Source organism: Takifugu rubripes, chromosome 4, assembly GCF_901000725.2.
Source record: "Takifugu rubripes chromosome 4, fTakRub1.2, whole genome shotgun sequence".
Taxonomy (NCBI): domain Eukaryota; kingdom Metazoa; phylum Chordata; class Actinopteri; order Tetraodontiformes; family Tetraodontidae; genus Takifugu; species Takifugu rubripes.
In genome coordinates this window covers 7,940,031-8,078,893 of record NC_042288.1, presented here as the reverse complement: position 1 = coordinate 8,078,893, position 138,863 = coordinate 7,940,031, and the positions used below count along the sequence as shown (strand labels likewise).

General features: G+C 42.3%; 13 protein-coding genes and 2 long non-coding RNA genes across 19 annotated transcripts; 5 read left to right on the top strand and 10 right to left on the bottom strand.

The window, feature by feature from the left end:
- Positions 1-22,050: 22,050 nt before the first annotated feature.
- Positions 22,051-24,180, bottom strand: LOC115249551 (uncharacterized). The gene is made up of 3 exons (XR_003888231.1): positions 24,112-24,180; positions 22,418-22,482; positions 22,051-22,302 (listed from the first exon to the last, which is right to left on the bottom strand). It is a non-coding gene; the product is annotated as an uncharacterized lncRNA (long non-coding RNA).
- Positions 24,181-26,693: 2,513 nt separating this feature from the next.
- Positions 26,694-31,203, top strand: zc3h15 (zinc finger CCCH-type containing 15). The gene is made up of 11 exons (XM_003963798.3): positions 26,694-26,904; positions 27,740-27,841; positions 28,140-28,251; positions 28,434-28,586; positions 28,862-28,953; positions 29,042-29,224; positions 29,382-29,462; positions 29,566-29,631; positions 29,727-29,831; positions 30,111-30,243; positions 30,413-31,203. The coding sequence occupies exons 1-11, from the start codon at positions 26,830-26,832 to the stop codon at positions 30,577-30,579; spliced, it is 1,269 nt and encodes a 422-aa protein (XP_003963847.1). The 5' UTR covers positions 26,694-26,829; the 3' UTR covers positions 30,580-31,203.
- Positions 31,204-31,687: 484 nt separating this feature from the next.
- On the bottom strand, positions 31,688-36,853 carry rbm45 (RNA binding motif protein 45). Its single transcript, XM_011603062.2, has 11 exons — positions 36,542-36,853; positions 36,125-36,247; positions 35,918-36,044; positions 35,693-35,818; positions 35,375-35,545; positions 35,157-35,286; positions 34,723-34,816; positions 34,289-34,443; positions 34,138-34,213; positions 33,933-34,061; positions 31,688-32,077 (listed from the first exon to the last, which is right to left on the bottom strand). Exons 1-10 carry the CDS (start codon positions 36,812-36,814, stop codon positions 33,945-33,947), a joined length of 1,392 nt encoding a protein of 463 aa, XP_011601364.1. The 5' UTR covers positions 36,815-36,853; the 3' UTR covers positions 31,688-32,077; positions 33,933-33,944.
- Positions 36,854-38,959: 2,106 nt separating this feature from the next.
- Positions 38,960-41,683, top strand: LOC101077993 (cytochrome c). Its single transcript, XM_003979534.3, has 3 exons — positions 38,960-39,077; positions 40,280-40,454; positions 40,615-41,683. Exons 2-3 carry the CDS (start codon positions 40,286-40,288, stop codon positions 40,758-40,760), a joined length of 315 nt encoding a protein of 104 aa, XP_003979583.1. The 5' UTR covers positions 38,960-39,077; positions 40,280-40,285; the 3' UTR covers positions 40,761-41,683.
- Positions 41,684-45,736: 4,053 nt separating this feature from the next.
- LOC101079811 (cytochrome c) lies at positions 45,737-47,141 on the top strand. The gene is made up of 2 exons (XM_003963802.3): positions 45,737-45,911; positions 46,072-47,141. The coding sequence occupies exons 1-2, from the start codon at positions 45,743-45,745 to the stop codon at positions 46,215-46,217; spliced, it is 315 nt and encodes a 104-aa protein (XP_003963851.1). The 5' UTR covers positions 45,737-45,742; the 3' UTR covers positions 46,218-47,141.
- Positions 47,142-50,328: 3,187 nt separating this feature from the next.
- Positions 50,329-52,264, bottom strand: LOC101068681 (gap junction alpha-5 protein-like). Its single transcript, XM_029834852.1, has 6 exons — positions 52,126-52,264; positions 51,797-51,961; positions 51,361-51,654; positions 51,211-51,276; positions 50,982-51,130; positions 50,329-50,890 (listed from the first exon to the last, which is right to left on the bottom strand). Exons 1-6 carry the CDS (start codon positions 52,192-52,194, stop codon positions 50,401-50,403), a joined length of 1,233 nt encoding a protein of 410 aa, XP_029690712.1. The 5' UTR covers positions 52,195-52,264; the 3' UTR covers positions 50,329-50,400.
- LOC101068904 (follistatin-related protein 1-like) lies at positions 52,144-63,507 on the top strand. Of its 2 annotated transcripts, none has more exons than XM_011603066.2 (13): positions 52,144-52,282; positions 58,862-58,908; positions 59,018-59,063; positions 59,215-59,289; positions 61,094-61,183; positions 61,518-61,647; positions 61,886-61,915; positions 62,038-62,168; positions 62,276-62,394; positions 62,524-62,636; positions 62,807-62,917; positions 62,996-63,096; positions 63,221-63,507. In XM_011603066.2, exons 4-13 carry the CDS (start codon positions 59,215-59,217, stop codon positions 63,242-63,244), a joined length of 924 nt encoding a protein of 307 aa, XP_011601368.2. In that variant the 5' UTR covers positions 52,144-52,282; positions 58,862-58,908; positions 59,018-59,063; the 3' UTR covers positions 63,245-63,507. The 2 variants fall into 2 exon arrangements, with proteins under 2 accessions (XP_011601368.2, XP_011601367.2); XM_011603065.2 differs by having other exon boundaries at positions 58,990-59,063.
- An 89-nt stretch (positions 63,508-63,596) lies between these two features.
- Positions 63,597-66,531, bottom strand: runx2a (RUNX family transcription factor 2a). Of its 2 annotated transcripts, none has more exons than XM_029834582.1 (6): positions 65,293-65,320; positions 64,892-65,082; positions 64,596-64,755; positions 64,301-64,405; positions 64,150-64,215; positions 63,597-64,063 (listed from the first exon to the last, which is right to left on the bottom strand). In XM_029834582.1, the coding sequence occupies exons 1-6, from the start codon at positions 65,318-65,320 to the stop codon at positions 63,723-63,725; spliced, it is 891 nt and encodes a 296-aa protein (XP_029690442.1). In that variant the 3' UTR covers positions 63,597-63,722.
- On the top strand, positions 65,310-70,416 carry supt3h (SPT3 homolog, SAGA and STAGA complex component). Of its 2 annotated transcripts, none has more exons than XM_029834853.1 (12): positions 65,310-65,394; positions 66,357-66,457; positions 67,584-67,668; positions 68,321-68,407; positions 68,482-68,578; positions 68,669-68,799; positions 68,887-68,962; positions 69,260-69,372; positions 69,457-69,561; positions 69,652-69,780; positions 69,918-70,007; positions 70,274-70,416. In XM_029834853.1, the coding sequence occupies exons 2-12, from the start codon at positions 66,369-66,371 to the stop codon at positions 70,313-70,315; spliced, it is 1,044 nt and encodes a 347-aa protein (XP_029690713.1). In that variant the 5' UTR covers positions 65,310-65,394; positions 66,357-66,368; the 3' UTR covers positions 70,316-70,416. The 2 variants fall into 2 exon arrangements, with proteins under 2 accessions (XP_029690713.1, XP_011601370.1); XM_011603068.2 differs by having other exon boundaries at positions 68,663-68,799.
- Positions 70,417-70,429: 13 nt separating this feature from the next.
- cdc5l (CDC5 cell division cycle 5-like (S. pombe)) lies at positions 70,430-75,973 on the bottom strand. Its single transcript, XM_003963842.3, has 19 exons — positions 75,761-75,973; positions 75,011-75,114; positions 74,656-74,817; positions 74,330-74,457; positions 74,092-74,191; positions 73,833-73,959; positions 73,653-73,744; positions 73,421-73,565; positions 73,128-73,316; positions 72,894-73,042; positions 72,629-72,812; positions 72,370-72,534; positions 72,191-72,271; positions 71,812-72,063; positions 71,615-71,722; positions 71,431-71,520; positions 71,190-71,321; positions 70,960-71,040; positions 70,430-70,808 (listed from the first exon to the last, which is right to left on the bottom strand). The coding sequence occupies exons 1-19, from the start codon at positions 75,803-75,805 to the stop codon at positions 70,695-70,697; spliced, it is 2,448 nt and encodes an 815-aa protein (XP_003963891.1). The 5' UTR covers positions 75,806-75,973; the 3' UTR covers positions 70,430-70,694.
- A 1,728-nt stretch (positions 75,974-77,701) lies between these two features.
- Positions 77,702-82,004, bottom strand: napba (N-ethylmaleimide-sensitive factor attachment protein, beta a). The gene is made up of 10 exons (XM_003963803.3): positions 81,750-82,004; positions 80,580-80,659; positions 80,243-80,359; positions 79,681-79,727; positions 79,508-79,585; positions 79,371-79,426; positions 79,065-79,149; positions 78,802-78,906; positions 78,655-78,723; positions 77,702-78,433 (listed from the first exon to the last, which is right to left on the bottom strand). The coding sequence occupies exons 1-10, from the start codon at positions 81,845-81,847 to the stop codon at positions 78,281-78,283; spliced, it is 888 nt and encodes a 295-aa protein (XP_003963852.1). The 5' UTR covers positions 81,848-82,004; the 3' UTR covers positions 77,702-78,280.
- A 321-nt stretch (positions 82,005-82,325) lies between these two features.
- plcb1 (phospholipase C beta 1) lies at positions 82,326-98,146 on the bottom strand. Of its 2 annotated transcripts, none has more exons than XM_029835715.1 (32): positions 97,679-98,146; positions 95,667-95,744; positions 95,423-95,500; positions 94,976-95,116; positions 94,815-94,894; positions 94,439-94,492; positions 93,612-93,687; positions 93,097-93,197; positions 92,705-92,868; positions 92,116-92,262; positions 91,799-91,956; positions 91,584-91,666; positions 91,414-91,498; positions 91,175-91,340; positions 90,257-90,312; positions 89,342-89,438; positions 89,039-89,123; positions 88,719-88,843; positions 88,027-88,181; positions 87,140-87,307; positions 86,963-87,062; positions 86,467-86,571; positions 85,975-86,087; positions 85,752-85,902; positions 85,616-85,666; positions 85,215-85,392; positions 84,949-85,081; positions 84,694-84,770; positions 84,455-84,544; positions 84,323-84,380; positions 84,163-84,249; positions 82,326-84,071 (listed from the first exon to the last, which is right to left on the bottom strand). In XM_029835715.1, the coding sequence occupies exons 1-32, from the start codon at positions 97,775-97,777 to the stop codon at positions 83,919-83,921; spliced, it is 3,492 nt and encodes a 1,163-aa protein (XP_029691575.1). In that variant the 5' UTR covers positions 97,778-98,146; the 3' UTR covers positions 82,326-83,918. The 2 variants fall into 2 exon arrangements, with proteins under 2 accessions (XP_029691575.1, XP_029691576.1); XM_029835716.1 differs by having other exon boundaries at positions 95,432-95,500; positions 97,679-98,145.
- A 5,540-nt stretch (positions 98,147-103,686) lies between these two features.
- On the bottom strand, positions 103,687-106,954 carry crls1 (cardiolipin synthase 1). Its single transcript, XM_003963844.3, has 7 exons — positions 106,361-106,954; positions 105,936-106,073; positions 105,735-105,864; positions 105,570-105,655; positions 105,385-105,453; positions 105,218-105,309; positions 103,687-104,272 (listed from the first exon to the last, which is right to left on the bottom strand). The coding sequence occupies exons 1-7, from the start codon at positions 106,799-106,801 to the stop codon at positions 104,179-104,181; spliced, it is 1,050 nt and encodes a 349-aa protein (XP_003963893.3). The 5' UTR covers positions 106,802-106,954; the 3' UTR covers positions 103,687-104,178.
- Positions 106,955-107,049: 95 nt separating this feature from the next.
- Positions 107,050-111,770, bottom strand: mcm8 (minichromosome maintenance 8 homologous recombination repair factor; the record flags this gene model as incomplete). Its single annotated transcript, XM_011603070.2, has 20 exons — positions 107,050-107,463; positions 107,607-107,796; positions 107,922-107,998; positions 108,092-108,301; positions 108,379-108,592; positions 108,664-108,859; positions 109,056-109,136; positions 109,242-109,302; positions 109,393-109,530; positions 109,619-109,649; positions 109,736-109,871; positions 109,967-110,041; positions 110,117-110,262; positions 110,390-110,475; positions 110,560-110,758; positions 110,846-110,943; positions 111,021-111,170; positions 111,256-111,338; positions 111,434-111,499; positions 111,620-111,770. Coding segments are annotated over 20 exons (2,481 nt in total), but the record flags the coding sequence as incomplete, so codon positions are not given.
- A 63-nt stretch (positions 111,771-111,833) lies between these two features.
- LOC115249588 (uncharacterized) lies at positions 111,834-115,583 on the bottom strand. The gene is made up of 3 exons (XR_003888263.1): positions 115,294-115,583; positions 112,235-115,195; positions 111,834-111,922 (listed from the first exon to the last, which is right to left on the bottom strand). It is a non-coding gene; the product is annotated as an uncharacterized lncRNA (long non-coding RNA).
- Between the last annotated feature and the right edge of the window lie 23,280 nt (positions 115,584-138,863).

Sequence of the window (138,863 nt, the reverse complement as noted above, 5' to 3'; positions counted from 1 at the left end):
CAAAAAGTAATTAGAGACTGAATGTGGTTTTTCCTCAGAGCTGATGCTAAATATTTCCTTCGGACTCATTCAGTGCATTTCCCAGGACCATCTGCCTCCACTCCTGTGAATCCCTCTTTCCGACACCATTTTCCATCATTCTCGCTGTCATCGCCTTCTGTTGTCTCATGACCGACTGAACCCTGACCAGCATTGTCCTAGAGTTGTCATGACGACAATACAAAAACATTAACTGTTGCTAATTAATGCAGAAATACTGTACGTGTTTCCCGCTGCTGTGTGACTTTCGTGTGTGTTCGAAGCCTCTCCACATTGTCTCCATGTCTTTGTCAGCGTCTAATGAGCCGTGAAATTAATGTAATCCCTTTTTTTTGACATCTTATTCTTTTGTGTTGTTCTACCATTGTAATCCGAAAGATAGCTTTGTTATCTATACAATGTTCATGAAAGGAGGTAAATGTTTGTTTGAGATACACACGGCTGTGATTTTACTGCTGTGAACCAACGATAACAAAAGTGCTGATTTTGGCACTGTTGATCAAGGCAGCAGGTTTATTCCATGTAATTCACTTTGTTGTACAACATCACTTGATAATATGGAATAAAGATGAAGAGGAGGAATTAAATGATGGGCTTTTTCTTTCATTCATATTTATCTCTTCTGACAGTGATCAGTGTGCAAAAACAGTCGTGCAGAGAAACTTCAGGTGTTGCCGTGGTAATGATAAGCCGCATATTTATTAATATTTACCTGAATTGTGGCGGCCTGTGCATCACCCACACTTGAGATTGGCTCATTATTCATAGAACTATCATACGGCTGCACATAACTTGGTTAATTGACTCCCCATCAGTTTATTAAGGTCATTTACAACACGTTTCAGTTTTGGTACAATGAGCCTATTGTGGTTGCTATAGAATCCACATGACTAGATCTTTATTCAAGTAATAGCTGGTAAACTAACTACTGTTAACAACCTTTAAATGTTTTAAAACTTGACAATTAAAACCCAACATATGATATTGTCCCTGTAAATCACAACAATCAAGTTGTTATCGTCATGCCGCATGACAAAGCAAGCAAAGTTGCTCTGTTTTTGCAGTTGTTTCTTTATCCTTTTAGGCTAAAGTCTGTAATCAGGAATAAAACCACCAAAAACAGTTTGCAGCCTTAAACAAGCAGTCAACCATTCAGGGAAGAAACTACCAAAGAATAGATGTGGGCGTAAACTCCTCCACTGAGTTTACTTCAGTGCAATACAAAGTAGAATACACACACACACACACACACACACACACACAAAGGCAAAGGCAATTTTTTTTTAAATAAAAGGAAAAATAACATGTTTTTATGCAAGACCAAAGCAGGAAATTTACGTTGGTACTCAGCAGATTTGTGAGCTTATTCTAAAAAGAATTAGAGAGGAAGAGGCAAAAGGTTCCTGCATGTGCAGTAAAACAACACTCCAGTGATAAACAGAGTGCCACCGTGATTCACTTCAGGTCTTAAAATGGTTCTTATCAGAAGTAAAGCACACATTTTTTTTCTTTCCCATCATATTTCCTGGCAGTGAGGCTGAGAAATGATAAATAAGCTCTCAGATAGCAGGTATCATCCATTCGGCACAGACAATAAACTGATCCGGGACAAAATAAATAAATTAAAACAACGAAAACCAGAATGGCTGCACATCAAATTTTTGTACCAAACCGGTGCTTTTTCCATGGCAACCGTATCTGTGGCAGTTTGGCAGTCGCTCTCAGCCAACCAAATGACGAATCAACAATGTTGGTTCCATCACACATCCACTCAGATGTCTGTCAGCCTGCGTTTTATTCCTGTCCATTCCGATATGTCCGCTGCAGATCAAGATGGAGCCACGCGACCAAAATAAGAATATTAAGTAGCTGCAGAGGGTAAATTGTAGTGTTTTGGTCTTGACAGACCAGACACACACACTCAACAGAGGCAACAGAATTACTCAAAGTGATTCAACAATACTGGTGTTTGATTCTGTCAGGAAAGATGAATGATGTTAAGTTCTCATGAAATGAAGTGATAACTGTAAACTATGGATTTGCTTTGAAAATGAATCTGTGGGATAACCAAAGCGTTGCTTTCAGTAAATTAAGTTACTCTGGTCAGCGTGAAAAATGCAAAATTATACTCTCATTCAGCCTCTTATGCATCCTTTATGAATGTGGAAGGAGGCATGTCAAGTAGTCACTATAAAAAGGATCCTTTCTCATTTTTACATTGAAAGAAACACTCGGAGGAGAAATCAGATGGAAATATATACACATGCGTCTGTATTTGTTTGCTTCTGCGCTCTTGCTGAATCAAAGCTTTGCTTCTAAGAAATTGGGTTTTTGACTTGGGTTTATTTTTTATTCTGGTATCCCATTTTTGCTTTGAAAATGTCCTAAATCAACAAACTACCCAAATTTCCATTCCAAAAGGTGAGGAATCACACGTCTTTCTCACCGTTTGACTCATAATTGTGTCCCTTCGTGTTACCTTGTGTCTCCTGCTGCCCTCTAAATGCTCCTTGGGGACAAATTAAAGCTTCATTTTCCAAGGTTTGGCAATATCAAGCAGTGAAAATACAAAAGACAAGGTCTGAATATCTAGAATATCTGCAATCACCCCATTTTCAACAGAGTTGAAGGATCTTGGCAGGCTGCCTAGCTAGCAATGGCTTAATTTAACAACTACAAGTATTTTAAAGAGATTTTAAATACCAATATTTGATTTTAAACTCCAAGTTTTGCAATCTTTTTGTCATGCATTGATACCAGACCTTTATTTTCACTTACATTAATTAGAATTTTTGAATGATATTTTGAATGCTAATATCAAGAGTTAATCAAATGAAGTTTCAGCCTCAATTGCAAAAATACGCCCTCAAATCCCAGCACTTTTTAAAACGATTTCTGCAGAAAGCGCACTCCGAAGTATTTGACATTGTTTTAACAGTTTCGTATTGTTCGCACGGATTCTCCTGCAATCGACCACCACTGAGCTCCTCTTTCAGCCTTGGCTGCAGCTGACAATCACAGCAGCAGCTCATTATCGCCGGAGCTGCTGATGTGAAGCGGCGCCCCGACTGGCCGACTGTTCGCAGGTGGGTGGGAATGAAGCGGCAAGAAGAGCAACCCTGAAACTCCAGCTGATTGGCTTTATAGTGCGTGTGAATAGGTGCTGGGCATTATCTTCATAATCAGCAGGGAGTGAAAGATGATGGTTGGTTGGTGAAACAATAAACCTCCGCGAATAGGTTCGACCCCCTTATTGTTGTTATTTAGAAAACCCAACGTTTAGGAACGTTTAACGAGTTTAAGATTCAACTTCTCCTTTTATGGCAGTACATATCTCAGTATTGTCAATACAGCTCCTGAGAACCTCAACACAAATGTTCTCCCATCCTGTTGGTTTTTCCCTCCTCCCCTCAGGAGGAGCTGACCTTCGTTCTTCTCCTGCTCCCACCCTCAAGCACCTACAGCTCATCCAAGCCAATCTACAAAGACCAGCTCCTTCACCCGCCCCTGGATGCCTGCATCATATTTATTGCAAGCAGCCATGGGCTCCTATCCTGCTTGGCCTAGACTCTCCAGGACTCACCATTCCCTGTTGATCTCCAGCCTTGCCATGTTGTTCTTCAGACCACTGTCTAAAGCCTCTACGCAAGCATTTTGGGCTCATTAGAATCTGTACTCACATCCTTTCCTGTGCTGTTTTGACTGTTCGTCTACAAATCTGTGAAAACAGTAACTTCCCCTGTTCAGAGCCCAATAACATAAACCAGTATGAAGAGTTAAGAAAGTATTCTCATGAAGACGCATGGTTGTAGGGTGGATTTAGTGGCTGCACGTGACTGCTGTCATTGACAATGTGTGGAATTGGAGAACCCATGATGTTCTGAGCAGCTCCAGTCAAATGTCCGAACAACCACAATTCAATTAATGTGTATATTTTCCACCCAAGATTCTGCTAGAATTGCAGTCAGCTCTCTCAGCTATAAGGGTGAGGCGTGTGAGAAAACCTTTTTGTATTATTCATCATCACCCTACAATATCTGGAGGTTTAATTTTCAGCTGTTTCAGTCAACACTGTGGATTTTTCCCAAGAGTGCAGCCCTGTATTTCCCTTATAGATGTGTGAAAACCAGTGCGCTGTGATGGGGGTTTAGTTTTTAAGGGCATGACTGTGGAAATGATTTCTTTTTAGTGATTGTTCTTAGCCTGACATGTCGCCCCAGCTTTATATCACATTTTGTTTCTTGCATTTTTGCAACTGTCATATGAAGGTATAATCCCTGAGCATGCTGGTGGTGTGTGTCCATTATGGTATTGACATTTGCACTTAATAATTAGTGCTGGAGTTTAACACCCATGACTTCCCTCCCTGTGTTGATCTGAAGAGAATGCCTTGTAGGATCCAAACACATTACTCACACAAATCATTTCCTCTGGCAAAGATCTATTTTTTTCTCCCAACCTGACACAAAAACAATTCCCACAGATGCCCCAAAGCTGGTAGAGACTTCTCTATAACAAAGGCTAATTTAAAATTAGGCAAAGTTAATTGTCTTTTTTTTTTTCCCAGTGAAGGCGTCCCTTCCTCTGTAGAGTTTAGTTTGCATTGCTGCAGGGTTGTGAGGGTGCTGACAGCGATGTAACTTTCTGCAGTGTTTACAGTAGAAATTGTTTGAAGCCGCAGACATCTTAAAGCCAAACACTGCCATGACAACAGCAAGGGTTCAAATCCCACCTCTTCCTCTCTCCCTCCACTCCCTCCCCTCAATCCAATCTTCTCTACCAGTGAAACCATTAAATTATCATCTCCTAACCCCCTCCAGATTCATATCTCTGCCTCATCTTTCTCTCCCTCCCTCCCACTCTGTCAATATTTACAGAGTTTCCCATTAACTCTCACAGGCAATAGTGTCTTATTCCCAAAGCTCTTCAAGGGGCAAAGAAAAGCACACATTCACACACACTGTAAAATGGCTATTCCATCTAAATGAGTGCTATTCAGCTAACAGTCCCTGCTGACAGGTACAACTGCCAGGTGTGTGTGTGTGTGTGTGTCTTCATAGCTCACTGTCCCATCAGGAAACCTAATGGTTCAGAAGAGAAAAGGAGATGGAAAATAGGGATCGAAAAGACTGCTGGGAATGAAGGAGAGCGAGAAATTAAGACAGGCAGAGACATCCCTGCCGCTAGAACAGCGGAGGCCTAAAATGGCAATAAATATGCACACGCTTAGCAAGAAGTGCACAAGCAGAATGTGCATGTAAATATTAATGTGCAATATTCACCTTTTTTGCCTGCTTTCACTGCATGTTTTAGGCATCAGATACCTCCTCACTCGCCACTGCAGGAGATTTTTGCGTCGCAGGAGTGTAACCCAGTGACCGAGCTCCCATGGTTCATTGGGGTGGCTGCTTGTTCTGCCAGTTGTTAGCCCACGCATACATTTTCTTGGTATCTCTCATGTTTTAATGTGGACCTCGAACAATTTCCCCACTGCTTGACACGTTTGTACAGGATGTGCTGCGATTGAGGCCCTTGTGCCGGCCAGTCAGAAGCAACTTTGGGAAAAATACATATATTTAGTCATCATTAGACACCACAGCACAAAGAGACCTGCTATGAAATGCACCTTCATCTATAGAGCTGCCACTAAATGCTGTACAGCTGAAAATGTCACTAATGACAATGCTGAGGTTAATTTCTGCATTATAACATGTAGGGGAATGCTTTAAATACATCGACGCACACACCTTTTTCAGGTAAGTAAATGAAAACAAATTGAGATTCCCTGTGAAAGCGTATTTAAATGAACACAAACATAGCAGAGATTCATTCACAGCAGCCATATGGACACAGGAATGGTAGAGCAAAGCTTGTGAAAATGATATCTCAAGATGTTAAATATTTAAATCCCCAATAGTTTCACAGCTGGTGCCAGCAGATCGTTTAATCAAATATGCAAGATGGTGTGGGTTTGCTCGCATATAGACACATATACAGTAGACGTATTTATATCATATATGTGGTGGACACCTTTTACAGAAATTACAGAATGTTTGCATCATTTGTCTTTTTGAGTTTTAATGAAAGGAACAGCATTCAGATTTCCTCGCCATCCATCTCTCATTAATAACAACTGAAGACCTCGCCAGGACAAATGAATAGATTACGGTATCTAGACTTTGATTTTTGGTTTTTTCGTTTCACCATTGCACTGATACCTCAATGGTGCTGAGACAAATTACCATGGAGACCGGCACCGACTGACAGCAGACTCTTAAATGGGCGACAAGTCAACCATTGTGAACATCAGCTCATCAGTGTGTCTATTTAGAAGTGGCAGATGACGCTTTTCATTAAAGTGTCTAAAAGTGAAGCAGCTGTCAGAAGTAACACAGCGAAGGTAATTTTAAGACCTCTGAGAACACGACAAAACTCTCCTGCCAGCTGTGCGATGAGCCGTGGCCTGAGAGGTCCAAGTTGATTACATAAGGAATTCTAAAATGCCCTTGATGTAAAGTTGTGACTCAACCGATTTCTTTCTTTATTTCTCTCTTTTTTAGGGCGACGCGGAGCCTAGAGTCTGCAGCCGCAGTGTGACCGGGCAAATCAGCATAAATTAGATGAGCTGCTGCTCCGCTCCTGCCCGCCTCACCTCCATGAAAACAGCCAAGGAATAGAATCCGATCACGGATCAATGCTCAGGCCTCTTTGAGGGACTTGTGAGACTTTGAGACCGCGGACTGTGCTGTGACTGACTCAATTCCAGTTACACGACTGATCAGTTTGACAGCCAAGGGCAAGACCAAATATTCCCACTGCCCCCTGAGATTAAAGAGCTACTTCACGCTACATCCCACATGAAGGCAAAGCTTTGATGCTCCCACCTCTGTTGGTTAAACAGCGCTCTCACTGTGCAGATGATCACAGCTGAGTTTGGGGTAGTGTGCGACTTTTGACCGCAGCAGGAGATGTAAAACTGAAATCCAACTTTTAAGGTAAGTTCAGCCCAGTATTTGAAACCAGGTCTTTTAAATCAGAAGAATCAGTAGGATATTGTGTATGTTTAGGGATCCACCATCATAAAGCCGATCACTCTGCCTTATTGATGTTTTTAGCGCCCCCTCATGGCACGCACACACTCAGAAGGTGGCCTTTGCATAATAAACTATTCCTTTCTCGACACACATGAGGCGTTCGCACAGGCCTTGACCTTTGCATCATGTCCTGATGTGCGCACGATCATGAACTAGAAACATCCTTTGCCTGGATATTGATTAACAAATGAAACTTAATTAACCAATTAAAAACTAATAATTTCATTTTCGACTTACCGTTCTACTTAAACATTACTGTTCAAGAAAATCAGCGAATCGGATTGCTCAAAGATTGTACACAGTACATTTCACAAATGAAGTTTAATTTTTAATGTATAAATGATGAAGCCAGAAACACATTCAATCTCTGAACCCATCATTGGCAGCGTGAAGAGATGCTCACATCAATTGGATGTGAAATACTGCGCACGGCCCGGCAGTCTCAAGGCTTCAAGACTGTGGTGGGTCCTCTATTCTTCTGTCTTCCTCTGCATCACGCTACTGCTAATGTTTAAAGTCGGCTTGCTAAAAGTCACCTTACATTGTGCGAAAACAGACATTAAAGGGAAAGAGAAACAAAAATAGAGTCTGACTGTCGTGGGAGGTTCAGATCATGTGCAACCATGTTTAGGTGTGTTTAGGTGTCGTTACAGTGGCCGTGTGCAGCTCCCAAACATCTACAAATATTTTTCTACTGGTGTCAGTTTTGTGGGAGCCAATCCTCCACGACACCTTTTTGACTCTGGGATTCCAGGCTTGACTTTGTGCTATCGGAATTTCAGTACATGAGAGCCGGAATCATTAAGAGTTTGATGAGCCTTTTGTATAATGAGGTCATTAACCAGCTGCACCGCAGATGACTTACATTCATAGTTGATCTTGGGCGGCAGATTGGCCAGATCTTTACTGCGCCTAGGAAGCCAAACATCGAACCAGGATGCAGATCCCGCTGATAAACTATGGATATGATCTGCACTTTTCCAGTGAAGAATTTTAGCTGGCTGATATTACAGCAGTTGTCAATTTAATGCATTTTCTTATTTCATTTTTTCCCCCTCTTCTTTAGTGTAGTTTAGTTTAGAAATATTATTCCTCCTTTTTCCTTTATTAAAAAAAAGTAAACTCACTAATCTAAAACAAAAAACATACTGACTGTTCTAAAGTCTGGTGTTAAACTCATTACCACAGCTAAATTTGGTAAAAACATCAATTTTTATAGTGCTACACTTTCTAGTATTCCATAATTATCAAAAATACTTTCGACTTTGATTAAATTGAACTGTTTTCCTTCAGTCTTTACTCACACTAGCAGTTAGAAAGTATGATAAACACACAATACAAACAAAAATGTCCACCATTGGATATTCTGTGAATTATTCAAAATATGAAAGTGCAGATAGAGGGAAATGTGATGGGTTATGCATGACTGTTATGGCGCTCAGTGTGGTTTTTTCGGTTTGTAATCTGTTGGAAATATTCACAACTGTCAGCCAATGACGCCTAATGGCAACCATTATAAACCGTGGCCAAAGGATGTAGTGGAAACCATTAACAATTAGGTGCAAAGCCCACCACAAATTATGCAAACGCTGTAATGGCTTATGAGGCTTCTTTAATGGTTTGTAATGTTTCCACCAACTAAAATGTTCATGGGGTTCATCCGCGCTGTTTCATTCCGGGGTGAGTGTTGCAGTGGGGAATCACAACTGGAACACAACGAGCTCAACAGACTGACATTTAACAGCGATAGGAAGTTAGAGGTTGACTTTTTCGTTTAATCTGCTGCAGAGATGAAGTATGAAATAGGTCTACAGTGCACCCACTCACCCACACATGCAAATAAAATAGCTTTATTAAAGATGCCCATTTTAAGTTTCCTATTTTATTTTATCCTATCAGCAATGTCACTTATCTGGTCTATTAGCAGAGGCAAAACTACCTTCTTGCCACATGTGCTGTAGCTAATTTGATGCCAACCAGGGTTTCCATCACCTACTGACAGTCAACCAAATGGCTGCTCTGGTCCTTTATGTCACCCTAGCGTTCAGTAGCTGTAGGTGGCGCCACGACATATCGACCTCTTACAGTTATTGCACAGAGTTTATTTCATTTTCACACCACCCTGGTAGAAAGGCTGCATACACACGCAGCTAATACATTACACACTTCAACTCCTCATTCTTTATACCAGGAGCTTGCCGTCAGGAACTTATCAATTTGTGATCGATATTTTCTAATCAATTGACCCTATAACCATGGCAACCGCCATTTAGCCCTCCATCTTCAGCCATTCATTATACAAAGCTATTAAGGCCGGTGTGTGTGTGAGCTTGTGTGAGTTATTGCTACCATTAGAGAAGAAAGAGGCTCCTGCTGTCTGCAAACTATGCTTGCAGAATCACAACACCCAATACAGCAGCTGTTTCCTCTTAGGCCCTCACAGACGCAGGTTTATTGCTTAGACATGAAGCTGGAGGCCCTAAACACCCATGCTTGGACTATTCAGGTGATGGACTTCAACACAAACGCACTACTTGTATGCTAATGTGGCATGCTATGGTTTTAAGGAGACATTTCTCACATGTGCTGACATGTTTATGTTAACACAGATCAAATGTTGCTAGGACAGCTTAAAGCTTTATTTCCAACCGTTCCTATAGATAGATAGAAGAAATGTTCACATACCAATGGCTTATGATTTTATTTATTTATCAACAAGAAAGTGTTGTCCCCTTTGGCTGGAATCATTTTGGTGAGAAGCGTTTGTTGCCATGTACCAGCCTGCAACTGAAGAAGATCTGACCCAGAATTCTTGAGCTGTGGGATGTTTGTTTCTGGCACGTGCAACCAGCTTCAACTCAGCGTGGGCATTGACACATCCATTCCCTGACTCTCCAGTTCTTGGTTTTCAGCCAGTCCTTGGTTGACTTACAGGTATGTTCTGGGCCATTGTCATGTACCAGGGCCCAGCTCTGCATCAAACCTGATTTGGGGGGGGTTGTGCTCTCCCATGATGCTCTCCCATGTTCCTCAAGACCCCTCTGATCCACAGCAGAAATCATTATGGATTCTACGCTGCCCTGTAATCAGATCCAGCAGAAACCATCCCCACGCCATGACGCATCATCTCATCAGACCGAAGGACTTTATTCTAGAAGTCCTGGTCCAGGAGTCCTGGTCAGGCTGGCCTTCATGTTTCTGCTTCTCTGTCACTCCTCCCATGAAATACAGCCTCCCTGGTTATACAGGAATGCACTCCCACAGCAACAGTACAGCAGGCGCCTGCTGCGGGTTCCCTGATGACATTTGAGAGATCTTGGAGTCTTCTTGTAACATCTCTCTGCTGTTGGGGAGGACTGGCTTGGATGGCCAGACCCGAGCGTGTCAGCAGTTCTTTTGAACGTCCACCACTTGTGGTCTATTTTCCAGACACTAGAACGGTTGTTTTCAAATTCTTTTGAGATCTTTTTAAATCCCTTACAACATTGAAAAGCTGTTTCAATCTTGTGTCTAATTGCCTCAGATGTGTGCGCCTGATGTCATACATCCGTGTGATTCCATCCATTTTAAGTGGGGAGAAATTGGGAGGGCGGCCTGATTCATTCCTCGGCAGAACTGTCTTCCTTTAAAGATCACATTTCTGAGAAATCTTCTTCTTTTATTCAGTTCCAATTCATTTATATTACTTTGCTCTCGCAGCGAGGAAAAATGCCCTCGTGTCTGTATTGACCGTCACATTGTTAATGCATGTGATTGATTCATTTTGCAGCCACTCGTGTGGGTTGAGGTTTAACCTACAGTTTTGTCAGAGCTCTCAAAGCAAAACAGAAAGTCTATTAACATAATCGATAGAACGCTGACATTTTCACCGGACTTTGAGCGTGTGGAGCTAATTGGCCTGCTAAACCCTAGTTGGATGCAGCCTGCCACTACAGATCAGTGGGCATCACATCAAAGAGGATTGGGGAGTGTCAAACGACGCTGTTCGATATCACACATGCTGAAGCAACGCTCATGTCAAATGTTTCCTGCATTATGTGGCGATAATTAGGTAAAGGGAATGTTTTCTCTTCCGTTCTCTCCATTGCTGCCTCCATCATTTTGCTGCTTCAGCGTGTTTATCCTGGCCTGCTGACAGACGGGTTTACAGATGTCACTGTCAATCTGCCACACTTTGTACACAGGAGAGATGCTCTCAAACAACAGATTGCCAGTTATGTTACTGGGAATTTTCACAGTCCCAAGACGGGGGTTCTAATGAATTCGGTGCCCCTGGTATCCTTGCCTGCACCAAATGTCACATTTTCACAGGATGTGTTCAAATTTAGTGACCATGCTGGGATTTTTGAGCACGGTCATTAAAACAGCCACCAAGACAACAGCCTCCTGTCATTTTGGACAGTGATTCAGAAGCAGAATCCCAAGAAAGGCTAAATCACTCTAGAGTAATCATATGTAATAACTGTGAAAGAGGAGCATCGGGGAGGATGATCTCTCTAGATTGTCTTGCAGGTAAAAGGTAAGAAGATTCTGCATGATCCTGATGTATGTTTCCTAAAAATGTCCTTTATGGTGTTGATTTTCTTTAATTATTGCACTACATGAATCAACAGGAAGAGGGTTGGCAGTAATTCAATCAGAACTTGACAAATCCCCAAAATAGGCACCGTATCAGAGGAAAACACTCCAACTCCAAGTCATCATGTAGGAAAATGATGTTGAACATTATTTTAGGGAAGGAGTTTTTTAATTCACACGAGAGAGTCGTAAAATTTTACATTTATATCAGGCAATCTCGGTCCATTGTACTCTCTCTTCATCTCTGTCTCTCCATAGTTCTCTATATTTCTCTTTTTCTCTCTCACACACACAGACACACACACACACACACACACACACATGCAGTGCCCTTCTTGCTGAGATGGCTTTTTTAATATTTCACTACATGCAGGGCGAGCCATATGCTGCCCTTTCCCACACACATTCACAAATGTAAACATTCGTATATCCATATTCTTCACGGCTGTAGCTGTAACAGCACTTGGTGTTACTGAAAACATCGTATCCCCCGTTATGCCAAAGTCCAATATCAACAAGTTCCCGAAAATAATGAGAGCTGCTGTTTCACAGTGTAGGTGGATTTAATTTATGCCGTTTCAACGCCTGTGTTTTGATGTCCATGCAAAGAAAAACAAAGCATCAGATAAAGGCTTTTACATTTAAGGGAGGTAAAGATGCAAGTGGGCATTAAAATATATAAGAACATTTAGAAATAATGTGGCTGAATATGCTGGAGACACACATCTAGACTTTCATGTTAGAAAAACTTTATCAATGCTGTAAAAGGACGCTTGCTTCCAAAATTTCAATATTTCATGGAAATGTAAACAATTTCTTCTAGTGGCTTTTACAAGTTTGGCTGTATTTATTTATGTATTTATTGCTGCTCGCGTACTCACCAGCAAGCTTTAGCAATAGCAATGCTGATGTTTCCTCCTGTTTTATCCAAACAGTCAGAAAATGTGAACATTGGAACATTTTTAACGTATCTGATGCTCATTCATTCAATTTCTGATATCACAGCCTGTTTGTGTCAAGACTGGAACTGTCTAAGCAGTATTTTTTGCTTATGATTGTGTGTTGTGTGTGATTAGTTTTCTACAGCTGCTCTGTTCCATTATGTAAAAAAAAATGCACACAAAACAATAAAATCAGCTCACAAGCAGCATTTTTTGGGGAAAAATGAAATGCTAACCTCAGCTCATTTTTAGATTATGGCAGAGGGATGGAGGACGAGAGATTTCCTTTTTCTTTCTTCCATCGCTTGCTGCTGAGGATGCAAACATCCATTTCAGACCGTTTAAGCTGATGCCTGTCATACGCCAAAAGCAATTTGTGTACAGTCACTGACACTGTTGGGTGTTGCAGATTTGCATTATGTTCTTGAACGATATCTTCAAAACAGCAGACAAACTAAGAGTTGTACTACCCCCCCTCCAGAAGCTGCTCCGGTGGTGCTCTGACGACCAGCACAGCAGGAGACGCACAGCCACAGCCCTTCAAAATGACCTCCAGCAGGTCTCTCTGTGCACATTTCTACCCAGAACTGTCACCTTCATGGAGTTTGTTTCTGACAGAATCCATGACGGTGCCATGAGGGCCCAGTGTCCAGAAATGGGGCCTTTGCCTTGGGCGCTTTGGCCGAGGGCAGGTTCAGACTGAGCACATGTGACAGATGTGGGAGAGTCTGGAGGTGCTGCGGTGGAAGTTCTGCTGCCAAAAACAAGATGGTCCTTGGTGCCCATGGCTGGAGTGTGTCAGTTCAGGATGAGGTTGAGGTTCGGTCAGCCCGTTCACCAGGCCTGAATCCAATAAAACACCTCTGGGATGTCATGTAACATCATGTTCGACATATATTATAGTCTTCCTTTTGAAGAGTAGCTCAAGTCATACCTTAAAAAGGTCAAATAGACTGACAAGGGATAAAAAAAGAAGTGCTTTTAAAGATGAATGATTATGAGAGACAGGGTGTAGCAGGGTATAAGAAAAGGTGGCGCACACAAGAAGTAAACCTAAAGGAAATATTGCTTTCAAAGCAAAAGTTTCGCTTGAACAGATGCGCTAGCGTTGGAAGTAAAAAGTTTTAAATCTATATCTAAGGGTTTTTTTCCTCCTAATTTCTATGAATTATTGATGTGAGGTCAAATCGGCACGAGATTACACCAGGAGATGATGAGAATCTGCAGGCTTAAAAGAGAATTGCAAAGCTAAAGGCTCTCAAATGCATGTTTGTGTTGGCAGGGAGCTTCCCTGCGCTCCTGTAAAATTCATTAAACTGTGACAACGTTTATTAACTTTGAAATCTTTGTACTCAATGTTGAACAAGAAAAATCTATTTCCAATTAAGAAGTTCGTGATTAGTTGGGAGAATATGAGCTCTTAAATCTTTATGAATCAGTCTACATTATACAACTGTTGTGCCCCAGCGGTGTTTATTTTCACATCTGAAATTACAAGTGCCATGAAACTATTTATTGGACCAACTCAACATTTATAAAAGACCACGTTAATTGCACAGTGAGGATGAGTTATAGAATTGCTCTGTCCCCACCATACTTGTGTGTGTACTGGTGATAGATAACAGCATGCTCAGAACATAATGTGATAAATTATCAATGGTTTCGGGTGTGTGTTTTCAGATTCTCTATATTTAATGAAGTGACCCATCGTGCAGTGGGCTAGACATTGTGGTTCATAGCCTGCAAAGGAGATTTTGCCTTTTTCTTTTTTTTAACTGTTTATGCATGGATTGTATCTGAATTTCTGATTTTAATCTTGCTGTTAGGCGAGGTTGCTTGGTGTTAAGTAGAAGGCTAAATTAAAAAACTCATATCCCTGATACGTTCAAATTATTACATTCCTTAAGCAATCATTTCTCCCCCGAGAGGCTTTTTCAGGTCATTTCTGAGCTGAAAGAAAGCACTTGGTATCAGTTTATAAATATATGTTTTAAATTGGCAGGAAACGTTTCACAAATGGATGCCTAAATAACTACATGTTTTAGAATCAGCATTTATTTTCTTGTTGTTGTTGTTGTTTAGCATTTCTTAGCATTTAGCTGTAACTGTAACACAGCAATTTCATTTATTTTGCAGTTGAATTAAGGTTAAAAAAAAAACAACCAAAAAACAACCATGCTCACATACAGTATTTAGAATTACACAGAACACCAGCATGCAAGCTTTTAAAAGGTCCAGTAGGTACATTTTCAACCACAGCTGAATAACATGGCCAGGAATGTAAAACAGCAGCACTGGGAACAGATTTATCGAGTTCTAGCTTCACATCCTCTCCTGCCTCTCTGCGGCATTGACTGACAGCTGTAGAAATGATGGAGAAAGAAATTAGAAAACTCTCAGCTTGCCGCCACCTCCCCCAGCGAAGACAAATAAATCATGCTGACACGGTAAATGACACAAGCTTGTAATAAACTTGACTCCGGCTGGACACTTTGCCTCCTGTCATGTGGAGTTTATCTGATTTTTTTTTTTTTTTTTTTTAATGCTGCTCTCTAAAAGCAATGCAATGGCGCACTCACAGAGGGACACTAACAATAATACCTCCCTCTGGCTTTGGTTGTCACAGTATTGACTCATGTCAGGCTGCTCTGTTTTTGCACTTAAAATTCAGACATTTGTTGTTTTCACAGACCAAAAACATGAGAATTTAAATGGAATTAAAACACACACACACACACACACACACACACACACACACACACACACACACACACTGTTTGCTTCAGCCGTCTTGGTTCTGAGGCCCCGTACGCCTCTGTATGAGCTGAATTTATGGTCCATATTTTATCATATTTATAACAACTAACCTCAGTTGACTTTGATAACTCTGCATGATACTTATGACCAGGAGCGTGTTTAGTGTGTGTGCATGGATGTGTGTATGACTTTCAGAGCATCTGTTGGGTGCAGCCATGGCGGGGGGGCACAGGTGGTATATTGTTTGAAGACACACACACACACATATGGACACACACACAAAACATACTAATGCAGCTCACAGATGCTGACCTTGTACACGGCCAGGTTCCCGGACTGTCAGCACTTGTCCCACACATGCACACACACACACACACACACACACACACACACATGCATATACACACATATACACTAAGGTGCCCATTTACTCAGGACTTGTCAGTGGCTGCCATCCTGCCCTGCGGGGGTATGTGCGTGAAGGAGTGGGATATCGAGGTGGGTGCACTGATGAATAATGCTGCACTTAATGAGGAAGGTGATGACGGTGACAGAAACACAAGCAGCCAGGAATCTGTTTATACTGCAAGCACTTCACCGCTGCAAACTTCAGGAAGAATGTGAGGAATCTGATGTTGTCATATAATAAGCCCTCCACTGATCACTGAGGTAGGGACCTCTTTGAAGGTGCTCACAAGGAGAAGCTGGAAATTCATAGAAGGCAGAAGATTTATGTCCTGTTGAAGGTGCTACTAGCACCATCACAAATGCTGTAGAGGAATATATTTAATCAAATCTTGCAGTGATTTTGAATGCATCTGCTAAACTGCTAGTAATAGTGCCTGCTCTATTCATATTCATGGTAATGCTACCAGTTGACAGGATTTTTTCATAACTGTTACAGTGATTTTTCTGGACGGCTGCATTTTGGTGTCTCTCCAGGTGTGTTTTGAGGTGGAAGTGTTTGATTGTGAGGTGTTTTATGCTGATGATGTTGTTACAGTGTCTCAGCTTTCATGCACAACACAGAACTGTTTGTCAGAGACTCTTTGGTCACCATTTTTGTGGCTTAAATGACACAAATGCGTCACACATTTAATTGCAGTTGAATATTTGGACATATCTTATAGGTAGGATCTGGAACGTGTGGAACCTCTAACCTCATGAAGCATCTGTAACTTCATAAAAGACGGCCTTAACAGTTGAATTTGGAGTTTAATTGCAACCAGCAGCAAAGCAGTGAGATGCTTGTAGCTCAATATGTGCTAATTCAAGTTCATAACGTCTAGCAATACTTAACAACATGTAATTTTGTAATTACTTACCATCGTCTGGATAATTGAGAAAAGATGGTCCTAGTTAATAGTAATCATTATAATTATTACAACAAATGACCCAGTTTTCACATGTATTTATCTTCATTATATTAATAGAGCATGGGCTGCACTATTAAAACACGCGTCAGACTTTTAAGAAGAAGAAAAGATGAAATTACAACATTTTCATGGCATAATATAGTATATTAAATAGTTATATAAAGCAAATACCTATGTAATATAACCGATGATGCCAGATATTAATGAGAAATATTGATGCTGCTGTTTTCATAACCAGAGTTCCTCCAAAGTTTCCTGTTGTTTCTTTGGTCAGTTTAAATCCCAGGCATAAGCTTAATTGAGCCGAGAATGAAGAATTGACTGTTGCCTACAAGCACAAAGGCTCTAGATGGTCTTTTCTGCATTCATGTCACTGAAATCAATTGATTATCCATCAGCTGCACTCGGAACCCCCAGGGTCAGGTTTTCATTATGTAGCCATAATGACATCTTCCGCCATTGTAGAAGTTTAACGGGGCATTTCAGATTGTCTCCAGAACCCTGACCAGATTAAAGTCTCGTCTCAGATGTGTTCTTCATTAGATGTTGCTAAAATTATTTGCAAACAACTGTTTATGACCCAAAGTGTCGGTTGCTTATTCAAACATGAAATGGAGGCGGCTATAGAATGTTTTTTTTTCTGATTTTCTTTTTTTTTTTGCTGTTGTTGTGCTCCAACAACAGCGGAAAAAAAAAAAAAAAAAAAAAAAAACACCAGCCGTTAGTGCTCTGCGCCATAAATGGTCCCTTTAGTGATTTAAGGAGATGAGCCCTACACGACATACAGCAAATACATTCTGAAATGTCACGTTTGCCCATATGTGAGGGGTTCAATGGCAATATTGCGTCTTTTGGTGCGTCAGCAGTCTGGTGCAGATCCCAGCACTCCATTTTCTGTGCATTGATCAACGGCACAGAAATAAAAGGGGGGAAAATGTCAACACTCTCTTATTCCACAGGCACTTTTCATTCTCTGATTGGTTGACAGTTAAGTCCCGTAGCTGGACTTCTCCAGAGCGAACAGGCTCCCTGCGAATTGAACGGGAAGATTTATTTAGTCTAGCACAAACAATATGTTTCTAATGTTGCAGCTTATAAAAGCTTAGTAAAGCAGGAAGCGTCTCTGGTTCTGGAATGTAGCTGATAGATTAAACCACTATAGGCACTGCTTTGACTGGTGTATCTGTGTTGTAGATGCTCTGGTCCCCTTGCTTGTCTTTGTAGCCTTCACACACTGTGCATAGATCAAAGAGTTATAACATCTTATCTACATGTATTGCTCCTGCAAATCAAATGTGCAGACATCTTCACAGTGCACTCTCACTGCATTTCTGCCCGTTAGATAAGTAGATTTAGCGTCATGGTGAGCTGTATCTAAGGGCTTTTCATTTCACTGCTGGGATGAAGCTCTCCTCTTTGAAGCACGGGTCAATATTTCCCAAATGATCATGGTTGACCTTTTAAAAGAATCCATAATAAAACACTGTAAACTAAGATAGGAAGACAGGCATTAACACTGTTTATATTCAACATTTTTTGACCATGTTTGAAGGGTTGAAGAGTCTAGCAAGGTGTTGGAAATCACCTGTAACTGCTGGTGGGAACACAGGGACTGCAGGAAACATGGCAGAAGTTTACAGGAATACCCTTCCCAGTTTATTTTTGGTCTCATCCCAAGCCAAATCCTTTAATTTGGGTATCTGCCAATGCTCACCTAAAGTGTTGGCCAATTATGCCATAATAATAGATGTGCTCTACTGAAGATCTTTGTTTCCACCCATGAGGCTGGTAAACTTTAATGTTGGCCAGCCAAAATATTATATGTTGAAACCACTCGTGATTCCTATTACTATAGCTATATGGTTGTATATGTGGAAGATGTCAGATTATTCTTACTGGATTGAATCAACACAAATCAGCTCAATTTGGCTAAATGTTTAGATATTAGAAATGAGCAGGAAACGCATCAGAAATTAGTCCTTGATGCCAGTAGACACGGTGGACCCCCTTAACATGGAACCATTTACAGTGGAATCTGTTGAATCATTCATTTTCCCCACACTTCCACTGATTGGCAGCACAGCTAATACCTTTTATTATTTTTATTCACAAATGTAAAAATTGTCAAAACTCAAGATGACAGACTTTCTTTTTGGGCTAATCACTCAAACACACACTTTTCTTTAATATGAGTCAGGTGGATGCCTCCAAATGAAGGACTGGAGGCAGACTGGTCGCTGGGATGTAAGTGAGATTTTGAAATAAGTGAGATAAGTGGTGTGAGTGATGTCAGGTGAGAGCGTTATAAGCGATATTTTATATAACTACATGGAGGTACCAGCTACCAGACACAGGATCAGAGCGAAGAGCATGAGCCCACCAGGAAAGGTCACCGGTGTCAGTGTTCAGCTAAGTTTAGCCCTGCATGACAGAACCGCCAGCGTCATGGAGGGATGAACGCAGACTCCATTTATCTCCTGATACAATACGACCGCACGATCATAGATTTTTCTATTGTAATGCTGAGACTCCTCTGACCAATAAATTAAACTTCTGTGCATGTAATTTGAAGGAGAAAAGAGTTTCCGTGGCATTACTGAGGCTATTGTTTGTTATAAATAGGCACCAAGTTACAAAGCTGCTGATGCACAACATCAGTATTCGTCAGTAGTCTGAAGAGTGTTTCAATTTGTACACCAGCTATTTACAAGAAATCACTATTTTACAACAGCAGGTTGGACTAAATCAGCCCATAATTATATTTGCTTTTAAAATGTATTTTCCGTTAGATTTTAGTTCCTTGGACACTCAGCTTCCTAAATTGCCCTCTTTCCAGGCTTTGTGGTTTGATTTCTGACTATTTATTTAGTGTTTTGTAATAATGTTCTTTTGAAATTGTATTTGTAGATTGTGGGACATCCAATGTGGCCGAGTTATTGCTTTTGATTGGTTTATGGATGAACCTGCGCCTCATATTGACTTTGTCATTCCAGCAAGAAGCAGCCAAAGATTCGACCATCATGATAAGAGGGTTTTAGTTGGTGATAGCCCTGGATGTTGTCGAGCTGTCTCAGAGCTCAGTGCTCCCTAATGCACTGAGTATTTACCCTATTTTGGATCTGATTCAGGTGGATCCTTGAAGAACTCTACAACTTCCTCCTATAATAAAGAGAGCCCTTTTAATATTCAGCTGCCTCTTTGTTCAGCATGTTTATCAGCAGACCCTTAATTTTAAACACATCAGGGAGACAGGAAAGGTCTTTTATCAGCCACAGCAGTTTATGAACAGAAGCCGTGTACACACACCAGCTTTAATAAAAGCTTTGATTATATATAGAATGGATAAAAGTGATAAATTGATATCCAGGAGGACTATACACACAAAGAATCGATGAAGAGGTACACAAGGAATCTCACACACAGATGAGAAGAACAGAACTACAAGCACACATGCACAAACACAGACACACACACACACACACACACACACACATACATACATAGAGAGAGGTTGGATCGCCTCTCTATGTCAAATCAGTGCATTCCTTATTAACAGCCTTTTTCTTTTCTTCTCTCTGTTTTTCCATCCTCTTTTCCCCTCTCTTCCTCCCCTCATCTCTCTTGCCCTTCCTTCACTTCTCCTCTCTCTTTTCTTCCCTTCTCTCCCACTCCTCTGTCAGAGAGCAGATCTGCCTGAATAATTTCTTCCCCCTGGACCAGCACTGCTCTTTAATTCATGAGAGTGCAAGAGTCTGCCATGTGCGTGTGTGTATGTGCGCGCGCGTGTCAGAGAGCGTGTGAGTGTGTGTATATTTGTGTCAGCAAGTGAGAGAACAAAAAAGAGAGCTGGTGACAGAAAGTGTGACAACCTCAATGTGTGTGTGCGTAAGCGAGTTCACTAAAGTATAATTGTGGGGTTTTGAGGCTGCTGCTTTCCAGTGTGTGTCTGTGTGTCAGGGCACCATCATTTGTGTGTGTGTGTGTGTGTGAGAGAGAGAGAGAGAGAGAGAGAGAGAGAGAGAGAGAGAGAGAGAGAGAGAGAGAGAGAGATTCAACTACAAATCTATTTTTAACTTGGTTGAAACTGGCTCAGAGTTGTCTGAAACTGACTCCTCAAATGAATCTCTTTCTTCCATTCCACGTTAAGCTATCGTTAAGATAAATCATCTACTCCTTTGCAAACTCTTCAGAATGGATCTTTAAGCCACTTTCAGAGCATCTCCAAATTAATTATTTGGTTTGTCAGCCGTTCTAAATTGAGACATTTAGCTGATTGCAAATCTCAGCTGAAATGCTCTGATCATTAACTCCAAAGTTCATTTCAGCTGCAATCAAAAGTTTTTGGTTGCTCTCTCCTCAGAACGTGACAGGACTCCATAAAAAGGATCACAACCTTTTATTGAAAGCTGAGAAACAAAAGAAAAGGTACGATAATAGTCTTTATCATTGTTTTCACAAAAGCAGTTTGCACGCGTGTGCACGAAGCTGCCGCCGCCTGGAGTGACAGCAGGTAAAACCTCCCTGGTTTTAGTTTTATAGGCAATAACAAACCATGGCTGTGGGTCTGAAACTAATTTATAGCATTCATTTGAGCAGCAATATATTCTTCTTTACTGACTGAGATTCATCTGTTAATATTTGAGAAATGCCATTTATTAAATCCTTAAATCACAACAGTTTTCCAAGCAAAACGTGACATGACTCTAAAGTCTGACAGTACTGAGCTTTACAGTCAGGAAGAATGAGCTATGGTATATATTGTTCCATTTGTTATCATCTGCTATGTCATTTTGGAATAAAGCCATTCATTTTTTTTATTTGCAAGGAGCAGTTTTAATTAACTGTGGCAATATCTCAAATATCAGACTTTAATTAAGCAAAGAGTTTTGAATTTTATAAAAACTTCTCTTTCTGTTCATTTTCTAGTGTCCATTGTGTAATAAAAATCATCCCAAAGAAGAGTCCGATGCATTTTGGATCTGCCTTAACTGTGTTTTAACGTATCAATAATAGAGAAGGGTTGCGTTAGAACAACATATGAATTTTTAACATAGGCACATTTAGTTATCTGTCAGACGACATCCCATTCAGAGAAGATGTTTAGAGTCCTGATTTGTGGCTTTTATGACTCTCTATAAGCATTTTGTTCTGTTTGGGCTTAAAGTATTCAAACTACTGTAGTGACACACAAATCAGGCAATCCTAATCCCCAATCCTAAAAAGACCATATTAAACGAATTAGCAGTGCTGCAAACTACGAGGCACTCGCTACGTGCAATGTTATTTATTAAATTACCGGTATCATAAAAATCTTCACTTGTAAAAACAAAGTTGTGTGTTGCAGTAACAGGTGACAGTAAAGGAGATTTGCACTGAAACCACCATCTCTCTTCACTGAGGTGAGTTCAGGGTCATTGTGTGTAACTCGATTCTTGTGGCGCACGCAGCGAAGTCAGACCAAATCAGGTAGATTACGCTTCGGGTTTCCCCTCTCAGGTCCTGCTGTCAGCAGCTGGACTTGAGGGGACAAAAAGTTTCTTGAGATTGAAATTGAACAGAGAAAAAAAGAGCGCAGTTGAATCTGTTCACATCATTGAAGCAATCAAAGACGTAAACGCACAAAAACACGTACATAGTAATCCCATCTGTCAATATTGTCGCCCTCTGGTGGTGGGCTGCAAGGGCCCAGTTCTGCCACTGCAACACAACAACATATCTGTTAGCAAATGTTGCAGTAAAAAGTTGCATTTCTGATTAATGGATTTTAATGACAGGTTTTTTTAGGCCTCCCACTGCATTCTGCACCCCAAAATCTTGTCTTGTGGTCCAAATTTGCTTTTTATCGCAGTCTTTAAGTAGAGGGAGCCAGTACGCATTTATTTCATCTTCCAGCATTAATCAGTTAGTTTCAAATTTTCTACACCCTTTCCAGAAGATAGAGAAGGGATTGTTTTCTTTACATCTTATTCCAAAATGTCCCAAACTCCACCCGGAGGAATGAGGAATAAGAAATGCATTAAAACACAGGAACAGAAGTAAAATCACCAAGAAACAGCCCACATTTTTATGGCACGAGCTGAGAGAACCCTGCAGCGAACCGATAGCTGAACATACTTTTCTCCGCCATTTTTCTCACACCAACGACAGGTGGTGTAGCATTTAAGATCGCCGTTAATAAAGTCTAGCAGAAGCTTCATGTAGCGATGGAACAGTCTGTGAAAAAAGAGACGCTTAAAGGGAAATGTTTTTCGATGACAAAACCTCAGAACATATAAAATGTGCATCAAATGTTTCTTTCATGTTTATTTTACTTGATTATTCAGTGCAGCGACAATGACACAAAATAAAACGGGGCCTCATAAGCGGCACTAAATTCCTCCCCAGCATGAGCAGAAGGCTAAACATCCTGTTTTGGTGTCAGTCCCTCAGGATTATTGAGCAAAGTGCTGCTTCCCAGACTCTTCATTTTGCTCAGACTTTTAACTGTCACACGAGGAGAGAGAGATCCACCTACAAGAGGAAGAACACACAACAATCCATCCGCCAACAGGACCCTCGAGGGACCTGAGCACAATACATCTGGCAGAATAGTCGTGCGTTATCAGTAAAACAATCCGATTCTCCCATTTCTCGGATGAAGAGAACTTGATCTCTCGCTGTTGGTGTTACCGGTGCTCTGATGATCTGAACCTGAATCTGACGTTAAATACGTCTCTCCTCCTCGGGTTTGTGGAAGGTAACGGTTATGTTTAACTGTCCAACTGCCACTGTTTATGGCTTTTCTTAGAAACTCCAATGTTTTTTTATGTATTCGGTTTCAAAATGTAAGACTGTGGAACTGCCGAAACGTGAGAAAAAGGGGAGATTCTTTCAAATGGGAGGTGCTGACGTCATAGCCACAAATAACGAATGATGAATTCAAGTTTTGGTGATATATCATGACGAGTGTAACATTAATAGCTGATAAAATGCAGATAGGTAAAGAGATAAGATTATACAGGCGGAATCCACCTTCAGAGGCATTCATTTAACAGTTTTCACACATCTGTTTCTTTAAACAAAACCCATAAAGTAAATGTTGAAGAGGCAAGTTGTGGGATTAACCAGACAAAGTAAAATAAGGAACTTCCTATAAATTCGGCAGAAAATAGGCTAGCAGTCACGGACTGATGATATCTCAGCGGAGGGACTTTCTTCACGCAGCACAAACAGCGGCTCTTTAAGCTTGAATTGCTTATGTGTGCCTGGTTGGAGGCAATCATTCCTGCCCTTTCCTCGGTCCCGGTGTCGTGCACAGCTGCAGCCTGCAGCCAATGACTTGCTTACCTGTCAGCAATGCAGACAAGGTGCTGTGGATTGTCCTTGAGGAGCAGGAGGAGGCAGAGCCAAACTGACCTGCAGAGGATAGATTTGGCAGTTGCAGGTTTCTACAGAAAACACGGGAAAGGGGATCGACCGTTGCGCTTTGCAAATTAATCAGGAGATGTTAGCTCTCAATCTGCAGGAGTAAACAGATTAAAGTGCATTGTGGGCTTTTCTTTCTGTGTGTGCATCCATGTGTGGCCTCAGCAGGAAAGATCGATGGCTGTATGAATATGAAGAATGCTGTTATAAGGAAAAATGGTCATGCAGCAGATATAATGATTTATTAGGCTGCCGTCATGCCCCCGCACGCACGCACACACACACACACACACACACACACACACACACACACACACACACACACACACAAATCAGGATGGGGAGCAGGAGAGAAAATAAGAGAAAATCTTTGCATTAGCCAATATCAACCTATTCTATCTTTTACATTAAGCCTTTGGCCATAGGAATTAAGACAGTATAGGTTCTTAAATAGTTCACACTCATATATTCATCAGAAAACTGAGCTGCATGGTGAAAGATCCCCATGTAGGATCAATATGTAATACATCATTAGCTCCACATAGTATATGAACTAAAATAATGTAGCATCCTAGAACACAGAGCCTGTGTGTGATGGCGTTTGCAGCCTGACGGGCTTTTGTAGGGTAAATTTGCTGTCTCGATCATTAAAGCTTCACACTTCCAGTGGTGCAATGACATAAATACCCAAACCAGGGAAAATGCTGCCCCTTAAAAGTAAGACTCGTTAAAACACAGGAGGGCAAATGAGAGTCCAAAAGGAGCAGGCATGTGTGACCCATTTTGGTTTCTGAGTGTAGTGGAGTTTGACACATGCACACACACACAGACACACACAATTATGAAATAGCTGGAGAATTGCGAAAGTACGTGCAGGAAGGCCAGACGTGTCAACTTTGCCAAGTAAAATGATATTCATAGGTTAAGTGAAATGCAATTAAATCAAGACGAATCAGGACTTGGGGCATTAAATTTACTGCTGTTTGGCTTTTACTCCCCAACCAGGATGAACACGAGTTTAAACACACAGGGCTGCGACAACCACTGCAGATATTTGTTCTGTTTCCTTATTCCCTCCCCCTTTTTTTGGCCCACAAGATCTCAGTTCAGCGATGAGCTTCAAAGATCTCAAACGGGTTTAAAATTCCAGCCCATTACCATCTATGTACTCAAAATCTCTAATAGATGCAAAATGCTAATAAAACAGTCCTGTGCCCACTAGCCAGATGGTGACTTTTTAACAACCCTTCTGCCATAGAACATTCATCTTTCAATTCGTTTTATTAATGAATTCGTGGAAGAGGGTGAATCCAAAGAACACAGAAAATCAGTTTATGTAACAGTCTCCCACTGATTGATTTGCAACACATTTGTTGTCTATTCAGGAAAAAGTTCCCTCGCAAAATATAAAATATAAATCACTCAATCTCTAATTTTGCCTAAACCAGCTCGGACTCCTCTCATGCAAAGCAAGAGTTTTGATTCCAGATCATTAGGTTGCTAGAGGTCCCAGAATGAGACAAACATCCCATAAAGTGATCTGATAATTGTAAATGCAAACAGAAATATTTCAGAATGATAGATTTTACTGACATTCTATTCAGGTGAAATGCAATACGTTTTTTATTAAAATTATTATTATAAGATTCATCCCCTTTCTTTGAAGTTTAGTGAGTACTTCTACAAAGGCTTTTACTGACATTTGTGATGTGTTGATAATATAGAACTCATTAGTTTTTGGTGATGTTTTGGATTCCAGGGGGACTTTGAACATTGATCTTCTAAATATCAAAACCAAGGTGCCTGTATTATGGCTGCCTATAGGTATTTTAAGTGGAACAACCTCCATTAAAAGGAGAAAACTCCTGCCTTGATTCTCTAATTGGAACCATTGCCTATAATCTGCCACCTCAGTCACGATCCTTTCATCGACTACAGGTATTCCAGATAATTGGATCGTTCGTTTTGCGCGTAACAATATGTGGGGGGTAAATGACCTGCTTGTCGACATTGCAACACTCCCCCTTAGTGGATACACGTTAAAACTACAAAAACCGACATTCCTTTTGCAGCGTTCACAGCCATTATTTAAAAATAATGATTAAAAAAAATAAATCAAATAAAACAACTTATGAGGTCTTTACAAAATTTAAGGTAACATCTAAACCAGTTTTTCCCCCTAAAATGTTAGTTAACGGACTAACAGGTTAACATTCCTTAATTGGATGTAAACATTTTAGAACAGAGGGTTAAATAATATTTTTGAAAAGCAAAATGAATAAAATTGATAAAGGATAAGGTAACAGTCACCGCTTAGAATTTGTATTTTAATACAAGAAAAATAATAATACATAACTATGCCAATTTTCGGGAAGACAACATATAATATGTACAGACCCTTTTCTTCAAGTACTGTTTATTTGTGGAGTAAAAATATGTTTTCGTTTCTTTCTTTTTTCCAGTTGACTACACTACCCGAAATGCTTTGCTTCGGACGTCCTGACGTCAAGGGAACAACAAGTTGCATGTGGCCTGAGCGCCTTTGCTAATTTTCTAGCAATGTGGAGCTGATTTTACAGCTGAAAGCAGTGCATCAAATTAAAGAATAGCGTCTCTTGTCTTTTCAGAAATTTGCTCATAATGCCTCCAAAGAAACCCGCACCGGCATCGGGAAACAAAAAAACTCAAGAGAAGAAAAAGGAAAAGATAATTGAGGTACAATAGTACACGCGACAACATGTCTAGTTTAGCATTAGCTAGTCGGTGGTGATATTAGCTGCGTTTAGTGCTAAGAGATTTTAGCATAAGCGAAAGTTAAACTTATACCGGCTTCGCTTGTTTTCTACGAGTAGCGATCAATATTGATCTTTCCAAAGAATGCTTAAAATATTGCCGTTGCAATGTAATGCGATAATCCAGCTGTCAAAAGGCTAACATTTTTGACAGACGCGTATCGGTGATTTGACTCGATCGAAGTGGCAATTGTTGGATTGTGGGTACCTTATTATTAATGGTTTAAAGACGTACTAATACATAACATTGTTCTTAAAACAAAACATGTTGTTAGGAGCACATATATGAGTGTTCGGTACGCAAGACTATCTTGTGTTAATGATAATGTAGCTGGCGTCTTGCTTTGGGCCCGCTAAGCAATAGCCAACTTCTGACTGACGAGTACAAAGTGGAAAATTATTAGAACTTAACCAAATACTCACATGGTCCACTTTGGAGTTTCATTTTTCATGGCTTTAATCTCTCTGATGGATCAAATTTAGTTGTGTGCTATAGTCTGTGAGTGCATGCATACAGACAGCATTAAATGTTTAACAATGTTAAACTCTGATTAGGTTTTTAGGCTTTTTTATATTTTATAAATTTATATTTGTACCAAGCAAATATAAATGTAATGCATCCACCTATGACAGTAGTGTGTAGAGATAAACTTGTATTTTAAGCCTGTAGTCTTCATGATTTCCATGTGTCTTGCTTGTGTTGCAAATTGTTACCGAAGTGGGTAAACATATTATTTATTGCTTTATGTGTTTTTCAGGATAAGACATTTGGCTTGAAGAATAAGAAAGGGGCAAAGCAGCAGAAGTTCATCAAGAATGTAACACAGCAAGTTAAATATGGACAACAAAGTGGCCGTCAGGTTGGGGGCAGTTATTTTCATTATCTGTTGTTATTATTATTATTATTATTATTATCATCCCAGTTTCTCATTTTAGCACTACTGAAATAATGAAACTCTTAGCTGTCATATTTATTGCCTATTATCTTTTTGATAATATAGGAAAAGCAATATTTCTGAACCACACTGAGTAACATGCATGTATGCACATGTATGTTCATATATATATCTACATATATGCTTTATGGAAGTTATAAAGGAAAAAAAAACATTGAAATTCATGAAGTTTAAATTACCCGTCCCTTGTTACCTTGTGTAGGTTGCTCAGGCTGACCAAGAAAAGGGCAGTAAAAAGACTGACAAGAAGAAAGAATTGGACCAACTCAATGAGCTGTTTAAACCTGTAGTTGCTGCCCAGAAAGTCAGCAAAGGTGACCGTCGACCGTGTTTTTACTGTGTTGTAGTATGAGATTATTGGTTTGATTTTTGGACTTTGTTACTTTCTCAATCATATGCTATAAAATATGTCAGCGTGTTGTGCCAGCCAGTTTGTGTTCATTAAATAGTGACATCAATTTAAAATATTTGTGTCTCTCTTCTCTCGTTTCTGTAGGTGTCGACCCAAAGTCAGTGCTGTGTGCGTTCTTTAAGCAGGGCCAATGTACTAAAGGTGACAAGTGCAAATTCAGCCATGATTTGTCTGTGGAGAGAAAATGCGAGAAAAGAAGCCTCTACGTGGATGAAAGAGATGAAGAATTGGAGAAAGGTCAGTGTATTGGAGATGCCCAGGATGTTTTATCAGTACATATCACGAACAATGAAATCAAGAACATAAACTAATGAGTATTGCTGTAAAAAGAGGAATCACAGGTAAACTGCGGATTAACTGTAGCAGTATGTCTTTCTTCGTCACTATACTTCTGCCATGCTGCCCATCAGCTGAGAAACCCTTTAATTTAAAACAAAAAGAAACATAATGCATTCATTTTGTTAAGCCCATGATATATAAGACCACCACCATTTATCTTCCATCTCGTTTAGATACCATGGATAACTGGGATGAAAAGAAGCTGGAGGAGGTGGTCAACAAAAAACACGGAGAAGCCGAGAAGAAGAAGCCCAAAACGCAAATTGTAAGTACACTGTATTAATATTTTAACATGGTGTAAAACCACAGTGTCAGCCTGTTGAGCTTTGACATCTCCGTGATGTTATTTGCAGGTGTGCAAGCATTTCCTGGATGCTATAGAAAATAGTAAATACGGCTGGTTCTGGGTGTGTCCTGGTGGGGCAGATACCTGTATGTACAGACATGCCCTGCCAGCTGGGTTTGTGCTGAGAAAGGACAAGAAGAAGGAGGAGAAAGAGGAGGAAATATCACTAGAGGAACTGATAGAAAATGAGGTAAAGATCAATAACAGTAGCCCACATCTCTCCCTTACAGTATGGAGTCAATATTTCAGCCATTTTGTGTGTGTGGGGGGGGAACAAAAAACGACAATTTTGCTTTGCCTCTATATTATATATTTCTTATTATGTAACTTAATGCCCATCCCAACAGCGCGCAGCTCTCGGGCATAATGTGACCCGCATCACCCTGGAAACTTTCCTGGCTTGGAAGAAGAGGAAAAAGCAGGAGAAGGTCGGCACGCTTCCATTAAACTACCGCGAGTTTACATCAGATGTCACGTCATTGTCCAATTTCACCCATATAATCATGCAATTTGTTTTGCTTTTTTTGAAAGGTGGACAAGGCAAGAGAGGATTTGGAGAAGAAGAAGGCTGACTTTAAGGCTGGAAAGTCATTAACAGTAAGTTTGGCTGCTTCTGAATGTGTGTGTGTGTGTGTGTGTGTGTGTGTGTGTGTTTTAATTGCTTTATGTTTAATTGAATCTTGTAACTGTAGGTGAGCGGCCGTGAGGTGTTTGAGTTTCGTCCAGAGTTGGTCGATGATGACGACGCTGAAGCTGATGACACTGAATATGACAAAAATAAGGAAGATGAAGAAGAGGTAAATGTGTCTGTTGGCTGCACAGACAAACCCTGTAAACTAGTTTGTGCTGCATGTTTGTCCAATGAAATGGCTGAGACTTGTTGTAGAGTTGAGTACCACTTTAGTTATTTTACTACTTGTCAGTGCATGCCGCTTGTTCTATTCACATTTAATTTTCAAAGACACCAGCGTTTTTAGTTCAAGAGCAAACTGGGTTTTGGAGGACAGTTTCTTCATTTCTTCTCATCAGTGACTACATGTTATTGTTGTCTACATTGTATACACCTCTTATTTCAGACCAAGACGACAGAGGTCCAGGACATAGACCTGTCCCGCTTTGTTCCAAAAGAAGTTGACAACACGGGCATTACCATGGCAACCATGGACCGCTTCACCTCAAGGAATAAAACTCAACCAACGGAAATAGACGGTAAGCAAATGCCCATCATTAAAATGTGCAGTCGAACCTTATTGCAAATATTTACAAACCAAATTGGTAGTACCAGTTGTTTCTTTATTTAATGGTAGTATGTGTAACTGCAAATTATGGTGAATGTGTGTGATGTCTTAATACAAATCTAATTATTATTAAACCACAGAGGAGCAGCTGAATGGAGCTTGTGGTGGTGCTGAGGTCAACGGTCTATCAGGAGCGGAAGGAGGCAGTGAGGAAGATGAGGAGGTACCCGTGGATGAGAACCTCTTCACAGGAGAAGACCTGGAGGAGCTTGATGAAGAACTCAGCACAATGGCACTGGAGGACTGAAGAGCTTGAGATGGAAGCTAGGATGGACTGAGGGATGCATGGAGTTTAACACCAGGGACAAGATGTTGGATTTTTAAATTTCAGAGACTCCAGAAATAAAGCCTGATTATATTATGACATCACTGCCTGTCTCTCGCCCCGTTTTCTGTTTTGCCCCTCCCACGTGCCCTCACATCTTTGGCTTCCGGTTCAGGTTTACCACACAGGGCTGATAATGAGGTGGCCTTTTTGGCGTGAATGTTTGGCAATTCCTACCTGAATTCCACTAATGTTGACTCCTGCAACAAATTGGGCTCATGTTAGATCCTCTACAGTGTTTGTGCCATTTCAAAGAGCATATGATGAACGCACTATTCACTGCTGAAACATGACGAGCAGAGCTGAAGACATCAATTCATGTAAAAGCTGCTACCAAATGAAGTCAATCATGAGAAACGTCACTGAAATCAGTTCAAAGCCAACTTCATTTAAGCTAATGTAAACGACTGTGGAAAATATACAAAACCTCGAAAATTAAAACAATCCAATGTGCAAGTGATATTTCTTATCAAACTTTCAACCTAATGTAAATAATGTTCTCATGAGCTGCCTCTTGAGGAAGAAATAAAGATTACTGTACATCCAGTGCTGGATTTACTCCAAGGCTGTCAACTCTAGAAGTCGAGTATGGATTGTGTTACATCAGCCGATGCAAGATTTGCTACGATTGATTTTTGCTCTCCAGCAGGGGTGTTGGAACCCAGGCCCTGAGGGCCACAAGCCAGCCGGGATTTCATTCCTCCCAGGTAGAAGACAGCTTGCACCAAAGCAACCAGTAAATCTGGTGGAAGTGTGGTTGGATTGCAGCCCTCAGGGACTGGGTTCCTACTTTCTTGTTCTAGAGAAATAACATTCTACTGTAGTCCCTCAGGGTTGGGGATCTACAGGGATCTCCATAGGAACGCGGTGGGCAGAAATTACACTGTGTCCATGGCTGGAGCAGCATCGACGATGACGTCCCTTCATATCGCAGGGCTAAAGGTCACATTAACATAACTCTAGTATTAAAGAGTTTTCCATTTTCTGTGCATGCAGGTATTCTGTGCAGGTACAAAAAAGACAAATAGACGACTGTGCATTTCTCTTTATTGTTGCCCCCCCCCCAAAAAAACCCACTACAGATAGTCTAACAAATGACATTGAACTCAGCACATGGCAAGAATAGGATAGAGGCCAATTCTTCAGATATAACTAAACACTAATCATGTAGTTTCATCATGGCATTAGGCTCAAGCTACACAAAGGATTCCCAGACAGTCAGGGCAAAGCTCTAACGTTGGAATTCTGTAGTTGGAGAAGCACAACGCTGCAAGGAAACTACACAGACTAACGCTGTAGCGAAGGTTACTGCAGTGTGCAGCAGTGAGTCACAGCAAGGGTCAGACAGGTAATTAAAGGTCTTGATGTCGTCGGTCTGTCGGTCGGGTCAGGTCAGATGTCATTGTGTCGTGACAGTTGCCTAGGGGACAAGAAGCTGCAGTGTTATTGACAGGAAAAAACAAAACTCAAGTCTAGCTTTCCCCACAGTAAAAATCATTTTTAAAAGGTTTTGTTCACTACACGCGTCAGTGTAGCACGTGTCAAGCTCACTTTTTTAGCGTGACAAAATGTGAGATGCTGACAAGTCTTCTGTTCATTGTCCCGGAAGAGTCACGAGGCGAAATGTTAGAGTCTTTAATACTGTACCTGACGGCCTCAAGATTAAAACGTCTATTTAACTGCTTACAATGCAGGCTACTGTTGGGGAAAGCTCTGATCTGGATCTTTCAGATCTTTTCCTTTACTGAAAACAAGGCGCTGTAGTGCAGTCAGTGCAGCAGTCATAGGACTTACATGGAATCCACATTATAAACATGTTTTGATGTCTTACAGATAGTAACCTCTGCAGTGACAAAGCTTTACAAGGTTTACCCACTTATAAATAACGTAGGTACACTTCTACCTTTAGGACAAAATCCAGTAAAATCCAGAAAAACACATTTTAGGAATTTTAAATTTGTATTTTATTGCACGGAACAAGGATTGGGAATGTCTAGCAACCAGCAAGACTCCTGGCTCTCACGGACCTGTTAGTTTAATAAGTCGAACTCGTGACCTGTATAAGACACCTGTCCACACACTCAATTAGACCAAGGACAACAGGAACAAAACTAGAGCCACAGCAAGCTGGTAGGAGGTACAGGACAATGAGCCAGCAGCTTGGTGAGAAGGCAATAGTAATAGTTGGTGCAATTGTAAAAAAGAATGGAAGACACTCAAAATGACTGTCAAGCTCCATCTGACGGGCTCCTTGCAAGTTCTCGCCTCATGAAGATGATCATGAGAAAGGTAAGGGCACAGCTTAGAACTACCCTGGGAGGACCTGGTCAAAGGCCAAACTTCAGAAACAAAGTCCTGCAAAGTCCTAAAATCCTGCAGTGTGCAACAAGCTCCTTCTCAAAACAACACATGTCCGAGGACCACCTGGATGGTCCAGAGGAGGCATGTGGTCAGAAAATAGAACTTTTTGGGAAAAGAAAGGATGAGTACAAACCCAAGCACATGGTCCCGGGGGTGGAAACAACATCCTTTGGGGTGCGTTTCTGCAAAGGCTACACCTACCACTGCACCATACTAGGCGAGGATGAATGGGACCATGCATCACAAGATTTTGGGCAACAACCTCTTTCCAGTAAGAGCACTGAAGGTGGTTCATAGATGGGTCTTCCCAGTATGAGGAGAAGGTGACTAAAATCCCTGCTGCAGTGTGTGCAAACCTGGAAAAGACCTACAGGAAATCTTTGATCTTGGTAATTTCACGAAGCTGTAATTTTCCATCGTTCCCCGCAATAAAATTATTTAAAATCCTGTGTGATTTTCTGGATTTTTTTTTTTCTTTCAGATTCCATCTCTCAAAAGTGCACCTACAATGGGTCTCATTCTTTGCAAGTAAGAAAACTTGCAAAAGAGGTGCATAAATTACTTATTTTGCTCACTAAGTGGATGTGAGTTTGTGCCACTTCCATCTGGTGGGTGTTACATGTCAAAGCACCAGCTGGGTTCTCGGCAAGACATTAATATGACAAGATGATCAATTGTTTTGACTTTGCTGGCTTATCTAACCTTTATCACGGACAGAACTGCTCTGTAGGACATTCTGTGGTTGGATTGGTGCGATCAGACACAGGTTTCATCATACAATCAAACCCTGTTTCTGATACAAACCATAAAACTGGCCTTATTGCAAATACAAAGGTATACCACGTTGGCTAAATAAAATATATTGTCACCAAAATTTAAAAGCATACCAGCGTTCCCTGCAGCAGAAAACTCACCCTTCTATTCCCTCAGTAGGTACGAAGGCGTTTGTGAGACTCCTCTCTGGGAGGATCCGCCAGCATCACCTTCATCCTTACTCCATTAACCATGCGGCCGTTGAGCACCGACATGGCCTCATCTGCACACTGTGGAAGATTGATGCGGTTTGACGCCAGTGACGGCCAAAACGTTAAGACTGTATCCAACTGTTCAAAGAATCACCTGTTTGTCTGCGTACTTCATGTATCCAACCTTTCGCCCAGACACCAAATGGACCTCAATAAGTGAACCAAAGCGACTGAAAAGGCAGGGAGTAAACAAAACCCATTTGGCCGATTTACATTTTTATTCAACTTTCCTTGAGGATAGTTACCAGAAAACATCTTCCAATATATCTGTAGGCAGAGTGGCGGGGCTGAAAACGACAAACAAGCGCTCCTTCGCCTTGCTGTCCGGGGGAGCCAGCTTTTTTGGAGGAGGCAGGTTGACGTCCGTCTGAATGCGGGAGATTGGCATTGCAGAGAAGTTCTGGAGGATGACAAACATCAAGGATTGATCAACTTTGAGATAAATGTATCAGGCAAATTTAACTAAGAGAGCTCCTCCAGTACTTAATAGTTCCTGATGACATGGCAAAACTTTAGTCATTACCTTTACCCTGCAACATTTTGTGTGTTGACTGCCAACAACAGAATTCCAATTTATAAAGTTATTTTTGTCAAATTCAGGAAAGTTAAAAAAAAAATAAAAAAAAAATAAAATAAAAATCCCCCCAGACCTAAATGAAGAATCATTTCCCCTCCTCACCGAAGGTTTCATTACTTGGCTGGTGGACGGACCATTCCACACTGCAGACATCATCTGGGCAGCAACAAACTGCATGGCCATCCGTCCCACAGAACTGCACGCACGCACACGCACACACACAAATGAGATGCATCTTTCAAATTATTTTATATGCCCATAAACATTTCAGTCCAAAGGAGTATTGCATACTTGTCCATTTTGTGCAGCAATATTTCCGCGCACAGCCAGATTTTCAGTAATCGTGATGGTAGCTAAACTTTGCTTAGACCATGTTACTTTGTGTCTGTAATACAGCATTTACACGTCCATCACAAACTTTTTATTGAGTCAGACAGTAAACAATTCCCATGGACTTTTGTTTGTGGTGACATTTGGACCCATTTTCAAAGCTGATGGGTACATAAAAGTTTTACTGCATGTAAATGTTTATGCACCCGCTGCGGTCCTCTCCGTCTTCAATAAAATTTACTACGAGTCTGTTTCCTGGCGGATACTCAAAGCCATTCAGCTTCTCCTTGGCATAAACTGCTGATCCAAGGTTACTGTAGCGAATCAGGGCATGACCTGGGGAGACACAATACACACACGTTTCACATTTCTTCACCAAGCAGACTTGATCTTTATCGACTGTATGCCACATGGACTCGCAGACCTTTGCCAATTCCATAAGCATCTCGCTGAAGTTCACAGTATTCCATGCCTGGAATGAGGTCAAACAAAGCAAAAAGCTGTTCCTGGGTGAGTCCGGCTCGAGTTGACACCATCAGGGAGCGTGTGAATTCACCAGAGCGGTAGTCAATGACCTGGTAGTTGTTGGGGTCAGCTGGTCCAGGAAGAGAAGCATCACAGTTAGTACCAGGACATTCCAATGAGACTAATATCAGACACTGCTATGAAGGAAAATATGAATATTTGGCATTGTTCAAGTTACAATCGCTTCCCTCTTAGATCAATGAGCTTCTGGCCTTACGCAGAGGGAGCGCATACTGGTTCATCTGCTCGGCACCACCCATGTAATCGTTCCTGGAGGATCCTGCAGGATAATCTTCATTTGCTGTGGCTTTGTTCCGAGGCTCAGCCAAGATGGCTCTGTAGGCTAAAAAAGCCAACATTTATGACCCACAATTTCCACCCAAAACAAGCTTTTAAAACTTTCTGGAGAAGAATGACACTGAAGAGTCAGGGACAGCCTTACTTTTGTCACAGTTCTCGATAGCGAGGGAGGCTTGGGATGGTTTGTAGTATCTGACATAACCCAGTCCTTTACTTTCCCCCGTGGCCTTGTTTTTGAGTATTACGCAATACTCGATATCGCCATATTCCTGAGGACACATATGCCATTTATAAAATCTATATAGATCTATATAGATAGAGTGATGGATGGTGCGATATGTGCAAATACTTTGAAGGTCTCTTTAAGATCCTCCTCAGTATAGCTTTTAGGGATGGTGACGAATATCCTGGTCAGCTCTTCATCTTCGACATCTCTGTGTCTTGTTGAAGAACGTGACTGGGCAATAAGTACCTCCAGGGAACAACAAAACAAGGGGAAAAGACAGATTTTAAAATATTCCGCCATAACAAAATAGGACTAACAGATGCACAGTGGGATTTTAAAACGTTTCACTACATTTGGCATAAATTTACATTTTCTTTTGTGTTAAGCTGGCAGAGAAGTGAATCAAAACGTCAGGACTGACAGGTGTGTATCTGTGACGTAACATGCTAACAAGCTAATTAAGGGCCGGATCCCGAATGTTGGACAGCAGCAACCAAGGTTCTTCCAAGTCACGACAAGGGCAGAAGACATTCTCCCTACCTTAATGGGTTTGGTTCCTTCCGAAATCACTTTTCCATGCATTTCTTCCATGGCGAGGCAGGCCTGCGAGGACCGAGCGAATTTCACATAACTGATCCCTTTGGGCTCCTTTGTCTGCTTGTCTTTGACAACCCAAACACCTTGGATGTCTCCAAAGATAGAGAAAGTGTCACGAAGTTCATCTTCGCTAATGGACCGACTCGTGACCACGAAGAGCCGGCTATTGGGGGGATCGTCGAGATTTTCCACTTGTTTGGAGGAGTAATCGTCCATCTTTGCTTCCTGTTTCTCAAAATACCGCAGCTGCGCAGTATCGCGTTGCCTTCAAGTACTCTTTGTTCTTCTTCTTACATGTTTAAAGTGGTTGGCGTCCAGCTACAGGTACAACAGTGCCCCCTGCTGCTCCGGAGTGTGGGCCAGAAAGTAATCTACCACCAGAACGTTTACACGCACACCGAACCATAAATATCTAAACCATTCCTAACCTGCCTTATATCCTATAAAAAGGTCCAGTGTCCCTCAAGAACTTTAATACTATCCTGACTCGGGCTTTCTCACTCATTTACATGACTGCCTTTAAATTTAGTTCCTGAACCCCTAACTCCCTCAGACTACTTCTCATCACCTCTCTCTATATGCTCGATGTGTCAATTATGTTAATAGACAAGAACTTCACATGATATGTCTTGACGGCTATTCAATGATTTCAAGCTTGTCAGAATGATGAATTATCTGAGCAAATCAGAACCTTGTTGTGTCCAGCCTCGTCCATCCATCCTAACGCTACAAACATTGCCAGCATCTCCACCATATAGACCCATAACATATTTGATGAGCTTCTATCCATCCTAATTTTCTTTTCTGGTACAGCTACCGCAAATTCTGTCACTTCTATCACAGTTTCTTAAGCTCCAGCTGCATAAATCAGCATATAAACCCCTATATTCCTCCATTATATGATAAATAGCAGCACTTCCCAAGTCTGTTTGACCAACTACCAGTCAATTAATTTGCCACTCTCCTAGTACTGCTTTTGTGACAGTCACTGGGTCCCAGCAAATTTGCTCAATGACCCCTAGCTAATTCTGCCATAATCGGTCATGTCATTCTTATTAACGCAACATATACTCTTTTCATTGCTGTGCTACTAGCTCGCCACTTTCTACCTGTCGGACATCTCAAAACATTTATCACCTTTTTGTATTTTTCTTTTATTCTGCCACTATGATCCACCCATGTTAACAGTGAATCAACTCCCAAAAATTCAAATGTTTCCACTATGTCAAAGACATTCCTATACATTCTTATTTTCCATTCCTTTATCTAGTCTTTTCCTACTTTAACCAGATTGTCTCCCTCTCTCCAGCTGGCAGCACACACCTTTTTTGTAAAGCTTCGCAATAAAGCCTTGTTGAATTTACATCTTCTGGCTTCCTTTGAGCCAGTCCATAACTCTACAAATTTATTCACCATTAGAATAATACACATAATACAAATGACACCTCCAGCCAACATTTTCCACACATTTTATGAGGAAAATAAATCAGCCATATATAGAATATATATACGTATGAGGGCAGCTGATGAAGGTGTCACAGGCCTGTGAGTGACTAGCTTGCCATGTTGGGGTGAGGGTTGGATCCCGGCTATATATGTCTAACCTTATTGTGTGTTTCTCTGTGTGTTGTCATTATTCACTCTGGTGACCTTTGTAAATTACCTCAGAAAACTTCAGTTGAATATTATTTTATATAAATCTCTATATAGATCTCTCTGAGAGCAAACTTAAAGCACTCTCAAATGAAAGGTATGTTTTTAATGGCAACTACTGAAATCTAGATAATTTGTGGGCCTGAATTTGTGAAATGAATTTGACATTGGTGTGCCCAATTTACCAATATACAACACTCCACTACTATTACATACATACATACATACATACATACATACAGACAGACAGACAGACAGACAGACAGACAGACAGACAGACTGAATAGCTCTATAAACATGGTTAAAATATATATTCACACATAGTCGGAAAGTCTATAGTTTGTTCGTTTATTAATTTATTTCGTTTTCTTGCAGCAGGTGCTGTTGCGCTCCTCGACGGAAGCCGGGAAATGTTTCATGAAGAAACTGCGGACCAACACAAAAGACTATTTTTTCCACTTGCTCTTTACTGTCCTAGCCACTGTCTTATCGCTTCCTCTTTACCATGATAATGATCTGAACAGTATCAATTTATTGAATAGTACGGAATTTTACTGTCTAAAGTAGACTTTTTTATATGAATCATTTTAAAAAAGTCTATTTACTCGTAAAAGGATGCAACGCTTATCTAAATGGAACGTGGCCTGCTACTCGCTTTGCGCAACCACGAGGAGTTTTCTCGGCACGTGATTGGTTGATGACGTCTAAAGCCGGTGCCTATAGACACGAAGTGACCTTCTTTACGACCGACAGAACCATTTCGGACCCATCCTAGGGAGCATCCTGCACCTGCAGCAGAGAGATTTTCCTGAAGCACATTTTCTAGGTGAGCCTTTTGTCTCCACTGATAAATTATATCTCAAGATCCGAGTGTTGCTGATTAAGTTTAATATCGCAGACGATTAAAGCCGCCTAACGGTACTCCTTGGTCAGCAGTAGCGCTCCTATTGGTGGATGGCTCTGGTGCTCTCTTTACACACGATATCCTCAACGCTGCTATTTAAGGATATTTTTTTCTTATTCCTGGGAGAAATCTCGTAAGCCCTTTTTGGTAGTTTTAGTGAATATGTGAAAATAACAGCGCTGAAAGGAGGAATTCAGCACCGACATTGAAGCATCCTTGACACCCTGGAAGCGTTACATATCCAGGCAAATCAAGCTAGCAGACCGGCTCCACCTGTATCCCAGACACTGTACCTTTATTAAGTTTTGCTATGTCTATAAGAAATTAATGGCACCAATATAACGATGAATGTCATTGTGTTATATGTCGTGCCCTTGGTGTTAGAAGGGAAGGATGCGACTCGGCCGGTACCCGCCATGTTAGAGGCGGGTAACGGCATAATGTAAAGCAAGGGTAACAACCATGTAGTGAGATCGCAGTGGGAATTTAGGTGTTTCCAGGAGATTCCAAGTTATCATTTGATCAACAAAGGTAATCCCATGAAGAAGTGGAGAGATTGACTGCCCCCTCTGCAGTAAATGCTTTAAATCTTCCTCGGGGCATTCTTAACACGTCCCACATTCACCTAAAAGTTTGCCGTTTTCCAGTCAAGTCCCCCGGGGGCTGAGCAGAGTGGGCGCCGCCGACAGTGACGCTCCTCCCGGGGCCTGAGCAGCGATTATTGTCGCTGTGAGCGGCTTCTTTTTTCCGGTATGCGGTTGAATCTCCGCAATGTGACCTCTGCGGGGTGCAAGTGCGCATTACAGTGTCAGAAAGTCTCGGTTCAAGTTTTGAAAGTGCCGTGTAGATTTCACCTTAAATGCCCTTCGCAACATGGCGCCAGACAGAGCAAAAGCTTCGTCCACAACTGCTCTATGAATAGGACAGCTTCATTCATGGATCTGAACCGGATTGTCATTACTGTTATTACTATTCCTCTTTTTGATGCCTCCTCCATGAAGGCTGTGTTTCGGCTGGAAAATTATAAGTAACAGCTCCAATGTTTCTTCTCCATTTGCAGATCACCTGTTGTGTGTTATTAATAATCACTGACTTCTTTTTGTCTTCTTTGTTCCTTTCTACAGCTGACAATGGGAGACATTGCAAAGGGAAAGAAAACTTTTGTCCAGAAGTGTGCCCAGTGCCACACTGTAGAGCAGGGGGGCAAGCACAAGACGGGCCCTAACCTCTGGGGACTGTTCGGACGAAAAACCGGTCAGGCAGAGGGCTTCTCGTACACAGATGCCAACAAGAGTAAAGGTCGGTGCAACAGTGACGCTTTAACTAACCCGCATTAAAGTTGTGGTGGCTCCACTTCCTGTTGTTTACCTCAAGTTGTTCACTTTTTAATAATTACCGCAGGAAAAAGATGGAGGAGGTCATTAAAATGCTCACTGATTGTCGGCGTCATCTTTTCCAGGTATTACTTGGAATGAGGACACCCTGCTGGAATATCTAGAGAACCCCAAGAAGTATATTCCTGGAACCAAAATGATCTTCGCCGGCATCAAGAAGAAGGGAGAACGCCAGGACCTGATCGCCTACCTGAAATCAGCAACCTCATGAAGGAGAGCCACGAAATAAATGTGCTCAAAATGTTACAGTTTAGTTTAGTTTGCACATGGAAAAGATTTGGTTTTGTGTTTAGTCATTTGTACATATATTTATTTATGTGACCTGGGGGTCAGAGAAGAAGATGCGAGTTACTGTTCAGTGGCTAAACATAAAACCAGTCTTCATGTTGTTGTTTTGTTGATTAATCTGGACTCAGCAGACCCAGTGACTGTATTTAAACTATGTACATCTAATTGGCTGTTTTTGGTGTAAACATCAGTCTGGTACATTCTACCTAGAAGAGCCATTTGGTATCAAATGAATTACTAAAATAAGTATATTAGACTAATGGATTTTAATTTTTAGTGCTAACCCTGCAGCTTTTGTTACAGCTTGATTTTCTTTACACAGTCGCACAGTGTAAATATGTTACACTCCCTGTCTGTCTTGTATAATACAGCCAAATTTACTCATTCTATAGTTTCTCTTCTGAACGCTTTGGCCAACATATGCCGTCACATTTTCTGCCTGCTAACCTGGGACTGCCTCTGAGCGCCTGTTTTTACCTGCGGTACAGTTTCATTTTACTCTGCGTACGAGATGACATCATCTGCTGCTTTAGAGCTAAGAACTACACATAAATATTTCCCATTTTAAGGCCACAGACATGCTGATATCCATGTTGTGTGACTGACTGAACATCATTGGGAATCTTTTTTTTTTTAGAAAAACTGTGAAAGGAAAGACCTGAAGGGAAGGAAGATTATATTAACCTGGTTTCACAGGCCTGAAAGGCTGTCCTTTAACTCATTGTACTGTAATTTGGCATACTGTATGCTCAAAAGGAATACTGTAATGTGATATGTGTGGTGTAGCCATGGAGAAGATGAAGAATTAATTAAAGAGAACACGCAGACAAGCGTTTCCTGATGGCTCATCTTGTTTAATGCTTTTTTTTCCTGTGTGATGTCAGCTGAGGGCAGATCAGGTCCTGATCCATGCTAAAACACCACCCACACACCCGTGTCTCCATCAAAGTTGAGTGTCCAGCAGAGACAGAGACCAGATCATCAGCCTGGATCTGCTCCCACAGGGCGCAGATGGAATTGTTTATGCTCTGAAGTCCTAAATTTATATGGATTTATTAACACCAAAGCTGCATGTGGTTTTGTTGTACGGCCCTGGTGGAGGCACTGGTTTTAAATGTGCCCTTTAAATAGCCTGTGGTGTCCGTAACGTGAGGAATCTCAGCCTCTTCGGGGGGAGGGGGCACTGGCCACACGAGTAGTCCTCAAAAAACAACAAAGAAATGTGGCAAATTTAAATCTATTTTCATTGGTAAGACAAAACTCCTCTGCTGTGAAGCTTTCCCCTTTGCTCCACCTTACTGGTGACCCTGAGGGCAACTGGGAAATAAATAGAAGCAAGAGGAACAAATGGTCGGACAGAGAGATCACAACCTCTGAAGCTGAAAATATAAAAACAGTGTCTTTACGAAGTGGAGAGCCACGAGAGAGTGCAAATGTAATCCTAAACTAATACCAAAGTGGTCCAGACGGCTTCAATCAATTAAATGTAATTTTAAAATGTCCTGGGTCCCTGTTGGGATTTCTGGGTTGTGTCTATCTTTGGCCTGCAGGGTGCGGTGTTGAGCACAATTGGGTGCAGCTGGCACTGCAGGTGGGCGCACCTGTAGGCAATTTACATCTTGCTGCCTATTTAAGCAGGTTGTGCCTGCCTGTCAGTGCCGGGGGGGTCCTGTTCGTGTGTGGTGTCTGTTCGTGTTGGGAGCTTGTTTGGGTTCCTTGGTGTTGGCTCCTGTTCCTGTGTTCCTGTTGCCTTGGAGGGTCGCTCCTATTCCCGTGCTTCCGGTTTCCCTGGAGGACCGCTCCTGTTCCTGTGTTCCTGTTGCCCTGGAGGGCCACTCCTGTCCCCGAGCTTCCAGTTTTCCTGGAGGGCCTCTCCTGTTCCGTGTCTCCTGGAGGACCGCTCCTGCTCCCCTGCAGTCTAGGAGGACTGCCTCTGCCCTCAGGGTCTCGGGGCACGTTCGTGAGGCGAGCGTGTCGCGCCGGACTCCCGGGTCCTCGCCGGTCCAGAAGGACTGCAGCCGTTTGAGGACTCACCGGTGTTCCGAGTTCCCGGCAGTCCAGGGGGACTGCGTCTGGTTCGGGGACTCGCCGATGGACCTGGGACGGGCGGACGCTGCCTCCCGATCCCCATGCGGTCCAGGAGGACTGTTTCTGTTGTGTGCTCCCCTTCCCTGTAAATAAAGCCCTTGACTTCTCCACCACTGTGTCCTGGCCTGCGTTCGGGTCCGCTACCACAATGTATCGTAACAGTCCCATTGAAATATTGAAGTCAGATATGCTGCATAGACCTAAATGCCATATTTACAGTACATAAAGTAAAAGCTCCACTGACCTTGGCAGAAGTCAGAGTAGCGTCTCTTTTCAACTGCTTTCAATTCTTAACCTGTAACACAAAAAATGTAATAAATACTTTTCTGACAATTTTGAGACCCAGATCTGTCATAATTTTACATACCCTCTTAGAATGTACATTAATATATTGTATTCTATATCAGCCCCTGGTTTTAAAACTCTGACATTATTTGGATTTATCACGCCACCCTTTAGGTGCTGCAGTTATATATATGGCCAGAAGATGGCAGCATTGGCCATATTTTAAATAACTATAAAACTTCACATTACAAAATTTCAGATGACGAGTTTCAGATGATTTTTTCATTCATAGAGGTAACTTTCTTATGTGTCCATCACAATGCTAAAACACGCACTTTACATTTGATTCATTTGGCAGATGGCTCTGTCCAAAGCGCCTTACAGTGACCTTTATTTCCATTTCCTCCACTGTCTTTTCTAATCTGGTTGTGTTCCGTTCTTTAGTCTTTGGTGTCACCAGAAATGAAATCTAAGATACACGGTGATAGGTTACCATCCGCATCTGTGGACTACTGATGTGGACATGCTAAATTTAAGGTTACAGATGATTTTCCGGCCAGTGATGGGAAAGAAAACAGAAAATCCCTTCAGTGATTCCGTTCCCAAACATTCCTGATGAAAGTCAACGGTCACACTCTGGTCCTGACCTGCAAAGTTTCCATGAGAACGGAGATGTTTTTTTTTTTTTATTTCTACCTACCTACTGTAGACATCCTGGCTCAACTTTAAGTGAAACTGGGTGTCATCTTAAATTTATTAATTTCAGACCATTAATTAATATGTAAATCTACAGAAAACTAGTAAGGCAATATATTACTTGGAGGTACTCAGAAATACTTTCACAATCTATTTTAGTGATTAAATAATCAATTTTCTTTGCAGTCATTTGCCATCTGATTAGCCCTGGACTGTTATCTGCTAAGATTCCCATTTTCAAAAAGTACAGCTGCATGAATTATATAATAAAGAACTGCTTCCTGTAATTTCTTTCTGCTGACAAAACACAATAGAGATTGAACACGAGAGTTTATGTGTAACACATACACAGACATATACAGACATATACAGCATTCATGCCTCTGTATTAAGGAGTAATAAATAGGAAATAGTGATAAATATCGCTGGGATGCTTTAAAAACAGGAGGCACATGTGAGAAATTTAAAAATAGCTGTTGAGCAGAAAACGAGTGAAAAGATATTCATGTAAAAATGTGGTGGATATTTATGTTTTATATTTATTTACACAGTTTGACTCCTGCAGAATCAAACAATTTAAAACCTGCCTAACTGTTTGGTTTATACAGCAAAAGTGCAACAAAGAGACCTATTCTGTGGTGAGAATGAGAAGAACAGCAACAGCCTGTAAAGACAGGAGAGTTAAAGGTTCTGTGGTGAAAGTTGTGGGGAAAATCTATAACCGAGAGAGGCAAAAGTGACTTTCAACTGTCAACCAAATGTCTAGGCTACCCTTAAAAGATGCCATTATTAGATTAGCGTGTGAAATTCGCCTATCCTAAAATAGATCTCTTGCTTTATTTCTTCTTCTTTAACATTTAAAGGTAAACTCCTGCTTGAATCTTGCAAATTAGGCATGTTTGATCTAAAATGGCTCAAAGTCAAATGCTTTTTTTTTCTTTTTTTTTTAAAATCAATACAGAAATTCCAGCTCAGCTTATTTTAGTGGCAGTCAGAAGGTTGAATGTGTGTCCACGCAGTTATTATGAAATTAATGGCACCAATATAACGATGAATGTCATTGTGTTATATGTCGTGCCCTTGGTGTTAGAAGGGAAGGATGCGACTCGGCCGGTACCCGCCATGTTAGAGGCGGGTAACGGCATAATGTAAAGCAAGGGTAACAACCATGTAGTGAGATCGCAGTGGGAATTTAGGTGTTTCCAGGAGATTCCAAGTTATCATTTGATCAACAAAGGTAATCCCATGAAGAAGTGGAGAGATTGACTGCCCCCTCTGCAGTAAATGCTTTAAATCTTCCTCGGGGCATTCTTAACACGTCCCACATTCACCTAAAAGTTTGCCGTTTTCCAGTCAAGTCCCCCGGGGGCTGAGCAGAGTGGGCGCCGCCGACAGTGACGCTCCTCCCGGGGCCTGAGCAGCGATTATTGTCGCTGTGAGCGGCTTCTTTTTTCCGGTATGCGGTTGAATCTCCGCAATGTGACCTCTGCGGGGTGCAAGTGCGCATTACAGTGTCAGAAAGTCTCGGTTCAAGTTTTGAAAGTGCCGTGTAGATTTCACCTTAAATGCCCTTCGCAATATGGCGCCAGACAGAGCAAAAGCTTCGTCCACAACTGCTCTATGAATAGGACAGCTTCATTCATGGATCTGAACCGGATTGTCATTACTGTTATTACTATTCCTCTTTTTGATGCCTCCTCCATGAAGGCTGTGTTTCGGCTGGAAAATTATAAGTAACAGCTCCAATGTTTCTTCTCCATTTGCAGATCACCTGTTGTGTGTTATTAATAATCACTGACTTCTTTTTGTCTTCTTTGTTCCTTTCTACAGCTGACAATGGGAGACATTGCAAAGGGAAAGAAAACTTTTGTCCAGAAGTGTGCCCAGTGCCACACTGTAGAGCAGGGGGGCAAGCACAAGACGGGCCCTAACCTCTGGGGACTGTTCGGACGAAAAACCGGTCAGGCAGAGGGCTTCTCGTACACAGATGCCAACAAGAGTAAAGGTCGGTGCAACAGTGACGCTTTAAATAACCCGCATTAAAGTTGTGGTGGCTCCACTTCCTGTTGTTTACCTCAAGTTCTTCACTTTTTAATAATTACCGCAGGAAAAAGATGGAGGAGGTCATTAAAATGCTCACTGATTGTCGGCGTCATCTTTTCCAGGTATTACTTGGAATGAGGACACCCTGCTGGAATATCTAGAGAACCCCAAGAAGTATATTCCTGGAACCAAAATGATCTTCGCCGGCATCAAGAAGAAGGGAGAACGCCAGGACCTGATCGCCTACCTGAAATCAGCAACCTCATGAAGGAGAGCCACGAAATAAATGTGCTCAAAATGTTACAGTTTAGTTTAGTTTGCACATGGAAAAGATTTGGTTTTGTGTTTAGTCATTTGTACATATATTTATTTATGTGACCTGGGGGTCAGAGAAGAAGATGCGAGTTACTGTTCAGTGGCTAAACATAAAACCAGTCTTCATGTTGTTGTTTTGTTGATTAATCTGGACTCAGCAGACCCAGTGACTGTATTTAAACTATGTACATCTAATTGGCTGTTTTTGGTGTAAACATCAGTCTGGTACATTCTACCTAGAAGAGCCATTTGGTATCAAATGAATTACTAAAATAAGTATATTAGACTAATGGATTTTAATTTTTAGTGCTAACCCTGCAGCTTTTGTTACAACTTGATTTTCTTTACACAGTCGCACAGTGTAAATATGTTACACTCCCTGTCTGTCTTGTATAATACAGCCAAATTTACTCATTCTATAGTTTCTCTTCTGAACGCTTTGGCCAACATATGCCGTCACATTTTCTGCCTGCTAACCTGGGACTGCCTCTGAGCGCCTGTTTTTACCTGCGGTACAGTTTCATTTTACTCTGCGTACGAGATGACATCATCTGCTGCTTTAGAGCTAAGAACTACACATAAATATTTCCCATTTTAAGGCCACAGACATGCTGATATCCATGTTGTGTGACTGACTGAACATCATTGGGAATCTTTTTTTTTTTTAGAAAAACTGTGAAAGGAAAGACCTGAAGGGAAGGAAGATTATATTAACCTGGTTTCACAGGCCTGAAAGGCTGTCCTTTAACTCATTGTACTGTAATTTGGCATACTGTATGCTCAAAAGGAATACTGTAATGTGATATGTGTGGTGTAGCCATGGAGAAGATGAAGAATTAATTAAAGAGAACACGCAGACAAGCGTTTCCTGATGGCTCATCTTGTTTAATGCTTTTTTTTCCTGTGTGATGTCAGCTGAGGGCAGATCAGGTCCTGATCCATGCTAAAACACCACCCACACACCCGTGTCTCCATCAAAGTTGAGTGTCCAGCAGAGACAGAGACCAGATCATCAGCCTGGATCTGCTCCCACAGGGCGCAGATGGAATTGTTTATGCTCTGAAGTCCTAAATTTATATGGATTTATTAACACCAAAGCTGCATGTGGTTTTGTTGTACGGCCCTGGTGGAGGCACTGGTTTTAAATGTGCCCTTTAAATAGCCTGTGGTGTCCGTAACGTGAGGAATCTCAGCCTCTTCGGGGGGAGGGGGCACTGGCCACACGAGTAGTCCTCAAAAAACAACAAAGAAATGTGGCAAATTTAAATCTATTTTCATTGGTAAGACAAAACTCCTCTGCTGTGAAGCTTTCCCCTTTGCTCCACCTTACTGGTGACCCTGAGGGCAACTGGGAAATAAATAGAAGCAAGAGGAACAAATGGTCGGACAGAGAGATCACAACCTCTGAAGCTGAAAATATAAAAACAGTGTCTTTACGAAGTGGAGAGCCACGAGAGAGTGCAAATGTAATCCTAAACTAATACCAAAGTGGTCCAGACGGCTTCAATCAATTAAATGTAATTTTAAAATGTCCTGGGTCCCTGTTGGGATTTCTGGGTTGTGTCTATCTTTGGCCTGCAGGGTGCGGTGTTGAGCACAATTGGGTGCAGCTGGCACTGCAGGTGGGCGCACCTGTAGGCAATTTACATCTTGCTGCCTATTTAAGCAGGTTGTGCCTGCCTGTCAGTGCCGGGGGGTCCTGTTCGTGTGTGGTGTCTGTTCGTGTTGGGAGCTTGTTTGGGTTCCTTGGTGTTGGCTCCTGTTCCTGTGTTCCTGTTGCCTTGGAGGGTCGCTCCTATTCCCGTGCTTCCGGTTTCCCTGGAGGACCGCTCCTGTTCCTGTGTTCCTGTTGCCCTGGAGGGCCACTCCTGTCCCCGAGCTTCCAGTTTTCCTGGAGGGCCTCTCCTGTTCCGTGTCTCCTGGAGGACCGCTCCTGCTCCCCTGCAGTCTAGGAGGACTGCCTCTGCCCTCAGGGTCTCGGGGCACGTTCGTGAGGCGAGCGTGTCGCGCCGGACTCCCGGGTCCTCGCCGGTCCAGAAGGACTGCAGCCGTTTGAGGACTCACCGGTGTTCCGAGTTCCCGGCAGTCCAGGGGGACTGCGTCTGGTTCGGGGACTCGCCGATGGACCTGGGACGGGCGGACGCTGCCTCCCGATCCCCATGCGGTCCAGGAGGACTGTTTCTGTTGATGTGTGCGCCCCTTCCCTGTAAATAAAGCCCTTGACTTCTCCACCACTGTGTCCTGGCCTGCGTTCGGGTCCGCTACCACAATGTATCGTAACAGTCCCATTGAAATATTGAAGTCAGATATGCTGCATAGACCTAAATGCCATATTTACAGTACATAAAGTAAAAGCTCCACTGACCTTGGCAGAAGTCAGAGTAGCGTCTCTTTTCAACTGCTTTCAATTCTTAACCTGTAACACAAAAAATGTAATAAATACTTTTCTGACAATTTTGAGACCCAGATCTGTCATAATTTTACATACCCTCTTAGAATGTACATTAATATATTGTATTCTATATCAGCCCCTGGTTTTAAAACTCTGACATTATTTAAATTAAATTATTTGGATTTATCACGCCACCCTTTAGGTGCTGCAGTTATATATATGGCCAGAAGATGGCAGCATTGGCCATATTTTAAATAACTATAAAACTTCACATTACAAAAATTTCAGATGACGAGTTTCAGATGATTTTTTCATTCATAGAGGTAACTTTCTTATGTGTCCATCACAATGCTAAAACACGCACTTTACATTTGATTCATTTGGCAGATGGCTCTGTCCAAAGCGCCTTACAGTGACCTTTATTTCCATTTCCTCCACTGTCTTTTCTAATCTGGTTGTGTTCCGTTCTTTAGTCTTTGGTGTCACCAGAAATGAAATCTAAGATACACGGTGATGGGTTACCATCCGCATCTGTGGACTACTGATGTGGACATGCTAAATTTAAGGTTACAGATGATTTTCCGGCCAGTGATGGGAAAGAAAACAGAAAATCCCTTCAGTGATTCCGTTCCCAAACATTCCTGATGAAAGTCAACGGTCACACTCTGGTCCTGACCTGCAAAGTTTCCATGAGAACGGAGATGTTTTTTTTTTATTATTTCTACCTACCTACTGTAGATATCCTGGCTCAACTTTAAGTGAAACTGGGTGTCATCTTAAATTTATTAATTTCAGACCATTAATTAATATGTAAATCTACAGAAAACTAGTAAGGCAATATATTACTTGGAGGTACTCAGAAATACTTTCACAATCTATTTTAGTGATTAAATAATCAATTTTCTTTGCAGTCATTTGCCATCTGATTAGCCCTGGACTGTTATCTGCTAAGATTCCCATTTTCAAAAAGTACAGCTGCATGAATTATATAATAAAGAACTGCTTCCTGTAATTTCTTTCTGCTGACAAAACACAATAGAGATTGAACACGAGAGTTTATGTGTAACACATACACAGACATATACAGACATATACAGCATTCATGCCTCTGTATTAAGGAGTAATAAATAGGAAATAGTGATAAATATCGCTGGGATGCTTTAAAAACAGGAGGCACATGTGAGAAATTTAAAAATAGCTGTTGAGCAGAAAACGAGTGAAAAGATATTCATGTAAAATGTGGTGGATATTTATGTTTTATATTTATTTACACAGTTTGACTCCTGCAGAATCAAACAATTTAAAACCTGCCTAACTGTTTGGTTTATACAGCAAAAGTGCAACAAAGAGACCTATTCTGTGGTGAGAATGAGAAGAACAGCAACAGCCTGTAAAGACAGGAGAGTTAAAGGTTCTGTGGTGAAAGTTGTGGGGAAAATCTATAACCGAGAGAGGCAAAAGTGACTTTCAACTGTCAACCAAATGTCTAGGCTACCCTTAAAAGATGCCATTATTAGATTAGCGTGTGAAATTCGCCTATCCTAAAATAGATCTCTTGCTTTATTTCTTCTTCTTTAACATTTAAAGGTAAACTCCTGCTTGAATCTTGCAAATTAGGCATATTTGATCTAAAATGGCTCAAAGTCAAATGCTTTTTTTTTCTTTTTTTAAAAAAAATCAATACAGAAATTCCAGCTCAGCTTATTTTAGTGGCAGTCTAAAGGTTGAATGCGTGTCCACGCAGTTAAACGGACAGGTCGTCCGCTCTTGTTCGGCTGCTGGTGCCGCTGGTTCTGCTGAATCTCCGCTTGTCTTTCTGATTGTGAGCGCCGCTGGGGCAAAGCAAGAGCCTGTCGGAGCCTCCATTTTGGATCTGTGAACAGCTGATCTCCCTGCTGCCGGGACCGTAGCGACTGTTGTCGTTCCTCAGGTAGGGGTCGTCCTGGATCTGACTGGGGTTGGTCTTCTGCCATCCGTGTGAGTAGCAGCCCATCTGCAGGAGGGTGGCCTCCTCTACGGCGGCGGCTATTTTGTGCTTCTCGGTGGCCATGTTCTCTGAGTTCTGTTGGTGTGCCAGGTGGTGGTTGGGGAACGCAAGAGGAAGGAAGTGTGTGGAGCCCATCATGCACTGGCTGAATTCTGGAGGTGGGGTGGACTGTGGTGGAGGGGACAGAGAGACCTGTCGGCCTAGCGAGGTCTTGTTAGCCGCCGCCGTCTTTCTGCTAAACAAGTGCCTGCAGAGGATGTTTAGCAAACATTATCTGACACAACCGGCACAAATGAGGTTTGCATCCTTGAAGCTCAAAGCTCATTTAGCGGTCCTACCTACAGCAGTGCCTCCACGCCAGGTGTTGCAGCTCCAGCACGCTGAGGACCAGAGAAACACCGGAAACGGCCAGCATGAACACAATAAAGACATTTTTCTCTGTTGGCCTGGAGACATAACAGTTCACAGGATGAGGGCACGGCCAGGCCTACAACACAGAGAAGTGGGCGAGAGTGTAAAAACCGAGCTGTGTTTTACACTTGACAATGAAGAACTTTCTGTTTTTACCTTGCAGACATACAGAGGATTAAGGAAGATCCCGTACATTAAATACTGGAGAGTGAGAAACACCACCTGTGGAGGGGCAGCAATCATTTTATCAGGCAGAAGTCACACCTTTGGGCTGCAACACAGCTGCTCTTTCACTGCTGGACATACCTCCATGACGCTTCGTATCAGTATACTCAGCACATAGGTCTGTAGTAGCGCTCCCCTCAAACGCAAGCGACCTCCACCCTCTTTCTCTCCGTGCTTCTCCACTTCTCTCCCACCTTTCTCATCTTCTTCCCCACTGTCATTTCCTCGTCCGCCGCCGCCCGGGTCCTCCTCTCCCCCTCTCCCCTCCCCGCCTCCCTCCTCCCGGCTCCTCCTCTTCTCCTCCCTGCGGACCCTGTGCATGGCGTGACCCATGTAGATCAGGCTGGGCGTGGACACAAACACAATCTGCAGCACCTGAAACAGAAGGATGAAAGGTTTCATCAAGCCTGATGCGCTTGCTTAGCGTCCGTTAGCTTCCAGGCTGCTGCAACTCTGACTCAAACTCCAGTGGCTTTATTGGTTTTGCTTAGATGGTGGCGTGCATTTCTTTATTTACCCAGTATCGTATATGTGCTATTGGGAAGGCTCGGTCATAACAAACGTTCTCGCAGCCTGGCTGTTCTGTGTCACAGTTGAAATCTTCTTGCTCGTCTCCCCATGAGGACTCGGCGGCGGTCCCCAGCACAAGGATCCGGAAGATAAAGAGGATGGTCAACCACACCTGTGGAGCAAAAATGAACAAGTTAGAAAGGAGATGTTCCCGAAATGCTGCTGAAGATGACCTGTGAACAATATCATCGCCAGATTTTAGTGTTTTGGTGTCTATTTGCCTTTTTTGATGATTTCTGCATAGATGTACTGTATGTTTTTGTTCTTATGCCACACCTTTCCAACAGAGGTGGAATGCTCCTGCACCTCCTCCAGGAAGTTCCCCAGTAAGCTCCAGTCTGCCATGACTGTTTGGACTAGTCTTCTTTTTTCAGCTCACCTGGTCGTCTGTGACTTGCGCAGGTATCGAACGCACCTGCAGAAGAGCACACAGGTATCGTATATATTGTTTGTATTAAGGCTTATAAAACAAATTAGTACAAGAAAGGATGACGAATGTATAATGGGAAATAGCTGTAACCACAGATTTTAACCAGGTTAAGCTGAGCATCAGTTGTGACTTTTACTTATTTTGATGTAATTTCTTGTGACTATAACATGTCTGGCTGACGTTCTGTGACTGTAGTTACAATGTTTGCTTGTCTGCTTGACCTCCCTGGACCCACTCCTCCCCACTCTTGAGCCTGTCTATAAAAATGACTGTGCCCTCGTCTTATATTAGCTGCACTCTTGGTTCTCACACTCCCATCAGTCTGTCTCAGGGGAAGGAAAAGTCAACTGTAAACACACAGTTGGTAAAGTCTTGAGTGTATACAGTACATATTCCTAGTTTATTCCTCTAAAGGCCATTAAAAACACAGGAAAGAAACTGCAATTCTTAATTCCTGAGCAGCTATTTGTCGTCAGAGAGGATGCAGTTTCTTGATCAACTGACTAATGATGTCTGGAATTTGTTTGATTTCTTTTTTAGGCTGAGTTGTGTCTCACCGATAGACAAACGAGTGTAGTTTGGGAAGGAAATGCAGGCTTTATTAATGCGTCTTATGTTTGTTGTCGCTCCGGGTGAAGGCTGAGGCTGCGCCGAAAGTGAGCGATCAAACGCCACCTTCTTTAACAAAAGAGGACAGAACATCTCCAGAGGCGGGTGCTGCTTTAGCACATGTTTAGAGATTGCTGTCGATAAGGTTGTGTGATTTTTTGGGATCATTTTCCCTCGTTGGTCCATTCGGCACCCACCAGTGTCTGTTTTGAAGGATTCCCTTCACGATGCCGTCAAAATAAAGTAGAACTAGGAATTTTACAAATTGTATCTCAGTGTGCTTTAAAGACCCGTCCCTTCCTGTTTGTGTGTATTTGGGTGTGTGTGCATCGTTCAAAAGTGCTCCCAGAGTCATTAATAACAATATTACTTCCCTGTATAGACTTTCGCCTGACCTTTAGAGACGTGTTCTTTTTGCTGCTTATCAGCACTCAAGTATTGTTTTTCATCCTGCCTCTACACACACACACACACACACACACACACACACGCACATGCACGCACACACACACACACACACACACACAAAGGTCTGAGAATGTTTTCAGTCTGATAATGACAATTAATCCTCAGTCTCACTCAGCTAAATCTGCTAATAAGCTAAAACGTGGATGAAAGGCTGCAATAATTCAGAAACATACATGTTAAATATTGGCCTTTAAAAAAAATTGATATCACAATAAAACCAGAATACAGAGGAAACAAACAGAAATATCATTCATGAATTTTAAAGTAGAACAGGCTAAAAGAGGACAGAAACAAAGAATAAACTCAGAAATGCTCTGTAAGAATTAAAAAGCAGGAGGAAAAATAGTGTATGTATAGCATAAAAACGCATTAAATATTTTAGGAAAACCCAACCACAATCCTGGCAGCCAAAGGGAGGCACGAGAGGTCCAAAAATTAATTAGATTTAATTAAAAAATCAACTTTTGTCACAGTGTTGGAGGAGAAGAATGTTTTTAAGAGAATATCAGAGGAGGCCGATATTATCAAAGCTGACACCAGATGTCAGCCTGCAGACTTTAATCATTCACGCTTTTGTGTAACAACTGTGCTTATGAAACTTGATTTAATACAGTTCATCCAAAAAGGTTCAGGCAGAATGTCAAAATCTGGTTTGTAACCATTAAATACAACATTAAAGTGACAACCATACCTTGGTCACATGACTCAGGGACTGAAAAGCATAACACTTATGACCCTAAAATTCAGCATTTAATAATATAGATAAAAAGGTAACAACAATCATATTTTAACTGATTTTGATAGTTCTAAAGAGCTCCTGCATTATTCAGTTAAGGTTGCGGCTTCTTCTCTGGTTTTAAGTGTGCCGTACATTCAAGGGGGGGGGGGGCTCTACAGATTTGATCCTTTAATATGGAAAATAATGACGGTTACTCAGTCATTGATGGTCGATGATCAGACAAATGTGAGCGAGGCTGAGCGTTCAGCACAGGCCTCGGACGGAAAGGCCTCCATCACAAGAGTGTTATCCAAGATTTGAGCGAGGGGAAAATAATTCATTTGACTGAATACTGCTTTGTAATTGCATAGGTATAAAAGTGAGTGTTTCTCTTACTGTGCTCTGATACGCTCATTAAATTATAGTCAAAACTCATTTGAACTGCATTCTTTGGCTAATTACAACACAACTACTAACAGTTGTTATTGTATATATCGGTTGTTACAAAAATGCTTTTAAATTTGCATAAAATTCTGTTGTTGGAGGTGTTCATTTCAATTTTGTTAAACTTACCTGGGTTCAAGAAGCATCTATATCAACACATTACCTGATTTTAGAGGCAGGAAAACTGCAGCCCAGGAAGTCTTGTCACAGCTGGATTAAGTGGCCACTTTCCTCTCTTGTCTGTGGTGACTGATGGCTGAGGCGTGTCCCAACACCTCTTCGCACTGATCTACGGCGGTCTGGTGTCAGAGGAGAGGTCAGATGAGGGCAGGAAGCTGGCGTTCCGTGCGTCGTTGTCCGGCTTGAGATGCTAAATATGAGCGCGGAGGTGAAACCGTTCGGCTGGTGTGGAGGCATGAGCAGCAGAAAAGTTTGTGTCTGTGCTGATATGCACCACAATGAAGTTGGTACCAGCCCCCCTACCCCCCCTCTCCCTTTCTCTCTCGCTCGGTCCCTTGCTGTCTCCCTCCCCCATAACTCCATCGTCTACATCTACAGAGGAAGTGGGCCTTGCTGCCTGTTATTCAGCTCTTGTGTACGTGAATGTGCATGTTTGTGGTGTCTGGCATCTAAAGGAAGTTAGATATTGTATTAGGACACAATGGATGCAGGTCCTAATCTAAGTGCCATTCTTTTTATGCCTTCAGACATACATTCAGTGTTACTAGAACACTCAGTTTCAGATTGAGTGTTGCCAAACGATCAGTCAGCAATTGTTTCTGTTCCCATCACTCTGGGCTCAAGATTAAGGAAATGGAAGAATTAGCTCCATGAATTTGGAACAAGGGCTTTTGACTTGGCTCCGCAAACCTGATTCGACTTGATTTTTTAAAGTAAGAAGAAGTAAAAATGAATATTTGTTACCTTTCGGCCCTTTGATAAATCTGTATTTTGCAGTTACTCAGACAGTTAATGTCAATTTTCTGCAACGTTCTGGATTATGTACTCATGCTTAGATTTGGAGTTTGTTGTGGGTTTATGTGCAAATTAAGTGCTTGATTATAGCCCTGAAAGTCTGATTACTGGGAGAAAGAGGGACATTTCTATTTGTTGTCCCTTCCCAGTTTATGGATTATGCAAGAATTTTCATCTTTGACCATTTAATTGACCCCCAACAATCTTTAACAGCATCCACAGCTTCCAGTGATCTCTCTAAGTGTAGGGATGTGGACTGTTTTAGCTCCCCTCTTCCTTAGGCCGGGAACATTGAAATAGGAATGACTATTCTGTTGAGTTGCTCTAACTGAGATATTTGACAAATTCCCTCAAAACATGCAGCGTGTCCCAGAATCAGAGCTTGAAGTGAAATAAAGAAAATGAACTTTTTTTTTGGCCAGGAGCTTTGTTATTTAGAAATGGGGCAATTGATAGAGACTGGGACGATGTCCCGGACAACTTGTGATAGTGTCAAATGTTTCCCTCCAGGCACCTCTCTGTGTATGTGTCGTACAAATGATCAAAATTCCCCTCGATTCATCCCAGATAGCAGCTATCCCATGTGACACTTACAAAAAAGAAACACGCCGAGGCCCAGGAGATAACCAATAGCTGCCGCTGATCAGTTTCCTGTTGCACTCCTTCGTTCTCTGTGGTCAGATGTGATTGATAAAGAAAGAGTTGATCATCTTCTGGATGAGGTGGTTAAAACCCAAACTGCATGTATGAAATCAAAACAACTTCCTCTTGAATGTAGAAAAGCTGCTATTGTTCAATAAAAGAGCACCAGAGCTTCTATAGTAACAGGGAGAAGATTCCTCTAGATGCAGCATTTCCATCACAATAACGGTGCAAAAGCTGTTGCGGCTAAAGAACTCATCTGTTTGCCTTCAGTCAGTCCTTATAACTTTTAATCCAAATAAGAAAAAAGAAAGAAATGCATGAGGCCCCGAGGTGATGGGAATGTCGGTTTCACGACTTGCAACTCATGACCCCTTCATTACAACTCGCCTTTGAAGAACCAGCATATCTTCTTCTCCCCGCCATTGAGCAACAAGGTTGTATCTTCCTAAGTGAGGGTTTCATCTTGTTCAAAACAGATTCTGATTTGTGTAAAGCATCACAACAACGCTTTTTTGAAGCCACCTGTCAACCTTGAGAACTTTTCTGCAGGGGGCTGGCATCAATATTGTCCTCTGTAGTCTGGTTTTAAATTTATTTCAAAAGATTTATGTCTACAGTGTTGACCTCTAGTGCTTACAGATGATTTCTACTGTTGTTACATCTAAAAACGGATTGATTTACACATTTTCTGTTGCAAACATACGAAATTGGTTTTGCTCATCATTATGGTCCCGCACCAGCAGCGGTCCTGCCTCACTGATAGATCAGAATCTAATTTAAATCACCAAACCAGCACCCTCCCAACACAGAGAAATGGAATCAGCATCGTAATCCTTTGCAGATCGCGCTGTTTCCTCTAATCTGTGTGAAGGAAACGCTGAAAAGTTCCACTAAAAGATACCGTATCTGCCGTGCGTTACAGTGAAACTAGAATAGACTTTTATGGACTTTTATTTTGCTCTATTTTGCATTTTCTTCAAGCTACATAAAACACATAAATAAAACAACACAAATGTGCAAATATATAATAATGTTTTATTCCTGGAGCAGCCAGGATCACTCATAATGAGAGTCAAAACAGTCCTGGCCCTTCAAAACATAGACCCCAATAGACCCCAACAAAGTGTGTGCTGTGGTATCTGGGACCAAGATATTAGCAGCAGATCCTTCTGTTGTCAACATTAGACATAGAATAAACCGCACCGCGGGCAAAATGGAGGGTTTAGGACTTCAGCTCACACGTATATTCGTGCTGTTTGGGGGACTTTCGAACCACGTGATGTGAAGTTTAGGAAAAAGAAGACGATCTGTCTGATTAAAGGGCTAAAACCTTCACAGAAGTGTGTGGCGGAGCCTGTGATTTAAAACCTAGGTGTTCACTGAGGTTTATCGTCAGATGAAAGTCATGTGTTCCATGATTAAAGAAATATTCACATTGACTCTTCTCATTGTCTCCTCAACATGTGAACAGAGACTCATTCACTTGCTCCTATCATCCTGGCTGCTGCTCTCACACCTATGTGTTAGTGAGTGTGCGTGTGTGTGTGTGTGTGTGTGCGCGCGTGCCTGTGTGCATGACACCTTCGTATCAATAAGCACAGGGCTCCAATGAGGAACAACATGCCATTCCTTAAAAGAAGTCACCACTGGAGATGCACAAAAGCACAAGTGCACATGCACGTACACTCACACAGACACACACACACACAGACACACACTCACAAACACACACAGAGAGACGTGAACTCTGCACAGTCTGATGCCAGACTTATAATACACTGGCGTTGCAGCACACACCATGAAGGTCGGTTTATCTCAACCTTCGCACGTCCTCTGACACACAGTTAACTGCTGTGAGGAAGACAAAGGGAGAGAGTGGAAAAGAGACAGAGACAGAGACAGAGACAGAGGGAGAGAACAACACTTGGAGGTAGAGGAGACGAATTAGTTTTCATACTGTATGATTCCAAAACCATTCTGTCATAACCATTTTGATTCTGGACAGAATGTAGTGATATTATGATGATGACATCATTTTAGCTCATCTGTGTTAATCATAGACATATAAATCTAAAAATTGTGAATGTATATTCTTTTCATGTATATTCACCTAATTTATATTAATATTAACCTTTGGGTTAACTTGCTGCGTTAATAATGTCTGCCCCCTGGTGGCCACAGTGTAACAGCAACCGACTGAAACGTCATTGAAAAGTTTGAAAGTTCACTTTTGATGTCTAAAAACACCATGATCAACTTAATCTGCTAAAATTGAACGTAAAAGCCCAACATAGCAGAAAACTGTAACAGTGCAAATAAACCCCATATCTATTTGTGTACTGTTCTATTTTCATTCATCATTTCCTCAAATATGTATAGTAAATTTTTAATATTTTAATTTCAATAATTCATCCTACACCAGGATAATGTTTCGTTTCTCTCTATAATTACCCAGTCAAGCTTCTGAAAAACAAGAGTGACTTTGTTTTGGGCTCATTCAAGCCTCAAAGTTCAAACATATGTCAGAAAATGTCAACAGGTTCTGCACGGCGCGTTTATCAGACACCGACGAAACGTCTTCTCCCCCCTCATCACGGTATCACTGCCTGGACATGTCAGCTGGGCGTGTGGCTCCAACTAAGGACAGCTGCTCTCATTTCTCTGCCTCCATCCCCCCTTCATCCCCCTTCCTCCCCCCCCTTCTCATCTCCTTTTCTTTGTAGTTCACATCTTGTCTGACTCCAGAAGAAAGCAGACATCCTCTCTCATGGTTGGTCTCATTGAATCTCCTGAGCTAAACGCATCCACACTGATGATTTTGACATTGGATGAATTTCCTGCCTGACCTCAGCTCATCGGATTCTCTGATTGCTTCAAAGATTTGCTGGACTACAGAGCAGCACTGTGTTCCTGCTGCATGGCACGGTAATGTTCTTATTGATAGAAAGTAGTGCAGCATGAAGAGTTTTGCATTCATAGCTGATTTGAAAGTGTAAAACAGTTTCTTGAGGGTGAATAAGTTACTTTGACTCCAGTTTACAGCATATTGATGGATTTTGTCTCCTTTCCTGTGCAGATGCTGACGTCCTGCACGCTCCTGCTCACTCTGCTCCTCTGCTCTTCTCCTGCATCCTCCTCTCCTCTGATGAAGGTAAACTCTAGTGTAACACGTTCTCAGGAGGGATTTATTTTTAAATGATTATGGCTCTATTTTCATTACTTTAAGAAAGATAAGATTAATGATGCAAAGGTTGGGTCATTTGCATCATCACTGCAAGAACGTGTGTACCAATTATAAACTTGGGAATTAGATAAAAGTATTGTACAACAATATTGTGCATGTAATATTTTTCATACATGAATGTTGTATTATTATAGGTATTATTACTATATACAAATGAACTTGTGTATGTCATTTAAACTAACCAAAAAAGGGAAAAAAATGCATCTTTCTATTTTTCAGCAATCAGCATCAACACTGTTGCATTTATGTTTTAAAACTGTTTTTAAATCTCACCTTTTGAACAGTTGTAAAAGTCTTGTTTGGTGCTAAACTGAACTAAAAGAAGTACAGCCTTTTAGCAGCAATAATACCTTTCCAGCAACACTGAAATGAGAGCCTTCTGATGGTGACCTACAGAAACATGTAGGTAGAATACTTGGAAACAAGTGCCAGCAGGTATTCTGACTCAGGTCTTAAACATGTCCAGTGATGGAATTTTCATGTAATTTTCCACTTAAATCCATCATGGGCCATCACAGCAGAAGAAGACTGCTGTTGACCTCTAGCTTTTGACAGCACGAAAGAGGAATAATCTGGTACATCCCTATCTGTGTATTTTTCACATCTTTTATGCGGAGCAGCTTCAAATATGAATCTATGTTTTTCTATGCATATGGTAAACATGATGAATGAAATTTGTGAAAAAAAGAAGAAAATCAAAGGATTGGAGATTGATGTCATACCTATACACAGTCAGCAGGCCCTGTGTATCATTTGTCTGCAGCAACACACACACACACACGCACACACGCACACACACACACACACACAATAGGAACATCTGTTGTCTCATCTCCAGCTGACATCTGCTCCACTGCAAACCTGCTGTTAGTAACCAGCTGACTGTTGTCCCTCTGTATGTGTGTGTGTGTGTGAGAGAGCGTATTTGTATATGTGTGTTTATAGGTGTAAGACTCTTAACTGTAATATACAAAGCTTTATGGCACTGAACAAAGAGGATGATTTAAAAATGCTAACAGGATGTTGAAAATGCATCTGATCAAGTGCAAACGTGTGTGTGTGTGAGTGTGTGTATGTGTGTGTGTGTGTGTGAGTGTGTGTGTGTGTGTGTGTGTGTGAGTGTGTAAGCATGTATGCGTTGGGCTTTCTGACCTGCAAATTAAGAGGAATGCCTGCTAAAAGTGGTGCACCGTTTATTTCCAGTGTTTGGTTATTTCAGTTTTTCGCTTACGTAAACTCCATTTTCACTAAGTTCAACCTATACAAATACATTTGTGAATTTTAACTTTAGTACTTTTAAACAAATCTACTTATACTGTTTCAAACTGCAATGTAATGCCAAGTATCATTACATGTAGGCTATCACCACATATACATTCAGACTCTTAGGTAAATAGTCTTCCTGTCTTGTTCACTTTTAATTTATTGGCATAAATACCATTGATTTTACTTGCATATTATATTAGATAATTTTACAATTTAAATTAGTTAAATTAAAGTTAGTACCAGTACATGTGTTTATACATATATGCATATAAGTCAGGCCTGTGGTCCGCCCGCAGGCGTGCAGGCTTTTGATATTCAAAACAGAGCGTGGCTCTCCCAGTGGGAGGTCAAAGGTCACCATCTGGATTGTGAAGTGCACACACTTGTCATTTCCTTGCATTGTTGTTCATTCATTCAAATGCATTGTGCATTCTCTCACTCTCAGGAAGAGTCCGTCTGTGCCAGAACAGAGTGTGGAGCCGGTCGAGAGTGCGTCCCAAACAACCGAGGAGAATCGGTCTGTCGCTGCTTACAGGTTGGGTTACCAGTGGTTACTCATAAACACAACAATATCAATAAACCACTTCAATTTCAATACCCTACATCAGAGGCACAAACACAAAAGCTAAAAGCACAGTGTGCTAACCAATATATTTAAATATAACACAGACAATAAAAAAACAAAACATGAATGAATGATTTCACACAAAATATCAAAACGGAGGAATAAATATATTCACAGAAAAGAAAATTAAACTATTAGATATACAAAAGATTTAAAAAAAATCTTCATTTAATTTGCACTTAAGTTGAATAAATCATCTTTATTAGAGGAAATGTAGCCCTTCTCTTGTGCATTTCCCCTGCAGCGATGTGGTGAGAGAGAGAACTGGGTGTGTGGCAGTAATGGCAAATCCTACAGGAACCACTGTGAGCTGCACAGAGAAGCCTGTCTCACACAGACCAAGATACACACAGTCCACCAGGGACACTGTCAGGGTAAATACTGGATGGATGGATGGATGGATGGATGGATGGATGGATGGATGGATGGATGGATGGATGGATGGATGGATGGATGGATGGATGGATGGATGGATGGATGGATGGATGGATGATGGATGGATAAAAAGTCTATTGACTGTTTATAATGACATTTTTACAGATGAATCCATACGGATTACTTAAAGTGCTCCCTGTGATCATGTGTAAATGTGTCCTTTGTCCCTGTCTCCAGAGAACCCCACAAAGAGAGACGTGAGCCCCAGTAAGACTCTTAATCTTGTCCCCAAACTTTAAATCATTTTCTTTGCTTCTAGTTCACAGTCATTAACTGCACAGCCTTGCACTGTTATTTTACTTAACTTGTATTCTGGTGTGCTTGTGGAGTTGTGTGCTTCCTGTCTGATCGCGATTGGTTAAGACAGAGAGTGATCCAGTGGATTCAAGAGGAGGTAAAATCTGACAGCCCGGCCTCGAATGTCTCGTCAGCCAATGAGCTTCTGCACATGTACTTCAAGGTCAAACCTTCACAGTTTTCTGAAAGCCTCGGTCCATTTGCAGAGTTTAACTTATTTCTGTCATTGTAACTGACTCTAAAAGGCTGTGATGTGTTTGTGTGTTACAGACATATGACAATGGGGATTCAGAGCTTGATTCCAAAGAATTTCTGAGCTTTCTGAAGCATAACGAGACTGCGCTTCACCTCACTTACTCAAAAAATCTGGAGACTAACGCACTACTGAGGTGCGTGTGCAGTCAAGGCATCACATTTTGTGGCAAATAAGTAGACCCATATTCTGAATACATCACTGACATCCGTGTTCTGATGTTTTGGTTGAAGTGCTGGTTTCGATTGCTCCTTCTGTCCCTCAGATCTCTGTGCGTTGATGCTCTGATTGAGCTTTCTGATGAAAATGCAGACTGGAAGCTGAGTTTGCAGGAATTTGTCAACTGTCTGACTCCCACCTACCACCCCTATGAAAGAAGTAAAGACACCTTCACTATTAACTCCCACAATATTTAATTTTACATTTAGTATTTAATTGCTGTGAGAACATGCATTTGTATCTACAACCTGTCAAGCATATAAAAATAGCCATACAGTTGCTTTTTCCGACACATTTATCTGCACGTTTTGTTCCATTGGTGCATAAAGAATGTGCTCTGGAAGATGAAGTGTTTGAAGATGGGGCTGAAACTCAGATGGAGTGTAACAAGTGTGTGTGCGCCTGTGGGAACTGGGTTTGCACTGCTCTGGCCTGCAGTGGTGGGTTTGTACCCGTACGTTTATGGTGCAGAAATGCTAAAGGAATGGGTTTCACCTTTTTTTTCTTCTGCCTCCCAGGAGAGCATCACAGTCAGGAGTTGGCTGGGGAAGGAGGAGAGGAAAAAGAGATGACAGAGGAAGAGTGGAGTAGGAGAGTGGCTGAACTTAAAGCTTTACAGGTACAATAGCATTATCTTTCATTTATCATTCCCCTTCAATTGCAAGAGGAACCTATCCTCTGTGTTTCCTTAAACTGTTTGATAAATTGACCTATTATTTAATTTTTTCTACATTATTTAACAGGAGAACTTTGCCTTGGAGACCTAATGCCAGAACTTTGGGGCCGCTGTCAAGTAGAAAAATTCTTTTGGATATCAAGAAAATGTCATTGCAGTTATACTTTGTGGATTTAAAGTGTTATATTGTTCTATTGCATAAAGGTTTCTATGGGTTAGGAGTTTACAATGTCACAGTTTTCTAGCACTGTTACAGAAATTTGTAAAAATAAAAATAAAAAAAATAAAAAAAGATATTTAACATGTAAAACTGTCAAGATCTAAAATTACTTATAATAAATTTCTTATTTAAACTTAAATTGGCTGATTTATTGTCAAAACCTTCAGGGATGTACATGAAGTCAAGTGGAATTTCAGTTTATTGTTTAACCATAAATGTACATATTTATGAAAAAATTATATGAGCAATATATTTCAACAATGTGCTTCTGAAAAACATTAAAACCGAGTTATTGGAAAACAAGGACAAAACCCAATAATATAATAAATCAAAATAACATTTTCATCCATCAATAAGGCCTCCAGACAGGCTCTTCACCCCTCATGGAGAGACACGCCCCTTCTATATAATTGGTCAATGCTGTGACAACATTGCGGTCCTCGGCCATAGAGTAGAACTGTTGATTCTGTCCATAGTAGAAGCTGCCGGGCTGGAAAGAACTACTGTGGTTGAGTGGAGGAGGTGGAGGAGATGACAGGTATGAGGTGTAGGTGGTGGGCTGGGTGGCGTAGGAGAAGGTAGGCAGGTGATGCATTCTGGGACTTGGAGTGAAGGGGGAGCTCAGAGAGGTCACCTGGCCCAAAAATGAAGGCTCGCTGGTCCAGAGAGAGGAGGAGAATGATCTGCAATCTGAAGCGAAGAGACGGCATCATGAGCCTATTCACCACAAGGTGAAACTAGAAAGTAGAGAGAGTTGCACTGAAATATTTCCAGACCTGCTGATGCTGTGCTGCAGCTGCCTGGTCTGAAAGCCCCTGATTTCACCTCCTTCTGCCTCTGTCCTGAAAGAAAACCAGAGCAGTAAAAAAAAGTGAGTGTGGTTTTTATTTTCTAGCCATCATTCTGACTAATACACCGTCTACTGACGTCTGGGCTGCCGCTGTCCATCCACGGTCACCTTGATGGCTTTTTGTAAAGTGGCGATCTGAGGTGGTGACATCAACACATTGATGGAAACTGTGAAACTCTTGCCTAAAAAATACAGTGAAATACTGTTAATCTATGGTTTTGCCTTCCTGTCTCCATGAATTTTATTTACAATCACTATGATAAATAATGAATGTAATGACTAGGTTTTTATTGTTATAAGGCAATGATTATTGTTCAGTAAATGGTGTTCCAACGTGAGGAAAATTATTTTAATGAGCAACTAATTGTATACCTCTCCCACTGCGACCTATGAAGCGGAGGTCGTTGAAGTGGGCAAAGCCCTGCTTCATGGTTGCTGTGGCATTGCGTAATTCAGCACTGCTGTTTTCTTCATTGCCGGCCATGACAGTAACAACGACACCATCGGGAACATCATTGCCCAGGGCAAACACCTTGAAGATGGAGACAAGTCAGCACTGGTGTTCAACACATTGGTAATACAATTCAGTGGTCTTGTTTGGCATTTAGCTTACGAACTGAAAGTCCTCTAAGGTTAATTCAAACAGATAAATGTGTGTGATTTCTCACTGTGAATGGTCGGGGCAGGGTCTTATTACACCTCCAATGTTGGGGCAAGCTTGTGCAGAGGAAGTTTGGGCTGTCTGTCTGTACAAGTCCTCTGGGTATCCCCATTCTGGGTTGCTGGATAGTCCCCACATCCTGGTTCTCCATTCGGTGATGACCTGGTGATGGCATTGGCCTATGCTTCACCACAGGATCTAAGAAAGAAAAAGATGCTGTTGTTTTTTTTTGTAGTATCACTAATGTAAATAGAAGTTGTTTATTTAAAACCTATTAATGAATTATGGAATCAATTCCATAATTCAATTCAATTAATTCATTCAATTCCTTTCCATACCTTTTGTGATTTTTTTTTTTTTTTGGCGATTAAGGCGAAAAATAACCCAAAAACTACATATACCGTCAACCCGCGTACTTTGCATCAAATTGCGTCATCAAAGCGCGTCGAACTTAGTCCAAAAGAAAATCGTCAACATATGGAGCCATAGTGCCTTTTCCTGACGTTTTCGGTGAGACTTTTTAGTTGTTCTTGCACCATTCTCGTTTGTACTCAATCCCTTTGATCCCATATCCCTTCTCTTCTTCCTGTCAGCTTCTTTTAACTTTGGCATTGTGTGTTTTCACCGCAGTGTTTGAATAGGAGGGAACTGCGCTGCATTATTATTCAGATTTTACTGCCGGAGGGGTAGTTACTGCGGTCACACCACCTGTTTCCTCTGCATCCACCTGTGTGTGTGTGTGTGTGTGTGTGTGTGTGTGTGTGTGTGTGTGTGTGTGTGTGTGTGTGTGTGTGTGTGTGTGTGTGTGTGTGTGTGTGTGTGTGTCAGAGTGTGTGTCAGAGTGTGTGTCAGAGTGTGTGTCAGAGTGTGTGAGTGTGAGTGAGTGAGTGTGAGGGAGAGGAGGTGAATGAACGATGGTTGTTGTGTTTTCAAATCTGTTCTGCTATCTTGTTATTTTAAGCTGTTGCCGAAGCTTCTGTCTGTGTAGCGGACTAGTTTGGGTTTGGATAAGACCCCAACCATCACAGAGTGAACATTCCTCAACACACTGTCCTTTCTTGACCCTGAAATTTCACCTTGTACAGTTGTCGGATCTTAACTTTTAAACTTGCCAATAATCTACTCAGTGTGAGTCTACTTTAGTGTTATGAAGTTGTCATCTTAGTAAAGTTTTATGGAAAATGTTTCAGTAATATTGGACAATATAGTCTCTGAATCAGTTAAACAGTCAAATTATTTTTGAAAAAGTAAAAGACATTTGTATTGGTAATAAGTAGATTATATAAAATAGCCATACACCAGTTACAATAACGTGTTTGCGTTAATCATTCTTGTTTCCTTCTTAACATCGTCTCAAGTCAACATTATTGTTTCAAGGATTATAAAGGCCAGCTTTGAAAATGAGGTTGGATACTGAAGTCTTGGTGTAATTTGATGGTAATATTTTCTCTCTGTTTTGCTGACGCTGTCAGGTGGTGGCGTTTATGAGCGCCATGGCTGGCTCCACTGCCTCCAGTTCTAAAGACCGGCCATCATCCAGGACCAGTTTTATTCCAGAATTACAGAGCATGATGTAAGACACACAGAAGATAACTCACCCCAGCAGATCAGAGGACTTGTGCTACTGAACAGACTGTTTGAAGCCATAGAAACCTGGGACAGACCCAAAATAATCTACTTAGGAAGTGTTTCAATCAATTATGCTTTGCATTAGTTCATAAAGTTGCACGTTAATTGTAATTCAATATAGATCACAGTCTGCTCATCAACACTGAAGACGTGTTACGTGGCTAGAGAAAAAAGGCGGCGTTTATTTATTTAGTTTTTTAATTATCATTTATCAGTCAATTGATTAATTGAAAATCAGTTGCAATACAGAAACAAAATCATTTTTAAACAATTAAAGTGACCTTAAAGAATTTAGTATATTTGAACCACACAAATATTCAATGTATGTAGTCTAGTTTGGATGTTTTTGCAGAAAATTTAATTTACTTGCTGTTTTCTCAGTTGTACTACAATCATAATGTGTGTGCACGACTGTATGTGTGTTGGGGATACTCACCTTTTGTTTTGAGATCTGTAGAGAGATGTTGGTGGTCAGAAAGGCTCAAACCAAATAAACCCCAAAACCTAAAACCAATGTTGTGCTGGTATCTAACCTCTGAACCTGAAGCCAATGTGGCCACAACCTCAGACCAAAATCATCCTCACCTGTATAATTGACAGCTGTAAGGAGCCAATGGGAGCAGGGAGGATAACAACAGAGAGGCTGTCTTGTGTTTGTATGTGACAGACAGAATGGATGGAGAGATGCAGTGAAAGAGAAGAAACAAGAGAACGAAAACCCTTCAGGATGTGGCTTCAGCTTAGTCAGCCATCATGGAAATGGCCTCTCTGGATGCAAATTTGGGTTTGACCAAATTGTGGTGTGTGTGCCGTGTTTGAGAGATGGAATCTGATTGTGCAGAGAAGGAAGGCAGAAAGAAAGGCGAGAAAGAGCTATTGTTTTATTCATTGTGGAATTGTGTGTTAATCTAATAGAATAGAAATCTAATAGACCAAATATATGTCTGATGGGAATAATACTTCTATTCTGGCAGAATGAATAATATATCCTGCTTAAAGGGATTGGTGCTAAAGTTTGTTTATTGATGCTTTAGTGAGAACAGATAAAACTGTGTGTGTATCTGACTCAGGTTTGCTCTGGGAGATGCCCGCCGGCCTTTACACGAGACAGCAGCTCTGGTGGAAGACATCGTGCACACACAGCTCATTACTATGGTAATGATCCCTTGATGTACAGATCCCCATCCTGATCAAAATTTTAAGACCAGTTTGAAAAATTGCAAGAATTCACATTTTGCATTGTTGGATCTCGAGAAGGTTAAACTTTTTTTCTCATCAGAGAATACAACGTTCTTCCACCTTTCAGTGTCCCATATTTGGTGCTCTCGTGTAAACTCCAAATGGGCAATTTTGTGCCGTTGTAGGAGGCGAGTTCTTTGAAGAAGTTTTGATCGTCCTGTGTCTTGACGGACAGCCAATTGGATCCTCCGACTCAGGGCCGGTGAAGTTTTTTGGGTTCTTTTTTTGAAGCACCACTTAGAACCTTCTTAAGATCCAACAGTGCAAAATGTGAAGTCTTGCAATTTTCAACCGTTTCAAAATTTTGATCAGGAGTGTATAATGTGAGAAGGTTGTATTATGGCATGCTGATAGTTAATAAGGTGTAATTATGATTTATTATGGATGCAGAATGATAATGTACATGATTTATACACAGAAATGCAATGATCGAAAACTGCTTTATGCATATAACTGATACAAGTGCTAAAATTACCTTAATTTGACTCAGAACTGTGAGATTTTGCTTTACAACAGTTCCTTTATCCATATATGGAAGCTTAGCTTGTGCTCTCTGTTGATTGGTTAGCTGCATCAGGCCTGTGAGGGAGCTGCTCTCCGCGGGTCAAGGCTCATTTCAGCCGAGGACATCTTGTTCCTGATGAGGAAGGACAAGGTAAGGTTATTAACATATGATGAAACGATTATTCGCTCTTTTTCAATGTTGATTTCCCGGCATGTCTCCATCAGATGAAAGTTGCGAGGCTATTAAAGTATCTCCAGTTCAGAGATTATAAATCCAAACTTTTCAGATCTCTGGAGGATGATGACCTGCTGTCCGACACAGGTATTTATGCAGCTTCTGATACTTTGTTGCCCTTTATGATATATCCGGAGGATTTATAATGAGTCGTGATTGAATACTGTCCAGCTGCAGGCGGAACTGGTGCCGGTCAACGGCGGCAGCGACTGGCTCAGGATTTTCTCACCTGGATGGATCAAACGGGTGACTTGCTGTCACTGGCCGAGCGCCAGGAAGGTGACCCCATTAAACAAGAGCGACTAGAGGTCAGAGGTCATTGAGACCACCTACGCCAATGTCCATGAAGCATGTTTAGCAGTGATGTGTTGATCAGCACGTCTCTTCTCTTTCAGCGTTCAGAGCGTCAGACCCGAAATATGGACCAGGCTCAGTATGCCGAGTTCTGTGAAAGTCGGCAGCTCAGCTTTGGTGAGTTTATCCTCGAACACTCACATCAGATGCTCTTTTGTACCCTCTCATTGCTTTTATATGTGAATCTGTTTCTATGAATCTTTTAAATGTGCAACCACTTTTGAGTCTAACTACGATTGTCATATTTGTGAGGATAAAATAAATACATTTGAACTAAAAACTTTGTCTTAATTTGTCTTAGCCAACCACATCACTCAGGATCTAGATGTCCCTGTGGAATAGCATTAGGAGTGATGTTAGATGATATTTAGCCTTTTTTTATTAAAGAAAATGCGGCTGTTAATGTTTTTCCAGCTAAGAAAGCGTCAAAGTTTCGAGACTGGCTGGACTGCAGCACTTTAGAGCTGAAGCCCAACAGCCTGGCCATGGAGATCCTGTCATACCTGGCCTATGAGACCGTTGCACAGGTATGTAGAAGTTGTCCCAATGTTATTTTTCATGTAAAATCAAATCAGTTCTCTCCAGAACCATAATTAACCTTTCTCCTTCAGATTGTGGACTTGTCTCTGTTGGTGAAGCAGGAAATGACTCTGAAGACCAGTCCCATCAGTCATGTGATCTCTGCCAGCTATATTCACTACAACACTCACACTGAGGTGAGGTGTACACACACACACACACACACCAGTATAATCCTCATTTTTGATAAACAATTAACACTTGTTCTCAATATTTTTTCCCACAAGGTAAAGAAGGATCCAGACTCACCTGACGCCACTCCACCTTCGACCCCCAGCTCCTCCCACTCCTCAAAACCCTTCCTACAGGGTAACGGCAGCATGGACAGCCGCACACGGCAAAGGAAACGTAAGAAGGTGGGAAATGATCCATTGTTTTCTCTTTTCACTTGTTTCCTTAGTGATTTTTTTTACCTATGCTAAATCCACATTGTCTGCCCATCAGTCACCCAATATCTAGAGAAATAACTGAATTTCTAAACCATTTCCTCCAGAGCTGTCCAGCTACCGTCGAGCCTCCCACCGGTGCCATCCAGCCTTGTCACATACGAGAGGCCATCAGAAGATACAACTACAGACACACAGTGTGTACATACACTATATTCATAATGCGGGCAAAGATCAGGCTGAAATAACATCAGGTCATCATTTAATTGGTTGATTTGAAATTAAGGTTTTGGGAGTAGGGACAATGGGGTCTATTCATTTCTGTCCAAAATAAATAAAGGTAAAGTCTGGCAAACCAAAAAATAAGTCATTTTAAATAATCTGCCACTGAAATCTTTTATTTTGAGCTACATTAGTCAACCTACTTGAGTGCTGCTAAAACATGTGCTTCTTTCTCTCCTAGGGTGCTTATTCGAAGAGTGGGATGGCCTTCCTCGCCTGCTAAAGTCATTTGTTACACCTCTTTTTTGGAATTTGAAACACTTTGTATTTTTTTTGACCAAATGTTAGTTTACTTTCAAATTAAATTTTCAAAGAAACACCGAATGCACTTGTTTTTGTCACCGTTGAAACGAAACTTTATTCATCACTAATACAGAAACACATGTTACTGGCGAGCATGCCCAAAACGCGGCTTGGTATGTTACATGAGCAAAAGCACACAGGTGCAACCCTGAACAGTCATAACTGCTGAACAGACGGCTCATTAATACAAACAGACTGAAGTAAGATTTGTTTTTCCTCACAGAAGCTGCTGATGAGATCACAGTGAGTGTTCTGTGTGTTTGTAGCATGCGTGTGCACAACTCTGTGGTTGGTGTTGCTCAATATTTAATCCCACTGTTGATCAGAGCCTCCCTCTCCATCAGCAGCTCTCCGTATCGCTGCTGAAGTTCTCTCTCCCTCTCCATTTGCCTCTCCACATCCTCTCGTAGGGCCTAATGTGAGAACAAACACACAGATGAAGTCAAACATTTGGAGATTACACGTGAAGAGAAAAAAAAAAAACACACCTAAAAACCGCACATCTACAAATAATAAATGATAGTGGCAATGAAGACGACACCTATTTTCACGTGTCAGATTTACCTCCTGTCTCCTGGGAATCGCTATATCTTCTTGCTTCTTCAGCTGACTAAAGGTCTGGAGCTCCGTGGCAGCCTGCTCCACCTGGTGAGCCACATTTGGATAATATTAGAAGATTCAACAATGCTCGAGTAAATCCCTAAACTCTGATCAGTTTGCAGTGCATTCTGATTCAAGAACCTACAGTGATTTTGTTCTAATCAAGTTTCTACTTTATGGCAGAAGTCTAGTACCTGTTCCCATAGTTCATTGTGCTGCTTTAACAGCCCGAGAGCTCTGGACTGAAAGCCACCCAGCAGGATTTTGAGTTTCTTTTCCAGTTTTGCTGCTTTCCGGGCCTCTGCTGTCATGTGAGCCCGGTTCACCTGAATGGAGAAAGACATTGGTGATAAGACCAGAGTCTCCAGCAATACATTATGATGTAAATGCTACTTGGGATGAAGCTACATTGGTTACTTATTATGCTTTGCTGACCTCAAGTTTTTTCTCAAAGCTTTCAATGCGGTCTTTCTTTGATGCAAGGTTAGCTCTGGTGTACCTGTTCTGAGTTGGCAGATACAGAACCTGCAGAAAGATTGAATTTAAAAAAAAAAATCCTTTTAAAAACCAGTTTAAGTGACCAAACCTGAGTTTTAAAGGAGCACAAAGGAATGTTTACCTGTCCATAGCATTCCTCCCACACCTGGCTGTAAGCCTCCATGCTTAGATCACCATGACCCATTCCAGCCTTAACCACTTCCATTTCTGCTGCGAGTATCCCTTTTGCCTGTCAGTGTTTTTATATCAATATTTATATATACACCGGTATATATTTTTTCTATAAAACAGACCAATTAAATCTTGCTTTGTTGTTACCTGCTCCATTTCCTCTGGGCTGAGCGGCTTATAGGAGTGTGTTTCCAGATAAGCTATATGTGATGCGTTGTTAGACGTTGAGGTGGGGCCCCTGTTTTTGCCGCGCTGCAGCTGACTGGCAGCATTATTTGTTGGGTGGTGCAGACAGTCATGGTGCAGCATGGTGATCATTTCCTGTTTGATCAGCTCTTCTGCTAGCTGGAGGTCTGACAGCGGCTCCATGGATGCGGGCCGCAGGACAGACTCGTTAACCTGTAGGGACATACGGCAACAAACTGATATGACAAGAACTTTATAAAACAATTGCTGTCCCTCTCTTGTATTATGAGTGCTGAAACAATCCCAAAACTTTACAACTAAAATGGCTTGCATGGGTTACCTCAGTGGGTCTGGGGAGATCTCTCTGAACAGATGTGTGCCGCAGCTTCAGCTCCTTCTCTCTTTCTGCGTCCAGTTGCGCCTGAACAAAAACATCACGGTAAAAACTTAAAGTCATTTTGATCATAAAAAACACTCACAAATTATACTCTCGTGCAGATGAACCCCGTGTGTAAATACCTGTTTGCGTGCATCCACCTCGGATGCGTCTTCTGTAAATCCGCCTTCGGTCTCCATTTCTTCCAGCTCTTTCTCGGCGTTTTCAGGAAGAACAATCTCAAAATCGTTCTTGGGGGCTGGGAGTGACAGCAGACCCTGCCTCAGCTGCTGCAAACTTTCCTTTTGCTGTGGGGGGGGGGAATCATTTTACTCAGTATTTTCAAATCTAAATATAAATGATGGCTGACTTTAAGAGAAAACAGGAAGAGGCTTCACTTACCGCGTGTTTAGCATATGCAGGATCAGTCAGTTGCTCCTCGGCGTTAATATTCAGTTTGTCTCGCAGAGGAGTGCGGCCCGGGGTCAGGCCTGGGGTCAGGCCTGGGGTCACAGCTCCACGTGGGGTCATTGCTCCACCAGCTTGAGGGGTCATGCTTTCCTGTCCTTGACCCGGTCCAGGGGTTCTAAAAAAAAAAACAGCATACGTATAAATATTAACACTTGAGGTGTAAATGGAGGACGAAGAGAGTGGCGGGTATAAGCACCTGAATGGTGTGCTGAGAACAGTGTTGGGCGTTTGTATCTGCTGCTTTTGAGGAGTCACTCCACTGAAATCACTCTCATGCAACGGAGTATTCAAGCCTCCTTTCAGAGGAGTATCGATGTTGGTCAATGCCATAAGGTTCTGGGCTTCCTGATAACACAAACACGTGCATTTTATTAAGACAATGTAAATATCCCGGCGTATACTCCAGATATATCTGTTCTTTCGTTGTTACCTGTAGAATCCTGTCCTGAACGGCAGGTGTGCGTGGGGTATGTAGGCCTGTTACAGTGTTGGTAACACTGTACTCTGACAGAAGGGCAGAGGAAGCAGAATTACCGCTCTCGCTCTCTTCAGCAGCTTGACGGGCGACCTCACTGGCAAGGCCTAACTTGACAACTTCCTCTAGCTCAGCATCACTGATCTATGAAGAGCAAATGAAAGCAATACGTTGCTTATTTTATCAAGCTGACTAGACAAAAGTGTTTGGGATAAACTGGACACCATCTGCAGATGGATTTTGCCTACTTGTGGTGCTGGTAAAACCAATTTGGAACGTTTCTTGGTGAATTCAGCCACTCCACTGGTCTGCAGGATGGCAGAAGGAAGATCGCTTTCCTTCTTCTTCTTAATCTTCTGTTTATCTCTCTTTCTCTCCCTCTCTTCTTGCTCACTACAAATACGCACACAAGAAAATAAATTTTGTTTAATTTTCCAAAGTGATATGTGTGTTTTCTAAACCTGGACGTATGCTACAGACTTGCGAAGCTCTCCATCCAAGTGCTGCTGTCTCAGTCGCTTGAAGTTGGGCTCCAGATGTTCAAACTGCTCCATAGTGGTGTCATAGAAACCCTGAAATAAGAGGTTTACAAATTACTGCACTGCAAATTAATATTTGCTGTGCTGTTTTGTGTGGCGTCTGCATTTCAATAATGGTTACCAGAGCAGGTTTCTTCTCAAAGGGGATTTCAGCATTGTAGTCTACTCCTCTCTTCTTCTTTCTCTTCTTGTGAATGTTAATTCCTGCCGCTCTCAGCTCTCGGCGCTTCTGGAGAGCTGCTAACCGTCTGTACAACCACGAGAACATTGGTCATTTATGTTAATTTTTTTGGACAATATAACTAGTTTCATTAGTGTTTCAGTCAAAAAAAAGTTTAGTTAAGAAGAACCAGCAACAAAGAAATGAGGCACTGACTCACCTGGCTTCCTCTAGCTGTTTCTCTCTGGCCTTCCTCTTAGCTTTCTTGCCCTGGGTATTAGCCAGTCGAGCTCTGGCCTCAGACAGCATCTCCAACTCATCTACAGATAGACAGGGGAAAAAAAAACAATTTAGGACCCCCACAGCAAATTCATTATGCAGACATTGTATTTGATTTCGTGGCAGCAGATCTCGCTAGACGCTAAAGCCATTACTCATCACCGTGTGAGATGACAAACCTTCGTCCATGTCCACTGGGTCAGGTCTGGCAGGTTTAGTTTCAGGATTAGGGTCGATCTCTCCTGGTTTTAACTTCCGTGGGTCATCTCCGACTTCTTCCTCATCATCTCTTTGTGCTGCTTTGTCCCTACATACAAGCATTTGCATTTAGTACAAGCTGACTTAATTTGTCCATATTATGTAAAGCACAAGTATTAATTGCTAGTTTATTACAGATTACAGTTGAATCAATCCTAAAAGAAAGTGTTTTTATTTTAGGATTGATTCAACTGTATATGTCTATATCTATATGTGTTTATATAGATGTGTTAAAATCATATCATACAGTAGATATTCATAATGTTCCAGGCACTGGGCAGCAGTACGTCCTATGATGGGAGCAATGGTTCTCCACTGAGTTGGCATAAGCTTGGCCAAATGTAGAAGCTTCTCCTCTTCTTCTCTGGACCATTCTGTCTTCTTAATACTGGGGTCTAACCACTCGTACCTGCACAGACACAAACATGGCACAACACATCTAATGTTAACAAGCTTAAGATCTCTTTTAGACAAGGGTAGAAAATTCTTCCAACCTCATTATTTATTAAATCTGCTTTTATAAACCTCACAACTAGGTAATCTTACATTTAAGTGCTTCAAAAAATGGTATTACTGCCATCACATGTTCGATGAAAACTTACCATCTGGCTTTGCACTGTTTAGCAGATTTACGGTGTAGCAGGGAAGCAATACGAGACCACTGGTTTTTCCCATATTTCATCACCGCTGCCTTGAGGATCTCATCCTGCGTAAATAATAAGATAAGACAGACACATTACATTTATTATGGATTATTTTTTCTTTCTCTCTTACGCAATTCCCCCCCAATGAAAAACATTTTCTAAAAAGGGGGCAACTGTACTGATTTTCTGAATGGCAAAGATGTGACTGACCAGAAAATTTGTACTGAAACAGAAGAATGATTTTTTTTACAGGCCCATCTTTGATTTTGACGCAGCATCGTTTTTTTCATGAAAGACACTACAGGCACTGATTCATTCACCGGTTTGTTAAATTACCAAAAATTGAGATCGACTACATATAATATACATCTATCATCTGCTGTGCTCGTAAAATTAAAGAAACGTTGTGAGGATTGTGGAGACGCGAGGGTATCAGACTATGCTCTTTGCAAGTGACCTAATGACAATCAAATCGCTGCAACAAAGTAATAACTAGTAAGTTTCTTGTTGTTGGCCATTAGCCAGCACTTTATAGACCATGCATTCCAACGTATCAATAGAAATTCGATTATCCCGGTAGCACCACAAATGCAAGATTTTGGCTACGATGGGTTTCTTGAATTGAACATCAAGCTTCATGCTTGGACTTTAAGATTTCCGAGCAGCAGTTAGCATCATGCTAAAGCTGCTAGCGAAGTAAACACGTACCTCAGTGTTGCGCCAGACACCTCCTTTGATCATAATTCGCGGCATCTTGGCGGTTTGTTGATGTAGTCCCCAATAAAAGTGTAAAAACCTGTATCGACCACACCGTGAAGTAATGTGGGATTCACCGTTTGAATTCTAAATAAACCAAATGCGAAAGAGCAACAAACGTGTGCCACAACGGAAACTTAAAAACCGGAAGTACTTCAGCTTGGGCGCTTCAGCCCAAATGCATTCTGGGTATATGTTGAAAATCGCGTGATAAGAAATAATTTTGCAGAGCAACAAATCAGATTTAATTTATGTCCCAGAAAGATCAATCTTAATTCAACGTCATTATTTCTGCACCTAATATATGATACGCTGTTTCATTTCCTCAGTGTTCATAGTTTGCTTGCATTGTTAGGAGTTTAATTCTATGTATGCCTCCTATGTTCAATGTGTGCACAAATATTAGCAGCAAAATAGTTCAGATTTACATTTTTAATTATATAAATCAATGTCAGCAGTTTAACAATCCTACCATCTAACCATAATTAGAGGAAGTTAGTTCAAGGAAAGTGTGAACAACATATTGAATTAAATGCACAAATATGTGGTTTTATATGTGATGTTTTTATTTTAACACCATTTCTGACTTGTTCATTTAACACAAATGATACAGGACAAAATGTTATTCACACATGAGCGCAACAGCTAACATTAACATCAACAAGACAACAAACATGCACACAAAGGACAGAGATAACTCAGTCACTATGAAGATATTAATGCCCTTTCACTCTGCATGAGTTGTGCAAGTAGACTAATGAATGTTCAATTGTTGTTTTTAACCTCCCTTGTGTTTGTAGGTTTTTACAGTACACAGTTTTGCTGTCCGAGCTATGCAAGGTTTATTATTGCAATGACATTGCAAGATGGCCAATGGTCAGATAAAACAATCACAAAACAGATAATTTCCCCCTCGCCGAGGGTGTCCTCATGTCTTGTCCACTGATGGACAGCCTTGTACCCTTGGCCCTCCTTGCACATGGTGTTTGTTATGGACAAATTAAGTAGCACAATAATGAAGCAAAAAAAAAAGAACCCACTGAGGTTCCTAATCACGTCTCTCTACCTAATACTGTCCCTGCCTGTGTGACACTGGTGTCCCCAGTTGGTACTCCTTCCAGTACTCCTCCCAGGTCCTCTAAGAAGGACAAGTACTCTCCACTTCTGTTTGACTCATAAGCAAAAACAACAGTGAGAGACCTACCCTCGACCTGAAGGTCAAGGCTAAGCTGAGTAGATATAAGAAATGAACATTTTATTGGGGTATGGGGTATTTCTGTTTCATCCTCCAACTACTTCCTAACTGTTCATAACATTTCTTTGCTTCATTGATATGATAAAAAAAAAAGGTTTTACCGGTAATGTTAAGAATGATTATAAAAAGGTCTGTCTGGCACAAATGGTGGTCAACTCTTATTCACTTTGACTTCATGTCATAGTCTCCTTCATTACAGAAAATAAACCGGCGCCCATGTGGCACTCTCCAGTGATCAGCTCAATCTCACGCACCTGTTTCCTCCAGTATTTAAACCCCAAACACTCGGCACTTGCGGCCAGGTTGTTTGAGTGCTGTGCATCATGTGCTGGTGTTGTTTTTGCCTCTGCTCCTGGTCACTCTTGTCTCTGGTGTCAGCACTTGATTAAGATTGCTGAACATTTAGATGCTGTTTGTGCTCATTCTACTCTGAAGTCCTGTTACCTGTGGGGTCTGAAAGTGGGAACACCCAAATGTATTAGATTCTCAAAGCACAGCACCTTCCAGTACTGCTCCCTCCAAGCAGCTCAAGTACTCTGCACTTCTGTTCGACCTACTAGGTGATTTTAAGTTTTGTTAAGAGGAAAAGTGCACAGAGTTTACATCCTACTCTATTAAATGCACAAAGCACAACATCATGATCATACGTGTGATGTTTTTATTTCAACACCATATCTGACGTGTTCATTTCACACAAATGATACCGGACTACATGGTTGTTATTCACACATTAGCACAACACAGATAACATTTACATCAATAGACATGCACAAACAAGGCAGAGATGATGGCTGAAAACCAGTCAATCACAATATGAGGATATTATTACCTTGAGGGGGCACTGGGTTTAGTAGGGAACTGGGTACGAGGGGGCCCTAATACCTAAAATATTAAGACAAACCATAACACTCAGCACCATGATAAACAATAAATGATAGTTTTGACAATGAATTTCTTCCTCTTTAAGTACAATTCAGTCAGTGTTATCAGAGCAATACTGTTGGACCAGAGACACAAAGTCATCTAACTGTGGGTTAAAGGGGATGATTGGCTAATAAGAGGGGAGGTCACATGCAGACTGGTATGTACAACTGTAACCCCAATCCCAGCTTCCCTCCTTCAAACCCCTTCTCCTCATTCTACCTCACCCTTGTCCTCTTCTTCCCACTGCCCATAGTTTCTCCCCCTCCCATTTCCATCCCATTTAACTCTAATGTCTATTTCAGGTCTCCAGCATCTCCCTGGATGGTCTTTTTGATACGGAGAAGCATCGTAGTCAACCACTGGTCCAGACGAGATATTGAGTCAAACTCCTTGACGGCCTCAGTGAATGCCTCGCTGTTCTGCTCTTCGTGTGCTTCTAGGAGTTTCTGTTGTAATGAAACAGGAACCAGGGGTGATTTATTTACTAGTTTGCTTTTTTTTTTTTTACATTGCTATATTTGGATCATAATGATTTCTGCCCAAACTCAAGAGATCAATACATTTTAACATGAGCCACCAAATTTGAATTTGAATTTCACTTATTTCTCATAATAATATGACTTAATACATGACGGAAACAAATCAGAAACAAATAAATGTGAATTACCTTCAGCAGTTTGAGCTCTCTTGAGTCTGTAAAAGCTGGAAACATCTCCTCGTACTTCTCTATGGCCAACTGAAACAGACAGACGTGATGACCATTCAAGATGGGCGAGTATAAAAAGGTTTTTCAAAACAGGAACATGAGCGTTACCTTTGCATTCAGTTCATCCACAATGAAGTGACACAGTGAAGCCTTGAAGAAATATTCTTTAGCATTGTACTTTAACAGCGGATTGTCCATGGTGCTCATAGCAACCTGAAAAACACACACAAATATTAATTTTGATATAAAGTTCTTTTACTTTAAGCAATGTTTGCATTGCACCGCATCCCAAAATGGCTCATCTCTGTTCCCACTCCTGATTAAAACCATATTATTGTTTATTCTCCTAGCATAGCAGAAACTGGAAGTACCTGCTCGTAGATTTCAATCGCTTTTTGATACTGCTCCAGCTGCGCGCTGTAGTGCCCGACCTTCAGAAGGCATTTGTTGGCTGAGCTGAACCACAAACAAATCCACGAGTTAACAAGTTCATATAAACTCCACTGCCTAAATTTAAATGCATACCCATCCATCCCACCCCAAACTAAAAAGATACACAAATAAAGACTTTGAATGTGTCATACCTATCTTGATTGTCATCATGCACTGTATAATTTATGTATCCAATAACAGGATCAAAACAGAGAAATAAAGTTGTTATAGTTGCTTTGGTTCACCTGTTAGATTCCTCTCCTTTGTAATAGTCTGCTGCCTGTTCATAGTGAGCAATGGCCTGAAGACAAAACGTGGAAATTAGCAGTAACGATCAGCTTCATTCTCAACAAGAAAGTAGTTTGGTCCAAACATGTCATACCTTCTCAATATCAACCAGCTCCGACTCATAAACCTCAGCTATAGTAATGTGATGTTTGGCTGCAATGGTGAATCTTCCCTGTCGTCAACACACACACACACACACACACATCATATTACACCATAATTCCTATTATTATGACAGTCACAGTGCAGTCGAGAGAAGGATCTTACCATATCAGTGTAAATGTCAATCGCCTGATTTAGACAGTTGATGGCCTCTGAAAGGAGACATATACAAAGGTTTCGTATAGTTAAAGACTGTTGAAGCCTTCTGGGCCTGTACAGCTAAATTAAAACTGTTTCCGCATGCTGCGATGACTAACCCGCTAACCCATATTATATTAAGCTAATCACGAGGGGGGCAGGAAGGATGCTGCAGGGTGACCCCGATATTAATTTTCCTAGAAAAATCTAGGGAGCCATTTTAATGTTCCAGTAATACCACCTCTGGCTCCAGAGTGTCTGGTTAGCTGTTGCTGAGCTTTAGCTTTGGCTGTACAAATGTGAAGCAGAGCAAATTTTTGCATTTAAAATAACTAAAATATATTGTAAAGGATAAGCTGGGACAAAGCTTTGTGGCCTTTTTAACTGGGAACAGACTGGAGAGAGGGCATTCAATAATTCTGGATGATGTTGATGAAGAGGTATCAAGTGTAATATTTAATGTTGTGTGGTTCTAACACAGCAGGGCAGTATTTGGGGCAGCAGAGTGTGGAAGTAGGTTTGCACTCACCCGGTGGGTCGGCTTTCTTGTACGCGTTGCCAGCGTCGACAAAACTTGTGGCAGAGTCCAGCTTGTTCTGCAGCTGCATGTGGAGCCGTGCAGCCTGGCAAAAAGCATTGCCAGCAGCTAAACACACACACACACACACACACACACACACATTATATGTTACTCATTCTTTTTAAATTATACATCTGGACAACATTTATGGCTATTATGGCAGCATGTGCTAATAGAATTATTATGAGCTTTTCAGGTTTGCGTGTGTGGAAATTTAAGAGCCGTTTATTTTGACTCATGAGCTTGTGATGCACACACCGCGCATGCATGCATACATGTCACCTACCACTCCAGTTCTTGGCCATTTTAAACATGTTGGCTGCTCTGGCGTACATTTCACAGGCATCCTCCACCTTGTGGTTCCCCCTGTGAGCAGAGGAAAAAGGTTTTTAAGTCAGGATTACTTTTAATGTTGGTACCAAATTAGCAACCGGATTTGTCCCTCTCAAAGACGTAGAGGAGCATGGTGGATCGCTTCATCCTGCAGCCAAAAATCATCCCTTTGATGTGGTACCAGTCAGATGTTTTGTGTTTATTCTTATCAATATTTTGACCTATAAACCAGACTGGTGGACCTCTGCTGCCTGCAGCATGAACCGCTTTAATGTATTTACATCGGCCTGTCAGGAACTGCTTAAAGAATGAATGGATGAATAACTAACAAACAAACAAATAAATGGAGGACCATGACTCAGCAAATATTTGCCAACAGGTTGTGTATTTGCAGTGGTAGAATTACAACTAAAATACATGTTTATTGTAATTATTGTTAAAATAAGCTCGCTCCATATGTCATTTGAGGGTTTATTTGTGTGCTATATGCAATGGATCAATTTCTATCCAAACATTAACATCCATCTTCCCACGCAGCCAAATGCAAATGCATGAGCGTGCGCCGCACACACACACACACACACACACACATTGTCCCTGCATCACTATCGACTGGTTTGCTTTCACACCATACAGGGTGCGCTGGTCTGCGTGCCTTTTTGCCTCTTTTTCCTCCATGCACACGTTTCCTAAATCTGCCTCTTGCAGCAACATCACCATCGCCAGCAGCCGGATAACAAACCCCATTTCTGATGCGTGACAGCTCAAGACACGCAGGCCACATTACCTGCGATGACAGCTTAAGCTTTCCTGAGGTAGCCTCGCACAACGGAGGGAATCCCACAGTATTGTGAGCCACCTCATCGAGTTAATTACGCAAAAGGACAAAATGTCACAGGTAAAGTTAGCATCTCCTGCAGAGACCTACGCTGCCGAAGGAAGAGAAGGCCGACAAAATGCAAAACGCAGGATATGATAACGCCACAAAGCCAAGAAAATCTCTAATACTACTGATTCCATTGGCGATGGAGCTTGGCTTTAATTGGCCCTGTGCGCAAATCCCCATACTCAAATAAGAAGGGGGAGACAGAGGTAAACACTGACAGTGACGAACATAATTTACCCGAACATCCCTCCGAGGAAGGACCCGGACGCTTTGACCTTCTTGTCGGCTTCGGCCATCAGCTGCATGGCCTCCTTCTCTTTGCCTGAGTTGTCCATGGCGAACTGGGTCTACCACTGGCGGAGTGATGGGAGGAGAACAGGCCGATGTTCCGCAGTGGAAGAAGCTGGTTAGAGAGGAGGATGGAGCAGGAGAAGGAGGAGGAGGGGGGGGACTGATGCTGTTGATGCTGAGGAGAGACGAGATGAGCTTTCTTCTTCCACGGCAGAAATGCAAACACGTTACTACTAGCGCCACCTGGCGGAAGTCTATGAGAATGCAACGTCTTTCAATTCAACGATTCAATGTAACGAAATAGAACTGATTTTCAAAATATCATTTCTAAAGCTAGACAGTGCCATAAATGTTCGCTTTATTATGTATCCACGAACACTCTTGCTCCCTTTTTTATATGCAAATGCATAGAAAGGCTGACATATACAGGCTGGCATATATATGTAGAGCTGACATATACATGGGAATGCAAACACTTCCAATTGACTGAACTGACATCCACAAAAAAAAATAATCCAAACGTAGATAATCAAAAACCTTATTGCAAAGGTGGATTTATTGGCACTTTTCCCAGTCACAGAGATGTTTATTAGTCAGATAATGCAACCACAATCATATAATCTATAATTGCATTTTTGTAGACGTTTCCTCTCTTTATCACACCTAGTTTTTAGATTAAATCATTTTAATAGTCTTTCATATATACCAGTACACATTCAGGGGAAAAAAATAGGGAAAACCAACTGATCAAGAAATCCAAGAGAATAAAGCATGCTCAGTTTAATTGCCAAAGCAGTAGTGTGTTCAACAAGGCTTTTGCGTGAGAACGTGTGCTGTGACAAAGATCACCCCCAAAAAATCGTAGCAGAATAATGAGGTACTTGAATTATTAGTTGAGTATTTTTCCAAAAGAGAAGCAATGCAAACTAAGAGTAGAAACCACTGGAATACCTTTGAATCTTATTGACAATAATAACAATAATAATATTTGCAGTTCCCCTGCAAAAAGGTTGTTGAACACAACTCAGATTTAGTCAATGTAAGTGCAGAAATACAGAAAAGTTAAGTGTGAAAGAGTCCAACACTTATTTGTTGGAAGATCACTATACAAAGTGGCAAGCTTCATTCATTTTACATTTACCTTTTTACAGTGAGACAATTTGGAACCAATGGATTCTTGTCTCTTATCATCTACAAAATCAATAAATACAAATTCTCAAAATGGTAAAATTACACTCTACAACTGTCACATCAAAATAAATACCGGTAGTTCATGCAATGGCAGCAGAATGTTCTTCAGGACATCCTTTTCATCAGGAAAAAACAATAGAATGTGGGTGCTACTTCTCAGAAAACTCTGACTTTTTTCCAAATAAAATAAAATAAAATAAAATAAAATAAAATAAAATAATAATAAAAGGTATTTTACAATCTCTATCTTCTGCACAAATAGTCCAATAAACTTTACAAAGCACAGAGTCAACTTGTGTAGGAGTGTAGGAGTCATGCAACATTTCATTTCTAACAGCTTGACAGCTAGATTTATTTGTGATTTACAAACTCTATGAATAAATGACTGCAAAATCAAACTAGTGAGGATACAATAAAGGATCCAGTAATGTCAAATAAATAATAATACAAACAATCTTTTTCTATAATCATATTTGTTTAGTGATTCATTCAGCATCTTCTAAATCTGGCTAATGTGAAAAACCAACAGAAAACAGCAACAATGGAAAGAAACACTTGCAGAAAATGTCTATTGATTAGGCTGCAATGCTCTAAATTGTCCTCTAAAGGGGTGTGTGTGTGTGTAACTGTATATGTGAGTGAAGTGACAGTATTGTTAATACTGATAAAGGGGATTGATGGAGAATTCCATGCATTCCTAAAAAACCTACGATGCAAGCAGGCAGGCAGGCAGACAGACAGGCAGGCAGAGACAGATAGAAAGACAGACAGACAGACAGACAGACAGACAAGTTCATGCTTGAATTGATGCGATTAACTGAACTATTAAAACATTTGTGCATTAATAACAAATTAACAGTCTTTATGAGCTCTTCCATCTCGAAACATCTGTCCTCCAGACGTCCTGACACATTTCCTAGCGTCTCAGTCCTCCTCCGACAGAGTCTCATGTGGCGTGCTTGGCCTGGACTTGCTGATACCCCGGACCTCTGCCCTCCTCTCCTGCAGGAATTCTTGAATTTCTCCAGGTAAACAGTGGAATTTCTCCTGAAAGTCTGCCTCCACGGCTCCCTGCAGCTGGAGAAGGACACAGACATTGACGTCTGACAGTCACGGACTTCAGACAAAGCATAAAGCCACTTTAGAGGATTTAATTAGCCTTTTTAACCTTTGGTTTCAGATCTTGTATCTCCTGCAGGAGCTCATTGTACTGCTCCACCAGCTGATCGTGGCGTTTGGTCTGGGTCTCTTCAAGCTGCAGACACAGAAGGAAGTGAACACTCGTGTAGCGTTGAGACAAAAGCAACCCTTTACCTTCCTCTGCTCACCCGTTTTATGTTCTGAACAACTTCATTGACATATGATTTATTGATCTCAATCTTCTCCCTGAGAAAAACAGATTTGTGAGTTAAGTTTGTATTTGTTGCTGAGGGGGAAGATGACGAATCAATGCATCATACTCTTCAGCCAGATGTTTCTCTTTGGTCTTTGCCTGGTTGATCTTCTCCGTTCTCCTCCGATCCATCTGCCTCTTCAGCTCTTTTTTCTCTCTGCAACAAGAGGACAATTTCAAACCATCTTAATTCACTTGTATCAATGCATTATATTTTCCTCAAAAAAGCACCACGATAATCGGTTCATATTGTGTATCTCTGCACGGGACTTGAATTGAGCATCATCTGTTAATGCCTCTGCCTACTTGTCGCAGATGTCTTTGAGTTTCTTCATCTGGATATTGTGACTCTCCTCAGCCAGACTGTTTAGGCGCTCTGTTAGCTGCAGGAAGCCAAAAAAGTGGATTTTCATTTGTCTCCATATCGCAACATCACATAGTAGCAGCACAGAAGTTAAGCTCCCCGCTGAAGTGTCTCATGCTTCCAAAAGAAACAACCGCCAACTAAAAGGGATATTTGGGGGAAATAATGAGGAGTTTGACGCTGCTTTTGATTTTTACCATTTTGATGTGTTCTCTCTGTAGATATTTCTGACTGTAGTACTGCTCCTGCCTCAGAGCCAGGAGCTGCTGCTGCTGCTCGTCTCTCAGCTGTTGCAGGCGCTCGTCTTTCTCACTGCTTGAACCTGAGCCTCTGATGGCGATGTCAAGAGAAACACATCAATAAACACATCAGCTCACTGGATTCCATTTTGAAACGCTCATAAATCCAGAATAAGACATTTAGATGTCCGATATTCTGCAGATTAAGTGACCGTCTCTTATACCTGCTCTTGCTGCACTGTCTGGCCATCTTCTTGTACTTGTTGTTGATCTCCCGGAGGAGCTCGGACGTCTTTTTCTGATGCCGTCTCACTAACTCCTTCAGCTCTTTAAACTGCCGCTTCTGCTCCTTCTGGTAAAGCTTTGACTGCTGCAGACTCTCCATTGCAATAACTGGAACGTCTGGCGCCGCCAGTGATCACAGAGCATATTTTATTAAACTTTAGGAGAGCTCTTTTTTTCTTTCCTCCTAAGCCTGAAAGCTTTAATGATCTCATTTATTATAAAGTACTAATTGAATATTTTGGGTAAACAACATGCATAAATTATGTCCTTCAACAGGGAGAAGATAGCTTAAAAGCATAACCAATAGTTTTAAAATAAAATAAATTTAAATAATACAGACCTATCAAAACCCCTAAAACCAAATCTTCACTCTTTGCTGCTGGTTTAGCCTCTGCAGTCAGAAAAGACAACAGAATTAAAGACACAAATATGAGAAACGGAGATTGCTGAGTGTTTGTCTGAAGGATGGATGGTACCTGTTGTGACTGTCTGCTGACTGGCTGCAGAGGCTTTAGGTGTCGTGGTAACCGGAGTGTGACCCGCAGGGGCCGAGGCGGGGCTGAGCCCATTCTCCACTGGAGCTGCTTTGGGGTCATTCTTACGTTCCACACAAGTGTCAGTCTCATCCTGATGAAGAGCAGCAATTGGTGATGGTTACTTTTGCCTTTTCTGTCGCCTAATATGTAAAACGGGCCAGACCTCTGTCGGCGCATCCTCCTCAACATCGTCAAGCGTCAGAGCAGCCAGTTGCTTGGACCTCTGCTCCAGCAAGTTCACGTACCGAATGGGGTTGGACAAAGCCTCGATCACATCTGGAGATAAATGCAAAGTATCGCAGTAGTACTGCAAATCTAGAAATGCTGTTTAATGTAACCTTATGTGACCCTCAGACATTTTAAACGCAAACTAGTAAGACATGTTTAAGTAATGCCGCTTAATCCTGGATTAATTTGAAAGTAGTTCCAAAGCTATGAAGTGAGTAAAAACATTGTTTATGATTGTATTCTTCACTGATTCTTTTTCCTGTCCACATTCAGGTTTGCTCAATAATTGAGTATTCTGCTAGTTCCCTTTAGATGGCGCCAGAGAGCTGAATTGACATTAAAGGACTCACACTCTACCTAATGCACTATTTGAAGCTTTAGATGTAACGTTTTGGCAAAAGCAGGAGCGCATTTGTGAAAGTCATACCTGCAAAGGTGTCTGGGACATAGTCTTTGACCTCAATGTAGACAAACACGGCTGGAAGAATCAGAGATTGATTCTTCTCATTTCTCAAGCCGATATAACGATAACCTGTAAAAAAAAAAATATATTCAAAGCAACATTTGACAAGATGATGAATGATGCCTCTGTTGCCGTCGGGTGAAGAAGATAACAGGCACTTCAGTTCACATGACATTCCATCACGGGTTATTCACTGATATAACTGCAGTAAGTGACTGCAACAATCTTATTTGAAGTCAGTGAAGAGTCTCTCCGCAGTCTTTAATCAGTTTTGGATGACAACGGAAGCAAAATGGAAGACAAATCTGCTTGTGGGCTTACCGGTAGTATCCATAGAGATTCCACCCGTAAAACCATTTGAAATCAATCATTTTTGTTGGCATTTTCACCAACAAAGTCACTAAAAAACTGAAAAATCTAAGACAAGATCAGTTTGCACATAAAATAAACTTGATCTTACCTGGTCTTATGGCAGACACAGGGATGATCCGATGACCAATAAACTTTCCTCCTTCTTCAAAGGCGGCGATCCTCAGAGAGGCCAGAGTAGGAAGGATCACCTGCCAGACAGTTTCAGTCAATTTTTCCCTGACGAGCCCCCCCACCGCTGCAATCATCACGGTTCTCTCTGACTCACCTTTTTGAAGACAATTGGCTCCTCGTCCCACACTGGGTTGATGGCGTTATTGTTCTGGGAGGTCTTGGTCTTCAGTGCTTTTCTTCTGGTGTCTGCAGGAAGTCCGAACATTTCTACCTCTACATACACGCCCACCCGCCGCTCGGTCAGAAACTGACCTGAAATCACCTGACACACAGATATAAAAAGAGTTCGACGTTCAATCTGGCAGCACAGAACAGCACAATATCCTCTTAGATGTCAGTTGTACACCACGGTCTCTATAACAGGAACCCAGATGTGACCCCCAGACAAGCAACGATGGAAAGGAAAACCCCCCTTTTACCAGGATGAAACCTTGAGCAGGCCCATATAGGGGGAACCCTCTAGTAAAGGTTCAGATGGACCACATCATAAAAATCTCCTGAAGGGCAATGTTAAAATGCCCCTCGCCCTCTAGTGGCAGACAGTAGTAAGACAATAATTCATCTGCTCATTTTCTTCAAGGGTCCACGCTTTGTGTTCCCTTTTGGCTCCACTTAGCTCTTATTACTTCAACGACGAGGACTGCATCTGAGATGGACGAGAGGACCTGGCGATGTGTCATCCATCTTAATACCACATCGGAGATTATAAACAATTTGTTGACCAGACCTCTGCCGAAATTAAATCAGCTTATCCTTGAATCCAATCTGACATTTGCAACAAATGTGATGAAAATTCCATTCAAGTGTTCCTGTCATGTTTACATGAATGAAAATGACAAACAACATTGAAATACGAGGCCTCTGGCTGCGGCCGTCAGTGCTGGAACATGACAAAGTGCCTTTCACACATGCTCAACATGTAAAGGAACATCTGCTGTCCTGCAGAATCATCACTGTGTCAACACCATCAAGCCACTGTACCTTGACAGAAAGGGTGTTGGCAACGATGCCGTCCACCGTGTTTTCCGTGAAGGGGTCAAAGTGTTTGTCTGGGCGTCTCATGAACTCGGGCTTCAGTCTGTAGCCGCTCCGGCCATTGTATTCAAACATGAAGAGGTTCAGCTGCATAGACAAATCTGGAACAAAGGGGCTAAAATGAAGGCTAGGCCCATGAAGGGTCACCTCATTAATGTGGTTGCAAGAAGCTGACGGACAGCCTGTCGGAGGACAAGGACAATATAGTCCTCTGAAAAACAAACTGCATAAAAACATGAGTTCGGCCGAATACAGCGGTGAGCAGCATGCTAATCTAAAAGGGTAATCTATCAGCAGCTCACACACCAGTGCATTAGGGTGCATTCACACAGGCAGGTTTTAATTTGCAAGGAAACTTGTCTCATTTTCAAAGGTGCAATTCGCCATCGCGCATCAAATAAAGTGATGGGACAATTATCGTTTATTTTTATAGCGGCTGTTGTCGGAACTGAAAGCGTTGCTCCTAGAAATTTGGCTTTTGCTCTAAAAGAAAGATGGAAGAAAAAAACAAATCCAGACTCGGGCCTGTGAGCTTCTTTTGCATCGTTAAATGTCAAACTTTAATTTCTCAGATTGCTGCTTTCACCTGGGAAGCAGTTGTCTTCCTGGGAGGACAGGAAACCCTGCTGGGCTCTTACCGATTGTTTGGTAGTTCAACGCCACTAACTGACATCCTGCATTCCAAAAGAGTTGAGGCATGAAGTTGGATGAGTCGACTCTGGTGCCTTTGGGATAAATGCGACTCAACTGGGACTTGTTATATCTGGTTAAAGTCTTGTTAAGGACAACGACAGAGTATACTCACATTTAAATTCTGGATTCAGGATTTCATCACATGGCAGTGTTTAAAAACACTAGACAAAAATCTCGCCGTGCTAAAATCAGTACAAATCACAGTGTACATTGAAAATATGACATCAGGATTTATTTATACACTGAAAACTGTTGCCAAGGATACTCTACAAACTCCACCGGAGACTTTGTAAGATGCTCCAAAGCTTTGGTCTCCACAAAGGATGACATGTGGTAACAGCGGGCTGCCTCTACACACACACACACACACACACACACACACACAGTTGAACAGTTTTGAAAGGTCATTTGATCCTGGAATTAGTTAATTTTAATGTCTTTTTTGAAAAAAAAAAGGTTTTATTTTCAAAAACAGGACAAACAATGTTACAGACTTGAGAACAAACAGCCAGGAATGTAAACAAGTGTGTATCAGTACACGTGTCATGTTCCGTTCCGCTTTTCTTACTCTTGGAAGCTTCGAAGGAGTTGAACTTTGTCGGCTGCACATAGTTGACCAGAGTCGACATCTCCTCTGTAGCTATGGCCTCCCGCTCCGATGAACCCTGAGCAAAAGAACAGAGGGCAACTTCATTTGTCAAATGTATTTATTGTGATTATCTGCACGTTAAAATTACAATGGTCTGATTAATTGGCTGATGTACAGGGAAAATGCAGGGAGAGAGACGCAGGTGTCAGTTTTGTGGCTTCATACATAAATAAGACGGATATTTACTGGAACCAGCCAGTTTTCAGCATTAATTACCTAAAAAGATGGTGCAAAGGCCAAAGGATTTACAGCCTTAAAAAAAACAAATGTCACCTGTTCTCAGCATGGTTCAATTCTGGTTAGATTCCTTAAATGATGGACAGTTTATTTTTGTCACATCTGCTCCTCTGAGGGAAACTTAGCAATATTTTAATTAAAGCTGCATATCAACATAAGAGTCAAAATGAATGAGCTAATGCACTATTCAGCAAAATTTAAATGATTTCTTCCTGAAACTCCCCAGGCATTCAGTGCCATCTTACATAGTTGTAATGCTTCAGAAATATGATTTTTATAAAATCATTATGGCATATCAAGGGGAAAAACTCTAACTGAACTGTCTGTTGAAGTGGGAATTATGTAAAATAACCTTCCATCATGTGTCTGGCGTTGTTCTTGGAAAGCAATGCACTCTGAAAACTCATCCAAACCAGTAAACAGTAAGCCACCATCACCTACAGGTGAAGCTGGGAGCTCTGAGAGAACAAAACAACAGTGCACAGCACACATTAAGCATGATGTGAAGAACAGAAAACAAAACACCGAAAACAAACACTGACAAATGGTGACGCTGAAGATGACCGACGCTCAGCTCTGTGTGGCGTCACCACGCACCTTTTTACCATCGTCATCGTCGTCGTCATCTTCTTCTTCACTTTCAGCTTCCATTTCTGTAAAAAAGTGCAAAAAAATGTCAGATTACATCTGATTATAACCACTTTTTGTCCTTATAACCCCTTACAAAGACTGTGGAAAAATATTTTCTTGCTAATCCTGAAGGGAATTGTGGGTAAATTAATAAAAGTTTAAAAATATTTCTTCGTGTTAATTTTTCCTGTTGCCACCTACACATTACTGAGCATCCATATATAAGCATTTCTACGCTCTATCCAAGTGAAAAGTGACAGAAATTCTTGGATATTTCTGGCATAAAAAATGAAATAAACCAAAGCACTGTTCTGGCATTGTAAACAAGGCACTGTTTAGACTCTGCAGGTGATTACTCGGCCCACGCAAGCGGTTGTTGACGAAAAGATCGTGACCGCTGTATGAGTAGGCACTTCAGCATCAGTCTGGCAGGTTGTTTACTGGTCGGAGTCTGAGGCTCAATACGGTTTCCAGGGTGTGCACATGTCAAAAAGGCTACCCAATTATCCCCTTCTAGTGCTCTCCATTTGTTCACCCCCCCTCTGACCTCCTCTAGGCTGTCCTGCTCATTACCGAGACGTCCCCAATGACTTTCAGATGATCAAAGCAGCAGCAAATTTGTCAATTCCAAAACCAATGATGAGACCAAATGATTTAACAATCTGCGTAATCAGTCCTAATATCGTGGTTGGAAAACAGCAGGAACAGTTTATAACAGTTTATAAAGACAGTTCAGCCCTCTGAATGAACTGCCTGGCAGTAGCCTGGAAATTCTTATTATCGTGGGTCCATTTTCTGATACAAAGAATCTTGATGCGTTCTGTGTTGTACACATCGAGCATAGATTTCTAGGTTGAAAGGAGTCCTTGTGTCTTTGTGTCTTACCTCCTGTGTTGTTGCTAGGAGACACAGGCTCATTGCTCTGATTGGCAGGATGGTCAGTAAGTCTTTTGGTATCCGTGCTGTTGGAGGGTTTGTGCGATTTCTTGTTCTTGATGAGGATTTTACCCATCAGCTCCTGCGGGCTGGGCAGAGTGACGCCCGACTCCAACTAAAAGCAACGTTTAAAAAAGGCAAATGGGCTAAAACTGACACGCCATCAGGTTCATGTGATTTGTACTTACAGGATATTTGTCCAGAGGGTCGATCAACAGAGCCTCTCCGAATATAGATCGACAATATTCGGCCATTTTAGCCTGCTGCTTCAATCTAAGATGTGCACAGAGGGGTGAGGCATTTCAATTAGCTCAAAAGACACATGTACTGACAGGAAAATAATAGAGGGGGCGCTCACGAGTCCACGTGGTTTTCAAAGGAGAGAATGACAGGAAAAGGAGAGGTCTTAAAGGCGCATTCTGCTATGGCTTCAACAACCTCCTGTAAAATATCAAACATTGCACGACATCATCTTCAGGAGGCCTCAAGCAAAGCAAAGTTCACCACTTTCCAAAAATGCAGCTGCCTATTGTCTTCTATAAATGCCGTTTATACGTGTGATTGTTCCCACACCTTGAAGGGGATTTCTGATGTCATGGTGAACCCGTGTGTGATGACGGGCTCCTCCTCGGCGGTTCGTCCTTTCCAAACATCTAATTCCACGCAGCGGCAGCCAGCCAGAAGAACCTGTCTGTACATCTCTACCGAGGAGCTCCCTGCCAGCTGGCCCGCTGAAACAACCGAGGAAGAGATGCAAAACACACTGAACTACTTTTCACCTCCTTTTGCCTCCAACGGGGAATTCCTTTGTTTTTCACCCCTTGAGCAGCGCGAGGAGCTCGAATCTTTCTAACAGCAGAAGTTGTGTGACTGAGCCTGCGTGTCCGTACCTGTCAGGTAGGTGTTATGGGATGAGTTGATGAAGTAGTGCGACAGGGGGAAACTCATATCTTCGGACTGGTCCAGCTTCTCTGGCGGGATGACTCCGTTCTCGTCACTGGAAAGATAACTGGAAAAACCCTGGAGGGTGATGATGCCTGCACAGAAACATCAGCATGTTGAACTTTGATTTGCACATATGACTGCACATATATAAGCAGGAGTGTCCGGAAGCTGCTGTTTTCTGTAGGTTTTTGACTGGACCATCAGCTCTCTGACCAATGGTCCATCAGCCACAGGCGGCAGTTAGATGCTTATTGCTCCTATTTTTCAATCATCGCAATAAAAATGTGATTAAATCTAGTTATTCTGAATTGTTGCCTATAAAAAAACAATCAGTGCACCCTTGAATAGTTTGTAAAGTTGAAAACCTTCAATGTTAAAATTGTTCAAAAGATATTGTTTTCAGTAGAATAGCTCTGACAGATGGACGTTCAGACAACTAGAAATCATAATTCCTCTGAGCCTGTCTGTTGGCAGACACATACAAGTAATAATTAACAAAATAAGTACATGCCAGAACTGGGATCGTGTGCTCACCTCGCTCCAACTGTGCCTTGTCATGCTGATACCTCTCCATCAGAGTGTGAGTCTGTGCAGGACGAAGAGGCGGGTAGAGGATCTCGTTGAGTCTCGGGTCTCTCTGCTTGTTGTTGATGAACTCTGTCATCTGATCAACTGACATTGCTCCGTCATCTCCTCCTCTGCAGACCAGAGCAGCACACACTTTTAAATTCAGCCCAACATAGCAGAGGTAATAAGGTTTAGGTTTGTTTTTTTTAAGCGTGTGAATGGAGGAGAGGCTGAGTCATGTTCCATCAAAGAAATTGCCAAAGGAAAAAAAAAGAAGCCGTTTTTCATGGGCAGCTTTATACATTTGCTTAGAGGTCAGGGACTGCAGCAATAATGAGACAGAGGTTCTGAATACTTACTGCAGTTTGAAGATGCTGCTAAGCTCAGAGCGAGGACACAGACTGTCTAAAAAGCTCCTGTAAACCTCCAGTGTAAAGTCCTCCAGTTTAATACTGTCGCCCTGTCAAAAGAACCCATTCAAATGAACCACGGCTGGTCATTGCTGCCTGCATTTCAGTTCACTTTGAAAATGCATTCTCATTTAAAAGATTATTCAATGTTTAATGGGAGACCCTGTTAAACCTCTAATGTTCACGAGTGAAAACTTGGTGACGCAGGGATTTTCTTTCTCGTTTCACCCCTCTGTGCACTGTGAGTCATTTTGGACAAAATACATCAGAGAAATGCAACGGCGGAAGAGAATAAAGGAAGAGGAGGGATGAAGTGGAAGGTCTGCTTGTGGGAAAAAGCTGTTTCAAAGGATTTGCAGGAGACCTTCCTTTAGCAGTCCTCATGGGCACCTACCGCCTACTCTCACTAATATTAATCATCATCATCATCATCATCATATAACAATAATAATGAGGATATTTACCCGGCTGTAGGGTAGTCTGCAGTTCTCCAGGGAATTCTCCACTCTTTTTCTGTCTGATGAAAACAGTCTTACGATACTGCAACAGACAATAACATCACCGTCATTATCGGTGCATCACAAAGGATTAAATATGGCTGTCAAACAGTTAAACATGTGTCGTGTCTGCAGGCGATGACAGACAGACACAGATGACATGAGAGATCATGTTGACAGGCCCCGGTCTTAGTTTAGAAAAAGGCCGCCAGTGTTCAGTTATTGGATGCAGGGAGGGAAACATGGTGACCGACAGTTCTGTTCAAACAGAACACTGCGGCTCTGCTTCCCTTAATGCGGCCTCGCCTGAAGGGACGTCAAATGATTGTCCCCAGATGACCTGTCAAACTCCAAACTTTCTCAAAAGAAAAAAAACAAACAATCTTTGCTCGTATTAAACACAACAGTTTGAACCTGTTCACTAATTCTGCTCCTGGTTTATTTCTAAAACGCGGCGCTCCATCACATGCTGTATAATCCATGTCGTCCTCTGGCAGTAGTTGATTACCAGGTCAGTGCTGAATTAAGCACCTTCAAGAATCCTGTCCCTGTTTTTGCTTCCCCAAGTGCACATGGAATTAAGTTTATTTTAAGAAGCGAGGGACAGGAAAGAGCAAAGTTTGAGTTTGTGCGCGTCTCTACAGATTTCGCCAGCTATTTCCTCACATTCTCATCCATGTGTCAAAGTTAACCCGGTCAGAACTATTGATTACCTAAATGCTAGTAGTAGTACCACTATAAGTACTGCAACAGAAGAAGAGGAACAAAAAGAAAGGGAAGGAGAAGGGACTGACTTTTTGACAGGAATCCGCCCCTCTGCATTTGGCTGGAGGGTTAACCGCTCGTATCTGCAATAAAATGAGCAAAAATAAGCAGCACTTGCATTAGACTTAGTGTAATCCTGCTATTTAAATATTTATTCACCTCAACAATAGTCAGAATAAATCTATGAATGATTAGAACTTTGCTTGAGACCCTGAATGTTGGATTTCCTGCATCCGCTGCCACTAACAAAGCACTGTGGAATGACAGCCAACACAGATCCCCCCCTGTAATTGGGCAAAATGACGGCTTGTGCCTAATAACTCAGAATAGAGCGCGGCCGCTTCCGAGGTCGTATCGCCCGGCGCCGTGGTGAGGCTTGCTGATGATGTACAGCAGAGTACTCACGCTTTCAGGAGACCGTGGTCTCTGTTCAGGTTGTTGCTCAGCAGGTTGGAAGAAAGAGAAAAAAGTTCTTCGCACCACACCTGCCAACACCAGACACATCATCTTCGTCATCATCCGCATCACATTTCTTATTGCCATCATCATCTGACAGCCATCACTACCTTGGCTTCATCCTCCTGCGAGGCGATGAAATTGAGCTGATTAACGTTCACGAGGTCCGATGCCGTCACCACAGTAACCATCCGGTTCTCCAGGCGGCCGACCAGGTTCCCCACGTCCAGCAGCTCCCGAAGCTTCGCCTCCTATTGGACAACAGAGATTGATGCTGTGAAACGGAGCCATGCTTGAGTGACACACAGGGTGAAGTGAGGCGGAGACGTTTGGGTCTGCTGCTCATGTTCGCTCATTTTCCCAAAACAAGCATCAACTAAGCTGCCACTCATATAGAAGGAAAAACAGGCTGAAGAGCTTGTTTGGTTTTTAAAAACAAAAATACAAGTCTGAATATCGATCTAATGATGGCAGAGGAAAACCAAATCTCATGAATTGCTGACTGGGTGGAGTTCTGTGAAGGGAGTAGATTGTATATACAACAGGTAAAAGCTAACGTGTGGTACTTTGGGCGGCTTGGTGCTTCTTCCTGTTCGGACATCTTTGACGAGGATCAGGTCCAACAACTCTGTCTCCTACAGAAAACACAGAAAAACAAACAGCAGGAAGTAAACACCTCATCCTGCTTCCTGCTAAGGCTTTAAGCCCACCTAGAGGGGCTCTGTGTGTGTTTCTGAGAGACAGTAAGTGTATGTGTGTGTGTGTGTGTGTATATTGAGTATATATCTGTTCATGCTCCACCTTGTTTTGGTCAGTCCAGTAAAGGTAAAATCCATGTGAATCCACATGTAAAGTCACAGGAGTCACCGTGGATAGATCCTGAAGAGAAACACATAAAATACTTAACAAAATTTAAAGTTACAGGTATTCAGAATCAGCCTGTTGTGATTATTTGTTTATTTTTGGAATCAAAGTAATTATTATAAGGCATGCAGAGAGTCGCCCATCATCCAGACATCATATAGGTTAGTAATTGAGCACTGGAGCTTGGAGGGAGGGGAGCCAAGCGGAATGATTTAACAAAAAAACACCCAAAAATACACAAGGAGTAGCTGCTGGCTCACTCAGGGGGTCAGAGTCCAGGAAGGAGTTTTCTTTTCAACAGGTCAATAACGGTATGAAGTACCACCTGAATAGGAAGTCTTTACTCAACTGTCTGAGTAAATGTATTCATCCACCTTTTGTCCATCTGTCATTTATCTGTTTATCCCACAGAGGAGAGAAAACTGTCATTTGTTCCTGAACCATAACCATCCACAGCACCCCCTGCTCAGTCCAACTGAATCATTTCGATTGAACCGTTTTACAGCCCCTGTTTAAAAATTTTCTCGACCTCCATCTAAGAGTCCAGGAGTCACAGTTGCCATAGTAACTCGTCATGACAGCTTGTAATTGGTTGCAGGTGCATTCGGGCCGTGCAGCTTCACTGATCTTTGGGTCTGTTCACGTGTGCGACTAAGCATAAAGCAACAAAGGTGTTTACAGTCAACAAATCTAGCACTTCAGAAAATCCCTTCCCTTAATTTTGACGCATTTATGAGATATGTATCTTTTCACTTGAAGAATTAGCTGGAAAAATGTCTTACATGATATGAAAGACGACAAGATGATAATTCCACAGGTTCAATGTGTTTGGGTAGCAAAACTCCCAAAGACCCCCCATCCCCAACCTGAGTCCTCTGAGCAGCATCTTCAGAGGAGGGTAGTGGCAGCACAAGTTGGATTTCATGATGGTAAAAAAGCTTGTTGCTTGATATGAAATCAGTGAAATGGTGCATTCTCTACGTCTCACTATCAAAGACACCACTGCTGGCCAGGTCCAAAAAACCACCTTTTTGACATTTTCTTCCCTCCAAAGATGATACATGATAGAGGTCTGTGCAAACCACGCTTTAGCCACACAGAAGAATGTAATTGACAAATTTAAGGGGGGTAACTAAGAGCCTTACAAGTAAATAACAAATGACCAGTTCATGGAACAACACCAAGCCTCCATTTGTTATATTATGAGCATTGAAATTTTACACCACATTTTCTATAGAATGGTTCTGTCTGAGCTTTTCTCATATCAGTGAAGGTGGAGGGAACATTGCAAGGAACAAAAACAAGAAAAAGATCTCAAGATGGTTAACTGGTAACCCGGTTATCAACTGGTTGGCATGGCAACCGACTCTAGTTTTCAGAAAAAGGCGAGGAGATATGTTTGGGGAAAATCCGATGGAAAAAAAACCCCCTACACATGATTTAGTCATGGTGAATAGAATTACACACATGAACACACACGTAGACACAAAACATCCATTCTTTATCACCCAAATCAGATATGTTTAGGTACCCATGCCAGTTACCATGGTAACCTGAAAGGTCCTGTACTTCAGCATACCAAGACACACGGGCATGCGTGCACACGCAGACCCCCGGTTATGTGAAGGACTTTTGTGCATTTCAGATGCATTTATGCAAGAAGACTGCTGCATGTCACAGGTGGCAGCAGGGAAATGTGACATCAACGCATTTCACACAATCACACGCACACACAGATACACACAAACACACCACCACCGTCCTGCTGGTGCACAAGCCACAGGTGCTCGCTGCCAAAGCTTAATTAACAAACGAACAGCAAACACACCACAACATGGCCCGTGACATCAGCCTCACTCTCTCACTTGGGAAAAAAGACTCTGACACACACTTTGCCGTGGAGGCACACATGTCAATCCAACGGAGACACTGGGAAGTGTTCTCTTTACCTCGTCCCATTTGATGAAGTTGCTTCCATTCCTCAGTGTGAGAGAAACGGTGGGAGGCTGGAGTTTCAGTGCGTGGACCCCCGGCTGAGCACTGGCCATCGCTTCACACACACAGGTACACACACACACACGAGTGCACGCTATCAGACTCTGAGATGCTGCGTGTCTGTCAGGTCCTGGCTAAAACTCCTCAGAAGTCACACAGAGATGTTCAGCAGGAGCAGCATCCTCTCCCTGCCAGGCTCTCTCCAGACCCTCTTGTCTTTTCTTTTCACTCTGAAGAATTCTCTCTCTCTCTTTTCTTATCCCTCCTTCCTGCCTTCCTGCCTTCCTGCCTTCCTGGTTCTATTCCTCTTCCCTTCTCTTCTGCCGGTGCTGCATCTTCCAGAGTCAGACTGAAACAGATGCCTTCGTGGGAGACAGGATATGTGTGTGAGTACGTGCGTGCATGTGTGTATGTGTGTGTGCGTGCGTGCACTGCCTCCACAAATTGACTCATCTGCGACATGCGCACAACCGCAGCTTCCCACAGATGGGGGAGGGATAAGAGAGGTAGACAGCAGGAGTGACAGGGAGAGGCAGAGAGAAAGAAAGGAGAGAGTGGGAGAGATGGAGAGAAATGAAAGACAGGGAAGAGGGGAGGGGAGAGAATAAAGTGTTGGTGGGAGAAAAGGGAAAGAGTGGGCGATCCAGCGGAGGGCGAATCATGCCAGCCGAGGATTTTCAGTCTAATGAGGCCACTTTTGAATATAGACCGTGCTTCTGAAAGTGTGTGGACACAGAAAGGCGAATCCGCCTGTTAAACCTCCTTCGATAATCTGCCGCAGCAACAGTCTCCACTCCGACTGTATCTGGCTCCAGCGCACTTCCCATCCGGGCTGGAGGGATTTGGGCTCTTTCAGCATTACTGAAATTTGGCAAACGTCACGGCACAAGACCCGGCTTTGCTCTCAGGGTCAGGGCAGACCAAACTCAACTTTGTTCGGTGGGGGGGTGGGGCAGGGCGGGGGGTCGCTCGCCCGCCCACTGTGCAGCAAAGCTGTTAGTTCACGTTTGGATCATGATCTTTGGTGCATGCCACGCAGCAAACATGATCTTGTTACTTCCGAGAATTAAGGTGTGAAGATTTAGTGGGCGCATCAGTCGCCCCCATCTTGTTACTCACAGAGACGTCTGCTTGATGTGCCTGAAAGATTTACAATGAATAAAAGCTGTCCTCGCCTCTAAATTAATTAACAGAGTTTAGACATTTTGAGTGAATTGCCGATTTTACTCCAATTCCTTGTAATCATTTCGATGAGAAAAAGACGCTGACCTTTCAAAGCACTTTTAAACTCGTCTGTTTGAAGGTGAATCTGCAATCAGCAAAAAAAAAAGTAGAAAATATGGTTTGAAGCCATAAAATATGGATAAATCACAAAGTGGGGAGAAAAAAAGCCTTCAGGATTGGTTGCTAGCACTCGCCGTCACCTCCGTGTTCATCAAATCATCACAACCTTGGGGTCAAAATAATTCTGGCGTTTAAAAACCAGAGGTGGAAATTAAATTACTCGTGTTTACAAACACGACTAATTATAACGGAGGAATTAGAAGAGTGGGCGAGTCGGGGGCCGTTTAATAATTCAATACTGGAACAATATTTTAAATGAACACCAGGCAGAGAGCCTTAACAATGAGTCAGTAGTTTTAAATGCACGATCTGATATTGGCAGTTCGGGTGCATAAAGCGTCCAGTAAATGAGAGGACGTGGTTCCGAGCGTGAGCGTGCGAGCGATGACTCAGACGTTGAAACAGCAAACAGGGACATTCAAGGACACAATCTTGATGTGTGTTGTGTTTGTGTCTGAAGACACCAACCACATTTGCATTAATGCATATGATGGGCAGGCAGAGAAAACAATGGCCAGCTGTATGTCCTCTGTAATAATCTTAATTTAGAGAAAAACACACATAATCTTTATGATATTGATACGTGGCCTTTTGACATCCCGACACTCACACTTCGATGTCTAATGAGACTGGTACAGGGCTGTTGTCATGACAATGTCATAAATATCATCTGCAAATAGCCAGGATTTAAATGCAACCAAAAAAAAAAGGGAAAGAAAAAGGACAGAAAGCGCATCAACGCCCACCCAGCGAACGCTTCAGTCCGTGCAACAACCCGGCGTTCTTCAACAAAGAGGGCCGTGTGCTATAACTGCACTGAACAACTTTCGCGGTTGTCAGCACAAACGAAGAGGTACGGTGCTGTGGTGCACCTCTGCGAGTTGAAGCAGGGGCTTTGAGGAGCTCCACCGCATAAGTGGGAGGTTGTATCCCGGATGGGTCGGGATCATTCTCTCTGGATTTACATCCCTCACATGCTAGATTGCTAGCTGCTGCTTGTTTCTCGCAGACTGTCTCAAATGAATGCCAGGTCTAATGCGATAAAGAGTAAGCAAAACCCCAATATCATCATTGATTGTGTTTAATTTTTTCATTTTTATATCCATGTATGGGCGTGATGGAACCATGATGAACTGCCTGAAATAACCATCCCAGAACCAGGGTGTGCGCACAGCTTCATCACTCGATGACTAATCTTGTGTCTTGCCAAAACTCCAGATTGTTACATAGAAAAAAGGCTTTTTTGTCTTCTCTGAAGACTTTGTTTTCTAACGAGCTACACGCTGCAAAACCACCAGAAGTTTCCCCCCGCACACACACACACACACACACACACACACATGCGCGCAAACACACATCTGCAGGCGCACAAGACACTTCTGCTGCCCACACGCTGGCATACACACAGACAGAGGTGCACACGTGCACATGCAACCTCTTAAACACACACACACACCAGTCTTCACCAGCATCTCCACGATGGAAGCTTATATAAGGGCGAGTGGGAGGCTGTGAGCTATTTCGGGAAGAGAAAAGATGTGTGTGGTTAAAGTGGGCATATGGATTTGGGTGCTGTGTGTGTGTGCGTGTCTATGTGTGTAGGCCTGCCGTAAGAATTATAAGGTCTGATTCAGTTAGTTTCATAACCAGATAAGTTTAAAGTGAAGTTTGGCCCTGACCCGCCGGCAAAGTCACACCCTCGCTGGTCTCAATGCACATCAGAAAAAAGAAAGAAAGAAAGAAAGCATGAAAAACACGAAATGGAGACAGAGCGAAAAGGCAACCTGTTTACTTGGAGCACCCGAGATGTTGGTTGCAGCCGGATGTTGTGGCGGCAGTTTCCTCTCCTTTTCAGCTTGCATAAGAGCCTTTCCAAAGCCTTTTTGTAATTACAGTCTTTCTCTAAAAATGCCCCTCTGAATGCACTGACAAGTGTTACACAAGCTTTTAAGGGTTTGGCTCCGGAAATGCTCCTGAAGTCTATCGCTGCTTTGAGCATTGCAAATTAAATTTTACTCAGTTTTATCATGGTGGGCTGGAGGCAGAAATCAGTCAGTTATGGAAATCTCTGAACCTGATCCAATAAATCCAAAATGATCTGCGGGAGTGTGGAAGAGTTGTGGGAAGCGAGCGGTGTGTACGTCTTGCTAACAGCTTGCCTCTGGGACAGAAATGTTGGCTGGTTGTGTGAACCCTCTCTCCTCAAATATTGGCCGCGTTCCCACCGAATGGAGAGCTATTTGCGGTCTCCAAAGGATGAATCGTAATTGGTGATTCACAGAGGTGCGGCGTGAGTGGAAAGGAGAGGCCTGATTACTAAGATTATAAACTGCATCGAGTGCATCCCGGAGAAGGGTTCCATCGGCACTATTATAATGCAAAACACTTTCTCAGAAAGGTCAACGGCCACGAGGAAGACTCCGGCAGCACTGATGACCTCGCTGGATCAGAGCAGCCGTTGGGTCGCCCTGTTGAGTTGCCAGTGGGATAAGATGCCTTCACGGAGGTGGAGGTAGCGGCTTTGCAAAGATCTCAACTTAGCATGAAATGTCGCCGTCGAACACAAGACAAATCCGGTCATGTGACCCCCGAGCAATATCCAATATGGCAGCCATCAGAGGCTACACCGATGCGAATAAGCACACCGCCACACTTTTTGGACTGCGACAGGAAAGGACTCGCCTGGTGTTGTGCAAGTAAAGTGAATTTTATGTCCTGCCAGATTAAATAAAACATGTACAGAGTGAATTATCCATCCTGCTGAGCAGGGGAAAAGCGTTCTATGGCTGTGATGGAGATGAAATTCTTTCAGTCGATGTGGGAGCGACTGCCACAGTGAGCAGGAGCCAAGGCTGCGCTGACATCAGCATACAGATCCAAAGATTTGTCCTTGTTAGTGTGAATCAGCCCGGAACATCTGTACTGCCGTCACAGCCAATCATTTTGAACCGTGTATAGCGCACAAGGTTATCTGCGCATGAGAAAAAGCACGAGTCCAGACTCGAGAGAACCGAGCTGTTCTTCAGGTGTGCTGCAAACGGAAGCCTCACCCAGTGTGCGTTCAAAGAAAATGGCAAGAAATGACTGAAGTCAGAGCAGATTTGGCAGATCTTTATGGCCCCAATGACCAAAACATGGATTTATAGATGTCCTATGTTTCCTGCTACAAGCTCTTTGTGGTATAAAAAGCTTTGTCCTGTCATTTCAAATCATCTCAGTGAATCAATAGCACATTATGCAACACTCGCTGCTGACACACATGTTGCTGTGAAAGCAGCAGCAGCTGATCTTCTCCACTAAAATCTCATATTTCTAATAACAATAATCATCGTAAAAAGACGAGTATCTACTTATAAAGAGAAAAGAAAAAAATCGTAAAGATTTCCAGCTTACATTATTAAACAGTGACGACTCAACCCTCAAAGGAGGCTTTGAGGAGTTCTGATACTCGATGAAACCTGAATGTTTTCCATCACAAATGTTTGCGTCACCTCTGAGAAGAAATGCCTCCTTTGAAGCCGGTAGTGGCTGTTTTTATGGATTAAAGATAAAGGTTGTAAAATTTTTAGAGATTTTTGTGGGTTTTATTGGTTTCCTCATACCCAGTGTGGATTTGACATATTGTAGAGGCTGAACAACAAGCTGCAACATTTAACTGAGAGATATACTTCATTTGCTGTAACCTTTAAAAACAAAAACAGTCCCAGGAGACATTTATCACTTCCGAGTGCTGATGTGTCTCTCTCTTCCCGAGACGGACGTCCTCTTTCACAACGCGACTCTTTTAAATAATTCAGCGATGAGGTAATGAGCAAACATCTCAAACGAGCCCGGCAGCCGTGGATGCACGCTGGTTAATGAAGCAGCATCACCAACAAACTGTTGGGAAATAAGTGAGGAGAGTTGTAGAGGTCACCCGTTTGTGTTTCCTTGTTCTAACAGGTTTCTCTCTCTCTCAAAAAAAAAGAAAATAAGCAAATGAGTTGGATGAAACTCCGAGAAAGGTCGAGCAGTTGCTGGCAAGGAACCCAAACCGCCACATAACCTTGAGACTTTTAAGCTTAATGATCTCCAGATTGAGCCAATTTGGAGCTCCATCCTAGAAGCTGCGGTTCTTTTAACAGCAATAACGGTGAAAGTGCACAGAGAGGAGGTTGAATCTCAACAGCTGTGGGAGGGACGCGAGCAACGACCCTGAAACTGTTCAAGTAATGACACTAAAATATGAATCTCTGGCATTTACTGGGATTGGAATTACTCATTTAAAAAATTGGAACCATCCCCATTTCTTCAACATTACACTCTGGACTTATTACATATTCATTAATCACAAATTCTGTTTGAATTTTGACATTAAAATACAAAAAGGCTTCTGGTAACTGTGATGAGCATGCGTGGAGTATGAAAAAGATCTGGCCGAATCAAACTGTTTAAATATTAGGTGAATCAGCGTGAGTGCGAGCAGCTTTTGTGCCACCATATTTCCATAAACACTTATTAATCCCTGATGCTTAATTCTAACGGGTGAACGGTCAGATTTGTGTCTCATAAGATTAAACATGCGTCTTCCCCCGCCCTCTGCAAAGATAATCTGCAACAGATTCACACACAGCCGAAGCACATTTTCATTTTTAATCAGGAATCATAAACCTACAAAAATTCAGTTCATGTGACAATAAACAGGTCGACATCAGCACCTGTTGATTGAAAAGCTAAGAACAAAAATAGCAGCTCTCGTCAATTCTCTTGACTAGTACTCGACACGGGTGCCTAAATGGCTGACGGGCTGTGTCTGTGAGTGTGTGTGTGTGTCTGTGAGTGTGGGGGTGGCTGGATGATCCATGTTTGTGTTTGTTGCGTGCAAGTGTGTCTGGTTCGCAGCCAGTCCAGCGGCCGAACTGCAGTTTGTTTCTGTAGTGCCTCAGTCAGCCATCTGTGGCCTCGGTTGGTTTCTGCTCATCATTGCCATGGCGACCCATAACCGGTTGTCACAGCACCTTGGTTTCAGAGCTCCTGTCTGCCATCCCTCGCTCTGTCCAACTTTTGCCACGGCTTGTTGGTGTCTCCATCGTGGCGATTTAGCACTTTTTCCCCATCCCGGTCGCGGTCGTTACGGGGATCTAGTGTTCAGCAGGCGGACAGTCTTCCGGCCATAGTGCCAGTAGCTGTAGCCTGACGCTGCTGTGGTCACTGCAGTTACATACCTGTAAAACAATAATACATCTTGCTGTGATGTCCTCCACTTTTAGTTGCAGTAGCAGTGTTGAAATTAGCGTCGTTTTAATGGGAGACAACTCGATTATTTACTGGGGCGAGTTTAATATGAAGGTGACAGGTCCACAAGCACCTTCTGCAGATGTAGATATCACAACTCAGCCTCATAAAGCTTTGATTTAATGATTGATAGCTGTACTAGGAGCCTTGGGAACTCTGTAATTGTACCAAAGAGCTCATGTTAAGTCAACATCCTCCGAGTCAGTTTAAACTGATCTTATGGTCTGGTTTTCTCTCTCTTCCATCACCTTTGCAGCACTGCGCAGCTGTCAAACCAGCTAAAGTTAAAGCCGTTTTTTCCCCGACACCTCAAACATGTGAACTGTCAGCACAGCCTGATAACCTTCAGATCCAGGTTCCAAAACCTCTCTGGTATTTTAAAATGAGGCGGTGGATGGCACACCATAGCCCATAATGCTACATAACTAGGGTAACATTACATCAAAAGTCATCATATTGCAACTAAAATGAATCTATGAAAGCAAATGGACTGAAAAACAACAGAAAATGCAGGTTTTTGTAGCAGTAGTAAGATAAGACAGGCTTATCTCAACCATGAACAGGTAATCCATGCCAGTAACTGGTGGATTTGTGAGTAATTGCGCCATCTAGTGGTGTCATCAAACAAATACAAGATTTGATAGTTTCTCTCAATAAATAAGTCTTATTTTCCACTCAAAAACATACAGATTCTGGTTGTCATGCAGAAATTGTGTAAAAAATATAGGACCATGTGTGTGCAGTTAAACTCACACTATACACTATGCCACAAAAACTGACTTAATTTACCGGTATGTGATTATTCTAACCACTTGATCATAGTATAGGTATCCTAAAATACACCAAAAGAGTATGAAAAATAGTATGTGATTTACCATAAACACTGCAGAGGAACACTGTCGGTATACTGAAAGACTGGGCCAGCCAGTGAAGCTGCAACCAGAAGGAGCTGCACGGCTGTATTCACCTGTCGAGTAAGTCAAACAAACCAGTCAGAATCCAAAGAGGGAGCGTAGTTTAAATCTGGGTGTGTGTCGGTCACCTTGCTGAAAAGGGTGGGCTTCAGTTGTGCTGTGGTGTAGCAGGGGTTAAAAAACTTACTAAGGGTCACCTGCAGATGACAAAGAAGGGGACCGTCAAGTGCACGTTTCCTGTAAAGCCTCCACTTAAACATTCCCATGCTACACCTAACAAACTAAATTCAAAATTAACTGGAGTGTGTCTCACCGGTGGAGGGACAGTCTTGTATCTGACCCAGAAAACTGCAGCTATCAAACCGACATCTCTGCAGATCACCAGAGCCGTCAGAGGAGCTAAAGTTAAGAGCAGAGAACTACGACATCAAAAAAGGCACAAAAAAATGCAACAGTTCATATATGTAGAGAGAAGTACCTGGTATAAGTTCCGCATAGGTGAGGCTGACATATAAGACACTGATAAGAATCTTATCAGCCAGAGGGTCCAGAGCGCTGCCCAGAGCTGACTTTTGATTAGGCCAAGTCCTGGCGATGAAACCATCCAGCTGTGACAGATTAAATAAATTCATTGCACATATTAACACAAGGAATGACAACATTAGATTGTGTTTATTACCAGGTCGGTGGCTCCGGCCAACATAAAGAGAGCGAGGCTGAGGTGAAAGTGCTGCTGGATGATCAAATGAGCGAGGAATGGTGCCAGCACAATCCGACACACACATAAGAAGTTGGGAATCGTCCACGGATTCTCGTACTGCAGAAGATTGGTTGGAATACATGTCAAAGGCCAGGGATGCCAAAATATGCTGCAGTAACAAAGCAAGTAAAGCACTCTAAATATGCTCTTAATATTGAACGAGAGGGATTAATCTGTGAATACATTACTATTTACTTGTTCAATCCTCATAACAACATAGATCAAACATTTAGGAGGAAAAAAAACATGTAAATCTTGCCCTGTGGAGATCAGTGCAGTAACATTTTTTTTAACTACAGCCATTAGCTGCAGCTAATATATTTTAAGCTTGGCTGGGTACTCACTAACTCTTTGAACTTGAACAGCCCCTGTCCGGGTATCGGACTGGTTTCCTTCCAGTTTTCTGCCGGGGACTGGTCCGGTGTCTCCTTGGGCTTTTCGCTGCAGAGCCCTCGGGCTTTGAGGGTCAGCAGGGACCGGAAGCTGCCCACAGATCTCTCGCGAAGACCGGGGTAGGCAGAAGACAAGACTCCGCAGGCGGACCAGGAAGTCGTATTTCCCGGCAGCAGAATCCCAGTACAGCAAGTACCGGGACCGTTCCTCCCACTGAGTTTGGATACCCATGAAACTTTAAATGAGGGTTCTTTGACGCTTCCGTTGACAGGTGCGTGCCTGTGCCGCCATGCGGCACTTCTGAGCTTGCTCACACCCGCAGAGCGACTGGACACCAGCCGGTGAATTTTCTCTGCGGGGGAAATTCCCCGAAACCACATACTCACGATCATCACACGCGTCCCGCTACCGACCTGATGGTCCCTGGTCCACAGCACCCTTCATGATGAGGTTTCCACTTCTGACGGTCAGGGCCGACCGAAGGCCAACTCAAACCAGGGGGCTGCCATGTTGCCGTAAAGCGATACACGGGAAATGTCGCAAAGTTGACACGTTTAATTGCGCGACTTTTATTTTGAAAGGTTTCTCTGTTTTGCTACAATGTGTCAAGTTGCTTAAAAAAGAAAATGTTAACCTCAAAATATGGATTTTAATATATTTTTAATATTGCATACTGTACAGTAATTAACCACTAACTATCACACTATCGAGTAAGCTTCAATACTAAAAATATACTTACTGCAAATACAGAACTTAGAATATTTTCAAAAATAAAAGTATAGGCAAAGTATTATTTGGCTTTAACGATTGCTTTAAAGTAGTATATGTTGAACCTTTTTTCCTTTCAGAATTTTTTTTAAAGATAAGTGTACACCTGAAAAGAAGAGACAATAAAGTGCATTTAATTGACATCTGCAGTCACACGTGCAGGCATGTATTCTCTGTGCTCCAGTTGTCAGCATCACACAGTCTGCAGTTGGTACAGCTTTGGACCTTTCTTCAGCAGAAAACCCTGTTCATTCAAAGAACTCACCAGACCTTCAAAATCCATGACCTGGAAAGAACCCAAACACACCAAAACCATAAATACCATAATCAGACTGAAATGAAGCATCTTCATGACTTGAACATTGAAATATGTTTTTCAAATTCTTGAAATAGCAAGGCTACTTATCACATATGTGAATCGTTGCTCACCTTGATGTTGAGCTTGTCAGCCATAGTTCGAAGTGTTTGCAGGTCAAACTGCTTTTGATTGGTTTTCTGGGAATGCGAGTGCAGCGCGTTCACGAGTCGCTTTGCAGCGCTGTGCTGACTCATGCCTGAGCCAAGCTGAGAACGCCCAAAGTCCAGATTCCCCAGGCCGTCCGAGTATGTATCGGCTAAACTGTTCCGAGACAGGAAGAAGTAACCAAGCATGAGCACAGAAAAAAAATCTATAATACTTTCTCTGAGCAGAGTAATACTATACACTGTCATATTAATATTTCCGCACGGTTTATTGACCGTTACCTGCGTTTCATGATCTCCACCACATCCTCTGCATCACTTTTGGTTGCTGTTTCTCTGAGCTCCAAACGGGCTCTTGCCTGCCAAAAATGTTTTTTTTAAAAAAAAATCACGTTGATCGTTCTTATTTCTCCCGACATATGAGACTGCAGCAGATATTCAGCCGGTCACACCTCAGTCAATCTTATTAAAGATTCCAGCTGTCGTGTGGTGACGGGCGTGGAATCACCCGGGTGCGCCTGAGCTCTCAGCGACAGGTAGAACTCTTGAATGATCTGGGCTGCCTCCCGAGACAGCGAAGGATGGACGTACTGACGAGCGTAGCTGATGTATTTTCTTAAGAGACAGGGTGGAATGGGGTCTATGCTTTCACCTGGAGGAACCTTCAAAGATGTGAATTCACATTTTTGAGAGAATAACTGAGCGGTGTATTCCTTTTTAGAGGATTTTCCATTTTTACCTGCAAACGTTCAGACAAAGGCATGTCTGACTGCACTAATAGGATGGAAGTCTCCAATTCCGAGTTAGTCCTGGTGACTGTTGCACTGGTGGTTCTGGCCTTTCCTGCTCTGTTTGCCATCACATGTTCCGACAGGTGGCGGTCATGTGACTCATCTGGAATGTCCAGCAGGATGAAGATGACATCAAACCGAGACAGAATAGGAGAGCCCATTCTGAAGCAGAGAATACACCAACATAAAGTATAATACAACTTACATAAAAAAAAAAAGTGGCTTTAACTTACTTCAAGTTTTCAGACACAGTCTTGCCTCTGTTGTAATGGCCTCCGATGGGGTTTGCAGCAGCAATGACTGATGCCCTGGCAGGTAGAGAGCAAACTATTCCAGCTTTAGCTATACTCACTGACTGTTGCTCCATGGCTTCTAACAGAGCCTGCTGCTGGTGCCCCAGCTTATCAAACTCATCGATGCAGCACAGGCCTGGTGAGGAAAAAAAAGAGACAGAGTTGAAACAAAAAAGGAGTTTTTTCTCAACGTCAAAAGCACGAGAGCTAACGTATCATCAGTGTTGTCGATCTTTCACATCTGATCTGAAAATGTATCCGAAATGTTTAAACTGACTCCATTGCTGTGCAACAGGACTGTAGATCATTATCATATAGATCATTTTTCATACCCTGGTCAGCCAGTACCAAGGCTCCAGCCTCTAAAGCATAATCCCCTGTTGTTGCATCTCGGGATAAACTTACAGTCAGTCCTAAAAATAAAGACAGTGATATGACAAAATGCTGATTATTATTGATAATTCCAATAATGATGCTAATAATTATTATCATATAACATAAAGGCAACTACATATTACCTGTTGTGCTCGCATTGCTGCCGCACACATAGATGCCTCTGGGAGCCACATTACACACTGCCTACAAATAAACACGTGCAATATTGAGGTACTTTTTCTAAACCTTCACTTCTGAGGAAGTGCAGATTATTTAAGATGCTTCATGTGCTACCTGCAACATTTGGCTCTTTCCCAGTCCAGGGTCTCCAACGATCATGATGTGTGGGTCCCCCCTCACTGGGACGCTATTCTTGTCTGTGTGTTTTTGCCTGCCTCCAAACAATGCCAGAGTCAGCGCCGCCTTCACGAGCTACAAACAAAGAAGAAAAAAACATGGACTAAACATAACTGAACACTTCTGCAAAACAAATATGATTAGTATCAGTGAATAAACTTACCAAGTGGCCATAGATCAAGGGGCAAAGAGAGCTGAAAGATACATTAGTGAATTAACAGACCCCACACTGGCAGCCTGATGTTGATAAGCTGTGTTTTTGATAATGCAGTAATCTTACTTTACAATAAGTCTCAGCAGGTTGGGCTGGGACTGAATCTCCTGGACAGCATACAACTCTTTCAGAGTGAATTCTTCCCTTCCAGGCTGATCTTCGAGGGACCCTCCTGACCCCTGCCTGAACTTGGTCGGCTGACCTACACAAAAATGAAAAATAATACTTCTTTGCTCCATTACATTAAAATCATCAGACCCCTATCTTTTTTTGTTAAATCACACATATGTTCAGTACCTTTGTTGTTGCTGACTGAAATGGCCTCTAGGTAGATGAGGAACATACACTGATCTTTTTTCCCCCGTGAAATTCCTGTCAAAAAAGACAGGCACGGTTATACTCATAGTCACTGAAAGGAATGATCATGATCATTATATGAGTCTGTACCATCATTTGCAGCTCTAACTATTCCTGTCACAGTCACTGTGTCTCCAGGCACGCAGCTGTCGCACAGATCTGCGGTAAGGTGACACTCCAAAGTACGTGGGATTCGTCCAGTCTCTCTCTGCTCCCCAGCAATCAGCTCTTGGACCCTGAAGTAGCATAGAAAACCAGAACACTTCAATATCATAACAATTCTTAACTGTACACAAGAAAGTTTCCCTGGACCAATGATTAGCAAAATAGATGTTTCGATAAACCACACAATGCTGAACTTACTTAATGATCTGCCAGTCTACCGTCTGTGTGATGGGAGAACTCTGACAGGGTGTGAAAGAACGACTCCGACATCCAGGCATGCCACACTATGAAAACATACATATGCATCATGTGATATGAGTTATTTACATATAGGGTCAAAATCTGAATCCGTGTTTAGTTCTGCGCACCTTGGTAGGTGTTGCATACTTCCCCTGCTGAAGAGGAAGAGACTGCGTCTGTGAACACCCCAGGCATCTGAACGCCATCCGTGTACAGAGAGGTCTAATGCTGCTCACTCTGACCACTGTTCCCCTCACACACACCAACCGCCCGAACGCACTGGCGCGCAGCATCCGCAGAGGAGTGAGAGGTTCATAGTTAAACAGCCTGCGGATGATCGACGAAAACTGAGTCATGTTCATTCATGAGCAGAAGACCATGTACAGGAAAAGAACCCATTGCATTTGGCATCACCGTGCACTGATGTGGGGGATGTTGACGATTGGTACGGCAACAGGAAGTTCTTCTTCTTGTAACTCAGCAGCCTGATTCTCCAAATCAACTGTCAACACCTGAAACATGCACATTAAAACACTGTATTAAAAACAGATCTGACTAGCAGGCAGCATTTCTTTTTATCCCCCACTACCTGGTGGATAGCTAATCCCAAACAGTTGAGCATCAACTGTGGCTGTTCCTTAAGCGCTGTGGTCAGATCAGGAAGTGCATCACATACAGACTGGTCTCCAGTCAAATCTGCATAATCCACCAGAACACTGCCCTGGCGCTCTATCTCATCCTGTCAACAAATACACAAGGATTTAAATGATGATGATCACTAAACAGGGCTGAAGTCACCCAAGCAGAAAGACCGGTGGAAGGACCTTGTTATACAGGTGAATCTTGGAGGTGAAATATTTTTCAAACACTTTGATCTTCTCCACACTTGGTGAGCTTTCTATGAAGCCTGCATAGTAAAACAAACATTGAAACATACCACAGATGTGTGAAAAAGCCATTATAATTCTGTGTTTTTGCATTCCTAGATAGTTGCACACAGACCTTCAGAGAAGTAGAGCGTCCATCCTTTGTAAGGACACAGCACATCCAGAGTAGACTGACTAAGGACTACAAGGGTCAACAGAGACAGTTATGATTGAGCAGTCATGCTCAACATTGTATTGATTTACTTTTACAACTGTACTTTATTCAATACATTCTAAAGTAAATTTTTAGATTTTTTTTAACCTCTCTGAGTGTTTCCTGGCCCTCCCTGGGGATAACTGGCGCCTCTTGACACCCATCCTCCAGTAGATCCTCCCCTCCATGGTCTACCCCTCCATCCTCCCCCTCTCCATCCTCCTCCACCACCACTGCTGCTTCCTCCCCCTCCTCTCCATCCTCGTCCTCTCCATCCTCCTCCCCTCCATCCTCCCCCTCTCCATCGTCCTCCTCCTCCGCCACCACCACTGCTTCCTTCTCCCCATCTCCCTCCTCCACTCCCACTCATCCCAGTTCCTCCGCGGAATCCATCTCCACTCATTGCTTTTCCTAAGGAGAAAGGGCAAAAACTGATGGACCTTGTGAAGAATGTTTAAGCTGACTAAACACATTAACATTCAACACAAACGTTCAAAAGCTTTATAAAACAAGCTGACATTGTGGAAGATGTACTTAACGTAACTTCAGCACTTCTAATATATATGCAATCAAAATAAAGCAATAGATTTTCCAGTGGATAGTCACAATCATTTCATCTTATACGTTTTTACATTCGTGTGCTGACAGAACAAAATGACGTTCGTAGCAAACGTTAACTCAACTTCGCGTAATCGCTGACGAGTGGAAATCGGGGATACAAACCCTTTTTTGTCGTTAAAGAACTTCCTATGAAGCTAGAGTTGAAAATAACCCCCTAATCTTACGCAATGTTTACTTTGAGCAACCTGTCAAAGTTCCCTCCATCGGGGAAAGCTTCTTCTTCTGTGGTCAAAAATGTTTTCTCGCGCATGCACTGTCCCCTGGTGGCCAGTGTATGAATTACAGAGAAGAGCGCGGGTGCAAATGAACTGATTAACAACCCGGTTAAGGAGGGCATGAAGGATTGACCTGCAGGGAGACACACCTGCACCTCGTCCCTAATCTAAGCAGCTACTTAAACCCAGCTGGGATTTTGCCTGCTCCTTGGATGGTTGCAGCTTTCTAGTTTAATCTATGAAGTGCTGCTCTGTGCTGTTATTTTCAGAAATTGTTTTGTCACGATTGACTTTTATCCTTGTCTTTGCAGTTATGAGGTAAGATGTTGAGACAAACCCAATGGAGCATAGAAGTTACGTAGTAACTGGGAGGCTCAACGCTCATTGTTATTATTGGTTTTTTTTTGTCCACCACCTCATCAGCCCTGCGAATGACTCAAATAAATACAAGGTTTAGTTTGGATGAATGAATAAAACATTAAGTTCTAACATGTAAAATAGATTGATTGAATATTTGCAGGGATTCATTAGATCCTAGTGAGCTGGTACAACTTCCACCTCAGCACCCTGGATGGTGATTGCTGCAGGTTGGATCCAATAAGATCTCTAACCATCTCCTTGGTCTTTCTGACGTTAAGATAAAAGATGGTTATTGTCACTCCAGTCCACATGGTCCCTGATTCCTCCCCTGTGCTGGTCGCCCTCACCTCCTTTAACAATGCGGCACCCCTGTTCTGCTCCGGATTGTGTGGGAGACCTCGTTCTGAAGACCTAAACACTGGTCTGCACCAAGCTCCACTCACGATAGTTCCACCATAACAGCCTAGTTAATGCCTTAAGTAAGGTAGCTTACATCTTACAATATAATGACTAGCTGGTGCCTGATCCTGGTGTCAAGTGCCGCTATTCTTGTTTTATTTTATTTTATTTTATTTTCAACATGGAGCATCAAATCCAATGAATGTCTAAAACAAGTGGAATTAAGCTTAAGCGATGCCTCAGATGGGCCACACATGCATCTCCTCACACTCAAATGAAGCCGTCAGGTTGAGACAGAAGAACAAAGAGGAAATCAATACTTGAACCACTGTGGCCTGCAGGTTGGAGGTGGGGTGGGGGAGGGGTGAGTACCATTAACAGGTTTAATTAATTTACTTATTATTAGTTAATCATTATTTCCTGAGCAATATTGCCAGATAATTGTCTGTGAATGACAACCACCTAAAATATCATGTCCAAAGTGGAATAGGTTCTTTAGGATGTATCCTTTTTGAGGCTGTGGGGGCACAGAGTTCCTTCATGGAGATACTGGAGTGTCAGAGACAAGCCCCCGCCTCAAGCAACACCCCCCCCCCACACACACACACACACACCGTGACTGTCCACAGCATAACCAAGGCTTTGGACTAACTCTTGACGCTCTCACTGGCAGCAGCTCCACTTCGTTGCTGTTTCCACCCCGTGATGACCCGACCCAGCCACCACCACCACTACGGTGCCATCGGCAAAGTTGCAGGATCAGGTGGGGGTCAGTAATTACCACAGAGCAGAAGCTGTGAGGTCGTGGGGTTCCCACTCTGACCCCACAACCTCACAGCGGAGAGCGATTGTACAGGAAGTTAAAATAAAGAGCTCCCGAATCCTGCTGACACGTTCACCCCAACATTACTGGGAGCATTTGGAATTACTATTATGAAACTCAAACGTACAGTTAGCATAGTTTCAGTTGACACGGGAGTTCACACTGAAAAAGTTTCTCTCCTCCATACAATTACGAGCAGATTCGCTTGAACCAAATTTGTGAAATGCGCTCCGGCTAAACCCATTCAGTTACATTCATTTTTATTTCCCAAGAGGCGACAATTAGCTCACAACAATCGGCTCTTTAAAACAAGCGGATTGAGGCTGCAACGATGGAAAGAAACAATTACCCGGTAGTTTTTACAGGGTAGGGATGTTGCAAGGCAATGCATGTTGCTCCTGGTAATTGTCGGTAAAAGGGACAGGTCTCAACACCTTTTACTCACCAGAAAAGCTCGTCTGTGCTGTGATTTTCTGTATTTTTCTTTCTTTTTTTTTTGACCAATCCAACCTGAGCCTGGCAGTGGGAATGTACTTTCAGTGGACTCACTTTGACAGTGGAAGTTGCCTCAGAGGATTACCAGTCTTGCAGCTGTCGGCTCAATTTATCTCCTGGACCAATTGCTGCCTGTCTCCCGCTGCCTGACAAACCTTTAAAACGTTGAAAAGGGGACTAGAAGAGGACATGCTCAGGTGAGCGGAGTTAAGTAAAAACCATTTCTGGGGAGGCGAAATGTTAACAGGTCCAACAGAAATATAATTGTACCGCTGAAAAAAGAAAACTGTCTTTTTCTAAGCCCATTAGGAGAGCATGACTTTAACAGTTTTTTCTTGTGGTTTTGAGGGATTACTCCCTTTTTATTTCCCCCCTTGCTCTCAGGGGACTGACACTAAGCAGAGTGTTGCCATATGCTACTATGAAAATAGGAGCACGACTTGCTCCAGCGAGCTGACGATCCCTGGGATGAAAAAGGCCCAGTTACATCATTAAATAAGAGCTATCAGAGTATCAAAGAGAGTGTCGAGCTCCGAAACATGACTGTTATAAAGATAAAGCCGCGAGCCAGAAGGTGTAACAAACACGCCCAGGAGGGATGGAAAGTAGAGGACAATAAAGGCGGTCTGGGTTCATCCAGTCTGGAACCCACGGTGCACTCCATCAGCCAGATCCCTCAGCCGTCACCCAATGACCCTTTCAGTCACATGACACCAGTCAATGAGAGCATTTATCACTCCAGATCCAGCCGGAACACTTTGTTTCACTGCACTGATAAGAAATAAATGGTATGAGTGCGTTAAATACAAGAAAGAAATATGTAAGTAAGCAAATTCCAATTTAGGGAAATAAAATGTGCTCATAAGAACCATTTTCCGAGTCATCTTCCATATAAGTCTTGTTGGCACACAGTGGGTTGTAAAGCCAGAGGCACAGAGGAGACAAAACCTATCAATCAGGCTGCGTTTCCAGGCTGCTAAAGACGTTCACTGAGTGCTTCTCAAAGCCGTGCCGCTGCGCTGATTTCCCATGACTAAAGCAGATCTGAAAATCTGCATTCTGTCCTGTCCTCCTGTATTTGAGTCAACGACATCTGCTCCGTGTGTTTCACGATTAGAAGCCCTCCAAGAGATGCCGGCGGGGTGCAGCTAGTTTTATGGGTGTTGATCCGAAGCAAAGGCACAAAAGGGCATCAGTCCGAGTTGAAACAAAAATGGCTAAAGTCCGCTGCCATTAACAAATAAACTACATGGGTGTTTCTGTGATGGGTTCTAGACTCAGTCTTCTTCTGCATTTTAGCCCTGACAGCAGGTATAGCAGGAATCTATTTCTGTCTCTGAAAGGGCAGAATGAGTTCTTTTTGCGCCAGCAATGAAAATATCTCTTACGCTTTACGCTGTAAAATGCAGGACACTATTTATATTTGCCCTGCAGACACTGAATCAAACCCGGTTTATATTAATATCTAAGAGAAGGGAAATGAACACAATGATTAAAAATATATAACAGACCAGCAAACCAGACAAGGGAGCCATAAAGGGAAAACAACCTCCTCTCGTGTCCTGACGACTGGATAGGTGGAGGACCAGCACTGCGAGGGACCTCTTCAATTAGAGCTCATAGAGAAAGATAGATGCTGCTTAATGAGCCTCCACACCAACTCTGATTCGCGGCCTTTACCCAGAGACCACTTTGTTTTCATTGATAGTAACTGCCGAGGAAACTGACAGCCTGCCTCACTTTTCTTACATGGATATTACACGAAGCAGCCGTCATTAGTCAGCCGACATGCTGTTCGGAGCCAATTTCACCACATTGCCTCACCTATTCTGCATTTTTTTCATGCTACAGAAGTGCTTTGTGAGTCAGGCTGCTGCTGGAGCTGAAGGAATGAACTAAAGCTGCCTTTTTCTATTTCAGACCATCTTAGGCCCATGAAAGATTGCAAAAACCCACATCATGGTGCTACAATGAGCAGTATTGCAACTTTAGCAACTTGCAACTTGATATATACTTAAATAACACTTTGACGAAGGTCAAAATTGGGAAAACCTTCCTATAAGTAATATTGACTATTTGTTGTAAAATACTGTAAATAAATAAATAAATAAATTCCTGCATGCTTTCCTGCTTTTTTCCTGCTTAAATCCTCCAACTCTTCAGTTGGTGTTTTTATTTATTTATTCAGAAACACAACTAATTTATATAACAACTGTGTCATAGGAACATGTCATAACTTTTAACATAACTATTTTATATTACAAATGTATCATAGGAGCATTTAATATTTTTTAACATAACTAATTTATATAACAACTGTATCATGGGAACATCTAATAATTTTTTACCATGGCGTCCCATCCAGAGTGCTCTACGATGCTGAAGAGTATGACACTGCGTTGTTGCTGGTGTTGCTGTTTATGCCCACAAAGCAAGAGTGGAGAGTAATAAAGGTGTGACCAGAGTTTGATCGACTATTCACACGACAAAAGAGAAACAACTGCAACAAGGAGGTTTAAACAACTTCTGGAACTTTGAGAACCTGGAAGTACTTTGACACGAGAGGGGAGTCGAATGCACTACTGGGACTAGCGGGAGGCTCAGAGGAACAATATTGTAGAAGTTTATTCCAAGAAATGCACACGTGTTTTTCAAATGTGATGGTCTGTCAGAGGTGAAAAATCGACTTCATAATGTTGGGCACAAACAATTGCAACCAGAAGGTCACAGGTTTTATTCCCTGGACGGACAGTCTGTTTTAGATCCGATGGAAACACAGTACGGCTCCCGTCTCTAATTACCAGTGCTGCTGTGCCCTTGAGTAAGACCCCCACCCTAATTGTTGGCAGGACGGGTGGTAGATTGAACCCGGGGCTCCTGGTTTCTCTTGCTTCTCCTGCAGCAGAGGCACAAAAAGAAACTCTCTGCGGCTGCTTGTGGACGGGGATGATGTACCCTCTTGTTGTCAGATCTATGCTAAATGCTTCTAAAGTGCTCGCGGAGGCGAGTGACAGCTCGAATTATCTGAAATGAGCTGCGTGTGGTTCCATTCCGTTTATTTGTGCTTATAGCTTTGAACTGTGCCAGGCTCCTGCAGATGCTTTCAGATACCACCCAGTAATGTATTGTTTGTGGCACGGGGCCTCAGGCAGACAGGATGATGGATTGAACCCCTCTGTTTTCTTCTCACAATCTGTCCTCAAAGAGAGAAATCGATCTAGAAAACTGAAGAAGGGGGAGCGAGGGAAAATCACAAAACTAGACTTTCTTTATTGTGCTTTGATTCCAGGATGTGTTGTTTTGTTCAGGGACGTGGTGCTTTAAAGTAAAATTACAGTGAGAGCTCAGTTAATGCCGTTTTGGTTGAATAATATCACTTTTGTTTGTTAGCACTATGTAACTGCTACCAGTAGCACGAGATGACACCACAAGTGTGAATTCTGCCAAAAATGATTCTTCAATAACATATGCTGCATAATTTCCTTTGAGCAAATTTATTATCGCTAATATAGTCTATAAAAGTGTTTGCAGTATAGGCCTGGGACGAATTTAATGTCAAAATTATGTTAGAGGGACGAGGAACAATCTATATTTTTGCCTTTGCTTGGGTTCATGATCAATGGAGCCAGAAGCAAGAGGTAGCAAAATTTAGGTATTTTGAAACGCAACAATGTGATTTCAGCAGGTTGAGGTGTGAAGTAAACTGCCATATTTAATTTAGCAAACGCGTACAAACAAGAAAACAGGCTGCGCAGCGACCCGCGCTGTTGCAGCACCAGTCATGGCCTGTAGAGGGCAGAATGGCCCCACTTTAAATTCAAAAAGCCAGTTTCTCCTCTACTTTCATCCCCACTGATCTGTTGGCGTCTGCTCTTTCTTTCACTCCCTCTCCTTCCCTGTGGTTTGACAGTGTCACAGGCTTCACAGCTTTACCAATTCCATCAAATAGCTATTTAACAAACCTCAGACCTCTGCAGCTGGGCCCCAGTGCCTCCACACCACCTTTATTTTTCCATCTATTTCTCTCCCTCACTGCCCTCTTTTTCTGCTGAATGTCCTTAAAATGGGCTTCCTTTCTTTTTCTGTCTCTTCCTTCTTGTTATCCATCAGGATCTGCAAATCTTTCTCTCTCTTTGTCAATCTCTATCAGCTCTGTCGAGGTGAAACCGTTGTAATGAGACTCGTGTCCCCCCATGTGAGAAAATGCTCAGCGAACAGTGTGTAGATGAATAATTAATTGAAAACAAAATAAAATATAGTTGTCGCAATGCGCTGCATAATGGTAACAATTCCATAAATTATGCACGAGGCAGCAACAAGGACTAAATGTATATTTTCCAAATAATTTTGCAACAACAAATTCAGTTACAGAAAATGGCCTAATAAAAACAGAAAATTGAGCTTATTTTAGAGCTGTATACCAGGAAAGATCATTCTTTCCTCGACCATTATATACAGAATCCTTAGATCCAGGAATAAGGCGCTAATGCTATAGTAACAGTACTGCACATTACAGCAGATTTTCCACACCACTTAAAGTGACAGTGGCATTACTTTTTTTACTCTTTTAAAATAGGAAGGGGAAGAATTTGGTAGGTGCCAGAGTGTTTTGAACGTATTTCCCAACACCAGGGAAGTGTCTTTCAAGGAGAAATCAATCGAATCTTTATCTTTGGTACCAACAACCAACAGGTCAAACTGCAGTGGTGCAGGTACATTCATAGATTCATAAGCAATAGACAATGGAAATTAAAAAGAGGACAGATGTCATCTGCAGCCATGTCTTTGTCCCTCTCTACAGCCTTCTACTTTACATTTCTAGAGTTAAAAATTCCCCCTGGAAGATTAAGTGAGCTCCACAAACTCCAGTGGGGTGATTTTGCTTCCATCCCCACCTGTTTCCTTACAGCCTTATCGCTCTGTCTGCACTTGACATCCACATTAATCTTGAGGGAGAATTAAATGTTGTCACTGTATGGATAGCATTTATAACCTAGCTCTGAGACATAGTTGCCAAACTTTTCTACATCCCAGAAAATCTGGTGTTGCCAGAGTTCCAGCTCTGAGGTGCTTGGTAACATCATGACGACGTTTTGATTTTAATTTGCATCTTTATACTCGATCAAATGATTTAATTACTGACTGAATGATAAAGATAGACACAGGAAGTGAAAGCTGCATCAGGACGGGAGGCTTAGCATTTTCGCTAATGGGTGTGAACCCAGATGTGTTAATTGTTTCACACACGGCAAAGACCTGTCATAGCACCCAATAAGCTGAGTGTGGCGGCTTAAGGAGCCCTCATTACCGCGTTTGACTGATCCGAGGACAACAGACGCAGAGAGAACAGGAAGCTCGCTACGGTTCTTACTGGTGCTGGCAGCTTCTCAGAAGCGTGTATGAACAAAGACAATTACTCGGTGGTCTCTTGTGCAGAAGGTGGTAATGTTTACCCCCAAATGGGCCTCTGTGCTTCAGGTCCTAATAGCTTTGTGCGTTTTTTAGCTGCAGATGACGGCTGACCTTTGTTTGATTGCAAGGAACTTTGAAAGTTGCCCTTGGTGCCTAATTTTTTTCCCGGTATAGTTGTATGACGGGCAGCTAAAATTGTGCTGAGGCAGGTGGGAAACACCAGCAGCGCAGACAGGCTGGACGTCCTGGCTGACAGCAGGGTGCAATCTGTTTTTGTCTCTCCCGGTAAAGCTCCCTCCTGTCAACCCCAGACATGCACCTCTTTGCCCTCCTGCTCCCCCCAAACCAAATTTACTGGTTTGAAAAAAAGCAGCACCAGCAGTAACAAATGCCGAATGACAATTAATTCTGCCTCGTTCGATTTGCCAATAGCCACCCCGCTGAGAAGTGGGAAAAATACGACCGGGTAAAAGGGACTAAAGAAAAAGGGAGGGGGAAGTAGAGACAAAGGGATATGGTAAAGAGATTACAGCAGGGGGAGTTATGAGAAGATAACCCCAGTGATAGTATTTTCATTTAGGGTTTCATCACACTGGATTAGTAGGCTATTTATTTGTTGCCATATCGCACAAAATGGTTATTTGAATTTAACAGAGAGGAATCAAGATAAGAGGGGAGATGAGGGGATGAAAAGAGGGGATAAGAAAACAGCTATTGTGTCCATGTGATGAAAGGAAGCATAAAAACAGGGGTGTTACTTGCTGGAGGTCATAGCAGCAAGACATAGAGAGGAATAAAAAGAAGGAAATTAGCATAATAGTTCTGCCCCTTCAGTGAGCTGGACTCCACCAGGCGGGTCTGGAAGTGCCACAACTGTGAATTAGCTCGTGTTTAGCCTATTGATATACGATCAAAAGGCAGAATCCGCCTGTGGCTCATCTCGGACCTGTCCCAAAAAAGCAAGTGGCGGCTCTGAACAGGAGGCACACGATGAGCTGGCGTTTGCAGGACAGGCTTTGCATCCCGTGGCTGCAGGCGCAGTTTTCCTGGGCAGGCCCAGTCTTCCCATTCTCTCTCCTTGCTGGTATGTTTTGTTCCAACAAACACACAAGGTCCCCCCCAAAAACTAAATTCTCAACTTTGGCATCAAAAACACAGCCGCAATGCTAGAAATGTACAGAGCAGAATGCAGAAACTATTTTGATGGGTTCGGGCATGAAATCCTAAATTTGGAGAGTTATGCTGTTGCAGCAGACAAATCCTCGGATCTGTTGGGTGAAATCTGGATTCCTCTGAGAATTCTTTGAACTTTTTAAGGTGAGTACAGGAAATCTGTCCATCATATGATCTGAAAATGAATAATGATCAAAGTCAAACTGACAACACTGTGCTCACAGCATTCGATCATGAGACTCAGAATAGGCTTTGTGGTAATTGTTTCCACAAAAGGGTTGAATCTCATTCATTGTCTCCAGGTGTCATTTTCAGAAACTGCAATCACGCCATCTAACAGCCCAAAAACTCAAGGTGTGCATGTCACAAAGTGGGTTTTTATCAAATTGTTTATCGGTCTTATTGTAAAAGCTCAGAATGCAACAGAAAAAGACATGAAGATGGGAAAACATGTGTTTAGCATGCACGTGGACGTGCCCTCTTCCCTCACCCAGCTTGAACAATTCAGCAAGGTGAGAGGACGTCGAGGCAAAGCTCTCGGAACCGCAGGTTTGACTGACAGCTGGGTGGCTCGATTATTCTGTATATTCGTCTGTCAGCTCCCTGAAATCAAAGCGCGCCGCTGCGTATCTGGAGCTCACGCTGGACCCGGGAAATAGGACTTCAGTTTGCTGCGGATGAGCGTGTGGAAGGTTATTTCATGCTGAACATCAGCGGCAGCTCATTTATGAACGAGGCCGCGTTTCAAGCTGCTCCCAGCAGGTCATTACAGCCATGCAGCTCCTATATCCCAAATAAAGCCTAATAGATGGAATACAGAATAAGTGCAGATTGTGGCGTTTTGTTCCTGAAGTCATCGATGAGCTGCAGTGGTATTTATAAAAACCCATCAGTAAAAGGTAAATAAGCCTCCTTTTTTACTTCAGGAGCTGACAAAGCTTCCTCGGACGCATTTCTTCTCCAGGTGTCCTTCCTCCTCTTTGCTGGTAGATTTACACTTGTGATCTCTTTATACTTAAATAACGACCACACGGATAGTCGGGGCTGTTCAAGGCTTACAGGCTCTTCACAGCTCCTTTGATCAGCCAAGCCGACGAGTCATAAATGCAGTAGATCATTTGTGTTTGTGGAAAACACATTTGATTTTTTTAAAGATGCTATTTAAGAGATATTTTCACATAACAAAGTGGGCCATGGATGGTCTTCTCACTCTTTCAATATAATCACCTCATTTGTCAGTTAATTGACTCATAAGTTCTGGCATTCGATACCACAGGACTGCATGGGCATGTAGTCTGCATACAAAATGTAGTTAGAGTTCCTATTCTGGGGAGATTATGCATGCAGACGCTGTTTCTGCGCTCCAGTCGTTTCCAGCAGCATCAGCGTGCAGATTAACTGCCCGTTACTCTTCCCCTATTGTGACATATTGATGGCTTGCTGTAAATCTTGCATTCGGGACGTTTGGCGAGAAGCATTACTGGCCTGACAAACGGCAGCAGAGCCGCTCACGTCTGCAGGTCTGAAAGCGTAAAGAAGGAGGCTTAACTTGCAAATGCCGCGACCACAGCGTCTCGCCATCACGCTTATCAGAGCATTTCTGCGCAGCTGCGGCGTCTTTTGAGCCACAGACAGGACGTCGTCAGCAGCTGCGTTAACACGGGTCTGATTTCAGAATGGACTTCACACTAGCCGCCTTCAATCTGGACTTGGACCAATGTGGACACGAAGCCTGTTTGGGGTGGCGAGGGGCCGCGGCTGATGGCTCCATCGGCTCTGGTTTGCTCTGCTGTGCGTTGCATCAAGAGGAGCAGCAGCAACGATCGGCTCAACCCCGTGTGCAGATTTATGTGCGAAGTCAAACGTTGATGTACTGCTGAACTTTAAACGCTGGTAATCACTGCCTGACAGCCCAGCAAACAGAACCCCAGTAACTCCAGTAACACAAAAGCTAATAAGTTGACATAAAAACTGTGGGGAGAAGACAAACACTGAGCTTATTTTATCCAACAAATACAGAAACAGGAATGCTGCACCATCCTCTGAGCCTATGTTCATCCTAAAAATAGTTTTATTTCATATATTATTCATCATATGAACCTGACTCAAAGGAAAATGTGTAAAAGGAACATGATCTTTGTTATGTGAAAATATCCTGCTGCCACAGCAATCAATTAAAAGCACATGACAGCAACCTTCATGGCCCACAGACCACCTCTGAGGAGAGGAGGTGACAGCCAATGCAAGAAGGCTCCGAACAAAGCAGCCACTCAGAACAAAGTACACCCTCAAATTTCAGAGGAAAACCATTTGTATAATGTAAAAGTGCATTAAAAACAAACCGGAGAGTATCGGGGGATGCAACCCGCTTGGATGCTTTGAAATGCCACGACCCTGACACACGTTGATGATGAGTCTTTTAAGCGTGATCTGTCCACTGTTGAAGTAAAGCCTTTATTTTTAGTTCAAATCTTTGGCTGTGCTGGACATCCTTTTGGCTAATTGGTAACATGAAAGCGAGATCTCAGCTGTGTGGCCGGATTCTGGTTGGACCTTCTGAGAAGACAACATGGAAACTAATAAATGGTGTAGAACTTTGTTGCAATATCAAATGTGACAAAGTCCTTCAGATTCAGATGTTTTTAAGGTCTTTATTAGCTATGCCATAAATCACCACTACCCAATTTCTCTCTATTGCTTCTATTGTTTATTCATTTCCACTCTTCTACCTTTCTTTCGTTTAAACCCACCTCTCTTGCTACCCCTCTCCACACTCTCGCTCTCTCTCCCTGGATCTGTGCCATCCGTCTGCCTTTGAGCCGGAGGTGCCGGTTGCTATTTGGATGATTTGGTCCAAGAGGGAGAGAGGGAATTCATTAGCTGTTTACCTTCGGGCCTCTGCTACCTGTGGTACTTTAATGCTATTTTATTAAATATTAAAAAAAAAAAAAAAATCCCACGTTCATCCGTGGAGGAGCACAGCAGCTCAAAGGGTGAAAGTTCACCCCGTGCATCTGGCGCAGGGTTCAAGTCCTCAGAGTGGCTGTGAACCTTTGGGCTTGTGATAGCAGCAGCACAGCAGGGATGGTGGATTTATATTCCAAGACATGATGGCAATGGACTTAAAGGATCAGCAGGTTATGGTGAAATGCGGCCACAACAGGCATCAAATGCACTGTAGCTTGTGCACCCTAACCCATGGTATCATGTTGTTCGAGAATATGGAGGCCCACCAGGGTGGAGCTGGATATCCTGGATGAGAGTCTGTTTTCTGATGTGCTGCATCAATGCTTTATGTAAATCTGTCTCTGTTCCAGGAGGGAGAAAACATCCGTTTGTCCTGCACGCTCTGTTGTGAAACCCAGCTTGTGAGAAAAGGCAGGAGGATTTTGATTAGCGGTACAAGTTTGGCTCCCTCTAATTAAAGCAGAAATAAAGTTTACGACAATCTGGATTATATTTAGCGCAGAGGAGTGAGAATGAAATGAAATCAGGCAGAAAACCACCACAGGCTGTATGTTCAGGAGAAAATGGGATAAAGTATATACTGATTGTTTTCTGCCATGTTCAGTTCAATATCACAACAGTATGCAGCCACACTCAGTTTTGTTATTTAATTACTTTAATTTCAAATATTCTCTGTGGGAATCAAATCAAAGCTTGGAATTATTTTGAATTACAGACAAATGGATAATTTAGGTTGAATGTCTAAACGTTAGATTTTTCTTCTCATTATCTTTTATTTAAGCTCCAGTATATAAATGTATTTCAGTCAAACATGGTGATGCAGAATATGGGGAGAAATTCATTTATTTCATCATATTATTCAAAGTATTAGCACTATTAGAAGTGTGGAACTCTGGTTCTCTCCCAGCTCATAGTGATCTGACAGCATTTGCTTGACTAGCAAACCTGCATTTAGTGGCAGAATTGATTGACATTATCTCTGTTACGTTGGCTTTAATCAGCCCTCTCTGGCCTTTGACATCATTTGTATGCTGCAGTGAACATCTCTACTCACAGACAGCTGTGGCTAAAATAGGTCACACACACATGCACAAACACATGTGCATCTAAAGCTATCTTAGTTCTGATTTAAGGGAATCAGTCACTACCCAACTGTTATGAAATGAAACATTCCTCGATGCAAAAGGCAACGATTTACCCGAATATTTACTGCAAATATTAACAACAAGGTCTTTTAATCGTCAGATTTAATAGAATAAAACGGAGACCAAGAAAAGTTCTTATCAGCAAACACTATTTTAAAGTTTGCTGATATTATATTCACTTACTGTTGTTTCCAATTTTGCCAATAAACCAGATATTTTGCCGACTTCTGAAAGTCTTGTTGGCTGTTGTTTGATCATAACGATGTCAAATGCCCGATTGAAGTGAAACACACAGCCGTCTACACACGCTGGCAATGTGTTCAGTAGAAATCTCTGAAGCATCCGATGGGTTTGTGCTTGATTCTGTTAAATGAGCCAGACGCGCTGAGTTGCTTTGGCTGTTCTCCAGAATCAGGATGCAAAAGATTGAGGCATCACTCTTGCAACAGACGAGGAGCTTGCTATTTCTGTGAGTCTTCCTCTTGGCATGAGCTGAAACAGAAAACACTGACTGACAGGCGGCCTGGTGGAAAGGTTGCTGTGGAGGCTCGTCACTCTGGGAGAGCCCTCCGAGCTCTTTGCTGCCTGAAAACCACTGGAGCTACAGTAGGGCAAGTGTCTTGGGAGGCCTCCGTTCCTGTCTGATGCACCCTCATGGCTCTGAAACACACACACACGCGCAGACGTACCTGGTAGCTGAGGGAGGAACAGAGATTACGGGAGGTGAAGGGCATCACAGCTAGAGCTGGAACATTCGGCTTTTGCTTTGCTTCTTTCCCTCCATAACTCTTGGTGTCATTGCTCACAGCCTCTTCTTCCAACCTTTAGTGGTGCCCTTTATTTCTGACCTCCCGTAAGCCTCCCACCTGCTACTTCTCTGTGCCTTCTTCCATGAAAGCTTCCTCCCTCACGTCGTCACCCCCTGTAGCCTCTTTCTGTCATTTGTGCCCTCACCCACTCTTGTCACCCCCAAGTATTCCTGTCACCTTTCAGTCTCCTCTCCTTCCATGCTGCTTTCAACCCTCAAGTCCTGTTCTATCAGCCTCTCCTCCACTTCCTATAGGTCTGCTTGCAAAGCCGCGGCTGTCACTTCGCTTCCCCTCATGCTGTGCCTCATCCCAGTTGTCCCCACGACCTCCTGTCAGTCTACCTGTTACATGACCCACTTATCTTTCTTCTTTTTCCAGCTTTCTCCTCTTTTAGAGGCAATTGATCAGATCAGTGTGTCCAGACATCCCTGAAGAAGACACAGGCATGTACACAAAAACACACACCTGTCAGTCTGTGCAACCAGTGGTGACCTGTCCATAGAAAAGGACGCTGGTCCAGTTTGACCAGTTAACTCTACCAGATGGTCTGGATGTTACACGTGCAGCGGTCATTTTTATTATTGGGATAGATCCTAGAGCACGGCGTGTTGTAGTCCTCTGTTCCAGCACACAGGTAGAACCTCACAGTATTACTACACCATTAGCCAGTTTTTCTGCTTGTTTTTCTTTCTACCTTCTTCACTTGACCCAAGCCTCATCTGATGACACGCCGATGACATATTCCTGGCACCGAATGGACGAAAACTAATCAAGTGGTGAGTTCCTCCTAATGTTTAGGCCTTTGTGTCTGTTGACACGGAGATAGAGAGGAGCCGGGGAGGTCATTAACTGCTTTCCTCCACTCAGGGGTGAAATAAAAGTGAGGCCATTAGACCTTATTCTTCCTTTCTTTTGGTGCACACATCACGGAGACAGACAAAAACACCCTCTGTCATTTATCATACGAGCCACTACTAAAGAAAGCTCTTTGCTAAATGCATCTCTTTTCTTTTTAGCGTTGATCTGTTCAAAGATCTAAAACACCGATCTTTAAATACTCTTTTTTGATGGAAGCCGTGCCAGTCTGCACTTGCACGATTGCACCAGGAAGAAAACAAATTGTCCAAATAAATAAATAAATATTTCACCCTAGAGCTGCAGGTAAGCACAGCATTTGCATGCATGATGGAGCAAATCTGCAGCCGCCGGATCAGATCCAGTCAATTGGGGTCATCTGCCACCTGTGCAGGATTCGTTATCGTTAGAGTGAAATGATCATTTCTAGACACACATATCATGCACATTTAGGAAGGTTCCCACTGTATGGAAGGTTTTACTGTATTTTCGCTGCTTTGAAGGTTTCCTGTCTGTTGCCCCCCCAACCTCTCAGGTGTGTTATTTATGTGCCAGCCCACTGTGAATGTGTCTGCCTCCATTTTATGGTCACCTCTTTCAAAACACATTAGACTCTGAAGGGCAATGTCGCCACCACTGCAAAAGAAGCAAAGTGGAGCCTTTTCTTTCACCTTGCTTTGGATGTCTTTTTTTTTCTTTCAAATGTGGGCTGGTTGAATTTGAGCACAGATGGGAACTGGACGGGCCTAAATAACACAGCTGAAGGCTAACATTAACCCTCTCTTGCCATTTCTCATTTTGTTTTCACTTGGAATCAAACATCATTTTTTGTATGAATCAACAGGTACGTTATGCGTATAAAGTTCTTGTACTTCCTGAAACAGTTGGGCCTTTATATTCTCGGACCATAACTGCCAAGACCATGTCAGGATTTTAAAAAACCCAAATCATTTCCAAGAGTTACAGTCACATTATCAACCGTTCATTCATCAAGAATTGGAAATACTGAGCATGTTGCTGACAGCCTGATGGTTAAAGTCAATATTGTTCCAGATAACATGTATTCATGCCAATGATCTGTGACTTTTAAACCCTCCTCTCTCCTTTTTGTCCACATCCATCTCTCCTTCTGTTTACCTTTATCCTCCCACCGTCATCTCTCTCCTCCTATCATGCTCCCTTGTTAGTATTTTTTTTTCTGTTATCTTCTGTCAGGCAGGAAAACAGTCATTTGGGGTCCTGCCGACAACAATTTCCACTGTGGGAGAGAGAAACATACACACATACACACACACACACACACACACTCTATCTAATCCCATCGCCGCCATACAGTGTCTAATACAGCTCTCAACACAATCTCCCATCATCCCTTGCTCTCTCTCCATCATCTTTCTGTTTCCACTCCTTCACATTATTGTGGTTGTTTCCTTCTTTTTACCTCAAATTGCACCTCTGTTCTCTTCCCTTCACTCTTTAGTTCCTGATCACTTTTCACCCTCTATCCCACCTCCCAATCTTCAATCTATCCATCAGCTGTAATGAGAAAGCTGGGACTCCTCAGCCAGACTTTGTGTGTTTGTGTGCATGTTGTGGCGTGTTTACGGGGTTACGGGAATTGCATTTCAAGCGGGTTCATTTGCCTTGGCACTGCTACTCTGCTTCCTGACAATCTCTGTTTCCGTGTGCGTGTGTGTGTGTGTGAGAAGGGGTCGGGCGGCCATTTTCTTGGTGAGCTCGATGTCACACGTTTACAGTCGCCTCCTCGCAGCCAAACCATTTCTGTCACCAACCGTGAGTGCATGTGTGCATCCCTCCTTTTGACACATATCTGACAGAGTTTGCTGTGTTTAAAGGCTTTTTGCTCCTGGACTGATGCTGATGCACTTTCTGTGGGGGTCGTGTGGCTTTATGCTAATTATTTTCATGGGATGGCTGCCAATGTAACCCTAAAATTTGGAAGGGCAAAAAATATTAAAATGAAAAATGAAGCGATTTGAATAATGTTGAGGTAATGGATCTCCAAAGTTTATCTGTGGCTCCTGAAAGATGACTGTGGCATCGCCTGCCTGTCATATCTCATGTGCAGCCTCTGTGCGCAGTCACGACATTCATCAGGTATGTCTGCAGAGCATGTAACATCTGTAGTAGTTTATCAAACAAAGCCGCAGCATTCATTAAGCCCACAGTCTGTTAGCTAAAAAGGCCTTGAAGAGGCCGAGCAAATGAGAGCGACAGTCCTTTGATCAGCATCTGACGACATTATACGGGGATGGGGGGGGGGGGGGGGGGGGGCAATGTGTTTGAGAAAGTGAGAGTGGGAAAGGGAAAAGAATATTGATGAAATGAGTCAGCGTTAGGGCATTGGATTAGAAATGGAGGAGGGCAAAAGAAAGAGGGAGTTAGAAGACAAAGAGATGGGCAGTGCTTTGATCATGGCTAACAGCAGCCAGTAGTGAGGGCTGGTAAACTGTTGCATCAGGTTGGCTTCATAAGGGGGTGGGATGAGCTTAATAGAGACTGTGAGTATTCCCGAGCCACATCATTCTGGAAAAAACGTCACACACACACACACACACACACACACACACACACACGATGGGATTTTCTCAACCGCAAATTCCGTGCTGAGCCCACCATGTTTATTCAATGAGCTCTATCTGCTTTCCCTGATGTAACGCCCTCTCACAATGGGAATGCTGCAGCTGAAGAAGGAAGTCAGGCACTGAGCATGCAGCCCGCCGCCGGCCCTGCTGCTGGTGTAGACAGCACGTTTGTGTTAATTTGTTATATAAGAACGCAGAAACAGTTTGTGCAGCAGCCTGTCAAAGTCGACCCTAATGGCAAAGCAGTTGTCACCAGGCCAATTAAGACCTGCCGAAAGCACAGAAACCTGAACGCTGACGCTTCTCAACCTTCACCGAGGGGAAGATATGAACAATTGAACAATTGTGACATGTCTCTTTTTTGGCTCCATTTTGCCCTGATTGTGGGGGGCAGCAGTGTCAGAAAGGATGCCAAGACCATCCTCTCCTGAGCTTCCTCCCCAGCTCCTCACAGAAAACATTCCTCGGCTTGATGAGATGATATAATCCAATGCCTGCCCTGGGTCTGCTTTAAAAAAATGAGCTTTAAATCAAGAGCCAGACTTTAGTGCTCATTTCACCAGAGTCCTCCGATCATTTCATAATCTCCAGTTCAAATAACTTTTATATATTTTTAACACCATTTAAGGTGGAAGTAGTTGCTATTCAGGTCCTTTATATAAATGCATGTGTTGGACATCTTTAAGGAACTTAAAGGATTAAGGAACTTGAAAAAAATATTTGACCCAAGACACTCCAAGATATTTCAGATAGTGGAGATAAATAGCCACAGGAACAAAGACGACAAACTTGAGACACAACATTCACACGGGCACACAAGGTGATCCAGAATGAATTGAAGCCTTTAAGACCAATCACACCTTCAGATGTGTTTTATCTCTGACAAGCTGCTGTCAGTTCTCTTCCTAACTGCCCTCTCTTACAGCCACACACCCCACAACACCACCAAAACACACACACACACACACACACTCACGTTCTTGGAAACGGTGGATATTGCAATGATGGGCACGAAAGCAAGAAGGTGAAAATTGAGACCAGACGGCACGTCAAACCAAGGACTCATAACGGCTCAATACATCCCCCTGAGAGTGTGTGTGTGTGTGTGTTATTTTGGAGCCACCTCGTGTGTGATCGTTGTCACACTCATTTACAGAGGCCTCTCAATCCATCGTGGAGCTCATGTGTCTAACTTCACAGAGACGACCAGAGCGACAGAGTGGTGACCTCTCGCAGATTGCCTGAACCCATATTTCCACCTTCGATGCTTCCTCTCCTCTAACTTCTTACCTCATCTGCCTTTGGCCCGTTGCCAGACTTTGTTTACCTCTTTGCAAAGTTTCACAAGAATCCATCGTGGTGCATCAATTAAATGCTGCTGAGGGTACAAGTTCTAATTTTAAGAAATCTATACAAAGAGAGCTTGAAGGAGGCTTGTTAGCACTTTGTTAACATATGTATGAAGTTACAGAACCCTCTGATTTGAGGTACCCTAGAGACTGATTACAAGGGTAAAATAGAATATCATTAACACATTCAATAATAATGCTTACAGTCTTTACAACACATTTTAATTTTGCTAATAACAAGGTTATTTGTGTGAAAAGAGCTGTTTTTACAGCTCACTGCAGAACTGTTGATATGACAAGGATAACAACTAAGGTGAGGTTCACTGACATCCGGGAAGGTCGGCATTATTAAGATGGCAAGTCCTTTCAGAAGACAACGCTGGTTAATTGGAGTCAATAATATTTGTACATGAACATATAACATAGTGAAGAATCTACTCTCGAATGGTTCCGACCCCTTCTGGCATCTGTTTCTGTGGCTGGACTCTGAAGATGTGCCGGATATATTTATTCAGTCTTTAAAACTTGTCTGAACCTGTTACTGAAAACTGAAAAACTGAATTCTGTATTTGCCTGTTAGTAGATAAAATAACATCAATGTCAGGAACAGAAATTTTATTGAGTGATCTGAGCCTCAGGCTTTCAGGTGAGCACCATTAACATGTTTCAAGCTGTGATGAAGGACGTCCAGTATAAACTTGAAAATCTTGGCACATTCTATAAGAAAAAGATTGTGTTCTAAAAAAAAAGAGATTGCAAAAAAATTATGAAACTTCATCCCCCCCCCCAATATTTCACCATAAGGTTCTACAAACTGTTTCTCAAACCACACGATGAGCATTTTAACTGGGATGGATGAAGGGTATTTACACCCATTCCTAAGGGATTCTCAAAGATTGTCTTTGATTGTCATTGTATAAAGCATTCTATAGTCATGAGACAGATGATTTTGGAGGGACAAATGCATGATCGTTGTAATTTTGAGAAGGAGGATTGATTGCACATCTGTAGCCATGTCAGTGTTTTTCTGGTTAACAATTGTTTAGTTTTGAATTAGACATTGGCCACAGTGCTGCTCTCACCAGTCTTCCTTCTATTTTGCTCAATCCAAACAGTGCTTCTCTAATTGAATAATCTATTAGTTTGCTGCTTCAGAATTTATGACTTGGGTGGCCAATAAGCTCCCTCACACACTGTCCTAATGGAAAAGGTCATTAATGGCGAGAAACGTGAATTTAGAATGTGGGAATCGGAGTAACCGTTGAAAGGAAATATCGACTGAACCATAATTGATGGCAGAGAGAAGTGTGTGACCAAAATGCAGAAACTTAATTCGATTTTAAAAGAATGCATAATAAAAAAGTCGGACATGAAGAAGAAATGAAAACACTTGAACAGCTGAATTGTCAGAGAGACATACTGGATATCTAGCCTGCCTGATGAAATAGCAACAGCAATAATAATCTTTTTAGCAAAAACTGGAAGGGTTGGCTGTATTGTATCTTAATTTAACACCTATTTGTTTACTGCACAGTTTATGTTTTGGCATATTGATTTAGAGTTGGGCCAGAAGCAATAATGACCACATGACCTAATGATTTTAAGCTAAACATTAGCCACAGGAAAGGACTTGCTAAATTTTCCCAACCCATATGACAATTTATATGGCTGTAAATAATGACTGTAGTTGTTCTTAATGATATTCCTTGAAGGTAGATTATTCCCCTGAGTTAGTCTTTAATCTTCAAGTATCTCCTTTCCTGGCTCACTCGCTTTTGCCTCACAGCCTTTCCTCGGGCTTTCCTTGCATTTTGCTGTCCATCAGCACTTTGGGGAAAATGAAAGGGAGAGGAGTAGAGGGCCTTGAGGCCCGCCAGTGGAGCAGAAGTGAGGTTAGAAAAGAGATGCGAGAGATGGATCTAAAAGGGAGGGATGGAGGACAACAGGCATGACACTCCCAAATGTTCAGGCGATGACAAATGACCAACTAATGACCTGAGATTAACTTGCTGAAAGGTCAAGAAGAAGAGAGGACCCCTGAACACAGAAGTGATAAAAATTGTGAAAAACATGATGGGAGGGGGGTGGGATACAGAATAGAGTGAGATGTATAGACCTCACTCCAGGGTACCAGGCTCCCATGTGTTAGTTGAAATGGATGGAGGCATTTATCATGACTTAAACCTCTCTCCAGTGGTGAACTCAGGGGTGGCTAGCTGGTAAAACTGACAAGAGAGAGCTCAATATCCCAAACAATACTTAAAGCTATGAAAATAGGCCAGCATATATGCTCCCATAGGAGTAAAGTAATACATTTATATGCATGAAAATGTACCCGGTGCTGCTGCACTTGCTGTGTTGATGTATGTTTATTGAATTCCATTCTCTTCCTGCTTTCTACATTGATTTACAGCCTTTGATAACATGCTTAAATCATTGCCTTACCATTAGTTTACTACATTATTTGAACAAATTACAAATTTAGAAAGGACAAAACAAATATTTCAGTCACTTCATCAATCGACCATATATTTTCTTGCGTTCTGTGTTTTTCATCTCTAGCAAATGTAAATCAGGATTCCATCCTTCACCAGAAAACATCTAACAGATTGATGCACGTGGCTGGGTGGTCTTTGTTAGGTATAAGTGTGCCAACAAATTAGCATTAACCGTTTTCTTTACCAGGTCTCATGTCCTAAAGAAGCAGAGAAGAAATGGGGAGATAAATTAGTAATGCCACAGTCAACATCAAGCCACCACAGACGGTGCCATTTGATTTTATTTGGATTCTTGTTTCAGGCCATGCGGTTAACGTCGTGCTAATATTTCTGGGAGATAATACTTCTGGCAGAAATATCTGCCTCTTTAGCTGCTAAATGATCCATTATTTCAACATCTTGTCAATAACTTGAATTTATTTGTCATTAAACGTACAGAAACAGTGGGACCCTTTAACGGAGACAACAAAATCTCATAAAAGGATGTAAGTTTCGCAGCTAAAATAATGGTCTAGCTACCACAGTATGAGACAGCACATAACAGAGGATGAGAAACGTTCTACACTTTCAGGGGCGCCGTGTGTTCCTGGTAACTGAAGTCTTCTCACAGAAAAACGTGCAGCTGCAGCTACGATCCATTCAGACATCTTGCCAGTTATCAGAAAACCTCTCTTTCTTCTGCTTTCCAGTGTTCTGAGCAATTCCTGTCAACCAAACAAGCATTCTGCAGTGATTGAACATGAAGGGGGGGAAAGTCTCTCACTTCAAAGTGGCTTCCATTTATAGGGATCAGCCTATGCCCTGCAGACACAAAGGAAATAAACAAGTTCTCCTCAGTGCTGCATCAAGTATCCCCAGCCAGCCACTGTGTACAACAATCATCCCTCAGCTGCCTCCACTGAAATGAAAAAAGTGCCTCTCAAAAGCAGCTGTATGAAAATCAAGTGCATTTACACATGTTCGGCAGGCACGAGTGTTGCTCTCGCGCATTGCTCTGCCAAAAAAATCCCTCCCTTTATTCCAAAGCGCCGGCTTTAAATGCCGCTTCATAACGCCGGACCATCGCCGACACAGACATTGAAGATCAGAGAACAAATGACTTTCAGGTGTGAAAACCAGCACCGCTTGCAGAGCGTTTTGTCTGACATGTACGCAACAGTTGGGCCTGTCAACAAAGGGAGCACCCCTCTGCTGTTGGGGTTATAGATGACAAGTGCCCCACAGGTGTGGCTGTCTGAAAATCAAGCGCTCCTCAGTAGTGTGCCGGGGACCGTCTGTGTCTGTAATTGCTTCGAGCCGTCAGCTCAGTGGTAAACTGGAAGGACCCAATTAAATCCCGCAGAAGAGAGTGAAGTGAGTTGACAAAGCTTTCATGTTGCTCCTCGCAGACAGAAAATAGATTTGTGGAGGTGATCAGAGGCCCTGTGTTATTATTGTGTTCTATAGCGTGTGTGTGAGTCAGAGTTGCTCATCATGGTAGGCCGATGGCACCTGTCTTCTCTCCCTCTCTGTGTTCCCTGTGCACAGACAGATCAGCTTTTTTGACCCCCCCCCCCTCCCCGAGTGGAAGAAACAGCAACAAACCTTAACCAAACTTAATTGTCTGGCACGTCACGCCAGAGAAACCTGCTCACTAAAACAGCAGCACAAAACCTCCGGGATAAAATGATATTGACTGTTTTTGAAAATCATATAAAGCACAAAATTAAAAAGAGAACACTTTGATGTCTTTTTTTTATGGGACAGAATATGTTTCCTTTACGAACGAAAGCTGATTTTTCTGTGACGTCCTTGGGTTTTCGTGTGACCCCCCCCATGCAGCAAAGGCTTATAGAGGGAAGTCAACTCTAATTCATCAGCAACAAAAGGCAATTCTCTTCAGGCATACGTTTGATGTGTAGCAAGGGAAAACATGCAGATCAACAACTATCTGCCTGACAGATCCACGGCGAAACACACCAGAGGTCTGTCAGAATGCAGAACAAATGGAATTTCTAGCAATTAGGAATAAAAATCAACAAAAATAAGGTAAAACCAAATATCCATGAGCTGCGGGTTCCCATCTCGTGGAATGTCTGTTTGTTAGCGATGATAAAGCTCGGATCCCTCTGCCCTGTTCTACCTCTTCCATGCCTAATTAGATGGCCAGCAGGAACTGGGAGGTCATGGGAGATTTTAGGAGTCAAAAAGTCATTCCTGCTGTGTTAATGGGGGTCAAACCTGGCTAAAATACAGGAGACACACAAATCATCAGGTAAACACTTTGCCCTGGCCACAACTGATAAAACCACCTGTCTACAGGTCTTAATAGCCGATCATCTGACAAGGACACCGACACTAAGACACAGCATACCCTCATGAGGCCCCAAATCTGTGACAAGATGTCAAGGGGTTAAACTTTAGTTTGAGCTTGGTTTTCTGCATAAATGTGCCTCTTTTTCCCTAATATTACACCTGTACCTGACCCTGAAATATACGTACATGAAAAGCAAAATGGAATTGGGAAGATCATTCCAGAATTAATCAAGCAAGGACAGAAAGGACAAAGGGATTTATACTACTGCCGCTCCAGGAGAAATACCTGCTTTTTGAAATCCTCCACATGGTTTTACAACCCTGTTTCAGCTCAGTAAATAAACTATACATCATTGTTAGCCAGTTGGCATCTTAGCCTATCAGAATCCTGGGAAAGCTGTTACCGGATGGCATAAGATGTGGTGGCTTTCAGGATAGGGCCAATTGCCTCTGAAAGATTGCTATTTAAAACAAGGCTGTAGCATTACGTTAGCTGAGCACGGAGTGAGCGAACAGCTGCAACGCTGATACTCCGAACGAGAAAACATCTAAAGAAGCTGCAATGAATTAAACCATGACATATTGTGTTCAAGCTTGGATTGATATTCCATTTCCCAAGCTGTTTGGAGGAGATGTTTGGTTATCATCTCGTGTGTGTGCTCGTATGTGTGTGTGAGATCCAATTCCCAAAGTCCCCACCTGCTACAAAGAGCAGAGATTGCGTTATTAGCTTTTTTTGTGAGTCAGAGAATTTTTGATATGGATTAATGGCATTGGCTGGTGGATGCTGCATACATTTGACAATATGTACACGACTCGGTCCTCACACACAGAGAACTTACACGTGGAAGCAAATACAGCATGTAAAGTATTATACACACACATATTTGTATTTGGACTCTTTCTATAAGAAAATCGACTGACATCTTTTAGGTCCCCATTTGTTTTCTGTATCGATTTCGGTTGATGTTTGAATCTTCTCACCTGCTGTTATCCATCCTCCTCTCCGTTTTCCTCTATCTGGCCCAGCCAGATAATTTCCTGAGCAATGGCTCTGTAAAAAAAAGTCTCCTCTGTGAGCAGGAAAACAGCTTAATTAATGCTGTCACAACACTTTCATAATGTCATAATAGTTTCATTAATGTGTGTATTCTTGCACGTGCACCTGGTGTGTACCAGAGTACACATTTTACTGGAAAAGTGAGGACATTTTGGCTGGGTCTCAGGACTTTAGATCTATTTTGGGTAAGGTTGGATTTGGGTTTAGTTTAGATCATCTACTATGGCAGAGCACTTGAAATTAATTCAATAAACTTAAAAAACAGCAATTAGATGTCAACAGATACTTGCAGCAGGATACATGAGCCTGAATTACAATTCGCCGACCTCAGGCAGAAATTCTCATAAAGTTTAACTGATGATCCTCAGACAACATTTTCGAGTTTGGAAACATCAAGCTAGATTCAGTCACATCAGAATTCAGCGCCGACTTTTCCAATCACACAAGAAGCATCGGAGGTTTCTTAATGTGTCAACCTCAAATCAATGCTTAAAACTCTGTGTACTAACTCGCTTATCTTAGAGATCTTGATCTAGCATCGTGGAGAATGAAGCCACAGCCCTCAACTGAGTTAAAAATAAACACTTTCCTTGTAAGGTGATGAGAAATGCAGCTGAATACGCCTTCAGACCTGTTGGCAGCTTTATGAGGAGCGAGCATGATAACAATGATCCTGCAAAAAGATGACACGTCGTGGACACCACGCCATCCTCACGCCCCACCATCCCAATTAATTAGAGCCAAGACAAGACTGGCATATTGCCTCGTTGGGTTATTGCACCATGGCAACCTCGGCTGAATCCACAAGATAAAACTGGGAGAACTTAATGAGGTTAGCATTCTGTGTTGTTGAGGATTTGTTTTCGCCGTTAGTGAGCCAAGAGGATAAAACACACTCCTTGTTCTCGGAAAAGAGATTAAACTTACATAAAGCTGTTGCTCTCTTGTACTTTCGTTCAACAAATAAGAGATTAAACTGAGATTATCTTGTTTTGAGAAGCTTTGTTGGGATTTTCATTCATTTCTTTTCTTTTTTTTCCCCTTCTTTTTTCAGCTCCTCTCAAAACAAAATGTTTAACTTCACCAACATTTGCACCAAGTTTGTTTCAGGAAATCCGGGGAGAGCGGACATTTGGGCAGGAACATCTCCCCCGACGTAGAGGCTGAGATATAAAACGGAAGATATAAAAGTCCACTGACCATTTTGGCAAATGAGAGTATTTGAATAGGAATCGTGATCCACAGTGGAATGCAGCTGGCTAGGCCGTCCTCCTTCAGGCAGACCTGCCGGCGATCACACACGGGGGAGGAAAGACGGATTTCAAAAGTTTAATCAAAAACAATCACCCGTCTATTGCTGCAGATTACTGATTGTACATGAACAAGTTACATCTTCAGCTCCACCACTGATCTGGAAAAGCTACCCCGCTCATTATCCCACTAATTCATTAATTACACTCTTCATTTGGTGTCTTTCCCTCAGTCTGTTGCTTTGGAAGGGTTCCTGCTGCTCCATCTGAACATTCCTCCCCATGTCTGCTGGAGGTGAAGTTGGGTTAATGGAGGGCCAGGGGTCTGAGACCTCACCAAGGTTAAAGTTAAGCAAGAGATCTTCCCTGTGATTGTGCCCAGCTTCCGTGTCCAAGTGGACTTTTGAGTTCAATCACACCAGCAGGTGGAGATTTTTGATAAGAGATACCACATCCATATTTTCAATTTACTGTGCCAGAGCTAGCATCTGGGTGGCGGCTAAAGGGATTGCGTTAATAAACTATGAAAATCAAAACATTATCATTATAAATATATACATTTATTTATATATCCAAACCTTTGTACATAAATGACATTTGCTGATAATCACAAATCCTCACGCATGCCTTTACATTCTTTTTTGAGCTGCTAATTTCTGCTTCAAACTGGGTATGCTTTCTAGGTAAGTGCTTTACCTTCATTTTATCATAATGATACCATGCAATTTTAGGTTTATAACATTCAAAATGATTATTTTTTTCCAGTATTAATTTAATAAATTTAAAAAAAATGTCCAGGGTATGTTTTTGTGAAATTAGGATTCGGTTTTAATTTTGGTGACTTTGGTGAAAATGAATCGGCATGTAAATAAAGTGTCCAATTTTGGCCACTAAACCCATCACCAGCTTTATTCAGTGCAAGCTTTGGTTAGACAAAGGTCATTTACACCGATAATATTCACCTTTTAGTTAATCTTCAAAGATGACCGTCCTCAACTGCCCAATTATTTTTTTATTATC

What these genes read in the sequence shown, in the direction of transcription:
- runx2a (XM_029834582.1), bottom strand. Translation starts at nt 65,320, where the DNA reads ATGACGCAATTTGATGCAAAGTACGCGG. An exon ending in ATTTGATGCAAAGTACGCGG is followed by an intron (nt 65,083 to 65,292) that starts GTTGACGGTATA and finishes TTTCTTTCTTAG; the next exon opens with ATCCTGTGGTGAAGCATAGG. An exon ending in CTGCAGCACAGCATCAGCAG is followed by an intron (nt 64,064 to 64,149) that starts GTCTGGAAATAT and finishes TCTTCGCTTCAG; the next exon opens with ATTGCAGATCATTCTCCTCC.
- LOC101068904 (XM_011603066.2), top strand. Translation starts at nt 59,215, where the DNA reads ATGCTGACGTCCTGCACGCTCCTGCTCACTCTGCTCCTCTGCTCTTCT. An exon ending in CCTCCTCTCCTCTGATGAAG is followed by an intron (nt 59,290 to 61,093) that starts GTAAACTCTAGT and finishes TCTCACTCTCAG; the next exon opens with GAAGAGTCCGTCTGTGCCAG. An exon ending in AAAGAGAGACGTGAGCCCCA is followed by an intron (nt 61,916 to 62,037) that starts GTAAGACTCTTA and finishes GTGCTTGTGGAG; the next exon opens with TTGTGTGCTTCCTGTCTGAT.
- napba (XM_003963803.3), bottom strand. Translation starts at nt 81,847, where the DNA reads ATGGACAACTCAGGCAAAGAGAAGGAGGCCATGCAGCTGATGGCCGAA. An exon ending in CAAGAAAGCCGACCCACCGG is followed by an intron (nt 79,728 to 80,242) that starts GTGAGTGCAAAC and finishes GTCTCCTTTCAG; the next exon opens with AGGCCATCAACTGTCTAAAT. An exon ending in TGGATGAACTGAATGCAAAG is followed by an intron (nt 78,724 to 78,801) that starts GTAACGCTCATG and finishes TGTCTGTTTCAG; the next exon opens with TTGGCCATAGAGAAGTACGA.
- crls1 (XM_003963844.3), bottom strand. Translation starts at nt 106,801, where the DNA reads ATGATCGTGAGTATGTGGTTTCGGGGAATTTCCCCCGCAGAGAAAATT. An exon ending in TGGCCGGAGCCACCGACCTG is followed by an intron (nt 105,865 to 105,935) that starts GTAATAAACACA and finishes AATCTGTCACAG; the next exon opens with CTGGATGGTTTCATCGCCAG. An exon ending in GTTCCTCTGCAGTGTTTATG is followed by an intron (nt 104,273 to 105,217) that starts GTAAATCACATA and finishes ATTGTTTTACAG; the next exon opens with GTATGTAACTGCAGTGACCA.
- cdc5l (XM_003963842.3), bottom strand. Translation starts at nt 75,805, where the DNA reads ATGCCGCGAATTATGATCAAAGGAGGTGTCTGGCGCAACACTGAG. An exon ending in TGGTTTTACCAGCACCACAA is followed by an intron (nt 73,317 to 73,420) that starts GTAGGCAAAATC and finishes TGCTCTTCATAG; the next exon opens with ATCAGTGATGCTGAGCTAGA. An exon ending in TTCAGGACAGGATTCTACAG is followed by an intron (nt 73,043 to 73,127) that starts GTAACAACGAAA and finishes TTGTGTTATCAG; the next exon opens with GAAGCCCAGAACCTTATGGC.
- LOC101079811 (XM_003963802.3), top strand. Translation starts at nt 45,743, where the DNA reads ATGGGAGACATTGCAAAGGGAAAGAAAACTTTTGTCCAGAAGTGTGCC. An exon ending in AGATGCCAACAAGAGTAAAG is followed by an intron (nt 45,912 to 46,071) that starts GTCGGTGCAACA and finishes CATCTTTTCCAG; the next exon opens with GTATTACTTGGAATGAGGAC.
- plcb1 (XM_029835715.1), bottom strand. Translation starts at nt 97,777, where the DNA reads ATGGCCAGTGCTCAGCCGGGGGTCCACGCACTGAAACTCCAGCCTCCC. An exon ending in GCAGACTACCCTACAGCCGG is followed by an intron (nt 93,198 to 93,611) that starts GTAAATATCCTC and finishes TTCTTTTGACAG; the next exon opens with GGCGACAGTATTAAACTGGA. An exon ending in CCAACACCCTTTCTGTCAAG is followed by an intron (nt 87,308 to 88,026) that starts GTACAGTGGCTT and finishes TCTGTGTGTCAG; the next exon opens with GTGATTTCAGGTCAGTTTCT.
- supt3h (XM_011603068.2), top strand. Translation starts at nt 66,369, where the DNA reads ATGAGCGCCATGGCTGGCTCCACTGCCTCCAGTTCTAAAGACCGGCCA. An exon ending in TCCTGATGAGGAAGGACAAG is followed by an intron (nt 68,408 to 68,481) that starts GTAAGGTTATTA and finishes TGTCTCCATCAG; the next exon opens with ATGAAAGTTGCGAGGCTATT. An exon ending in ACTACAACACTCACACTGAG is followed by an intron (nt 69,562 to 69,651) that starts GTGAGGTGTACA and finishes TTTTCCCACAAG; the next exon opens with GTAAAGAAGGATCCAGACTC.
- zc3h15 (XM_003963798.3), top strand. Translation starts at nt 26,830, where the DNA reads ATGCCTCCAAAGAAACCCGCACCGGCATCGGGAAACAAAAAAACTCAA. An exon ending in AGATGAAGAATTGGAGAAAG is followed by an intron (nt 28,587 to 28,861) that starts GTCAGTGTATTG and finishes CATCTCGTTTAG; the next exon opens with ATACCATGGATAACTGGGAT. An exon ending in ATAAGGAAGATGAAGAAGAG is followed by an intron (nt 29,832 to 30,110) that starts GTAAATGTGTCT and finishes CTCTTATTTCAG; the next exon opens with ACCAAGACGACAGAGGTCCA.
- LOC101068681 (XM_029834852.1), bottom strand. Translation starts at nt 52,194, where the DNA reads ATGGCAGACTGGAGCTTACTGGGGAACTTCCTGGAGGAGGTGCAGGAG. An exon ending in TGATACGAAGCGTCATGGAG is followed by an intron (nt 51,277 to 51,360) that starts GTATGTCCAGCA and finishes GCCCCTCCACAG; the next exon opens with GTGGTGTTTCTCACTCTCCA. An exon ending in ATCCTCTGTATGTCTGCAAG is followed by an intron (nt 51,131 to 51,210) that starts GTAAAAACAGAA and finishes TCTGTGTTGTAG; the next exon opens with GCCTGGCCGTGCCCTCATCC.
- LOC101077993 (XM_003979534.3), top strand. Translation starts at nt 40,286, where the DNA reads ATGGGAGACATTGCAAAGGGAAAGAAAACTTTTGTCCAGAAGTGTGCC. An exon ending in AGATGCCAACAAGAGTAAAG is followed by an intron (nt 40,455 to 40,614) that starts GTCGGTGCAACA and finishes CATCTTTTCCAG; the next exon opens with GTATTACTTGGAATGAGGAC.
- rbm45 (XM_011603062.2), bottom strand. Translation starts at nt 36,814, where the DNA reads ATGGACGATTACTCCTCCAAACAAGTGGAAAATCTCGACGATCCCCCC. An exon ending in CCAGTATGCGCTCCCTCTGC is followed by an intron (nt 35,546 to 35,692) that starts GTAAGGCCAGAA and finishes TTCCTGGACCAG; the next exon opens with CTGACCCCAACAACTACCAG. An exon ending in ATATTGGAAGATGTTTTCTG is followed by an intron (nt 34,214 to 34,288) that starts GTAACTATCCTC and finishes CTGCCTTTTCAG; the next exon opens with TCGCTTTGGTTCACTTATTG.